Source organism: Myxocyprinus asiaticus, chromosome 15, assembly GCF_019703515.2.
Source record: "Myxocyprinus asiaticus isolate MX2 ecotype Aquarium Trade chromosome 15, UBuf_Myxa_2, whole genome shotgun sequence".
Lineage (NCBI taxonomy): Eukaryota > Metazoa > Chordata > Actinopteri > Cypriniformes > Catostomidae > Myxocyprinus > Myxocyprinus asiaticus.
In genome coordinates this window covers 48238356-48360654 of record NC_059358.1, presented here as the reverse complement: position 1 = coordinate 48360654, position 122299 = coordinate 48238356, and the positions used below count along the sequence as shown (strand labels likewise).

Below are 122299 nucleotides of genomic sequence, written 5' to 3'. Positions count from 1 at the left end.
TCCACCCCCTGACCCCCTGCCAGTTCCATCCTGGTGTCCTGATCCTCTGCCAGTTGCCTTCCTGGAGCCACCTTCCAAACTGCCAGACCCCGTACACATAGAATGGGGCTAATATGATCATATTTCTTGGTTCAAGTCAGCACTCTGGCAGCTGCATTTTGAACCAATTGAAGTTTATTTGGAATAGTCTGCCAATTCATATTAGATCATGTGATAGCATTGAGTCTTTTAAGTCTCAGCTGAAGACTCATCTTTACTCTATTGCTTATAACTGTTCTTAGATGTTATTGTTTTGGCTTATATTGTGCATGTTTTAAATTGTGATTGTATTTTAAATTTTGTTAGTGTAAAGCACTTTGGTAAACATGTGTCGTTTTTAAATGTGCTATACAAATAAATGTTATTGATTGATTTATTGAACTTTCTGGACATCCTCCCAGTAGGGGCAACCAATAATCCTCTCAGCAGTCCGAATTGTCCTTTGTAGTCTTCTGATGTCTGATTTCGTAGCTGAACCAAACCAGACAGTTATTGAAGTGCAGAGGACAGACTCAATGACCGCTGAGTAGAACTGTATCAGCAGCGCCTGTGGCAGGTTGAACTTCCTCAGCTGGCGAAGGAAGTACAACCTCTGCTGGGCTTTTTCACAATGGTGTCAATGTGTGTCTCCCACTTCAGGTCTTGTGAGATGGTAGTACCCAGGAACCTGAATGACTCTGCTGCCACAGTGCTGTTTAGAATGGTGAGGGGGGTCAGTGTTGGGGTGTTCCTCCTAAAGTCCACAATCATCTCCACCGTTTTGAGTGTGTTCAGCTCAAGGTTGTTTTGACTGCACCAGACAGCCAGCTGTTCAACCTCCCTTCTGTATGCAGACTCATCGTCATCTCGAGTGAGGCCGATGACAGTGGTGTCGTCTGCAAACTTCAGGAGCTTGACAGAGGGGTCATTGGCGATGCAATCATTGGTGTAGAGGGAGAAGAGTAGTGGGGAGGGCACACATATCCCTGGGGGGCACCAGTGCTGATTGTACAGGTGCTGGAAGTGAGTTTCCCCTGTCACACAAGCTGCTGCCTGTCCATCAGAAAGCTGGTAATCCACTGACAGATAGACATGGGAACAGAGAGTTGGTGTAATTTATTCTGGAGTATAGCTGGGATTATGGTGTTGAAAGCTGAACTGAAGTCCACAAAAAGGATCCTTGCATATGTCCTTGGTCTGTCCAGAAGTTGCAGGATATGATGCAATCCCATGTTGACTGCATCATCCACAGACCTGTTTGCTCGATAAGCAAATTGAAGGGGATCTAGAAAGGGTCCAGTGATGTTCTTCAGATGGGCCAATGATTTCATGACCACAGACATCAGGGCGACAGGTCTGTAGTCATTAAGTCCTGTGATTTTTGGTTTCTTTGGGACAGGAATAATGATTGAGCGTTTGAAGCAGCTTTGGACTTCACACTGCTCCAGTGATCTGTAGATGTGAAGATCTGTGTGAAGATGGTGTAGGTTCTACTTGTTGTTTAGATCAGTGTTACTATCAGAAATAATTAATAATTATTTATTTAGTTATTAATTAATATTTAAATTAAATAATACAATCTAACTCATTAAAGCCTCATATGGGGTACCAGTAAATGTAGTGCACTATGTTCAGGAGCCAGTTTGGTTATTAGCAATAATTAATAATTATCAAAAATAATTATCAATTATCAAAATCAATGGAACATTGATTTGAATCAATGTTAGCTCTTTTAATCCCTCAAATTCACCAATCATCAAAGATAACTATCAATTATCCAAATCAATAGAATATTAATAAGGATTAATATTGCCGGGGCACCACCCTGGAATTAGGGACTAATAACCAGACAGTATAACAGTCTCAATATTAGATTGTTTTGATAAGAAAATTGACATTCAAAAGGAAACAATGAAGGCTTGAATCCGAGCACTGACATCCCTTCCAGCATTTGACACAGGTGTATGCAAAACAAACCAAAACACTTCTCTTTGAAATATAACAAAGTTTATTTATGCAGTAATATCAATTAATAATCAATACAATGCAGTCAATAAACTTCCGACTTACATCTACAAACTAAACAGTGACATGATTAGATATGGTAACCAAAATAAGCCTATAACACATGAGTGGAGGTAGGTGTGTGTGTGTGTGTGTGTGTGTTTGTGTGTGTGTGTGTGTGTGTGTGTGTGTAAGGAGTGATGTGCACAAAATGGCAGACGTGACTCTCATGGAGAGTAAGTCATGCAAGATTTCCGGCCCGCGAATGTGGGCGGAGAGAAACCGGTTAATGGCGTCTGCCCATTTACCGTGTGTCTCCGCTTGTACGATAACTTAGGGATAAAGCTGAGCTTTATCACGAAGTTATCTACTAGCCAAAAGTGTGTGCAAGAATGTTTGTGAGGGGTCGCGTGTGTGTGTGTGTGGTTAGTACGAGAGAGAGAGAGAATAAAGTGCCGGCACCAAAGCCGGTTTCGTGATCGCGGGAGAGAAAGCAGCTGTTAGTTCATCACTCAGAGATGCAGTGAACGGCTCATAAACTTTCCCGTGGTCTTTGGTTCTTTAATGGATAAACTCAGTGTGCCGGTCTCACCCGTGATGGTGGAAATACACAACAGTCTAATGTGGTTGGATTACAACACAGCAGATCTCATTCGTGATAACAGTACATTACAGTAATACCCTGAGTATTATTAGCAGCAATGAGCAGACTCGGCAGTCCGTAAACTGTACAAGCAATAACCTTGATACACAAGAATAACACACTATAATATTCTATCTCTGCCCAGATGTAAACCTCTTACTTGAATCGCATGAGGACGCAGGTAGAATGTGTGTTCATCCGTCCTTTAACTCCGACTCGGTTCCTCGAGGCTCGGGTTTCCTCGCTCTGTCGGCGGGCCGCATGGCTGCTGATTCTCGGCGGGCTGGTGGAGAAATCAGCAACGTCGACTTGATTGAAGAGGGAAGATAAATCTTTTCTCTCCACTTCTTCAGGCAAACAGATGAAGATGCGGATTGCTCGGCAGTCTCCTTCGGATCCGTTAGAGTGTTCGGAGGTACACAGAGTAATCTCAACTCATCCAGCGAGATGGAGATTGTATGGCCACAGTTTCAAGTTGGATGTTACTTCCTTGCGCCACGAGGGTACACCTGAGAGCAGCGATGAGCTGCGTCTACACACGGCGAGCAAAGTTGCTGCAAGCAATGCCCGGAAGGATCTCAGAGGTATTTCTACTCCCGATGACGTCATGGTTGAGGGGCGTTCTGTCGTGTGCCTCATCCAATTGGAGTTGAGAGTTTGATCCTTTAGTGAGCAAGGCTTCATGGGATTTGTAGTCTTGGACTCCCTTTGTTTGATTTTGGTGCGGTTTTTATCAGTAAGATTTATGACTTTGTGTGTGGGCCTCAGTCAGGTTTTATGACTGTGTTAGGCCTGCCTTTGTCTTTTATCTGAATACATGAGACCCAACAATGGGGGCCAGCTGGTTAGCACAGGATCAAAGACACGCTGGTGAGACGCCATCTGGGCCTAAAGCTTTCCTCGTTCCAAAAGACCTGGCTCACATCATCTTCACAGATCTTAAGTGCAGGTTGAGTAGCAGGAGGGGGGAGGAGGGGGGTTGCAGGAGGTGTTGTTGTTTGTGGGAAGTGAAGGTCAGAGTGGGTGTGGGGTGTGAGATTGGGCCTTTCAAATCTGCAGTAGAACACATTCATGTCGTCATCCATTTGTTGGTCCACCACAGGGTTGGGGGTAGGAGTCCTGTAATTTGTGAGTTGTTTCATGCCACTCCACACTGATGCAGGGTCATTAGCTGAAAACTTGTTTTTCAACTTCTCAGAGTATCTTCTTTTAGCCACTCTGATTTCCTTGTTCAGTGTGTTCCTGGCCTGACTGTAAAAGACTTTATTCCCACCCCTGTAAGCATCCTCTTTGGCCTGACAAAGCTGCCTGAGCTCTGCTGTAAACCACGGTTTGTCATTGTTGAACTTTAAATTAGTCCTAGTAGGAATGCACATATCCTCACAGAAACTGATATATGATGTCACAGTATCTGTGAGCTCATCCGGGTCTGTGGCTGCAGCCTCAAAAACACTCCAATCCGTGCATTCGAAGCAGGCTTGTAGTTCCCGCTCTGCTTCATTGGTCCATCTCTTTACAGTCCTTACTACTGGCTTGGCTGATTTTAATTTCTGCCTGTAGGTTGGAAGAAGATGAACCAGACAGTGATCAAAGAGTCCCAAAGCTGCTCTAGGGACAGAGCGATATGCATCCTTTATTGTTGTGTAGCAATAATCCAGTATGTTCCTGTCTCTGGTGGGGCATGTAATGAGCTGTTTGTATTTGGGCAGTTCACGTGTGAGATTTGCTTTGTTAAAATCCCCAAGAATAATAATAACTGAGTCCGGGTATTGTTGTTCCGTGTCTGTGATTTGATCAGCCAGCTGTTGCAGCGCTGTGTTCACACACGCGTTTGGCGTGATATACACACTCACCAGAATAAACGAGGAAAACTCCCGCGGCGAGTAGTTAATAAAGAGCGCTTCCAAATTAGGACAGCACATCCTCTTTAACATTGTTACATCTGTACACCAACTTTCATTGATGTAAAAGCATGTTCCACCGCCTCTCGTTTTCCCCGTTAAATCCGCGATGCGATCTGCTCTGAACAGCTGAAAGTCCGGCAGATGTAACGCGCTGTCCGGAATGGCTTCACTCAGCCAGGTTTCTGTGAAGCACAAGGCAGCAGAGTTTGAAAAGTACTTGTCTGTACGGGTGAGGAGATGTAGTTCGTCCGTTTTGTTAGGAAGAGAGAGGAGATTCGCTAGATGAATACACGGCAGCGTTGTGTGAAAGCCGCGCCGACGGAGCCTGACCAGCGCGCCTGCTTGTCTCCCTCACCTGCGTCTCATAGTGCGTTTAAACAACACAGCCGCGCCAAAGACTAAAATGTCCAGCAAAACGTCCGAATATTCAAAAACCAGGAAAAGGTTGTCTGGTATATGCTGCCGAATGTTCAGCAGTTCATCCCTGGTAAAACTGACTGGAAAAATATTACTAAGCACAGGACAAACAAACAAAAACAACAAAAGAACTGAAGAGCTACACACCGAGGCAGCCATCCGCTGCGCCATCTTGATGATCTATTATCATCAATTATTGCATTACAAAAATCTAGTCTTGAGGTCATGAACGCATGAATTCATTTTTCGGCATCAGCAACAGAGAGCATGTGTTGTAATTTAGCAATATTTCTCAGGTGGAAGAATGCTGTTCTACAAACACTGGAAATTTGATTTTCAAAGGACAGATTGGCATCAAATATAACACCTAATTTCTTTGCTGTAGAAGACGATGTATCAGTACATCCATCGAGAAACAAATTATATTTTAGCTGCTTATTTTTGAGGGTTTTGGTCCAATCATTAGTACCTCTGTTTTGTCGGAATTGAGTAGAAGGAAATTTCTGGCCATCCAATCATTGATTTCATTGATACACTCTGCTAATTTGGAGAATAGTGAATTTTCATTGGGTTTAGAAGAAATATAAAGTTGGGTATCCTCGGCATAACAGTGGAAACTTATTCAATGATTCCTGATAATATCTCCCAGGGGAAGCTTGTATAAGGAGAAAAGCAGAGGTCCTAAAACTGATCCCTGTGGCATTCCATACTTAACTTTTGTTTGAATTTACAATTCCTTGTTTACGTATATAAAGTGGTAGCAGTCTGATAAATACGACCTAAATCATGCTAATGCAAGTCCACTAATGCCAACATAATTCTCCAGCCTATTCAAAAGAATGTCGTGATCTAGCGTGTCGAAGGCAGCACTAAGATCCAAAAGCACTAGAAGAGAAATGCAGCCGTGTTCAGATGATAAGAGCAAGTCATTTGTAACTCTGATAAGTGCAGTCTCTGTACTGTGATGGAGCCTAAATCTTGACTGAAATTCTTCATATATTCCATTTTTCTGTAGAAATGAACATAGTTGGGAGGACAATACCTTTTCTAATATTTTCAACATAAATGGTAGATTTGAAATCGATCTGTAATTATCCAATTCTAATAGCAAGTGTAACACATAAACAGTATGACATGACTATTGTTATTTGGCTGTACTACTGAAATTCTGTATTTTTTATTGTATATCTATAAGTGTCTGAGAAAACGCATATAGTATGTGTAGCTCAATATGTGTTTGACAGCCAGTCGAGACTCATAAGATTTGAGCGCGGAAGTGATGAATCCCGTTCTATGATTTGTTGCATCATCACTTTAAAATGTGAAAAATATAACAATATATTCTATTTTTTTAATTGTCTTGAAAATGGTTTGAAATGTTTACTCTATCTGGGTATTTTGCAGATTAATTTGATATACTGTATGTGCTGGGCCACTAAATACCTGAGGTATGTAATAATATTAGTGAAACACCCTTAAGGTGTAAATAATGGCACAGCAGTCTCTGTTAGTAATCCCAAAGGAAACACAAACAACTTGTGGAAAATATGTAGAGAGTCTTCTTACAGTACACAACAAAAGCACAGATTATTTCACAGACATATACAGTACTATATGTTCAAAAGTATATGAACACAATCATTACACCCATATGTGCTTGTTGAGCCTTTAACTCTAAAACCGTTGGCATTAATAGAGAATTGGTCTTCTCTTACAGCTTCCACTGTTCTGGCTCAGCTCTCCACTAGATCTAGAAACATAGTTTACCTGTTACTAAGTGCCTCAAGCAAAACTGAATATCTTTCAAAGATTTGATGTCACTAACCTGGCAAACAGTTGCAAATCCAGTGCAATGTCACAACTTTGTTTCCAAACAGACTGATTAAAAAAGCCTTTGTGCTCTTATTCTTGGAAATGGAATCAAATCACATTAGAACTGACTAGATCAAGAAAGTGCTTTCCAGTTTTGTGTGCAATACTCCTTAGATGCTCAGTGAACTGACTGTGGGCGGTCGGTGAGCGTGCCATCTGAGGCTGTAAGGTGGCTTGTAAGGCGGAGTGGTGTAGTGGACTAAAGCTCTGAACTGGTAAGTAAAAGGTTGTTGGTTCAATTCCCACACCCACCACCATTGTGTCCTTGAGCAAGGCACTTAACTCCAGGTTGCTCCAGGGGGATTGTCCCTGTAATAAGGGCACTGTAAGTCACTTTGGATAAAAGTGTCTGCCAAATGCATAAATGTAAATTCTTGATCTATACATGTCCAGAGATCTCATTTAAAATCAGAACACTCTTGCTGGAGGACATTATTCTAAAGTCAGGAGTGGCATGAGACTGGAAGCGCTTCTGAGAGTAATAAAAGGTTTGTTTACAGGTGTTGGGTGTCAAATGATGCACTTTTAATCTCTTAGTGTAAATCCCAGCCATTGAACTAATTATTACTGATTTGGTTTAAAGCTATTAAAAAATAAAGTTGCTTGGTTTCCACTCATGTACAATTTGCATCTTCAGTGAACAGTTCCTAAACATAATTGCTAGAATCCATCATGCATAAATCATACCCCAATGTCCAGGCTTATATCCTCAAAATTCTCTTTGATTTTTATTGTTGTATTCCTTAACCCTCCTATGGTATTAAAAAATGGCACCTTCCTTTGGTATCTGCGGTCATTTTTGGATGTGTAACCCTTATTTTTTGATGATGATAATGATACTATTTTTCTTCCCTGATGTAAGAACAATAAAATGATGCAATGATTTTATGCTATTTTGATCTTATTTACATGTAAATTTCCAAAGTTTACCATTCATTTGCATATACAAATAAGCACATTTTTGAAAAAAATAAAATAAAATAAATCAGAACCTACACTTCTATAAGTTATAAGAAACACGAAGAAAATATGAGAATGTGACATAAATTGGAGGCAGATTGCTGCAATCTGGTAAACAAAATATAAATAAAATGACTTGAAAAACATGTCATGCCAGTAACAGCCAGTAGATGGCTGTAGCAACCTACTGTGTGGTCTGATGGCTTGTAACCTTGTTTTATGTTTTATCACAAGATATGCATTTGGATATATAGTTAGACATTATCAAACTGTTATTTGTCAAGTTTAGCATTTTAAAATTGATTTGAAGTGTCAGTTTTTGCAGTTAATTTCATTATGCGTACAATCAAATTTGTTTGGTGTTACAAAGAAAAGACAGAATAAGTATTTTTTCTACCAATAATTTATTTGAAACATAAAAATTTAATAACTCAAAGTAAATGCATAATGATGTCAAGAAAATGAACATTAAGAAACAAAAATGCAAAATTCTGAAAATAAAACAGAAGAATCAGAGTAAGCATTATCAAAATAATTGCAATTTCAAACTTTCTATGTTAAAAATGTATTTTGCAAACGTGTGTGTATGTGTGTGTGTGTGTGTTCTGCATTGTGAGCATGTTATCATCTATAATTCTACACTCTATTAGCTTAACATATATATATATATATATATATATATATATATATATATATATATATATATATATATATATATAAATAAAATTTCCAACATTCTTTTGAATGTCCATGTACTAAAACAAAATATTTGATGCCATGAGTGTACCTTCATTAACTATTACTATTATTTTGAATGGCCATGGAAAATGAAGCCATGTGATAACAATTTTACCTGGTTGCAAAAAGTAGTCTATTAATTTATCTGATGAGCTTTCACCTGTTGCTGATCCTTTATGCTCCACAGAGCTAATGTGTGCTTCTAAATCACTTGCACCTTTATTAGCAACTGACACATAAGTGCCAGCTTTAGAACAGAAGCCTTTATTTCGGTCACACATTATACATACATTTTTTGCATTTATACAGCTACATTTATTTGTTTTCACATATCCCAGCCAAGCTGGGGTCAGAGTGCAGGGTCAGCCATGATGCAGCACCCCTGGAGGAGATAGGGTCAAGGGCCTTGCTCACAGGTCCAACAGTGGCATCTTCGCAGTACTGGGGCTTGAACCTCCCACCTTCAAGTCAGTAACACAGTGCCTTAACCACTGAGCCACCACTGCCCCTGAATGTCATATATTCTGCTTCCCACAGATCTCGACCTGGATGAAAGCATGGGAATTTGTTGTGCAAATCTTCTGTAAATTTGCACTTTCGTTTGGGCATTGTTTCCACTCAGCTGTCATTTGCTGCTACTGTCAAGCAACTGTTTGGTGCTGAACACAACAGCGCTTCACGCATTCGTGGAGAGATTGACAGGCAGGAATTTGGCCAATAGTTGCTGCAAGCCTCTTATTATCGACCAATTGGTGTGCGAGAAGGCGGGACTTACAAAGAGGGGTTAAAGCAATGCAAATATGCGCGCACACACAATGAAGTATTAGACCAGATGCACATCACAATGCAACTAAAGCTGAATCCCGGACATTTTCGCAAATTTAGAAATCCCGGCCGGACGCTTTTTTAAGGTCCGAAAAAGAGGACATGTCCGGGAAAAAGAGGACGTTGAAGCAAAGAATTGTGGGTTGTGAGTGCCCACGAAGGATACACCTCATTCATCTTCCGAATTCCCGAGAAAGAAGGTCGCACTCCTACTCGCTTTTATGAAACGAGACAGCCTCGATGACGTATGCGGCCGACAAATGCGACCTCCGGAGGACGCAGCCTTCCAAACGAGAATTCGGAGGATGCACACTTCCGAAGGATACACGGAGGTGTATCCTTCGTGGGCACTCACAACCCACAATTCTTTGCATCAATGGAAATGTCTAAAAAAAAAAAAAAAAAAAAAGACGCCAATTTGCCCGTAAATATGATGTTCAAACACAAGGAATGTTAATTCCCAAGTTGAAGTACCTCAGTAGATGAGTGCAGAGTATATAATATGCATAATTATATTAATATATAATTAAAATAAAGTATTAGACTAAAGTACAACTGTAAAATCTATTTTCTTTTCTCTCTGCATCATTATAACTCTCCTAAAATGTACCTCATACATTCCCTTCTAAAGGGACTTTGTTCCCTTCTCACGCGAAGCGTTCGCGCTTGTAAAAGAGTGGCGTGCTGTCATAGCAACCATGTTCCGTTCCGTTTCCGTTTGTCCTATGAAGGCCGTCTCGTTTAAATGACGCTTGTTTAAAGGAGGAATCTCGGTATACTGCAGCCTTCAAAGAACGCGTCCTACCTTGCACGCAGCCTTCGAAACGAGACACAGCCACACCTACGTTCCCTTACCGGAAACGTCGTCATGTCTTCTGACGTCTCTCAAGTTGTTAGATGACAAGCACAAGTGTAAAACTATGAAGTACAAGTCTTATTTCCTCTTTAAAAGAGATGTTGTTTGTAATGTCTTTCATTCATAATTATGATGAAAGTGAAATAATCTTTTAAATATATGTTGTTAAAAGAAGCTTTAAAATGAACTCCAATATATTTTTATTTCTTTATTTATCTGTTATAATAACACTGTACGTTTGAATATCTTCAAAGAAAATGAACGATAGAGTCAAGTGTCATTTATACAGGATGGTGCTGATTAATAACGGCTGCGCTTTAATGCGCGAGCTCGTTGTGTTGCAGGTGACTGAGTCATAAGTGAGTCATAAGTCCCAATGTTGAGTGGCCCGAATTAGTGTTCATGATTTACTGATTCACGACATAGGGAGCTGATTGAGACACAGGGTCTGTTTCTATGAAAAGCATATTAAACTCTTGTAAACTACTCACGAAATTAACTCAAAGGTCTTTATTTAGTGGTCTGTGCAAATGAAGATTTGAGGGTTTAACCGGATGCCTTGAAAGCCGCATGAACATTTTTACAGGAATATACAGTATATTGTATTCTATGAATGGAAGTAAACCGAGGCTGTCAGAAGATTAAACAAACTGTGATTAATCTTATTGTTTGTTGTTAATGAAATTAATCTACCATGAATGTTGAATGTTGCCTTTAAATCCAGGATTTCTTTAAATATATAAATACAGTGCATTCAGTTCTATTGCATTACCTTTCTTTTAATGTATGAAACAATATGTAATAATACAGAATTACATGATATTGATGCCAAAGATCAATAAAATAAGTTCTATTGAACATAGACTCTTGTTCTTATGCTGCTTATTCATTTTGAGAGCATTGAACATATTAACATGACCTTATAAGTTAATATTTATTTGTACTCTTAGCAAAAAATATAGCACTAATATAATAAATACTATATATTTTTAAAGTGTGCTCGGCCTCACAAATGACACAGAGTTTGAATGCAAAAAGAACTGAGGGTGCTTTCACACTGGCAGTTTAGTTCGAAACAGCACGGTTCGCATGAAAAATTGGTAATGTGAAAGCTGTCATGTGGACCGGGGAGCGCACCGCGGTACTGAACCCGAGACTACCTGTAGGAGGTGGTCTGAGTTCGGTTGCAATGGAACTGTAGCGCGATTCGCATGAATGTGAAAGCAACTCAGACTCGGGTGCGCACTCGTTAAGGAAGTAATGAGTTTGAGTCACCTGCGCATGAGTTTTAGCCGATGACGACATCTATCTATCTATCTATACACCTTATAAATACTATATATAAATACTATTATAGGTTATAAATATAGGGTATAATAGGAGATGACAGTGGCGATAACTTCACCTTGGACATGAGCTTAAGCGTGCAGTGAAAACAAAGATGCAAATGAATTCCTTGCAATCAGCTGTCTCCTCAAAAAACACTGTTTGCGAGCAGCAGCAAGCTGCCTTCCCCTGGACATCTGATGAGTTACACCATGAATCGCACATATACGCAGTTGTCGTTCACTCTACTGTGCATAATGGCACCAAAATAACAAAAAAACAAAAAGTATGATGAGTCGCGATGTGTTCTCCGTGCGTGTTTGTGATAACGTAAGATGAACGCAAATGGACCGGGGTTCGATAGAATCAAGTGAGTGTGAAACCAGACCAAAGTTGCGGGGGGCACCGGGAACAATCGCACTCGGAATCGGACTGCAGCAAAGGTGCCTAGTGTGAAAGCCCCCTGAGACTCCGTAACTGGTAAAGTGGACCAAAAAGAGATCTGAACCCACTTACAAGGTCTCAGACAGTGTGAACGCAAAGTGAACTGGGTCCTTTTTCACTCGGTAAACTTTTTGGTCCACTTAAAGGGGTCTGAGTTTGGTTCTTTTAAAGAGGACTCAAGTATGAAAACACCCTTAGAGTCTCTGCACTTTGGCTGATTTATTGATTTTATTTGACAGATTGTCTCACATGCATCATTGCATCATCTTTAGCTGTATATAATAATTCACAGAAAAAGTAAAAGAATCTGTCATCATTTACTCACCCTATGTTGTTTCATACCCATACAGGATGACTTTCTTTCCTAAACTGCACTTTTTATTCCTCTGGTGGTCAGGCAATGACATGAAACAGCTGTTCAATATGCAATGACTACTGTAGACTGAATGTATATTTAATTATGTGTACAGAAATATGAACAAATATGTTTTTAATTAACATTTATGATTTAATTGAATACAAAAGTGGTTTCAGGTTGTTTCCTTGCAGTTTAAAGTGCAAGTGTGGCATGTTTCCAGAGTAAAAACCTCTGCAATAGCAATATACTGCAAGTGAGCGATTCTACAGATGTGACATATGATGAATCAATCATGACACAAAATCTCTGATACCTCTGCAATCCTTCATAAATGCCTGGTACTAAAATATATTAGCCTTTTCACCTATACCAACGCACCCAAACCCAAAGAATCCAATCTTAATACTTAATACTAAATACTAATATATTTGTTTTTCTTTTATGGTGATCACTTTCCATTGATGTATTGATTTGATACTGAGTTAATGATATTTTCAATCCCCTATGCCTGACACCCATTAATTGGCCTTTAATTATGTCTTGAAGAGACAACAGAACAGTTTTCTTATATTGATCCAAATATACTTGAGAACATGTATCTACAGTAGCTGATGTGCCTTCAAACACATACAAATAATACCTAATGGTGTGGCATACAGTGAGAGCACACAGTACAAGACAGCAGCACAGAGTTCAATTGTGCTGTTTGGACAGAAGGGGGTGAACAGGTTTCATTTTCAAATCTCGTTTGCCTTCTGTATGAATCACAGGTGTGCTGAACAACTTTTGATGACATTTTTGAGTTCATAAGACATTATATTCATGTATATTCATTAAATGTTCTAAATTTCCCTGGTGTCAAAAGATGCCAGGAAAGCTCAGCTTGTTTAAATTCTGCTGTCAGTAAAGTCGGTAACAATTTAAATAAAGGTTTTATAAAGGGCTTCATTAATGACTTATACGTCATTTACAAATCCATTATAAATCATTGATACTATATGCAGTTATAACAACATGAATAAAAGGGAGACTGTCATGTTATAAATGCTTTATAAATACACTTAGTTATGCTTATATTAATCAAAAACAACATGTTGTTTTGTTGTTATAACCTCATATCATTGATTTATAATCGATTTGTAATTAGTCATTAATGAACCCCTTTATAATCTGTTAACAAATGGAACATAAATGTAAAGTGTTACTGAAAAATCTAAGAAAGAAATCTCAATAAAAGTTGCAGAACATTCTTATAATTTGGATATGAATTGAGTTCTGAGAAAAGCTCTTAAATCTTTTTTTTTTTTTTTTCAGATGCAATTTAGTTTGATGTTTTAACAATAAAATTATACCATATTTAAGTGTGCATATACTGGGGTCACTGCATGTGTTTTAACATTGTACTTGAAGACTAATAAAGCTGTGAAGCGAACGATAAGAAATGGAGATACAGTATGTGGTATATGTGTGATTACAAATGAGCAGAAAATGCAGCATGCTTCATGTGCACTGCAGTACACTGATGCTGACACAGCTGTGCATCACTGCATACTGCTGCACACGGTCACGTTTAGCACTAATGAAACTGTATATGGTGAGGTGAGAAGTGAAGATGAAGTATTATCAGTGGTGACAACATTGCACATACATGTACAAAAGCTAGTGTATATGTCCTCATAGTGTCAGTGGAAGTGAAGGTCAGGGATCTATCAAAAAATAATTAACCAAAATAAAACAAAGCAGGTCATTCATGAAGCAGCGGATATTAAATCCAGCAATTTCTTCAGGCGTATGTGTACAATAACTCACAATCTATTGCCTAAGCAAATTTACCAAACTTTATGGAGGGTGTAAACCCCACATGTGTGCTACTCTTTCATAGATTACAGGATATTAAGTGTTTTCCCCTGACTCACACAGTAATTTTTTCTCCCTTTACTCATTATTAGTCTGCAGTTTCTCATTCATGGTTTAATTATTCACTCAACCACAACACACTGAGTTTTAGTGTTTATGTTTTTAGTAAATGGACAAGTCATGACAAGAATGTTATAAAATGAAATACATGTTAAAGTTTGACTAAACATGAATAATCTACACTGTGTAGGCCAGTGAAAATGCACAGCTGTTACCTTTATGAGCTATTTCTACCTGACCTGAACCTTTAAAATATGGTGTAACATAATGTGGTGATGTTTATTTAGTCATATTAAGTAATATATTTTTTTACTTGAATAAAACCAGTTATTTTAGATGTTACTAGGTGTGTTGAAGCACGTTTTTAGGTTATATGAGAAATAAATTTACAGTGTATAAATATATATATATATATATATATATATATATATATATATATATATATATATATATATATATATATATATACACACACACTGGTGGCCAGAAGTTTGGAATAATGTACAGATTTTGCTCTTATGGAAAGAAATCGGTACTTTTATTCACCAAAGTGGCATTCAACTAATCACAATGTATAGTCAGGATATTAATAATATGAAAAATTACTATTACAATTTGAAAAAAAAAAAAACAACTTCTTGAACTACTTCAAAGAGTTCTCATCAAAAAATCCTCCACGTGCAGCAATGACAGCTTTGCAGATCCTTGGCATTCTAGCTGTCAGTTTGTCCAGATACTCAGGTGACATTTCACCCCACACTTCCTGTAGCACTTGCCATAGATGTGTCTTGTTGGGCACTTCTCACACACCTTACAGTCTAGTTGATCCCACAAAAGCTGGGTTTAAGATCCATAACACTCTTTTCTAATTATCTGTTGTCCAATGTCTGTGTTTCTTTGCCTACTCTAACCTTTTCTTTTTGTTTTTCTGTTTCAAAAGTGTCTTTTTCTTTGCAATTCTTCCCATAAGGCCTGCACCCCTGAGTCTTCTCTTTACTGTTGTACATGAAAATGGTGCTGTTTTTTACATCAGTAATGTCCTGATTATATTTTGTGATCAGTTGAATGCCACTTTGGTGAATTAAAGTACCAATTTCCTTCCGAAACAGCAAAATCTGTAAATTTTTCCAAACATTTGGCCACCAGTGTATAAATATTATTATGCATAAAATATTTAAAATGCAACATTTTGCATATATAAGGCATAGCAATAATATTATAATTTTTTTTATATATAAAGTAAAAAATAATATAATTTCAACCATTTCATAACATATACTGTAATATATTTATATAAATTATATGAATGCATATATATATATATATATATATATATATATATATATATATATATATATATATACACACTACCGGTCAAAAGTTTTGAAAAACTTGACTGAAATGTTTCTCATGATCTTAAAAATCTTTTGATCTGAAGGTGTATGCTTAAATGTTTGAAATTAGTTTTGCAGACAAAAATATAATTGTGCCACCAAAATTAATTTATTTCATTATAAATCTAAAATTTAATAATAATAATAAAAAAAAAAAAGTTTTTGAAATTGATGACTTGGACCAAATAATAAAGAAAAGCAGCCAATAAGTGCCCAACATAGATGGGAACTCCTTCAATGCTGTTTAAAAAGCATCCCAGGGTGATACCTCAAGAAGTTGCTTGAGAAAATGTCAAGAGTACATGTCTGCAAATTCTAGGCAAATGGTGACTACTGTAGGGCTTTACTGGTTGTTTAGATCAGTGTTACTATCAGAAATAATTAATAATTATTTCTTTAGTTATTAATTAATAATTAAATTAATCAATTGAATCTAACTCATTAAAACCTCATATGGGGCTCCAGTAAATGTAATGCGCTACGTTTAGGAGTGGGTTTGTTTTTTAGCAATAATTAATAATTACCAAAGATAATTATTAATTATTAAAATCAATAGAACATTGATGAGAATCAATGTTAGCTATTTTTTTTAATCCTTTAAATCCACAATTATCAAAGATAATCATTAATTGTTAACATCGATGAAACATTAATTAAAATAAACACTAGCTTATTGATCATTCAAATTCAACAATCATCAAAGATAATTATCAATTATCAAAAATCAATAGAATATTAACAAGGATTAACATTGACGAGGCACCACCCTGAAATCAGGGACTAATAACCAAATAGTAAAACAGTCTCAATATTAGATTGTTTTCTTAGGAAAATCGGCATCCGAAGAATATCGATTTTCGCTGGAAAAAAAAACAATGAATGAAGGTTTGAATCCAAGCACTGACATCCCATCAGCATGACACAGGCGTATGCAAAACAAACCAAAACACTTCTCTTTGTAATATAAACAAAGTTTATTTATGCAGTAATATCAATTAATAATTAATACAATGCAGTCAATAAACTTCCGACTTACAGCTACAAACTAAACAGTGATATGATTAGATATGGAAATAAAAATAATCCTATAACACATAAGGTGTGTGTGTGACAGTGTGTGTGTGTGTAAGGAGGGACGTGCACAAAATGGCGGACGTGACTCTCGTGGAGAGTATGTCACGCGAGACTTCCAGCCAGGGAATATGACCGCGAATGGGGGCGGAGAGAAACCAGTCAATGGCAACTGGCGTCTACCAGTTACCGCGTGTATCCGCTTGTACGATAGCTTAGGGACAAAGCTGGGCTTTAGCATTTAAGCTATCTACGAGCCAAAATGTGTGCCAGAATGTTTGTGAGGGGTCGCGTGCCTGCGTGTGTGTGTGTGTGTGTGTGGTTAGTACGAGAGAGAGAGAGAAGTGACAGCCCTAAAGCCGATTTCGCGATCGTGGGAGAGAAAGCAGCTGTTAGTTCATCGCTCAGAGACGCGGTGGACGGCTCGTAAACAGTCCCGCATACTTTGACTATTTAATGGATGAACTCTGAAGTTTACCTGTCTCACCCACGATGGCGAAATTGCATAACAGTCCAATTTGGTTGAACCACAATACAGCAAAACAAAATTGTGATAATTAATACCCTGAGTATTAATAATGAGCGGACATGGCGGTCCGTAAACTGTACAAGCAAAAACCTTGATACACAAGAATAACACACTATAATATTCTATCTCTGCCCAGACATAAATCTCTTACTTGAATCGCATGAGGATACAGGTAGAATGTGTTTTCCTCCGTCCTTTAACTCTGACCCGGTTCCTTGAGGCTCGGGTGATGACGGGTGGTCGTTTCCTCGCTCTGTCGGCGGGCGGTACGGCTGTTGATTCTCGGCGGGCTGGCGGAGAACTCAGAAATGTCGACTTGATTGAAGATGGAAGAGAAATCTTTAATCTCTTCACTCCTGTAGGCCAACGGATGAAGATGCGAATTGCTCGGCAGTCTCCTTCGGATCCGTTAGAGTGTTCGGTTGAACACAGAGTAATCTCAACTCGTCCAGCGAGATGGAGATTGTATGACCACAGTTTCAAGTCGGACATTACTTCCTTGTGCCACGAGGTTGCACCTGAGAGCAGCGAAGAGCTGCGTCCACACGCTGCAAACAAAGTTGCTGGAAGCAAATCCCGAAAGCATTTCAGAGGTATTTCAACTCCTGATGATGTCATGTTTGAGGGACGTTCTGTTGTGTGCCTCATCCAATAGGAGTTGAGAGTTTGATCCTTTAGTGAGCAAGGCTTCATGGGATTTGTAGTCTGTTTTGGACTCCCTTTGTTTGATTTTGGCGCAATTTTTATCAGTAAGATTTACGACTTGGAATGTGGGGGCTTGAATTAGGTTTTTCGACTGTGTTAGGCCTGCTTTTGTCTTCTATCTGAATACATGAGGCCCAACACTACTTTGAAGATGCTAAAATATAACACAGTTTTGATTTATTTGAGATTTTGTTTAGTCACAACATAATTCCCATAGATCCATTTATGTTATTCCATAGTTTTGATGACTTTACTATTATTCTAAAATGTGAAAACAATTATAATAAAGAATGAATAAGTGTTTCAAAACTTTTGACTGGTAGTGTATATATACACCGATTAGCCACAACATTAAAACCACCTGCCTAATATTGTGTAGGTCACCCTTGTGCCGCCAAACAGGAGATCAGCAGTTACAGAAATACTCAGACCAGTCCATCTGGCACCAACAATCATGCCACGGTCCAAATCACTGAGATCACATTTTCCCCATTCTGATAGTTGATGTGAACATTAACTGAAGCTCCTGACCCGTATCTGCATGATTTTATGCACTGCACTGCTGCCACACGATTGGCTGATTAGATAATCGCATGGATGATTGTTGGTGCCAGACGGGCTGGTTTGAGTATTTCTGTAACTGCTGATCTCCTGGGATTTTCACACACAACAGTCTCTAGAATTTACTCGATGCCAAAAACAAAAAACATCCAGTGAGCAGCAGTTTTGTGGACGGAAATGCCTTGTTGGTGAGAGAGGTCAACAGATAATAACCAGACTGGTTTGAACTGACAAAGTCTATGGTAACTCAGATAACTGCTCTTTACAATTGTGGTGAGAAGAATATCATCTCAGAATGCTATTCTGAGATGCAGGTTGGCGCTGTATTGGCAGCATGAGGGGGACCTACACAATATTAGGCAGGTGGTTTTAATGTTGTGGCTGATCGATGTATATATATATATATATATATATATATATATATATATATATATATATATATATATATATATATATATATATATATATATACTATTGTTCAAAAGTTTGGGGTCACTTGCCTGAAATGTTTCTCATGATCTTAAAAATCTTTTGATTTGAAGGCGTATGCTTAAATGTTTGAAATTAGTTTTGTAGACAAAAATATAATTGTGCCACCATATTAATTTATTTCATTATAAAACTAAAATGTAAATTAAAAAAAAAAAAATTGGACCGAATAGTTAAGAAAAGCAGCCAATAAGTGCCCAACATAGATGGGAACTCCTTCAATACTGTTTAAAAAGCATCCTAGGGTGATACCTCAAGAAGTTGGTTGAGAAAATGTCAAGAGTACATGTCTGCAAATTCTAGGCAAAGGGTGACTACTCTGAAGATGCTAAAATATAACACAGTTTTTTTAGTCACAACATAATTCCCATATTTCCATTTCTATTATTCCATAGTTGTTATGACTTTACTATTATTCTAAAATGTGAAAAAAAAAAAAAAAAGGAATGAGTAAGTGACCCTAAACTTTTGAACGGTAGTGTGTGTGTGTATATATATATATATATATATATATATATATATATATATACAGGGTTGGGAGGGTTACTTCTGAAATGTATTCCACTACAGATTACAGAACACATGCTGTAAAATGTAATTTGTAACATATTCCATTAGATTACTCAAGCCTCAAGGTCAGTAATGTATTCTAAATACTTTGGATTACTTCTTCAGCACTGGTAGATTTTTTCACTTGTTTTGACTATAAAAACTCTGCCAGTACAGTAAGACATCCTATGTCAGTAAGACATTTAACACATGTTAAAAATACATTATCTGAAAAACCTAAATATCTTATTCAGTGTTGTTTCTAAAACAAGATACATCTAATTGAGGTTGTTTTAAGGATTTTTAGATATTTTTACAGGAAAACAATACAAATATTATTATCAAGAATAAGATTTTTGCCCAAATATCAAAGGTCTTATTAGAAAAAAAGAAATTATGATCCAACGTGAATTTTCTTGATAAAAAATATGATCGTGTCTGGTAACATGTGCATGTAAAATGGCTAGAAATAGCATTTTAGCTTAGCGTAAAGCTGACAATTTACACAAGTTTTATTTCTATTTCTTCTGCTCCAAACTTACTTCAAACTTACTTCTCTGTCTGTTTGTATGAATGTAACACATCATAAGAAAGTGTTTCACCGCTCTTCAAATGCACTTTGGATCACATCATTTATATGTATAAATGTTTTCCATCTGAAAGGACTAAATATTAAATGAAAAAATGACAATAAAATGCAAAGTAATCTCTTCAGTAATCAAAATACTTTTTGAATGTAACTGTATTCTAAATACCAATGATTTAAATTGTAACTGTAGTGGAATACAGTTACTTATATTTTGTATTTTAAATACGTAATCTCCTTACATGTATTCCGTTACTCCCCAGCCCTGCATATATATATAATTATGCATAAAATATTTAAAAGCCATATTGTGCATATATAAGGCATAGCATTACTTCTATTAATATAAATTCTATAATATTAAATTCTATAAATTCTATAGTATTGTACAGTAAAACGTAAAACAGTTTTAAGGCAGTGCTCAGTCTCTCTCGTGTGTGTGTGTGTGTGTGTGTGTGTGTGTTTATTCATGATTTCCCTCTCAACACACACACACACACACACACACACACACACACACACGCACACACCATGTGGCGCGTCCTGTTGTAGTCTTAGCAGCTGTGGTGGGCGGAGTCACTCGGTGTGTGCCCACTCTGATTGGTCAAGTGGATGTCAGTCACAGAAATACTCGACTGCTATTGGTCGAAAGTCTGATTAGGGTCAGTATCACACTGATGAGGGCTGTGGAGTTTCTTATGAAAAAAAAAAAAAAAAAACGAAGTACAGGTCTCTGCAGAACAGTAATGGGTGTTTTCAAATCTGTGGGCGTTTTCAAACCGGGATGGACGTTTCTAAACTATCCAATGAAAGTAGGGAATCTCAATAGTTTGAAAACGCCCACTGATTGGGAAAAGCCCATTTTTGTTCTACAGAGATATAAGTCTAGAAAAACCCTTGTGTGTCTTTTATTGAACACAGTTCACGAGAGACTGAATGGAGCTTTTATGCACATGAATTTTTTTAATCACATTTCTCCCAACACTGGATGTTTATTGTTTAAATATTGTTCAGATTACTGGATTTTACAAATTCCGGCTGCTATTGGTGGAGTTGATCGCATTTTGTCAGGATGTCTCGTGTCTCGGACCCGTTACCGAAAACACGACAGGAAAGAATGAAAGACACGAATCTAAAGGTGAGTTATAACGTTTATTAACGGGTTATCTTATGACTGAATTACATCACTTTTTTATTTTCTTCTTTTTTTTAACGCACTATTGTTAATAACAATATGGGCAACATATAAACTTCGTAAATACTGTGATAAATGCCTTATGACATGGTTTGTCATTTAGGTTTCTTTTTTTTTAACCTAAAGAACAAAAGAAGTTAAATGTACGATTATGTATATTATTGCGCCTTTACCGATCTCTCAGTTAGTGTTTAGCTTTGTTTATGATCCGTGTGTATGTGGTTATATATGAGGGTTTGGTCCATTGTGCGGCTGTAACATGAACACGTTTTCCGGAGCACTGAAGGGAATCAATGGGGGAGGGACATACAAAGACAGCAGTACATTCAGGACTGCACTAGTGCTGCATTACCACACACACATTCACAAAGCTTTCATTTAACGTGTTTCAGTGAAGCTTTATCCGATATTTTTCTCGCTTTCTTTACCACGTCTTTTGTTCTAACATGTTCTTATCACAGTGACCAATTATGACTGTTTAATTAAGTGTCCTTTTAGTTGTATTTCTTTTTTGAAAATGAGTGAGTGTCTATTGGGTGACGTAGTTAGTTCATTTTGTGCATAGCTTGCACAATGACGTTTGATTTGCATGTCTGCACTGGAAGCTTTTTTACTGGAAACGTGCATCTGTTAGCTTAAGGATCTTCAAGTTGTTAGCTCTCTATCCGATCTGACCCTTCTAAATTACTTTTTGTTGGTGCAACATAATGTTGTCATGTTGATTTTTTGACTTGATGTTACTACATGCATCGTTTAGGTTACCTTACAAACATTTGTACAGTGTGTTTAAGAAAGTGCCTTTTGGAAATTGCAACCGCGTTCTTTGTGATGGGGTACATTTGATTTGTAATAGACATCTACCAGAAAAAGAAAGAAAAAGGGATAACACAGAACACAGAGAATGAGGCACAGACAGGATCTGATCTCTGGAGGAGTCTTTATTGAACATGCAGGTGAGCTGAAGCTGGTTGGTGCAGAATTCTCTTTGCAGCCGGTGTGAAACGGCCTAGTGGTTTGAAGTCAATGCGAAATTCCTCCGGCACAAGGAGAGGTGGCAGTCACCTGGGCGCAGGGAAATACAGCTGTAACGGGTGCACGCAGAGCAGAACGAGTTAGGGCCGGAGTGGCAATCGGGAAGATCGGGAGAATTCCCGCTGGGCCGGTCAAAAAGTGGGCCGCTTAGGTCCGCATGTTGATTGACAAACTTTCATCATATGTCGCATAACAATTGCCAACAGTCCGTAACATCCGGTATTTAAAGGATCGGAATTGCGTTCCGTATTATAGCGGACGCAGTGTATATTTTATCATCTCACACCCAATCAAATGAGAGAGTATCCTGTGAGAGATGAAACTGATGTGCTTCACTTGACAGCGCGGGAAGGATCACGGAAGATCCATCGAGAACAGATAGGCTACTAATAGCTGAATGTATGAACATGCTTCAGTTACAAGATCATCACAAGTTTAATACTGACAGCAGTCTCACAATCTCAATCAATTCATATCTGAAATCCTCTTCCTTAGCAGTGCAGAATGATAATAGCAAAATTATTTTTTGTCACAAAATAACAGAATACGTAAAGTAAATGAATACAGATGCAACAGCACAACATGGTACTAAAATAATGGGACTTTACAGCTCTCAAAAGAATAAACTCAATGAAACAAACTGCACAGAGTGCCTTCAATATAGTATCATGCAATAAAACCCTCTTAAAGAGACGGTAACCTTTTTGCCTTTGTCCTGAACATTTACATTCCAAGTAAAAGAAAAGTACAAATGTGTTATTTTTAGTCTTTTATTTCACTCTTAACATTGTAAAATTGTAAAAACAATCACTCAACCTTCATTGTTTCACTGGATCTGTTGCTATTTTAATTATCTAAAATACAAAGCACTGACCATTTAAAGTGCGAACCTGTACATCTTGAAAGAGTTATAAACAGTTACAGTTCTATAGTGTTATTATGTGCCTAGATAGTCTTTAAAATAAATTTAGTTTACCCAAAAATTAGATTTCTCTCATCATTTACTCACCCTCATGCCATCCCAGATGTGTATGACTTTCTGTCTTCTGCTGAACACAAATGAAGCTTTTTAGAAGAATTTCTCAGTTCTGTTGGTCCTTTCAATGCAAGTGAATGGTGATCAGAACTCAGAAGGTACAAAAATCACATAAATGCAGCATAAAAGTAAACCATACAACTCCAGTGGTTTAATCTATGTATTCAGAAGTGATATGATAGGGGTGGGTGAGAAAAAGATCAATATTTATTTTTTTAAATTTTTTTTACTATAAATTCTCCTCCCTGCCCAGAAGGGGGCGATATACTTATGTAAATCACCAAAAACAGAAGAAGAACTCTTAAGAGAGAAGAGCGCTTCTGAAAGTGAAATTGGAGATTTATAGTAAAAAATGATTTAATTATTGATCTGTTTCTCACCGCTTCTCATTTACTTGCATTGAATGGACCAACAGTTCTTCTAAACATCTTCATTCATGTTCTGCAAAAGAAAGTCATACACAACTGGGATGGCATGAGGGTGAGGAAATGATCAAATATCCCTTTAACATTGACTTATTTTTACAACATATACAATGATGTCTTATGACAAAGTGAAAATCTTAGTGAATGCCGTATGTGGCATAATGACATGGAGAGCTTAAATAATTTTCAAGTAATTACATATATTGCATATTTTTGCTGTGATCTTGTTTTTTTGTTATCACCTTCACCTCCAACCCCCCTTTTGGGTGTGGGCTGACTTGGACATGACATTCCGGGCTGAATATGAATCCCACTCCGGCCCTGGAACGAGGTATTTGTGTCTTCACTCGCTGAAGGACAAAGAGGAGCTCACCTCAGTGGCGTTCCTCACAGTGCATCATGGGAGAGGGTGGTCGCTGCAGAGCTCTTTTGGTGCGCTGTGATTCTCTGATCGGTGAAGCCTTTCTTTTCAGGATCATGGATAGTGTAGTTCTTCACCAGAAATTCCACTATTAAACACGATTTTTAAAGAAATTGAAGTTGAAAAAACATGGACTGATGGCTTCAACAGAAGTATATACAGTACCATTGATTAACAGCAGAACTCCATGGTAGGTCTGTCTTTAAAGGTTTAGAGGTATCCTTAAAAAATGTATTTGCCTATGGAAAACATGAATGGGATTTTTACTTTTGGAAGCAGACAGTTTTATATTATTATGTAATTCCCAATTGCTTGCATTGCACACAGGTGTGTGTGATTTGCCCACTCTGCCCATGGGAGGGTTGATTGCATCTGATTGCTGAATGATGCTGACTCACGGATGGTGGGCTCATCACATGGAGAACTGAGACATTAAAGAGTCAGACAACTGCAGAAGATGCAAATATTTAAAATGAGTAGAATTACAGCAGTAGGGTCTTGTACGCTTTTTCAGAAAGTGATACTAACATTATTAAGGCCTGGGTACACTTTGTTTTTCCACGTTCCAGGTCATCTTTCACACGGTTGAGCGCTCAGCCTTTCCAAGTATACTCGCATGCACACTGCACTGCTTTGTGGTATTCTTTTAGTACAGTCAACGGTAGCCGCATGCGCAGATGATGCGCTCTGAAGAGGACTGTCTGCCTGTCGAGAAAACAGTCGAAATTTGTGTCACACATACTGGGCACGTTCCGATCAGCAATGCACACACATATCCACATTCACACTTTTACATGCACTCATTTTACTCAGACACAGAAATGGCTATGTCAGGACTAGGGCTGCACAATATAACAAATGTATCGTAATATCGCAAATGTACATATCACAATATGCATTTCGCAAGGGCTTGTGATAACGGCGTGATTGTTTTTTAATACGTTGAAAATTCACGTTTATGGCGACACAGATAGCAGAGAACAGAACGGGCGTGTGATTGTCAATTGGTGTGTGCGTGCAGTGTGCATATGAGCAGAGAGAAGACACATTTGATATCAGTAAGTCGTACTGTATCTTTCAATATACCCTCTGATGTTCATTCATGTTTCCTTTTTGTGCCATAAGACAGAGCGCGTGCGCTGTGCCCTGCTCTGTTTGAATCTCAGTCTGTCACACACAGCAATAAAGAGTATCAAAACAACATTTGTGCAGATAATAATGAGACCAAACGCTGGCTTGAATTTCAAACTTGGCTTGTTTAATGGCTGCTTTGGATATGTCAAAGGATGAGTTTCAATGAATGGATTGATGTTCTGTGCACTCCGATCATAATAAGAATATTGTATCACATTATCCAACAACTTATTGCATATTGCATTTTTTCCTTCATATTGTGCAGCCCTAGTCAGGAACAAATTGAGTGTATTACACATTTTTAAGGAAAGAGAAGAATTTCGTTTTTAGGATTACATTTTTACAGTGTTGTTTACAGAGTTCCTTGCCCGATATAAAATTATTTGCTAGACACAGAATACATGCTTGGTAAAACTCATATTCACTGCACATCCCAGAAACCCCCTTACATCCATGTTTGCTTCTGTAATGTCTGTTGTGTGTGTGTATGTTGAGTTTCCTGAGGGCATTAGTCCCCACTACTACAGAGAAGATAGAGATGTGACTGTACTCAGATTGAAGACAGCAAAAGGACACATTATGACCAGAGTACACATGCATTGACCTGACACTAACCCGGTGATTCATTTAGCAGTGCATTAAAGTGACTGCACAGGATATAAAGATGACATACTCTTCTAATACAGACTCAGAGGCAGTAGCTGCCGGGTTTCCATCCACTTGTTTTACATTAATTTTGGGATATCACATAAAAAATGGTGAATGGAAACACCAAGATGCGAATAAAGTTTCCAGAAAATGCATAAAAAACATATACCCTCGCCTGAAGTGGATACACTGATATATAATATAGAACTGGATTACTGATGACCTCATAACATTGAATCCACTGTGCCACCATATTGCTATGCCCACACATTCCAATGTCCCTATTGACTTCATAGGAAATATAAACATTAGTAAAGCAAGTAAACATTAGTCATTCAATCACCGATTTTATATCTAAAATCTGCATGTACATCCCTACAACACAAACGTCCTACACATGTTATAATTTATTTATTTAAAGTCAGGATTTTTTTCCTGTTTCTTGAAAGCCAGAGCAAGTTAAGGGTATCTATATCAAACAGTATCCATCTCTAACAAACTTCATCGGCGAACAGATCAATGTAAACAAGTTCACTGAAACTGAGGTAAGATACAAACAGACATTTTCAGACATATTTATTGTGACCATCGAAGTGTTTGTACAGAGTAACTTGTTTTATGTTTTCATCAAAAAGTGCCTTGTTCTCGCTGTCACTTGAATAAGAACACGTGCTCTCTCACTCTATCACACGCGCAGCGGGCGCACAGAGAGGGAGACACGCAAAGCAAAGGTGGTTAAAATTAAACTGATATGCTAGGTTTAAATGGCAAATGAACATGTATTTATAACATGTATCCATGTATGACTACAGAGAGCGCTTCAATATGAAAACAGGAAAATCCCGGGCATTTAAGGCGATTTAGAAATCCCAGTCTGACCTTTTTTAGAGTCCATTTCGGGGGTAAGGATGTATTGTGACCCTAAACAAGCAGATATTACAGCTTTTCCTACTTACATTACAACTTGTGGACAGTTTTGCCACTTCCTTTGGTGATCGTTGTGCTGTACTGAGAAGCTGCACACCGGGGCAGGTGAATGCTCAGTCATCACGATCCACGTATATCTTCTCCCTCATAACAAATATTATCCATAACGAGCAAATTAAACATGATTGTCACTAGAGGGTGAAATGCAACTGTCGTATGCCTCTGTCAGCTCAGCTCTGTGTCAGAGCGTGCTCTGCTGGACAAACTACGTTATGACACCAATTCAAGCATTGTTTTCTGCATTATACGTTCTGAAAAAAAGTTTCATATCTGTGCATATCGGTAAACATACGCTGATACCGATATATCGGTGAAAGGCTAATATAGATATATCGGTCTGGCACTACTTTCAGTTGTTTAACGCATTAATTGTAAAATTTAAAATGTTTAATGCATTAATTGTAAAATATAAAATGTTTAATGCATTTACCAATTTTGACATTAGATACTGACATTTCTTTCAGCTCCATGTGAGTACTGAACACTGGTTGAAATAGGGCGGAACCTGTGCGATGTGTCCCGGGACATTACACTGACGTACACACCACAAATGCACACAACAGTGATTCTTCGTCAATGATCAAGGCTACGTCCACATTTATTCGGATACATTTGAAAATGGTCTTTTCATTTTCCGAAAAGCTGTCCGTCCACACTGCTGTTTTCAAAAGCTTTCCAAAAGTTGCTCGACCACACTGAAATGTTTGAAAATGCTTAAATTCCCTTATGCAAAGCAATAGCATGCAAAGGAAAAAAAAAAGTAAAATGTGGCACTGCATAATTTCCATGAATGTTCTGAAATGCCATTGTCCTTGTGTTCCGCCTCCGGACAGCAGTTCCGAGTAAATGAAGGTTGTACAAACTAACATTTATCTTGACAGCAGGTACAACAACGCCACTACAACACGGGCGGCCATCTTAAATGTTTTGGGTTAAATGGATCACATGACTCTGTCACATGACAAAAAAATATGTAATAGTTTTCAAATATCACAGTTTTCTCTGTTCACATTTCCAACACGAAAAAAGGAATTTCAGATTTATCCACTTGGGAGAATGTTTTCAAAAAGCTCTGTTTTCACTGGACAAAAACACTGTCTTAGTGTGCAGGGAAGGCCAAAATGTAGAGAAAAATATGTTCAAGTGAAAACGTTTAGTGTGTACATGGCCCAAACGATGAAGAAAGGACCTCTTACAAAACAAACCCAGATGGGACTTGTGACAAAAATCAAGTATTTTGCAGCCTTTGTAAGGTGGAATTTAAATACCAGAGAAGCATGCCAATTCTGTCATGTTAAATCCAAACACATGATACATGGCACTGATGAGGGACTGCTGTGCAGCTTGAAGTTTTCCCAGTTCAAATAATTTCAACTTTGAATGCATTGCCCCTGACCTTTTGAAGCATCAGCTGATCAGATGATTACTAGGGCTGTCCTGTAGCTATTGATTATTTTGGTAATCGAGTAATCTAACAATTATTCTGATGATTAATCTGAAAAATTATTTAATAACTGCATAAAGTTGTCAAGGTGAAGTCATGTTTGGGTAAAAATGCATTAATTAGCCTAAGTTTTGATGTATTTTTCAAATAACAACAACTAAACAATTGTGCAACAATATCTAAATCCAACAGACGCCCAAAGCTGATCTATAATATAAAAAGATGTACAGTATATTCAAGCTGACAGATTGGCTTCTCCAGGTGTGTCCAACATTTAAATGCAAGATCTACTTTTTTTCTTTAACTAGTTCAACATGATCTACCCATTTTAGTTTAGAACTGAAATATGGGAAAACAGGCCATGAAAAAAAATCATTTGATCTTTTCAGAAACAATGACCTCGATTACATGTACTTAAGAAAACGGTTTATTCCAGGGTTTTTGCAGAAAGCTGCGTTCATGTAAATGAGAATGGCGATTTCCGTATGCCATTTAAGGGATTAAGAGAAAGCGGTTAAACACACCTAGGTTTCTCCCAGAGAAAGCTGCGTATGTGGCCATGTAAACATATAAGCAGCGTTCTAACAGGTTTTTGAAGAGTGTGCATGTGCGTGGAACAGACCGAAGAACAAACGTCATAGGATGGAGCCCAACAACAAGTCAACAAAACATTTCTGGGAGTACAGTGGGAAAAGCACATACACTATAAACTATACCCATTTATAAACACCACTGTAAAATATAGATGGTCCCTCACGTTTGCATATATGCGCAAAACGTATATGCGGAATCCCAGAGTTTTACGTAAATTAAAACCCCACTATTGGAGCACAGTTCCGCTGCAGGCCACGAGAGAAAGGTAAGGAAACAAACACTGCAACAACTCTGGAATACCTGGAAATAAAGCGAAGCAACAGAGAATAAAATAGTGAAGTCTTCCTCAGATGCCATGGTTGTTATTTACACAAGCGTTGCGGGGAAATTACGTTGCTCTGGAGAAAACTGCTTACTGACCTGGCCGCATGTATACAGGGTAAAGAGCACGTCACTTATACAGTGCATGTAAACCAGAACGCTGCTTTCTCGCAATAACCCACTTTCTGGTGTCCATGTAAACATAGTCAATGTCTACTCACCAATCTTGTTTATTGAGGATAAGTTATATATTTTGTTAAACTATTTTATAGAGATATAAAAGCCATTTTATTTATTTATTTTTGTTTACTATCACTTGCACGCAAAATGTAATACAATATTCACAGTATTCACGTGAGAAATTTTTTCACTCTTGCGATGAGCTGCAGCAGTTCCGGGCATTGTTGCACTTGTGCTGCATGCAGATCGCAAAAGCTTGTCGCTTGCCACGTATCATGTAAAATGCCCTTAAGCATCTGGACATTCAGTTCCTTACTGAGTAAAAACACACTAATTTTTACAAGCGGATAGTGGTGCACCGATCAGGAAGTTTGGGGCCGACACCGATCACAGATTTTTTTGACACTAAGATCGGCCAATACAATACCGAATTATTATTATTATTATTATTATTAATATTATTATTTATTTTTTGCCCTTAGCCACACTTTTGCAAGTTATATTCTGCAGTTATGTGTATGCCCCACACAGTAAATTTACATTAATTGTGAATTGCTAACATTTATTTGTATTGAAAACAGTTATGAATAGTTCTGTTGTCAGTATCAAAGGTATTGTGACATACTGGCAACCAGTAAAAACCATGAGGGCATCGCACATAGCAGAGATACGTTCAAAAAGTTGTCTATAACTAGGTCTAAAACTGCTCCTGTGAGGAATTATGAGTATTTATACGCCTTTGGCGTTTTGATGTAACACAAATCACTAATTATTAAGCAAATGCGTGAAGACGCGGTGCTGTTATTGAAGGTTAAACAGTTACAGTACATCTGTTATTAGTGGTGTTGTGACCAACATTAATCTGATTTAAATTGGGATCCTCACAGAATAGCGCTGGGATGAGTGACTGATGAGATATCGAGAGTACCTGGAGAGCGAGCATGTTTGATTGACAACGAGAGCGCTCATGTTGAAGAGAGTAAAGCTAATAGCACTCATGAAGGCTCAAACAGTCTCTATCGCTTCACACAATGTCTTATTGTGATGACTCGCGTTACATCACGTGTACTCCGATTTGTATTTGCATGTTTATTTGTAATTTATTTCGTTTGTATGCCCGTTTGCAGTCTCTGGGCGAATTCCAATCGAAAGTGATCATCCCTATTCCCTACTCTCTACGAAGGACGGAGCTCTTGATGTGGGCACTCTGAAGGGATTATGACATTACAGTTTGAATGTAGCTGTCACTAAAAGTCTTGGGACAAGGCCCTTTTTGTGAATTTTTTTTATTTTTTTTGGAACAACCCTTCGAGTGGCGTCCTCTTCTCGAAGTGCCCTTCAAAGGTGCAAAAATGCAGTTTGGAAAACGCCCTCTTTATCCTCTTCCTGCTCACTGTGCAGTGAGTCAGAATAACTACCGTATTGACTCTAGAAAATGGGCAACTTAATATTCATACACATGTAATTCTTACAAAGGTTTAGAGCGCATTCCAGTGTGTTTTTTGCTGAGTGCAGCATGTCTTGCGTGGCGATGAAGGTTTCAACTTCTCTCACACATCTGGACACACAGCACCGTAATCGCATGCAGATGAGCTTACCGTGTGTGTGTCCGTCTGGTTTGTGAAAACTTGATGTAATCTTTTTAAGTGCTGTTGCTTTGCTGAAGTGATGTTTTTTAGGTCCTGCATTGTTTTTCAAATCTAAAGTGAAGTGATGTCACACAGCTGACACCTCTTCTTGTTATGTGTTCGCACCCTTGTCCGCAGACTGCGTCACTTCCACCTTATTTTCAATTTGTTGATTCGGCAATTTTGTAATCGAATTAAATTGAGTAATCGTGAGAGCCCTAGTGAGTACCAGATGATTCAGATAAAGTTTAATTATGTGGGCAGTGTCAGCACTGAAAGCTAGGGCTGGGAATTGCCACAGACTTCCCGATTCGATATTACAACGATATTTCCTAGCCGATTCGATAAGTATTGCGATTTGGTGTTTTGATATGAAAACTTCATAAAAAGATAAAAAAAAAACTTCTATTGAAGAACAGTTGTGTCTGAAATGACAATTATTTTCACTCTGTAATATATAATTTGCAGGTAAAAGGCAGGGATGTGCAAAACTAACAAAGCGCAAACAAACTTCTGAACAAAAAAGGAAATCAGACATGCTCATCACCAGCATGTCTTTCGTCTGTTCTTCAAAATTTAATCAGGTGTGTTTCCTCAAGCATGCGTCTTTGTGTCTACTGACATTTCTTGTTGACAGTGGCAGGTAAATGTGTGAATTCTCAGTGACAAAACCTGTTATGTGGAACTCTGAACAAATATAGCTTCCTATATTCATCTATTAATCACTGTAGCATTAAGATAAACATGTTTTTTTTATTATTATTATTAACTAAAAAAATAGATTTTTCATCAGGGAGACAATTTTAAAATTGTTTGGATCAAGAATTGCGGTTTGTAACAGAATTAATTTTTTTCACCAGCCCTACTTAAAGCAGAGCAAGACGTTGGCTGTGTATCGACTGGCATACTACCATACTACTCTTACTGTTTCTGCCATACATAATTATGCCAGAAGCAGTTAAAACCTGTTCACACCGCAAGCGACACAGACCGACAAAGGAACAGCATGCCATTCATTTTCAGTGAGAGCACATCGACTTCCCTCAATACGAGCAACAGTGGCCATTTGTGACAAGATGTGGGCGTGGTGAGCAACAAGACAAAGTTGAGAAAATGTTAACTTTATGCAAATGATGAGCGGCATTCGTGAGCGACTACCAGTGAGAGTGAAGACAGTGGAGCTCACGTCACCTGTCTGCTGCGAATGTGAGATACTGGAGTCGAGTGCAGGCAGGATGGAGAAGTTATTGACAGGTTGTTCGTCTTTTTCATAAAATTATGCATTGCAATGAATATGCAATCTCCCACATAGACTTTAGGAAACATTTAATATCATTTGAATTGATGATACAATTTTATTAATTAATTAATTCAATTTTAGTGCTTTTCTATCTTTATTCTGTGAAAGACTTTATTTGGAAAATGTTAATAAAGCATTTATTGTTACATATTGTTTTGTTTTCTTTGCTAAGAAGGAACTCCGCAATTAACTATGAAAATTCGTGATTAATCACGATTAAATATTTTAATCGACTGACAGCACTAGTAAGAACATGTGCATAGACTGCACGATGGAAACACATTTACTGAATACATTACTATAGAATAAAGGATTATAGGCTTGATGTGCATCAAAAAAGTAATGTGACCTTGCCTCAGCAAACCATATGAATACATAATTCACTCAGAGAGTATCACCAATATCATCACATGACATCTCAAATGTTGCTTTGTTTATTCTGAAAGCAGCATGATTTGAGGTATCATTCATGTCTTGCACAAATGGTGCGGGATGAGTTTAAGAGTGCTTAAGTTTAATATTGGGGTTAAATGTTTTATTCATTAGGGATGAGCAATAGTAATAGTGATGCTTGACTTTGCAAACAACACTAATGCAGAGTAGATTGGATCTGTTTTATGTGTTGAGCGAGACAGAAGCACATGGTGTGTGTTTAATCAGTTCTTTGTGTTCTACTCATGCGTGTGATTGGTTGAAGTGTTGAGCGTCTGTTGGCTGTTCTGGTTTCTCTGTTACTGACAGACACCACTTCATCAATCTTCCTTCAACATGAATTAATCACATGACCAACACAGTCTCCAATTACACAACCACATATGTAATTGTGTAATGAGGTAGCACTACAGTCATCTATTGTGAAAGCGCTGTTTTTTTCCCTTGTGAAGAACACAACAGACACTGCAGATTAAATGAACAATATCCCATGATTTGGTCCACTGAAATACACTTGTAATCTCTCATCTCTCTCCTCAAATACAAGTTTGTGTCTCCCTCATTATCAGCACAGACATGATGTTTAGAGCACAATTTTCCATTATTTTCAGGGCTCGACAATAAGGACTGCCTGATGGCCAATATGAGAGAGGTTCAGGTTGATAATTTTGTGTAATGTTATTATTGAATTACAAATGCAGTTATCAATATTAATACTGCATACTTGGATTGGGAAACAGATGTGAATTTACTGAAATAAACAATAAATCTGTAAACAGTAATGTACAGTTGTGTTCAAAAGTTTGCATACCCTTGGAGAATTGGTAATATGTACCATTTTTAAAGAAAACATGAGTGAGCAGGCAAAACACATTTCTTTTATTTCTTATGGGATTCATATTCAACTGTAGGTTATAACAGAATGGCACAATCATAAAACAAAACATGGCAACAAAGAAAAAAATTAAATGACCCCTGTTCAAAAGTCTGCATACCCTTAGTTCTTAATACTGTGTATTGCCCCCTTTAGCATCAATGACAGCGTGCAGTCTTTTGTAATAGTTGTCTATGAGGCCCCAAATTCTTGCAGGTGGTATAGCTGCCCATTCATCTTGGCAAAATGCCTCCAGGTCATGCAAAGTCTTTGGTCGTCTTGCATGAACCACATGTTTGAGATCTCCCCAGAGTGGCTCGATGATATTAAGATCAGGAGACTGTGATGGCCACTACAGAACCTTCACCTTTTTCTGCTGTAACCACTGGAGGGTCAACTTGGCCTTGTGCTTAGGCTCATGACATTAAGTCGTGCTGGAAAGTCCAAGAGCGTCCCATGTGCAGCTTTCATGCAGAAGAATGCAAATTGTCTGCCAGTATTTTCTGATAACATGCTGCATTCATCTTGCCATCAATTTTCACAAGATTCCCTGTGCTTTTAGAGCTCACACACCCCCAAAACATCAGTGAGCCACCACCATGCTTCACAGTGGGGATGGTATTCTTTTCACTATAGGCCTTGTTGACCCCTCTCCAAACATAGCACTTATGGTTGTGACCATAAAGCGCTATTTTGGTCTCGTCACTCCAAATTACAGTGTACCAGAAGCTGTCAAGGTGTTGTCAGGCATATTGTAACTGGGCTTTTTTTGTGGCATTGGCACAGTAAAGGCTTCTTTCTGGCAACTCGACCATGCAGCTCATTTTTATTCAAGTATCGTCGTATTGTGCTCCTTGAAACAACCACACCGTCTTTTTCCAGAGCAGCCTGTATTTCTCCTGAGGTTACCTGTGGGTTTTTCTTTGTATCCCGAACAATTCCTCTGGCAGTTGTGGCTGAAATCTTTCTTGGTCTACCTGACCTTGGCTTGGTATCAAGAGATCCCCAAATTTTCCACTTCTTAATAAGTGATTGAACAGTACTGACTGGCATTTTCAAGGCTTTGGATATCTTTTGATATCCTTATCCATCTTTATAAAGTTCCATTACCTTGTTACGTAGGTCTTTTGACAGTTCTTTTCTGCTCCCCATGGCTCAGTATCTAGCCTGCTCAGTGCATCCACGCGAGAGCTAACAAACTCATTGACTATTTATACTCAGACACTAATTGCAATTTAAAAAGCCACAGGTGTGGGAAATTAAACTTTTAATTGCCATTTAAACCTGTGTGTGTCACCATGTGTGTCTATAACAAGGCCAAACATTCAAGGGTATGTAAACTTTTGAACAGGGCCATTTGGGTGATTTCTGTTATCATTATGATTTAAAAAGGAGCCAAACATCTATGTGATAATAAATGGCTTCATATAATCACTATCCTTAAATAAAATACTTTTTTGCATGATCAGTCATATTTTCAAAATCAATGCCAAAATTTCACAATTTCTGCCAGGGTATGCAAACTTTTGAGCACAACTGTATGTAAGGCTATGACATTAGGACTTCTTAAATAATATTTATCTTTCATCAGGATCTTAATTATTGAATTAACTTTTTTCCATTAAAGTTCATTTGAACTGAACATATTTACAGAGGAAAAACTCATTGCTTCATCCTTAATTCACGGGGGTCCAGGCTTTAAAGCTCTTGTTAAATTCTCCTTTGTACTTGCCCTTATGATAATTTACCACAGTTCTTGCAAAGTATCCATGGTATCAGTAAGAGCATGGTGATCACAGGTAAAACCATGCTCCTCCTTACCAGATGTAATTATGGTTTCTAAAAAAAAACAAACTATGGAATTTATAATTATGAAAAACAATATCCATGTAGAGACAATAAAAAAAAAAAAAAAAGAAAAACTGGCATTAAATTACCTATTGCCCTAATATAAAATATTTAGTATCATTGTAATTAAAGTGACATTAATTTCAAATATTTCTGCCAAAACACCATAGTTTCTTCAGTTAGTGTTACTAACTGCAATGCAATAAGAATGGAGATGTGCGGATTGAAAAGAATGTAATTACCACTGTGAATGACACAATGTTTTCTTGTTTACCTCGTCACTGCTGTTTAGAATGTCAGAGTTGTTTTATCTGGTTTCAGAGAGCTTTGAACGGAGCCTTTAAGGTTTTCATATCTCGCGCTGTTTACTATGGGATTGCGCTGTGCAAGCGCAGAGCAGTTTCGTCAGCGCTGCCAATGGTTGCCTTGCACGGGAGGGCCAGTCCGGTTCGGCTCTCGTGCTGCAGCTAGTGGATGCGCTGCATGAGAGGGCTGGTCCTACTTTGGTTTAAGATTAGTAAACTGAGTAAGTGTTAAGGGCTAGTGTTTAAAAAAAACAAAACAACAGACATAAAACATGTCAAAACTCCACAAAGCAGAACAAACATATCGGACGTTGTTTAAAAACGACTGGTGGGCTGTTTTAGGAAATAAACAAAATAAACCATAATAGAATAAAAATAAATAAATTAAAAAACAACTTGTGCACACCATACAGTAGCTACACCATGGGTGGACTTGCACTCTGGAATAGAGCAGATTAATTCAATCATTAGGGTCTGAATGTCTATTCTGTTTAGGAGATTTTGATTTTGATTATCATGAACACTAAAAAAAATCTGAAATTCGGTTTTGCGCCATCAAACATCTAGCTACAGTTCATCTCCTGCGCCAGGGCGACACGTGCAATCAAGAGGAAAGATATGATGCACTAATCCTGTTTCTAAGAAAGAAATCATAAAATGTAAATGAAAGCTATTTAATAAAATCATAGGTTTATAGCCTGCTTAAGTTATATTTAAATGCCTTACTGAACCTTTGAAAAGACAATTGAGTAAATACACACCTACTAAATGAAGTTATTGCATAAATGTATCATATATGTCATAATATATAAAACACAACTCAAAATGCAAGCTTATTAATTGATACGTTGGCCAATAAATACGCTTTTATTTTGAGTTGTGCAGTTATCCCCCCCCCCCTTTTACTGAAAGTGTAAAATGTATTGATTTTTGTATAAAACTGCTGGGCGATATGCAAGAAATATTTTAACAATATTTGTATAAAAAAAATATTGCGATATCCGATTACATCGTCAAGGCCCCTGCCCCCACTGCTGAGGGTAATATTTTTGCTTTTATTGATTTTGCTCTCAAAAAAAAAAAAAGCTATTAAAATAACGAAGAGGTCATAACATTCGTATATTTAACCACCTCTCATTTGCTATACACAATTAAGTATCCATCCACAACAACAGGTAAACAACTTTGACTTTGTAGGCTCAGTAGTATAACTGTCCCGGCTGTTTTGAACTGGGCCTGCTATAAGAAATTAAAGGGGGGATCACTTCTGCAAATTATCCAAATGGATACAGTGTATATCAAAACTGAAAAAGCATATGAATGACCAAGTGACAACAGAAATTATTTTCATAAGTATATTCAACTATATACAAACATATTTACAAAACTCAAATGGTCCAGGAAGCAAACAATAACAAAATAAACAAAACAAACAATCCAAAAATGATGAACCAAGTGTGCTGTGAGAGTGTGCTTGGGAATGAGGAATGTCAAGTAAATGTAGTTGATGAATGAGCCAATTCATGAGAACGAGAACAGTCTTATCTGTGGGTATGATGAGTAATGATGGTTAGATGTCCTCTTTGTCGGGCAGTTGCTATACTGCACCCAAGTGTAGTGAAAGGTATTAGCGTTCTCAGAATATAGTCCAAGAACAAATAAAAACCTTAATTTGAGTAGCAAACAAAAGTTTCTCAAACAAAGATTTAGTTTAGAAAGCTGCAGACAGCATGAGGCAATCAAACTGAATCTGACTACTACTTTTCCGTTTTATGGCGGTTAGCAAACCAGCTAATGGTGCATTTACACCACCAACTGACTTCTTCTACTACTACTTCCTGTATTTATACAAATCTGGAGTGCTAACTGAGACCCCTAGTGGCTAGGATGAGCATAACCCCCAACAACAATACAATATGCCATGTGACAGGCATGTGACTGTTACAGTAGTCTGATGAAAGGCATTTGCCGCTGTCCAAGTTCACTGCTGAAGCAACTGGTTAGCAGAGGATTCTATTTTTTATTTATTTTTTTTGTGGCTGGCTACAATTTTTTATAATGTATAAGAATCCCCCAGTTATAATGGAGGCTACAGCCCTGAATGCAAGCCTATAACTTATCGGGGACATAAAAACAAATGTGCAGGGTAAAAAAAAGATTGTGACAGAAATGATAAAACGGATTAGATTTCGTGACGGATTAGATTTTTTTTTTTTCTAGTCTGTTTTCTAATAACTACTATCATCATTTACTGTGGAAATGTTTCTAAAGTAGAGAGAGATACCTTATTATTAAAATGATGGTAAGCAATTTAATTATTCATCAATAATTTTTTTGAATTTGTTGAACCACTGAGAATTTTCAGTTAGTGCAGCCTCTGATGTAATATGTAAGGAACCGTTTTATTTTCCATTTTATGTGGGTCATGCATTTCTGTCTGATCACACTGGAGATGCTTTGACTGCAAGTTGTAAATGATACTATCTGGATAAGAAACGTATGAATATGTCATTTATATAGCGCTTTTCTGACACTACACTCAAAGTGCTTTACATAGTGAACAGGGGACTCTCCTCATCCACCACCAGTGTGCAGCATCCAACTGGATGATGCAACAGCAGCCATAGTGCACCAGTACACTCACCACACACCAGCTATTGGTGGAGAGGAGAGAGTAGAGTTATAGAGCCAATTAATGGATGGTGATTATTAGGAGGCCATGAGTGAGTAGGGCCAGTGTGGGGAATTTGGGCAGGACACCGGGGACCCCTACTCCTTTTCGATAAGTGTCCTGATGAATGGTCTAGTAGTTGATACAGTAAAGTGTGTGCACCAACACGACTGAAAACAAAAGACTATGAGTTATGTAATGTGTGCTTGACATAAAATGTGTTTATATGAGTCCTTTGTGGCTCGTGAACTTCTTTACACATTCAATGCTTTCATTTCTCCAGTAACTCTCAGTGAATGACCAGAGGTGATGCAGAAATGGCAATATATGAGTGAGTGTGTTTCACTCTGGCAGTGTGCATCATTCAAGCACTCAAAGATCTCTTAAAATCACTGTGTAACTGGAGACTGGTGTGACTGTTGTGAGGCCTCAGAGAGGAGCAGAACTCTGAATCACGGCTAAACACTAACTAGAACTCGTTCAGGTGAAGACTATGAAAAACAGCCAGATAAAGATGCTGTGTGAGTGATAGAAACTGACTTTGCCAGTGCTGCAGTGTGTGCTGTTACCTGTTTGATGGTGTAGTGCAGCTGTGTAAACACACATGCAGTTAGAGGCTTTTTCAGTGTTAATAGACAGCTGAACACACTCTCGTAAACTGCTGCCAACTCCAACCATAAAACATGGGATACTTCACTGGCCACTGCCTGAATCTTGGACTTATGATGGACTTCACTGGGAATCAATTGCCACAAGTGCCAACTAAAGCCTTCATCAGCCAAATAATAAAGGACAATGCATCTATGTGAACTTCTGCAGTTCTTTCAGGATGGACTTCAAAGACATTAGTCATTAATCTTACAGTTCATACAAATTCATTTTATTTAAATTTGTGAGTCTGGTTTCCCCCAAGGTTTTTTTCCCCCTGCATTATCTATATCTTATGGAGTTTTGTGTTCCTTGACACAGTCACCTTTGGCTTGCTCACTGGGTGCCTAAAGACAAATAAAATACAGTGTATAAATATATATACTGTAAATTGACAGCCCTAATATATATACTGTATATTTATTGTATATACAGTATATATTAGTGCTGGAACGGTACATGTGTCCATGCCAAACCGAATGGATACAGGGCCTTTGGTACGGTACACGCAGTCACACAAATTATTACATATCTTAGCATGAGTGAAACCAATATTAAAACAGCACATAAAGAACAACACAAACCGCATGGAACTAAAATGATTTTTTTTTTTTTTTTTTTGGAGCAACGCAGGAACGCACGGAACCAAAACTTAACAACAAAGTGGCAGACGGTACACTAGAAACTGAGGATCAGATAAATGCATGTGAAGTTTATGCAGACAGTTCTTTCATCAACGTGCGTGCTGCCCCGGTGGCTCTCACTTTCGCTTTCGTGCGCTGTCTCTGTGTTTATATTCATGTCTCCCACTGAACACGCTTAGATGCGATATACAATATGGAAAAGCCTTTCTGTGTGACCCATTTGAATTCTTCAGAGAACATTCTAGCATAAAGCATTGTATGGAGGATGTCAGACCTCTCAAACTGCTAGACATCCATTATAAACAGCACTGTCGAGCTAAAGAGGAGACAAATACATCATCAGTTTTTAAAATACACATCATCCTTACTTAAATATATATATAGTTAATGCAGTAACGCTAACTGGTAACTTGCATAGATTCATATTAAATCTATTTAGGGTGAATCTATCAGACTTTATTTTTATTAGACTTCAACTGTGAAAGTTGTAGTTAAAGGTTTCTAAATGTGTTTAGATTATTAGCTTTTGCATATCAAACACTACAGTTTATATTATAGAAAAGACTATCAACATGAACATAACCACAGTAATGTGAAGCCACCCATGGTCTTACCTAATGGCCTTGCCATTATAAATGACTCAGGCATTTACAGTTTAAAGGGGTTGAAACTTCCAAGAACTATGGAAAATTTATTGACAAATTTTCCTCCTGTTCTAACTGCGTTTGCCTTTGGATATTTTATAGGTTACTTAAACCATTAGGCCTGTGTCCTGCTGAACTCATATCATTCTTGTTTAAATGTCCAAACAAATGTATGCAGTTACAGCCTCCTATTACTTTTTGCGAGGTGGGGGATTTGGGCTAGTGAAAATGCTGAGTGGCTAGTGACCTTGGAAAACTACTAGCCACAGTGGCCAAAAGTTAATTTCAAACCCTGTCCACGTGTGTCTCTTGAGCCTATGGGAGCAAATCATAAACAGCCTGTGCAAGTTAGTCTCGCCACGGCATTCAAGCAGCCTCGCGCTGCAAGTCAGACAGGGTTAAAGCGATAACGAACACCATAAGAGTACTTCTAACTGAGTGATAAATACTAGTGGTGAGCTGAAAGGCAAAAGACGCAGAAATCTGCACTGCTAATGTCTTAATTTTGTTAGTTATTATAATTGCACTTTTTTTTTACTTTTATTATTATTTATGTTTGTATACAATGTGCATATAAGAGGCACTTAATTTTTTTATTTTAATTTCGTTGAAGAAATATTCATAGTTCAGTCATGTATAAATGAGCCTTCACAATATGAATTGTTGCCCATCGGCCACTGTGTTTTCAAAATAAATGATGTGAAGAAAGATTCTTTGTTTTCGCTGCTGTACCGAAACGTACCAAACCGTGACCCCAAAACCGAGGTATATACCTATCCTTGAATTTTGTGTACCATTGCAGCCCTAATATATACTGTATATATTAGGGCTGTCAATTGATTAAAATTTTAACCAAATGTATTACATGGTATGCTGTTCAATTAATTGCATATATAAATATTTGGTGAGGAAGCCCCTTAAATAACAACAGTTAAATCTATAATGATTCAATAATTATAAATAGTTATATTTAAATATTGAATAATATATTCATTGATGAAACAATACAAAGATTGGTTTTAGAATTCAATATATTGTTTAATCTACGTTTTGTAATTCATCAATCTGTCTGAGATAGATTTTATAATAAAGGCTTGTCTAAGAACGCGTCAGTGTACACGTGTCAGACGCAGGGTCTGAAATTAACACCCGCCAAGTGCCAAATGTGGGTAAATTTTCTGTTTGGCCGGTGAATTTACCATGAATCAACACTGTTTGTATATTGTACTTTGGGCATTTGAAAATGAAGTTGGCATTTTTCCAACTGTAATCGCGCATACAGTATTTAAGAAGACATCGTTGCTCGTGTGCTGAAAGCTAATAGTAGAAAATACATACTGGCTTTGTATATTACAAACTCACCCTGAAGCGGCAGTTCTTTGGCGCGTTGAGGGTATTTCTTGCGTGCCAACGGGCACGTACCATAAGCAGTACATCTCGATGCAAGATGAAAGTAATGTACAGGAGCGTTCATGCCATCGGGATGAAGGGAAGACCACTCTTGGATTTACAGTGGATGTGTGGGTAAGTTTTAATTAACCAAAACCAAACATACATTTTCTTTGGTAATGATTGCATTATAATAAAAACCGTATGATTTTCATGACATTCGTTTTTTTTTTTTTAATCTCCTTTTCTCCCCAATTTGGAATGCCCAATTCCCACTACTTAGTAGGTCCTCGTGGTGGCACGGTTACTCGCTTCAATCCGGGTGGCGGAGGACAAGTCTCAATTGCCTCCGCTTCTGAGACAGTCAATCTGCGCATCTTATCACGTGACTTGTTGTGCATGACACTGTGGAGACTCACAGCATGTGGAGGCTCATGCTACTCTCCACGATCCATGCACAACTTACCACACACCCCATTGAGAGCGAGAACCAATAATCACGACCACAAGGAGGTTACCCCATGTGACTCTACCCTCCCTAGCAACCGGGCCAATTTGGTTGCTTAGGAGACCTGGCTGAAGTCACTCAGCACACCCTGGATTCGAACTCGTGATTCCAGGGGTGGTAGTCAGCGTCAATGCTCGCTGAGCTACCCAGGCCCTGACGTTTGGTTTTGTTAACGGTTCTTGAATGTGCATCATTCTGGTGATGTGGACAGAAAACCAGACTAAAATACCCAGACAGTGTTTCCTGTATTACTGTTAAATGCCACAGCTACACTACTGAATCTACAGTGCACTAGCAGCAGACCGATTCCCAAAGACTTGACTCTTTTGAGCCGGTTCTTTTGAATCTACAGCACGAGAGGTAACAAGTGACAGTGTAATCTGATTCAGAAGCAAATGACTCTTGAGCCGGTTCTTTTTAGTGAATCAACAACTGTTATCCGATTCCCAAACACACGACTCTTAAAGCTGGCTCTTTTTAGTGAATCAAAAAGATTCATGAATTCATTGGAGCTGATTGAATTAATTGATTAACTCCAAGTAAACCAAGAATTGCTAATGTGTTGTGTGTACTTTAGGCTCATGAGAGTTACTTACTGGTCCTTCATATGACAACATGTAGACCTACATTAAAATACAAATTTAGTTTTTTTGTAATAAGTGAATAATCTGAAAAAGTATTCTAAATGGAGTATCTGGCAATTAAATATTTCATAAATAATAAAACAATCCAATTCTTTAAAAATCTGTTCACTTTTAAGCATGCATTCAGTATTGTTTATTTGTCTCATATGTCTGTAAAATCCACATGTAAAATGCAAAAAAATAAAATAAAATGAAAAAAGGCCGGTAAGAAATCTGACTGGCTGGCAAATTGTTTTCATTTACCAGCCAACTTGGCTGGTGGGCTAAAAAGTTAATTTCGGACCCTGGTCAGACAGATGCTTTTGGAGCATGTCACTTTGGTTGCCTCGCATAATAAACATTCAGTTTTTAGGTTGCTGGGTCAAGTTAAAACGTAGTTTGAAACTTAGAAAAACACGTCTTGAGATCCCTGTGTTCAGACTTGCGCTCAATAAAGCTGTGTTTGAACTTAAGAGTGAGACTCATGTTGTGCTGTCTGCTGTGGGTAAGTGTGGTTTGTTCTGTGTATTAGATGTGTGTTGCCTACACAGCTGGAGTTTTGCTTACTGCCACCTGGTGAAAACAGGTGGTACTTCAAGCTTGAGTTGCCCGGTGGTAGGAATATTCCTTATTACTTTCCGGGGACATGATTAATTGCATTCATTTTAAAAAAAAAATGTTATTTATAATTAATAACACTGAATTAATGCGTTAAATCGATTTTTTTAAAGGCCTAATCTTCAATCACGTTTTTTTATCAAACCGCACAGTGAAGACTTTAAGACATCTCGTAGATTACATTTTTTGGGGTAATCTAATCCAATTAATTTTGGATTACGTTCAACCTTACTCTATTTTATTTTATGTCACATGCGTATGAGTAGGATAATGATTTTAACATAAAAGTATGTAAAAAATGTATTCCATTCTTTATTACTAACAAAAAGAGCCTCAAAAAAAGAACTCCTTATGACATTTTTAAAAAGTGCATTAAACATTACATGAATAAACATCAAGTCTAACAGCAATGATGGTGCATGGCAAAAGTTTATAATTCAAAACACTGAGACATCAAGTTCATTTTAAGTGCATAAAACAAAAGCAACATTTAAGAACATTAATGACTGTAAAATCAACAGCAATGACGTTGCTAGGTCAAAGCTTTCATCTAAAAACACTGAAACAGTTTTAACCCTTACTGCTTACTGATGGTCCATCACCTCTTCCAAAGCTGAGGTGCAAGATATTATCTTTTGAACAGCAAGAATTTTTTAAAAGAGCAGAATATTTCATATTAAAGACCGAGTCACACAAGAAACAGTTGTGTTAGGTTTTATGTCAAGGACTCCACTGCATCAGCAGCAACAGTAGAGCAATGGGCTTTGTTCCATATTGCTGCATATTTTGCTGTTTAACTATTGTGTACCCTGCGGGCAGGACCCTTAGAGATGGCATCCACTTGATCCTTTGAAGCAATTAAGTTCAATGTGTGAGCTGTTCTTAAAAATAAAATGATCTCTATAGATCCAGTGGATAAATGCTGAGGTAGATCACTAAATCTTCACCTGACTGACTAGTAGCGAGTATCAGTTGTGAGTGCAATACACACAACCCTCCCCCCTCTTCCGAAAACTCAATACTTACTGAACGTATCAGCAGTGTGCTGATTTAGAATGAAAAATGTAAAAGATTGAAAAAAGAGAATGATTAGGATGATCAGTAAATTATGAACAATTTACTGCCGTTGCCTTGTTAATATGTAATCATGTAATCTATAAAGTAGTAACTAGTCCGATTATGAGTATTTTAAAGTGTAATGTAATCCACTCAAGTACTTGATTTTTTGTAATCTGATTACATAATCCAGATTACATGTAATCTGTTACTACCCAACACTGACTAGGTAACATCGTAAAAGTGAGACTGAAGACCTACAGCAAGATATTTTTTCACTTAATGACAGTTTTACATACTTTAACATACACTATATATATATATATATATATATATATATATATATATATATATATATATATATATATATATATTTAATTACAAAACTAAAATTTAGTTTTTGAAATTGATGACTTGGACCAAATAATAAAGAAAAGCAGCCAATAAGTGCCCAACATAGATGGGAACTCCTTCAATACTGTTTAAAAAGCATCCCAGGGTGATACCTCAAGAAGTTGGTTGAGAAAATGTCAAGAGTACATGTCTGCAAATTCTAGGTAAAGGGTGACTACTGTGAAGATGCTAAAATATAACACAGTTTTGATTTATTTTGGATTTTGTTTAGTCACAACATAATTCCAATAGTTCCATTTATGTTATTCCATAGTTTTGATGACTTTACTATTATTCTAAAATGTGAAAAAAAATTATAAACAAGAGTGTGTTTCAAAACTTTTGACCGGTAGTGTATGAAATGACATGTTAATACAGTCCTGATAATAATCCTAACCATCCATATTGTATTTTAAAAAGTGGTCTGGGTACCACAAAAACAACACAGTGTGAATGCAAAATGGATTGAGAGACTGTAACAGGTCAAGTGGACCAAAAAGAGATCTGAGGCCACTTTTTTTTAATTTTTTTTTAAATTATATTTATTTATCATGTTATACATTTGCACATATACAGCAAAATTCTTTTTTTTTCCACATATCCCAGCTAAGCTGGGGTCAGAGTGCAGGGTCAGCCATGTTACAGTGCCCCTGGAGCAGATAGGGTCAAGGGCCTTGCTCAAGGGCCCAACAGTGGCTCGAACCCCCAACCTTCTGATCAGTAACCCAGAGCCTTAACCACTGAGCCACCACTGCCCCATTTTAAAGCCATGGACAGTGTGAATGCAAAGAGAACTGGGCCCTTTTTCAATCAGTGCACTTTTTAAAGGGGTCTGAGTTTTTTTTTTTGTTTTTTTTTTAAGAAGACCCAAGTATGAAAACACCCTATTTGCATGCGCTATCTGTGCTGGCTTAGCAGTGTGTATAGCTCTGTAAGAATGCATTGATTCCTTTTTAAAATCTTGTTCAGGGTTAATATTTGTGTTTGGTCTGGAGCAAAGTGAAAGCATGTGATGTGCAAACTGCTGGAATCTCACAGTACACTGGTGAGGTTGTTCAATGTAGTGCACTCATCTAAAGGTCATTGCACACTGTCTGGATGTTAGCACAGCTCGGGATAATCGCTCACCATTGAGGAGAGTCCCGAGCTTTAAATATAAATTATTGGTAGTGTGTAAGCGGTGTCTGATGGCAGCAGACCATAAAATGTATTTTTTTTTTTTGTGCAGTGAGTGACCCTTTACCTCATTGACTGCTGCAGTCTTGTTTTGAAACGTGTCCCTTTTCCTTATGAAGCTCTCTCGCAAGAGGAAGTTGTGTTTGTGTGCTTCCTGTCCAGCAGCTCTGTGATTGTAACTGACATAAATACATTGTCCCAGTACACAAAGAAACTCTTCTTTGAAGGGAGCGTATAAAAAGTTTTCACTTTCTTACAAAAGCAGATGTTTTTTAAATGTTCAATAAACAATTAAAAGAATCTTAATTTCAAACAGGCCTGTGCTGCCTGTACACTTCCCTTTTACGTTCTCTCGATCAACATAATTGTCGTGTAAAACGCACTTCACACATTGTATTATGAAATTGGGTAACACTAACAGCTCAGTGTATTTTCTGTTGGATATATCACATCATATATGCAAAACAGCTGCAATGTTTCATGCTAAAGAGGAAGTGACCCTCTCCCATTATACATTTACTGCTGTAAACATGAGCATTTTGTGTTGAACATTTACTTCAGTAAGCTACACTATATTGCCAAAAGTATTCGCTCACCTGCCTTTAGACGCATATGAACTTAAGTGACATCCCATTCTTAATCCATAGGGTTTAATATGACGTCGGCCCGCCCTTTGCAGCTATAACAGCTTCAACTCTTCTGGGAAGGCTTTCCACAAGGTTTAGGAGTGTGTTTATGGGAATTTTTGACCATTCTTCCAGAAGCGCATTTGTGAGGTCAGACACTGATGTTGGACGAGAAGGCCTGGCTCGCAGTCTTCGCTCTAATTCATCCCAAAGGTGCTCTATCGGGTTGAGGTCAGGACTCTGTGCAGGCCAGTCAAGTTCTTCCAAACCAAACTCGCTCATCCATGTTTTTATGGACCTTGCTTTGTGCACTGGTGCGCAGTCATGTTGGAACAGGAAGGGGCCATCCCCAAACTGTTCCCACAAAGTTGGGAGCATGGAATTGTCCAAAATCTCTTGGTATGCTGAAGCATTCAGAGTTCCTTTTACTGGAACTAAGGGGCCAAGCCCAGCTCCTGAAAAACAACCCCACACCATAATCCCCCCTCCACCAAACTTCAAAGCTGACACAATGCAGTCAGACAAGTACTGTTCTCCTGGCAACCGCCAAACCCAGACTCATCCATCAGATTGCCAGATGGAGAAGCGTGATTCGTCACTCCAGAGAACGCGTCTCCACTGCTCTAGAGTCCAGTGGCGGCATGCTTTACACCACTGCATCCGACGCTTTGCATTGCACTTGGTGATGTATGGCTTGGATGCAGCTGCTCGGCCATGGAAACCCATTCCATGAAGCTCTCTACGCACTGTTCTTGAGCTAATCTGAAGGCCACGTGAACTTTGGAGGTCTGTAGCGATTGACTCTGCAGAAAGTTGGCGACCTCTGCGCACTATGCGCCTCAGCATCCGCTGACCCCACTCTGTCATTTTACGTGGTTACAAGTTGCTGTCATTCCCAATCGCTTCCACTTTGTTATAATACCACTGACAGTTGACTGTGGAATATTTAGTAGCGAGGAAATTTCACGACTGGACTTGTTGCACAGGTGGCATCCTATCACAGTACCACGCTGGAATTCACTGAGCTCCTGAGAGCGGCCCATTCTTTCACAAATGTTTGTAGAAGCAGTCTGCATGCCTAGGTGCTTCATTTTATACACCTGTGGCCATGGAAGTGATTGGAACACCTGAATTCAATTATTTGGATGGGTGAGTGAATACTTTTGGCAATATAGTGTATGTTTGTGCTATCCTGTCATGAAATTTCCAGCTGGAAGTCAAGGATTTTTCAATCGTGATGTCATTTCTTGACTTTCTCAGACTATATGTAGTTGCTAACGTTAGCTGCCTTGCTATTGTAACTGACATAAATTGCAATACAATGCATTGATTCCATCTGGACCGCAAGACTTCATGGCGATGGTTGCACCCTCTCATAGTCTCTAGTGAGCAGCTTTCTGCGCTGTATTTTTGAATATCTCTCTCTAGCACAGAACACGCTTCATTTATGCCCTGTCCCGCTCTGCATGCATCACCTCTTTTCCCCGCATGTGAGTAGACGAGGCACCGCATAAGTTAACGTGGTTCCAGAGTGCCTTTAGACCATAATGCTTTATCATTCTAAATGTAGCTTTATTCATCAGCATGTCACAAGCCTTTAATAAAAACAAAAATATTTCTATATGCCCCTATATGAGGTCTGATACATACAGCACTCCTGCTTGTGTGATATTGCTTTTATACAACAGTAAAAAAAAAACAAAAAAAAAAAACGCACTTGTGCATGGAACAACATTCTTACGTCACGGATCGAGATATATCTATCAGCAGAGCCATACATCACAGCAGTTTCAGGACAGTAGCACCAGGCCGGAGGTTAGGGGCGGAGCTAATAGAGCCACAGCAGTCTCCGGGCTCATGCTTTGTTTTGAAGCATAATTTCTTACATTTTGTTTGCTTTATTAGATTTAAAACGTGCTGTTTTCACATCTTAAACATTTAATGGTAACACTTCTCAATAAGGTTCCATTTGTTGACATTAGTTAATGCAGTAGGTATCATGAATGAACAATGAATGATATTTTTAACCATTATTTATTAATCTTGGTTAATGTTAATGTATAAACACACAATTGTTCTTTGTTAGTTCATAGTGCATTAACTAATGTTAACATAAACAACTTTTAATTTTAGAAATATATAAATACATTTTGAAATTAACCAAGATTAACAAATGCTGAAAAAGTGTTGCTCATTGTTATTCATGTTAACAAATGTAGTTAACTAATGTTAACAAATGGAACCTTATTTTAAAGTGTACCCATTTGACTTTTACATGAGAATATGATTTCCTACATGTTCATGTTGTTAATAATAGTACTTAAAGGAACAAAGAATGGGCATTTAATGTCATATATATTTAATAAAAAATAAAAATAAACATTCCATTTCAAAGACTAACAAAAATTTACATTGAACAATTAGAAACGAAATTATTATTTTAGTTATATTTTATCAATGATAACATTTCTTATTAAACAACTGGTAAACAACAGCAACATTTTAACAGAAACGTAGCCGCAAACCAGTCAGAGTGCCCATGCTGACCCCTGTCCACCGCCGAAAGCACCTACAATGGGCACGTGAGCATCAGAACTGGACCATGGAGCAATGGAAGAAGGTGGCCTGGTCTGATGAATCACATTTTCTTTTAGATCATGTGGACGGCCAGGTGCATGTGCGTCATTTACCTGGGGAAGAGATGGCAGTAGGATGCACTATGGGAAGAAGGCAGGCCGGCGGAGGCACTGTGATGCTGGGAAACCTTGGGTCCTGGTGGATGTTACTTTGACACGTACCACCTACCAAAAGATTGTTGCTGACAGCATACACCCCTTCATGGCAATGGTATTCCCTGATGGCAGTAGCCTCTTTCAGCAGGATAATTCGCCCTGCCACACTGCAAAAATTGTTCAGGAATGGTTTGAGGATCATGACAGAGTTCAAGGTGTTGACTTGGCCTCCAAATTCCCCAGATCTCAATCCGATTGAGCTGGGAAGTGCTGGACCAACAAGTCCAATCCATGGAGTCCCCACCTTGCAACTTACAGGATTTGAAGGATCTGCTGCTAACATCTTGGTGCCAGATACCACAGGACACCTCCAGAGGTCTTGTGGAGTCCATTCCTTGACGGGGTGCCAGATGGGCTGGTTTGAGTATTTCTGTAACTGCTGATCTCCTGGGATTTTCACACACAACAGTCTTTAGACTTTAATCAGAATGGTGCCAAAAAACAAAAAACATCCAGTGAGCGGCAGTTATGTGGACGGAAATGCCTGTTGGCCAGACTGGTTCAAACTAACAAAGTCTATGATAACTCAGACAACCACTCTGTACAATTGTGGTGAGAAGAATAGCATCTCAGAATGCTATTCTGAGATGCGAGTTGGCACTGTTTTGGCGGCACGAGGGGGACCTATACGATATAAGGCAGTTGGTTTAAATGTTGTGGCTGATCGGTGTGTGTGTGTGAGTGTGTATATGTATGGTATGTATGTGTGTGTGTGTGTGTGTGTATATATATATATATATATATATATATATATATATATATATATATATATATATATATATATATATATATATATATACACACACAAACACACACACCAGTTAGTTCCAGTCCTTGGATTGGATGAGAGACGCTCCATGAGTACTGATGGTCTCATCACTGTTTGTATCACTCTGCTTGTGTTCGTGCCATTCTAAACTAAAGTGTAAGAGCAGTGCATATGTGTTAAGAGCTACTGTATATGTCTCAGTCTTTACATAATTTTTTTTAATTACATATTTTAGCCAGCAGGTGGCAGCAAAAGAAATTTTTGTGTGTAATATAAGCCAGTTAGGTGACGTGAAGTGTGTCAGCGTCAGTCAGTGTTTTCATTCGTCAGCACTACGTGATCGCTCGTATTACTACTACACTACTAAAGCCAGGAAATAGCTTTAATAATAATAATAAACTTTATTTTATATAGCACCTTTAAAGAGGCCTCTCAAGGCACTTTACATAGAAAGAAATAAAAAAATAGGATTTGAATATACTAGTTGGTACTAGAGGATCAACTATGCTAGTGGTAGCTTTCATACGTGATACCTCATTACTTGAGTAAAATGGTCGAGTTGAGAGAAATTTGAGAGAGGGGTGCCGGAGAAACAAGATGGGCTGAGAAATGAAACCGAAAAGACAGATGTGGTAGCAAGAATAGACATCTTATCCTATCTTAGTGCTAAAAAAGACTAGAAACATGTTACACAGTGGAGGTGATGCAGGCAAGGTGGTAGAACAATTACATTTGAGCAATCTATTAATAGTATCGAAAAGATGTCTTGGATTATTTTGATTATTTACAATTATTTCAGAAAAATAACAGGATCTGGCAGATCTGATTTCTTCTTTGTAATCATGTAAGTTGTCTTTCCAAGCCTGGTAATATACGTTCAGGCCAGAAAGACGCCACTTTCGCTCCATTTTACAACCAACCTTCAACCGTCATTATACCACGGAGCAGAACGCAAAGAAGAGATAGTCCGTGATTTCAGTGGAGCAAAATCATCTAAGCCAGATGTGAGAACAGTGTTTAACAGAGAAAGCTTGTCTTCAAGAAGATCAGAAGAAGAAAATCAACTTAAAGAAGAAACAACAGAATTTGGAAAAGCTGACAAATCAATAGATTTCCATTTACAATATTTTACAGTGTGTGAAGAATAAAATTTTAGTAGTTCCATATTAAAAAAAGATGGCTAAATGGTCAGTAAGACCTAAATCAACAGAGGAAAACTCAGGAACCATTTGCAATAATAAGGTCTAAGGTGTGGCCTTTGTTATGTGTAGAACAGTCAACAAACTGGATCAAATCAAAACACTCCAATAAAGACAAAGTCCTTTGTCAATACTGAGTCTTTTGAGTCAGTGTGGATGTTAAAGTCACCCAAAATAAGAATTCTCTTGAACTTGAGGCACAGCAGAGACAACAAATAAGCAAACGCAGACAAAAAAAGCTTCATTAGTCTTTGGAGGCCTATAGACTGTAGCGATGATGGTACTGTGAGGGGCAGAGACACTCAGAACGAGGCATTCTAATAAAGTGAACTGTGGTACAGACACAGGACTTATGTTGTATTTTAGGTTGTGAAGCACCATAATACCCCCACCTCTGCCAGAGAGTAATGGGAGATCAAACAATCCATAGCCCCTGGGAGTAATTCGATTAAAGAGGAAACCATCGCTCTGTTTATGCCATGTTTCTGTTAAGCATAAAAAGTCTAGTTTTTTCTATTATAATGTCCGATAACAGCAGAGCCTTGTTATTTACAGAGCGTGCGTTAAATAACGCAGTTTTAATCAGACTCTGAGACGGAGAAGAAGATGGGGAAACCTCCAGACATGGAAGCGATGTCAAATTGTTAAAACCTACGCAAGTATAAAACAGTCTTTTGGCTTTCCGCCGAACATGCTCAAAACGGTGGAGATGATGTGGACTTCAGGAGGAACAACACTGACCCCCCTCACCATTCTAAACAGCACTGTGGCAGCAGTGGAGTCATTCAGGTTCCTGGGCACTACCATCTCACAGGACCTGAAGTGGGAGACACACATTGACTCCATTGCGAAAAAGGCCCAGCAGAGGTTGTACTTCCTTTGCCAGTTGAGGAAGTTCAACCTGCCACAGGCGCTGCTGATGCACTTCTACTCAGCGGTCATTGAGTCTGTCCTCCTGCACTTCAACAACTGTCTGGTTTAGTTCAGTTACAAAATCAGATATCAGAAGACTACAAAGGACAGTTCGGACTGCTGAGAGGATTATTGATTGCCCCCTGCCCTCCTTTCAAGAACTTCCAGAGTGAGTAAAAAGGCTGGAAAAATCACTCTGAACCCCACTCACCCTGCCCACTCCCTTTCTGAACTCTTGCCTTCTGGCCGACACTTCAGAGCTCTGAGCACCAGAACTGTCAGGCACAAGAACAGTTTTTTTTCCCTCAGGCTATCCATCCATGAACAGTTAAAACTCCCCCATTGAGCAATAATTATGTGCAATACACAGTATAGTCTTTTTTATATTTATCCAACACATCCAACCTCTTCTGCCATTACATTCCCTTGCACTGTATATAACAGATTTGTATTAGATTTGCACTAAGTATGTGTATGTGTATGTGTATGTGTGTGTGTGTGTGTGTGTGTGTGTGTGTGTGTGTGTGTGTGTGTGTATATATATATATATATATATATATATATGTATGTATGTCTTATTGTGCATTCTATTTCTTCTTTATTATATGTAAGCATACTTGGCAATAAAGCTCATTTGGATTCTGATTCTGATTCTGAAACAGTGGAATGGAAATGGCAGTCGAAGACTAAGACAAAACTGCGTCCTGAACTGCGATGCATGAAGCGTTTTGGACGCAATATTCCATTGTTTTGAAATTGTTCATGAGTGTCTTTCAGCAAATAATAGTTCCATTTTAAATTTAGTAGCTGCCATGCAGTGTACCTTAAAGCCATGAAGGGCCCCACATCCACAGTAGCCCCAAAGTGATGTAAATCCTGGGCAAGGTGACGGCAGTGTTTACTCCACCATAGGAAGGTCACAGATAATAACAGCAGTTCAAAGTTTAAAAGGTAATTCCACATTGTAATGAAGAATAAATGAAGTAGTGCTCAGACTATAAAAACGTAAAACTTTGAGGCTCCGAAAATCCGCACTACCATTAAAATAAATAAATAAACATTTAAATGGTGAGAGGAGCGGCAGCCAAATGCACCAGCGTTCCCTATCCTTTAACTTAAAACGGCTTTAAACTAACAGCTTAAGCATTAAGGCTCATCACAGCTGAGAGACACAACAGACTGATTAATTACACAAACTCAAGGAGCTTACCTCTTACCGGAGTTTCCACATTGGAGAGGACATACTGTTCAAAACGGCGGAAGAGATTGCGGTTTCTATAGTGAATGACTCTTGCGCACCAGCTACCGCAAAATAGGGAGGAATACCCCCGCTTGAACGGCTATTAAATAGGATGATTATAGGATGCATTTGACCAAAATGACACTATCTTCAGAAAGCTGACTAAGGCCCTGTCCCAATACCCACACTTGCGGTCTTGGCGACTTGAGTGCGCGTGTACGTGACAGGAAGTGTTCAAGACTGTTTAAAACATGCCAAAGCTCAGTGCACTTAACCCACACTAACTGACTTAATATTCATTCCAAACACGTGTCCCAAACACGGCCTGCGGCCGAATCACGGCAGTGCTGATATAGGGCCATATCGCACTCTTGCTCGTGTGATATTACTTAAATAAACACTTCATTTGGCTCTAAATTAGGGATGATAAGGATTAATCAAAAGTCGATTAATTGTCGTTAATAATTTGATCAGTTAAGCGTATTGAGCATTGATTAATAAATTTCAGGACAAATGCATTCTTAATTATGACAGCAGACTTTGATAAGGCTGTCTATACAGTTACTCGCTGCTAGAGGGCGCTTGCGTGCTGCATGTCATGTCTTATTCGCTTCACACAATTCACAAGAGCCCTACAAATGCACAGTCAGAGATGAAACAGGCTTAATGTAAACAATGCTGGAGTGTTTCTCTATTAATGAACATTAATGAACACTTTAACACCATGAGTGTACAACATGACAACAAGCACTGTTGATCTCCTCGTTCCATTCCAACCTACTATTACGTCAGTGATCGTCGTGAAAGCACAAAGGCACATTCAGCTGACATCGCACTATCACCAGAGAATCGGTATGTAAATGTACTGTGTTTACGCAGCTTGTTATGATTTGACTTAATTTCTTTTTTTTTTAATTTGGAATGCCCAATTCCCAATGCACTCTGAGTCCTCGTGGTGGCGTAGTGACTCGCCTCAATCCGGGTGGCGGAGGACGAATCTCAGTCGGCTCCGCGTCTGAGACAGTCAATCCACACATCTTATCACGTGGCTCACTGAGTGCGTTACCGTGGAAACATAGTGCGTTTGGAGGCTTCACGCTATTCTCCACGGCATCCATGCACAACTCGCCATGCGAACCACAGAGAGCAAACCACATTACTGTATAGCGACCATGAGGAGGTTACCCCATGTGACTCAACCCTCCCTAGCAACCGGGCAATTTGGTTGCTTGGGAGACCTGGCTGGAGTCACTCAGTACGGCCTGGATTCGAACTTGCGACTCCAGGGGTGGTAGTCAGCGTCTTTACTCGCTGAGCTACCCAGGCCCCCCTAATTTGACTTAATTTCTACTAAATAAAGAAAAAATGCGTCCAAAGGTCCAAAATATCCCACAGTCCACAAATTGAAGTTTTAATGAACTCAAATGTGTATCAAGTGATATATAGTAGTTATTTTTAACAGTAATTCATTAACAGTAATTAAACAATTCACAAATTTGTACCAAACATTGTCTAAATGTATTAAAATACACTGAACTAAGAATATTTTAAGAGGAAAATGACAATACTTACATTTCTTAAGTGTAATAATTTTAATTATATTTAAACAGTATGCTACATGCACATATTATTTGGAGTCCTCCACATGCGTTTTGCGATATTAACCATCAATTGATCGTTAATTTTTATGACAATCCATTATGAAAAATTATGAAAATTGACATCCCTGCACTAAATGATTCATCACTGTAGAGAATATTTGAATATCTGTAAGCAAACATGTCCAGTTTGTTTTCTAATATCTAACATCATTCAAACTGAATTTTATTAAGGGTGATGATGTGTAGTTTAAAAAATCAGCATAACAGATAACACAATTGTTGGCACATGACACATTTGCTGTTTTCCTCATCAGTGTTTGTTAGAATGTCAGACTCTATCACTGTTTGAGATGTTTGAATTCCTCCATAGTTAAAAAACTATGTTTTTTACCAAGGTAAAAAACTGAAACCTCAGTAGAATTCAAAAGGTCACGCAAGTTTTGAAATTTGTGCCACGAAATAAACCTGGATTAATTAGTGTGATCCCGCTTTAAGCTGTCCTGTCTGTGGAGCACAAACGGTGAAGCCTGGACTGGCGCGCACTTCCATGCTTCAGATATAGCATGCGCGACAATCACGTAAAAGAAGAATATGAAAGAAGAGAAGCTTATTTCATTAGAACGCAAGATGAATGTCATTGAATTTGCTTCGAAACAGTTGTCAGTAGCCTACCTGAAAAACCCTGTTTCTTCAGTTCTCTCAGTCTCCTCAGTTTCTACATCTCCTCCCAATGTGAAACTCTGGTAACATAAGCACTTTGGTTATGTGTGATTACTTAGTCTGTTGTGACTCTCAGCTGTGATAAACCTTAATGCTGAAGCTGTTAGTTTAACTCTATTTCTCAGCTGTAGTGTACAGTAGTAATCGAGCAATCATGGAGTGAGAGACAATGCCGATGACTTCAAAGAAATTGCTTACTGATTGACGTGCACTAACTCAAAAGAACACAGAGGCGGCACTAGGGAGGGACTAGCATGTGCTTCAGCCTCCCCAAGAAAGTCCTTAGCACCCCCAGCAAATGTTTATAACAGCCAGCAGATTAGCCTCTGTATGGAGATTGTGTGAAGAAACATTTTCCCTGACAATATTTTAGCAATCATGTCATGTGTTCCGTATTTCTGTCGCCTGTTTAGAATCAGAACTAGATTTACGAATGAATTACTGATTTGAGTCGATTCCTTCAAAGAAAGTCAAATGGTTTAGCAAAATGGTCCGAATCGTTCAGACAGCTCACGCACTGTATTGTTTGGAGTGTTTCACATTCTGTAAAAACAGAAATGAAATAAATAGAACAAAAAACAATCAAGTGGAATATTTACTGTCATGATACACAGAGCAGATGAGGAGGTAAACTTAACTGTTGAAACTTTATTAAGTGCACTCACTCCAACTGCATGGGCATTTCTCAAGAACAAGTATGCCAAGTTCGGACTTGCGTACTTGGTAGTTCGGACTTGGCAAGTTCGACTTGGGAGTACAAATTCCCGAGGACGGAAGGACGCAGAACGGTCATTCTGTAATTGGAACAGCAGCGTACTTGATGACGCCACCATCTCAGCTGGTCTTGGCAATACGTGCCTGCTCCGGTTATCTTCATTGTAATTTATATTTACATTAAAACGAAACATGATATAAAACACAACCCTGCCTCTTTTCGTTTTCATTTTAAAAATATTAATATGTGTATATTTTGAGTGTTCCTGTTGCCTACATGTAAAAAGCCAGTATCAGGAAAAAGTTTGTTGTTGTGGATGTTGGTGAATAAATGAATGAGGAGAAACAAAATTAGACATTAGACAAAAAGCATCAAAATGGATCAGACCCGGATTGCCACGACTACAGAGACATCAGAGCCAGCTGCAAATTTCAAAAGGACTTGCCGAGATAAGGCTGTTCTCGGCAGGGTACCATGAGCGCTGACCGTCTGGTCATCTTGATCGATAGCGGGACATCACATCTCAGAAAACGTCGGAGCAGATTTTCTTATTGATAAATATATCTTGATAAATTGACCACAGATTTGAAGTTTAAACAACTAAATTCTCGCCTAAAAAATCGTAAAACTACATTCCGTGACACAACAACAGTAGTATTTCGAAAATTATAACATACAGTTGTGCGCTTTCTCCTCCGCCATTGCCGCTGGTTGGTGCGAAATGCATTCTGGGATACTTGGCTCTCCCAAGTCAACACAAGTCACCTCCTGATGCATCTATGTTAAAACGGGCAGAGCAAGAACACATCCGGGCATTTGGACTGTACTTGGCTAGATGCCAACTTTGAATTGGAACAGTACTTTGGCTGCGACTGATGACGTTTCACAAGTCCACAAGAACACAAGTACAGACAAGAATGCATATTGAGAAATGCATAATGTCTCAACAACTCTCTCTCAGTAATGGTGGAGCAGCCCCGTAACCTAGCAACCCCGGACCCCGCTTTGTAACAACCAGAGCCCTTCTTCCAAATTGAGTCTGCAAAGTTAGCAAAAAAAAGCATAACGCACCGGTCTTATGGACATTCTTATGGCGGTTCACTGGCGAGGAGACCAGAGACAAGAATAATAAACTGCTTTTTTGAGGAAACAGCACGTCGCTTAAAGGTGCTATATGTAAGATTGACAACAAGCGTTTGAAATGGGTACTGCAGTCAAAATTCAAAATATTGGATAGTTGCCTTCCCTGCCTCAGACTTGAAACTCATGCGGGTTGCCAGAATGTTGACATGCAAATTAGCCAACTTGGCATCCATTTTAAAGGATTTCTGGGCTTTAAGCTGTCTCCATCTTCCAAAGGCATCTCCAGTATTTATCCTTGTTTTACTATGCCTCTGGTCATGGTGGTTTTTAGACGGATTGCGAGGCTTTTTAGGTTGGGTGGAATCTGTTCCCTCTGATCCAGTTCGTTTGTTGGCTTTCATGGCTGCAGCATGCAGTGTTGTTTGCCTATAAACTTGTTCAAATCTGGCAACCTGGTGGTGTCGAAATACTATTGGGAAATGGGCAGTGGGCAGCATCACACAGGCCAAATCATAAACAGAAATTCCGGCCCGGAATGGAAACTTCAAAGTAGAATATACTGGCTCTGGCATTGTTATCGGAGAAGTCAGTATTTCAACTTAGCATGTTGCCTAATTCTCTAATGACATATTATGGTCATTTTATGATTTAGTGCAGTAAAAATATTACATATAGTACCTTTAATGAATTGACCACCTGTCCGCTAATCTTCAACATGTTTTACACTCAACAATTCTACATGAACAATGTGTGGCGTTTACTACGATAAAATGGCTGTTTTTTAAGAGAACATGTGGGTGTCAGTTTACAGCTCTCTCTGTTCATATGGTTATGGTGATATTTTGAATCAAACCTGCAAGTGCATCCCTCGTTTGACAGTGATGAATAATGTCTTTAATAAGTTCAACAACTGCATGTGCAGCTTTTGAACAACTCAAGGTAAAGACATTTTCCAATCAAACAGGTATCAAAAAGTATCATTGTATGTTTTTACATATACATCGGAGTACTATGTTTATACCATGGTGTACATCAATGCACCACAGTATTACCATCTGATACCATCACAATACAGGGCCTGGCACGGGATTGTGGGTATAGCGCACAATTTTAATCATTCCCGCAAGTTCCACGTTCATAGCGCAGGAAATTCCCACACACTTTTATTCACATTACAGTGCAGCTGCGAATTATTAAACCAATAGATACAGATGAACAAATCAAATCAATAAACTTGCATTTGTATCAAACTGTAATTCCAGAAGATACGCAAGTTAATCCGTTCTGTCTCGTGCAACTGTCAGCAGCATGTTGAGCGCTTGTGGAGTTTAGTGTGAGCGCACACAGTGAGGGAGCACTTTTCTAAACCTGTTAATTCGACATGCAAATGGTGTTATACTGCGTCTCCATTTGCGAGCTACGCGATATCTCTCCTGTTAATAATTAACAAAGCTGTTAACATTGCAAGTGTATGATGTTGAAGTGATCTATAGTTCTGACGCCTTTCATATCTTGGCGCTCCATCATCAGTCATAATGTAGCACATTTGACTAGAAAGGCAGAAATACCTAAATGCTTTGTGTAACAGCTGCATGGTGAAGAGTTAAACACCTGTTACATCTCTCATCTCCATCTCTCCACCCAGGGTCGGAAATTAACGGGGGCTTTGGGCAAAAATGCCCCCTAAATTCAAAATATGGGGGCAAAAAATGCCCCCGCAAAGAGTTCTTTTGTTTTATTAATAACATCTGATAGCCCATAGGCCTACTTCCAAATACATACATTGAAATATTCATTGGAATTTTCACTGAACATAATTTGTTTTGTGTCGTCTGTTGTACAGATGTTGCAGAGTCAGTGGTGGATGCTCGCGCCATTAATGCGCACAAACGGGCACTTGCTTCTCACGCTCCACAGCAGTTTGGTGTCATGCTCACGTGCTAAATTACATGACCGTTTGGTCCTTTTTGTTCAAAATATACTGTCCTAGTAAGTAACACTGTCACTCCCTGTGCTATAGCCTACTTACCTGCCCATCGGTTCATCTCACTTATACATCTCTCTGTTTGAAAAGCCTCCTCAACAGCTAGAAGCCAAAAGTGCGGGAGGGATGGATGTTATATACTGTATTTAAGTTAATCAGGTCTGAGAGAACACAAAATATAATGTAACAATATGCTTCAGTGTAATATAATAATAATAATAAACAAAAATAATATCTAGATTAATAGCTTGATGTGAAATAAAACATTATTAATGATACAATAATAATTTTACATTTAACCACTTTTAGTGTATGAATCAAATCTCTGACTAATTTTCATTGTGAAATGTTTATTTTTGCATTGTTTTATTCAATTGGCATGAAGGAGTTGCCAGGTTTTTGTAAGCTGCTCATTCCAAATCTGGAGAAATGCTGTCATCTAATCCTCTTTGTCGGTGCATTAGTTTTGTAGGCTACAGTATGCTCATTTAATAGCCAGAATGTTTGGAAATATGTGAATGAGAAAAGAGGTTTTGTTTCAGTAACAATGCACATTATACAATGTACAGAACATGCCATTTTTCAAATTGAATTAATTGTTTAAATTCTAGTCTAAAAGGATGACAGGGTCATTTTTATAAGGTTAGAATAGAAAAAAATTGCCCTTGTAAAGGTAAAAAAAATGCCCCTGGAAATCAAATATTGCCCCTTAATGAAAAAGTTGATTTCTGACCCTTTCATCTGACCTATACAGGAACTGAGAAAAGTAGCCCCCCATGAGATTTAGAGTTTGTTGTAAAATTTTGGACGTTTTAGTGTTATGCGTTTTATTCCCCCTCAAAGTGTGTAAATCCCCACATATGAGCCATGTAAGGGGGGATTTCCCTCTCATTTTCAGAAATGAATTTCAGGCCCTAACAATACAATGGTCCTGCCACAGCAGCATATTTTATTTTTACATTTTTTTTAAAGGTAGCTGATTTTGAGGAACTTTAACTAGTGCTGGATGTGCTGTGTGAATAAGTATTTTATCAGTGCTTTGAAGCCTGTAGGTACATTAATTACTACACAAGATATATACTAGCGAAAGGTAAAAATGCTGCTCCTAAAGTCACCAGAGTTAAATGCTTTAGTGCTGTTTTTTCAAAAAGTTTTTCCCGGGGGAGCATGTCCCCAGACCCCCAATAAGGGTACACTATTTTGCTGGACCTGTGCTTCAGACAGTACTGTAAAAAGCTGAAAACAACCCTGAAAGTGTGTGGCATGTTTTATTGAGGCTGCAGCGTAGAGATTTCACTTCTGTTGTCACTACGTGCAAACTGATAATAAAATCGATTAGCCATGCAGGGTTTTGCACATATTTAGTGACCAAAACTCAGCTCCCCCTGTCAATGATTTAGCACCTCTTCAGCAATCAAAATTTGCTGGTGCCCTACCTGAAAGAACGTCAACTGAACTGGCTCATAACGCATACAAATTTTATTTTTTTGCCACCTGCTGGCTAAAACCTTTAATGTCACAGGGAAAAATTAAAAGACACACATCTGCGCTGCTCTTACAGTTTAGTTTAGAACGGCATGAGCACAAGAGGAGTGATACGAACAGTGAAGCGTCGAGCGTTGATGGTGTGAGACTCAGTCTCTTGTCCAATCAGATTTGAGGACCAGAACTAACTGTTGTATTACATATAATAAAATGGGAATACATGATTTCCTTTAAGACTTTGACAAATTTGAAAATATTGCACAGGGGTAGGTTGATATGAATACATGTGATGTATTAAAATACTTACAAACACAGCTGAAGTATATAATTTCTGAGACATAGTGCTTAAAGTTTTTCGAGAAAATTAACCTATGAATGGCTGGTTAGGAGAAAGTATTTTACCATAGAAAAAGTTCAATACTTCAGCTTAAGTGTGTCATTTCTGTGCCACTAGCGCCACCAAATGGAATTGCAAAAATAAACATTGTTTTCAACTTTGTGAATACACCCTTCATCTACTGTTAATCAAACTAACATATAGTCTGCCTCAAACTCACACCATTGGTCGAGAGACATGAGTCAGTGTTGTCGTGTTGGGCTGGACAGATCATTGAAAACAAAGGAATGTTGAATATGCCATAGAGTCAAAGTGTACAGATTTATGTGAAATCGGCCTACAAATGGTTTACTTATAATTGTTTCTTCATGGGGTGTAAGTATATATTGCAATACGAAAATGCGATGATTCGCATCGTGGGTTTGAAAAATGCCGTGTACAGCTTTACCATCACTCTAAACAACAAAAAGTTTGACCAACAGAGGGCGCAGTCAGTTTTGACCTATGCATAATATGTTGGTATAATACATGCATCATTTCCCTAAATAAGCATCATAATGTGTTACAGACGTTACATATTAAATTATATAGCCGTTAATTGAAGAAGCACAAAGCTCGATCACATATTCTTCTAGCGCTTCTTCGTGACAGCAACGGCTCAACTGTGAGTGTTGCCATTTACCACCTTGTGGACCCACTAATTAGTGCAAATAATTCCAGACGCATGCGCATTCTTCGTGTTCAGAGTATTTTTGGTTAGAAAAATCAGGCAGTGCGCATTCAGTGCTCGAGCACTCTGCTGATGACGAAATTTGCGTCATGTGTCCTGCGTTCACGTTTGACCAAATTATACTTTGGGATAGTAATGGTTTTGCCAACTTTTAATAATTAAGGCTTTGTTTTGCATCATGAAAGTTTCTAATCGCAAATTCTTTACACCCCTATTTCTGCATATTATGCTGGGATACGAGAAAGTTGAACCTCAAAACCAATTACACACATCAGCTTAAAAATTATCTTTTCGGTCAACTTTAGGTCTACCAAACGGAATTGCAAAAATAATTATTTCCCAAACACGCCTCCAATCTGCCATTGGTCGGAAAAAAGATACAGTATCCCCGCCCCAAACTCACCCCTTAGGTCAAACCAGAAGTCGAATTGTTGGAATGCTCAAACAATGTTTACACTCTTCAGGAAGTCAACCTACGAGTGGCTTAGTTGACACTGCACATTATACAGGGATACAAAAAAAGTATTTCAACATCCAAACGATGACTTCTAATAATCCCTATTGTTTAGTAGTATATCTGCGAGTTGTGCACTTTCTACATACTTAATCTGTACTAACAACCTCAAATGACACAGATTAAATGTCTGGTGTGGTCACAGGTTTATTAGCACTGTGATGATGTGTTTCAGTTTCCCACTGCAGGATGATCGGCTGCTGGACTGCTGTGTTTGTGTTACACCTTATTTCCATGAAGCTTGTAATGGCAGTTGCTCAGACAATAGGCAGTTTGGTTAAAGCTCTTGCTTGGCATCACATGTCTTTCCTTTTCCGTCTCAGGCAGTACATGCATTTTTGAATGTTTCTGCTCTTCTTCATTTCTACTCTGCATGTTTAATCTCACTGAACCACACACATCATTGTTCAACGCCTTTACACATGATGACTGTTTGGACATTGTATCACATCATATCATCATATCTTGATTTATATATGTGGGTCAATGACGTGACGCTATTTTTTTTTTTATGTGTAAAGTTATTCAAATATACCCTAAAAATGCAATTCACAAAAAACTTCTCCTTAAAGACAGCTCTACTATTATGAATGTGTTTCAGTTTCTGAGTTCAAAGTGATTTTTATATTTTTCTGGGGCTTGAAGTAAAAAATGTCAAGTGGGGTTACCATCTGGAGACAATTTAGAAAAAAAAAAGGACAATTTTCATTAAAAGCTTCATGAAATTCATGAAAAAAAATGTTGGCATTAGTTTGGAATAGCCACATTTTTATTATTATTTCTTAAAAAATTAGCAGTGAACCAGTTTTGTTTTATGATATTAATAATATTTGAAAAACCTTTGTCAACCAAATCAAAGTCAGGCGGTGTTATCAACATGCAAGGAGCCATTCTGTTGTCATGTGATAAAAAATAAAACCCATAAAGCAGCAGACTGATCTCACAGTTAAATCTGAATCAGTTGGTTGACTTTTCTTTAGATAAAATCGGTCTGTGTTTACTGATTTGAAACACTGCCCCCCAATGGCCAAAGCAGTAACTGTTGTTGGGTGCATGGACGTGTGTGAGCTCCATTATCCAGGTGAACTGTCCACAGAGGGGTGCCAAAAGCGAGTTGTAAAGCGAGTTGTTTTAAACTGTTTGTGCTGTAATTCAGTAAAGAGGAATGCATATTTTATAGACGGAACCCCCCAACACAAACATCAAACCTGAACCTAACTGTCATTGCAGGAAAAATTTTATGTTAGAGGGAAAAATGCATCCTCTGAATCGCCCCTTCACTGATTATGTAAACGCGATTACTTCCTGGTTTTAATGCTGTTGTTTTAACATACTTCCCGTGTGATCATGTTGAAATCAGAGAGTAGTTCTTTAGCCCCCCCATGACTGTAATATTTTTTGTAATGTTTTTGGAAAAGGCACATTTTATTCAGGTGAAATGGAAAAACCTTAAGAAAACTTTTTGATATTTATAACTAAAAATTAATGAGATTTGTACAAAAAAAAACAAAAAAAATTTTTTTTTTACCTGTTTAATATTTTACCTGTTTAATATATTGTTTAATATTTTACCTGTTTAATATATTGTCCTCGTGATCACTACGTGACCACGAGGACTTAAAAAACACATTGGGAATTGGGCGTTCCAAACTGTGAGAAAATAAATAAATAAATAAATGCATTTGTGGAAAAAATTTGTTGCGCTGCGTCTAGCTTGTTTTAGCACAGGTGCCACAAAGATTCGACATTCTGAAGAAGTTAAGGTTGCAAGGAGGACTTCATGTGCCTGTTACACTGTTACACATGATTCCAGATTGTTCTTCACTAAGCAAAGATTCAGCACTTGATAAATAGCAAGCCGATGTTTTTTCATGTTTGCACTTGTGCGCAGAGGGGCTGCCATACCTTGTTAAAACTGTGTATGTTTACTGTTACTATACTGATACGAATGTTTAAGAAAATACAGTCTACTGCAACAAATTGACTTGCTTTGTGAAGAAATTTTAAAGAGATTGAGCCATTTCAGGTTCGTGTTGAGTTTGGTCTTGAAATCTGACGGGTTGGGTTGGGTCACACGGTCTTGGGTACGGGTCATGTTTGGGCTTTATTTTAAGGGCTCTATGAAGCAAAACATATTTTTTATTCAAGAACTTTCTTTTCACCAGTATTAAAAACTGAAGAAACATGAAGTCAACTATTCTTTAGCAGCAAATTACAGCCTTCTTGTGTATGTCTATGTCTTTGAGCTTTGCGCATTTAGGTGGAGAAATATTTGCACTTTCTTGAATGCAAATTTACCAAAGTAGATATAGACAATCTGTGGACTGCAGTTTTCAGGTCAAACCACAGATTTACAAATGAATTCAAATGGATGCTTTGGACGAGTCATAAACACAGATCTCTGACTGACTGTAGCCGGTTCTCCTGAGGGATTTGCCTGTATTTGGTTTTGTCTATGTTGCCCTTGATGCCAGCACGCTTTCCAGCTCCACCTGCTGAAAAACAGCCTCCCCCTGCCACCACCACGCATGCCAGGGATTGACTTAAATGGTTGCAGGGCCAAAAAATTGATTAAGTGTTATCAGACCTCAACATTTTCTTCCAAAAGGTTGCAGGTTCACAGGTCACAAGGCTTCTGGCAAACTCCAGGCATGATTTAACAGTCTGTTTGTAGTGTCTAGCTCAAGGGCACAATGGTACAATCACCCTGATCACAGGATTTAAACCTGCAACATCACCCACCCAGATCTGTAACCATTAGTTAACACCACCCTCATGAATAATACTAGTTAGCGAGGAATAAATATTAACATGGTTCTGTTCTAGAGCAATGTCATTAGGCCTCGGTATCGTACTGATTTACAGATTTTTTTCAGTTCTGATTCACAAGCTCTCAATTCGATTTTGATATGATTTAATTTGATTCTAAATCTGATTCATTTGTGTATATTTCAGTTATAATGTCCATTTATCTTAAGCAAGTCTCTTCCAACTAATTATACAGGGACCTTCTAACTTGGTACATTACCAAAATATTAATTGTAAATTTTTACAACAGGGTCCAAACGATGCTGTTCAAAATCTATTTATTTAATAGATTTTATGATCAACACAACCAAAACTGAAGTAAATTTTACAGTATTTACTTTGCATTTTTTCTGTTCCGATACCAATTTACCTTTATCAGTATAGAATAACTAAACCTCCCTGTGTGGAACTGATTGAAATGACTCTGTAATGTGTAAAGAAACATGGACCTCTAACAAAACAGTACTACACATTGCTTTATTATAAAAAAAGAGGAAACAGAAAGTCTATGATGAAAAATATTATATAGTTAAACTTTTACTAGTTTAACTAGTTAACCAGAATATCAATCAATATGATGATTATAATGACTTCTTGTTTCTTAACTGATCTTCTTTGTCATATATGTGCAGAACAAAGAGAAGGAGCGCCTGAAGGCGCGGGAGAAAGAGACAAAAGAGCGTGAGGCACGTTACAGTAACGGTCACCTGTTCACCTCGCTCACGGTGTCTGCCACCACCCTCTGCTCCGCCTGCAACAAGAGCATCACTGCAAAAGAAGCCCTCAGCTGCCCAAGTGAGTCATTACAGAAACACACTCATCCCAACACATGATGTTTCAGCAACAGTCTGTCCATACCGAGAGATAAAAGAGTATTTCAAAATTTAAAATATTTTGAACTCATGTGTGCTATTTAACACTGCAGAAATCTCCATTCTCTCCAGGAAAGTTCATTCACCACCAATCAGGTGCAAATGATAATGATTAGAGAGAAACATGCAGTATACTGTCAACTGTCTTATGTACTATCAACATAAGAAACCTGCACTTGTTTCTGACGTAAACTAAAGGATACTACAGAATCTAAAAATACCAGGTATCATACACTTACCGATGATGTAAATGGATACAGACTGGGCATCACACACTAAACGACTGAGGATTACTCCGCTGTCAAGTTGATCTGATCACAAACTCATGTGACAACACAATCACCCGTTCTAGGAGACACATGACAGCTGTAAAGAAACATGGATGTACGGGAACTGCCACTGAAGTTGCTGCTTCTCTGTTCTGAGTCTAAAAAGAAACGGGCCGAGCACATTTGGGTGCGGTCTTGAGTGGAAAGTCGGGGACTGTGATGCGAGTTGCAGGTGAGTGGCGTTAAACGTTTTGAGCACTTGTTCACCATCTCCATTTGTTCATTGTCCAGTGTCGTCGCCGCACAGTCGATTTCCATTGGCTGCTCACCGTATGACTTCAGATTTGAGTCGTTGAGCATCATACACTGAGATTTCTCTATACGACTATATAAATATAGATATTTTATAAATCAGATATTTTTATATCCTCCAACTAAATGAAATAATGTCACAATCTGTCCAATTTTAAGACATTTTTTGAACTCCAGAGTGACTGAAGACTTACATCAGCGCGTCCCATCCTCGTACATGCTCAAACCGTTAATCTTACGACTCTGTTCACACATAGCATCAAAACTGAACTTATCAGGTAATTTTCTGGAAAAGGCTGTATGAAAGCAACTAATATCACAAAACTGAAACAGTACTAGTCCAAGTAATCAATGGTCGCTTTCACACACACAGCCTTTTCTAGGAAATGAACTGCAAGTTTTAGATTACAGGTCATGAGTGAGCATGCCCCCTTCGAAAATACCGGTAAATTTTGCACAGGCTATTTTGAATGAGAAGCTGTAACATTACCAGAAAAGTTTTGATTAGGGCTACACAATTAAATGAAAAACTAATTGCTAATAACAATTACGGCTGCCATGAATACGTTACTGTTTCTATTTTCACCTTGTTTTTGCAGCGGTTGAGTATTCTAACCAATCACAGACATGTCCGTTGAGCAGTGAATTGGCAATGGCCAATCAGAGGCACTTAAATTAGTTCTCCATCCTATCAGTAATGAAAACTGATCCAAATACGCAAGTTTTAAACAGTCTGATGCCAAGATGTTTGCTTTATGTTTTACTTCTGTTCACGGTTGCACACGAAAATTAATACTGAAGAAACATCACCTAACACTTGAATAGAAGCTGTTGAGCAAAAGTGAAAAGCACTTTGGAATTATTTTGGATTTATTGCATGTTGCACCGCTAGCGTGAAACGTAGATGATATCCTAAATACACTGCAAAAGATCAACGTGACAAAACTAAAACGATGCCGTTATAATCAAAGGCATAGACACAGTGTAAATAATTGATTTATTCTGTTTAGACAGCTTAATGTTTAATGAGAGCGTTCATGAGAGTGCAGAACTCTGTTTAGAGCATCAGTGAGCTTGAGCTGAACTGCAGGGCTCAAACAGTATTAACCTACAGTGAGTGACAGCAGTCATTGTAATGGGAGAATAGGGCTGGGCGATATGGGACTCCCAAACTTTTTCCTATGAAGGGCCAAAAATCAGACTTGATTGAGGGCAGTGGGCCAAAAGAAAACATTGCAAACTGTATTATTTTAAAATGTAATATTAATACTGCACAACACACAGAACTCTAAAATTTAAATCATCAAGTGTCCTATACTTCCACAAATCACATAATTAATTTCAATATAATTTTTATGTACAGTGCATCCGGAAAGTATTCACAGCGCTTAAATTTTTCCACATTTTGTTATGTTACAGCCTTATTCCAAAATGGATTCAATTAATTATTTTCCTCAAAATTCTACAAACAATACCCCATAATGACAATGTGATGTTTGTTTGAAATCTTTGCAAATTTATTAAAAATAAAAAACGAAAAAACGAAAAAAAAATCACATGTACATAAGTATTCACAGCCTTTGCTCAGTACTTTGTTGAAGCACCTTTGGCACCAATTACAGCCTCAAGTCTTTTTGAGTATGATGCTACAAGCTTGGCACACCTATTTTTGGGCAGTTTCTCCCATTCTTCTTTGCAGGACCTCTCAAGCGCCATCAGGTTGGATGGGGAGCGTCGGTGCACAGCCATTTTCAGATCTCTCCAGAGATGTTCAATCAGGTTCAAGTCAGGGCTCTGGCTGGACCACTCAAGGACATTCACAGAATTGTCCCATAGCCACTCCTTTGTTATCTTGGCTGTGTGCTTAGGGTCGTTGTCCTGTTGGAAGATGAACCTTTGCCCCGGTCTGATGTCCAGAGCGCTCTGGAGCAGGTTTTCATCAAGGATGTCTCTGTACATTGCTGCATTCATCTTTCCCTCGACCCTGACTAGTCTCCCAGTTCCTGCCGCTGAAAAACATCCCCACAGCATGATGCTGCCACCACCATGCTTCACTGAAGGGATGGTATTGGCCAGGTGATGAGCGGTACCTGGTTTCCTCCAGACATGACGCTTGCCATTCAGGCCAAAGAGTTCAATCTTTGTTTCTCATGGTCTGAGAGTCCTTCAGGTGCCTTTTGGCAAACTCCAGGCGGGCTGTCATGTGCCTTTTACTGAGGAGTGGCTTCCGTCTGGCCACTCTACCATACAGGCCTGATTGGTGGAGTGCTGCAGAGATGGTTGTTCTTCTGGAAGGTTCTCCTCTCGCCACAGAGAAACGCTGGAGCTCTGTCAGTGTGACCATCAGATTCTTGGTCACTTCCCTGACTAAGGCCCTTCTCCCCCGATCACTCAGTTTGGCCAGGCAGCCAGCTCAAGGAAGAGTCCTGGTGGTTCCAAACTTCTTCCATTTACGGATGATGGAGGCCATTGTGCTCAAAGGGACCTTTAATGCTGCAGAAATTTTTCTGTACCCTTCCCCAGATCTGTGCCTCAATACAATCCTGTCTCGGAGGTCTACAGACAATTCCTTGGACTTCATGGCTTGGTTTGTGCTCTGACATGCACTGTTAACTGTGGGACCTTATATAGACAGGTGTGTGCCTTTCCAAATCATGTCCAATCAACTGAATTTACCACAGGTGGACTTAAATCAAGTTGTAGAAACATCTCAAGGATGATCAGTGGAAACAGGATGCACCTGAGCTCAATTTTGAGTGTCATGGCAAAGGCTGTGAATACTTATGTACATGTGATTTTTTTTCATTTTTTATTTTAAATAAATTTGCAAAGATTTCAAACAAACTTCTTTCACATTGTCATTATGGGGTATTGTTTGTAGAATTTTGAGGAAAATAATTAATTTAATCCATTTTGGAATAAGGCTGTAACATAACAAAATGTGGAAAAAGTGAAGCGCTGTGAATACTTTCCGGATGCACTGTATGTTGTGTTTCTTTCTCATTTGTGAGTCACTTTGGATAAAATGTCTGCTAAACGACTAAATGTAAGCGTTTTTGTGACAAAGAAGCTATTAAAGATATTTCTTATCATAGACCTAGGCTACACATTGTCCTGGATTTCACTCAGTATTACCATTTATTGGGACTGCTAAATGTAATAAGATTATTTAATTAAATGCAGTAAAATGTTTTTTACGTAGTTAATGCATTTAGCCTACATACATTAATTTGACATTAAAACTGTTTTCCTGTTGTGATATCAAAAACTTGATTTGTACTTTTGCTTCTTTTCTTATAAGGCGATTATGCTGAATGCATTACGTTATGGAAAAAATTGAGAGGCCTATTAATTTAGTTTACTCCAAAATATGATTATGATTAAGAGCCTGCCGAAATATGGCATTGTATCATATGGTTATTAAAAAACTTGCAGCTATCTGTTTTTAGGCAGATAGATGCAAGTAAAAAAGATATCCTCACGTTTGACAATTGAATTACAATATGATGCACACAGATGTTAAACACACCCCAAAACGGGTTTTAGTCAGAATAAGAAGATGAAATATTAAGAATTAGTTTACTGCATTACCATTTTTGTCTAGCTGGTAGGGCAGAAAAGGGATTTTTGAGAGTCCTTGTCTGTTCACTTATAGTGCTTGTCATAATGTTGTGTGGTGTTTGGAGTGAATGGAACCGTTGTTTATATTGAAATGCTCCCTCACCTGATTTTATCAAGCCCACTTCACGGGTGTGCTTCAGTGGTCGCGTTCACGTGGATATGAAATGCTGCAAAACTTATATTGCGCGTTCAAGCCATATTTCATTTTGGATGACTGTACGCACTGTTCTGTGAGTCCACATAATTATCTGTCATTTCTTGACGCTGCTTCAGTTCACACACCATTTTAAACCAGCTTGGTTCAGTCTGGCAGTATTGATTGCCCACATCCGACTTTGGAGATGGCCAACCATAGTAAAGATTTTGGGGTGGCACCTTGGATGGCACCCCCCCCCCCATCATCTATGGGAAGGCAGGCCAAATCAAAGGTCATCACGGACCAACTTTGACCCATGAGCCCAGGTTTGGGCACCTCTGGTCTAGATGTAGAACACAGGCAAATTATCAAAAATTATTCAAAAGCTTATAGATATTGTGGATTTTTTATTCACGATATATATCGGGATCGTTTTATCACCCAGCCCTATGGGAGAGTTCATCTCGGTGCTCGATTTTCTGTGAGCAAATTTTTTTTTTTATTTAATAACATTTTAGTTTTGCCATGTTAATAAGCAGGCCAATGTGAAATTGATTTGTATAAAACAGTAATAAAGTAATTCGGCTCAACTGTTCTAAGCTTGTTTTGGAGGTGTTACCAACATAAAGAATAGGGCATATTTCACAATCACCATCATTGTTACCGTGTCAGCTCTAATAAGTCCCATTTGCCCTGGAGCTGCTTTTGGTAGATTTTTAATTTTCACAAATAGCACAAACTCCAATTGCAAATTGCTGTTTTTAATTTCCAAAGTGCAACCACTGAGGCCAAAAATGATCTAATGATGATCTTACATGAACAAGATCACCAGTGATGATCTAATGGGAGCAATGGACACCTGTCTCACCACCACAGTGCTTACTGAACACATTAAGTAACTTTCAATTTCAATTCAATTTAAATCAGTGGTAATTTAGCAATAATTAAATTTTTCTATACCATAGATATCAATTTAAAACAAGGCCTAACATTAACAAACATTATTACAATATTTAATGCTTAAAGGATACTGCAGCAGTGAAATCTGCTACTCTGAAGAGACATTAATAATCGTGATTACAATATCAAGGGTAATGATCAACAATTATGATTTTTGTCATAATCATGCAGCCCTATTTTTAATGCTAATGAGTCGTAAGATTAACGGTTTGAGCATGTACGAGGACGCGCTGATGTAAGACTTCAGTCACTCTGGAGTTCAAAAAATTTCTTAAAATTGGACAGATAGTGACATTATTCCATTTAGTTGGAGGATATAAAAATATCTGATATTTTAGAGCCGACTATAGAGAAATCTCAACGACTCAAATCTGAAGTCATACGGTGAGCAGCCAATGGAAATCGACTGTGCGGCGACGACACTGGACAATGAACAAATGGAGATGGTGAACAAGTGCTCAAAACGTTTAACGCCACTCACCTGCAACTCGCATCACAGTCTCCGACTTTCCACTCAAGACCGCACCCAAATGTGCTCGGCCCATTTCTTTTTAGACTCAGAACAGAGAAGCAGCAACTTCAGCACAGCTCCCGTACATCCATGTTTCTTTACAGCTGTCATGTGTCTCCTAGAACGGGTGATTGTGTTGTCACGTGAGTTTGTGATCAGATCAACTTGACAGCGGAGTAATCCTCAGTCGTTTAGTGTGTGATGCCCAGTCTGTATCCATTTACATAATCGGTAAGTGTATGATACCTGGTATTTTTAGATTCTGTTCAGATTGTAGAAGTGGTGTAGTGTAATCCAGCCTAAAAGTGCAAAGAAATTTGTCGGCTGATAAAATAACTAATTACATCTCGGAGTTTAACAGCATTCTGGTGCTGATGTGTGAATGGTCGCAAAACTGAAATAAGAAAGCAGGAACAAAGCGGATACATACACAAATGCAAGAACTTCACGGATCTTCATCAATGTGTCTGATATCCTCATGCAGGGACACTTATGTGAAGCACAAACATCTGCAGCTCAGATTAAAACAGGTAATCCACTAAAATATTGGACATTTCTGCTCGAAATGTTGATTTTGTGCTTAGATTAATCGCATCAGGGACAAATAGCCCGCCATTTTTTGCGCTTTCTTTGTCTTTTCTTACTTTGTTGCGGTTTATTATCGTGCAGTAACACACTGTCATAGGTACATAGTGTACTGTATGTCATCATGAAACAGAGTCCCTCCCTTCCGATTCCGAACACATATGGTCACAGGAGACGCATTTAAGGGACCAGGTGTAAACCGCGTGTACTTTATATTAGGTGGCCTTAACTACTATGTACTAACATTAAGTACATATAAGACTATGTATTTACTGTGTAACTACATGTTCTGCAAAATTCTCACATTGTGGCTACTGATGTTGAGGTACGGTTAGGATTAGGAGTAAGGTTAGGGTTAGGATTAGGGGTTAGAGTTAGGTTTTGGGGAAAGGGTTGGGTTTGGGGTAAAGTTAACAGTGTAACTACAAATGTAATTACAATGCAACATGTATGTACAGTACTGTGCAAAAGTCTTAGGCATATAAGATGTTTCACAAAAGAATTTGTCTTAAGATGGTTATTTATATCTTCAGCTTTAGTGTGTCAATAGGAAATATAAATGTTAGACTCCCAAACATTACTTTTGCAAATAGAAAAGATTAGAATAGAAGAACAGGTAGCCCTGCAACAGATGGCATTGCACCCACAAAGCCCCCCATTGAACACTGAGTCAGTCTGAGATTACATAAAGAGACAAAAGCAATTGTGACTGCCTAAATAGCTAATTCTCCAAGAAGCTTGGAACATCCTATCTGCCAACAACCAAGAAAAACTGTGTCCAGGTGTACCTAGGAGAATTGGGGCTGTTTTAAAGGCAAAGGTGGCCACACCAAATATTGATTTAGATTTTTTGTTTACTGGATTTTGTATGATGTTAATTGATAAATGAAAACTATTTATGTCACTATTTTTGAAGAAATCCTCACTATGCAACATTTTTCACAAGTACCTAAAATTTTTGCACAGTACTGTAAATAATAAGTACATTGTATCAGATGGTTAAGTACATAGTAGTTAAGACCACCTAATATAAAGTGGGTCCATTTCATGCATATCTTTCTGGTAGTAGAGATATTTTATGCATGCTGTTCCATAAAAAAACCCTTCATCTTTACTTAATACATGTTGCTGGTCTTATTGTGAATGATTCATCTGTTCATGTTATTACAAAGAAGAATTTTTCATCAAAATGTATTCAGCTGATGTCACCAAGACCTCTTATTTTTCAACCCTCCCCTCCTGTAATATAGAGAGTCTCAATCAGAAATACAGCACACTACAGAAATAAAATGAGTTATGAATGGTATTTCATGTTGACTTTAAGATGAAAGAGCGGGTAGACAGTTGCAGTGGACTAATGATGTCCATAACTGACGATGATGATGTACATAACCGATATCAAAAACAAGAAGAAACATAAATATTTCAATAAAATATAATTAAATGTGATGGGTCATGCAGAGAATTCTGGGAATGCCTGATTATTGTTTTTTGCCTTAATATTAACAATAGGTTACTGTACAAGTACATGTAACCGTACATGGTAGTTTTTTACTGAAACATTACAACATAATTTTCGTGGTAAAATTACAAACATTTTTTTACAGTGTAGGATAAGTAGCGTTTGTGGCAGCTGTTTATCTGGTTGACATTGACTCAGCTGTGATCTTGAAGGTGGTATCGGTCCAGAGGGGTGGAAGAAGCGATCTGTCCTCCATACTGCAGTACAGAGCACTGAGAGCAGCAGTTTTAGCCCACAGCACATGTGACATATCGATTCACATACAGGTGAATAATGAGTGATGGATCATGGGGGTTTGAAAACATTATCATTGCAGCTGATAACACACATGCTGGAGGTAAGATGGAGGAGGGGAACTGAGAGAAACACACTCACACTTATTGTAGAAGGCCAGAGTTTCACATTTATCTGGTTCCCCTGTGCTGATTTTTCATATTTTAAAATAATTTTAGTGGTTTCAGACAAAATTTCATAAACATTTGATCCCCTTGCCGTTACATTTTCTTGCCTGCATCACCCTGCGCTACAAGGAAGTGTTTGTGGTTTAATCTGATGTAAGACCTCAGCACATGAACACAGACTGATAATGTGTGGATTTAAGTCTATTGTGCAGCATGGGAGTCTTTTGTTGTCTTTATGTAGGAAGCCCCCCTTCTGCCATGTGCACAGCTGATACCCACAATCCTCCGTGATGCCCATAATCTGTGACTGTGAGCATCAGGAGATTGAATCTTTAGAGAGATTAACACACAGTCTGTCACACACAACACATGCACGCACTCTCACACATACAGTTCTGGAAAAAATGAAGAGACCACTGCAAAATGATCAGTTTCTCTGGAATTACTATTTATAGGTATGTGTTTGAGGAAAATGAACATTTTTGTTTTATTGTATAAAGTACTGACAACATTTCTCCCAAATTCCAAATAAAAATAGTAATTTAGAGCATTTATTTGCAGAAAATGACAACTGGTCAAAATAACAAAAAATGATGCAGTGTTTTCAGAACTTGAATAATGCAAAGAAAACAAGTTCATATTCATTTTTAAACAACACAATACTAATGTTTTAACTTAGGAAGAGTTCAGAAATCAGTATTTGGTGGAATAACACTGATTTTCAATCACAGCTTTCATGCGTCTTGGCATGCTCTCTACCAGTCTTTCACATTGCTGTTGGGTGACTTTATGCCACTCATATTTGTACGTAGGTATTATGTACCAATACCTACAAATATGAATGAGAATACTGAATGAGAAGACCTTTAATATGATCAGAAAGGAGTGCGAGTGAACAGTGTGTTGAATGTAAACAGTTGTGAGAGGTCAGCAGAATAGTAGATGTGTTTGTGTAGATGATACAGTGCAGCATTAAGGCCTTTGCACACTAAACGTGAATTTGCGGCATGATTTCTGAACAATGGATTCTAAGAAGACATTTACATCTCGAGAGAATTTTTGCATGTAGACAAAGGGATTATTTATTATTATTTTTTTTTTTTCACCAGGGGATGAAATGCCCTGACCTACAAAATGTTAGCTTTGGATCATGTGTCAGGAGTAGGGATGGGAATCATAAGGAATTTGACAATATCTGGTTCTGATTCCTCTTAACGATTCCAGGTTCTCAACAGTTCCAGTAATTATTTGAGTTTTTTTTTTTTTTTTTTTTTTTAAGAATTATTTGAAAATGAGAAATGCAATTCTTCTTGTATTTAGTGCCCCTTGGAGTCTGTTACCAAATGATGAGATCATTTCAGATTTCTACAGAGCAGATATAACAAATCAAAAATAATTTTAATACAATTCTTGTAAAAGCTGTGTTTGCAGACTTTTTTGAGACATACTACAAGCCAATAATTATATAAAATTCCACTTATTACAACAAACTCGTGTATCTTTAATTATAAAGATATGTCATATGAAACGCCAGTCAGTAACTGCACTACTTGATTGAAGTCTCACAGGTCTCAAATAACATAACAGAAACAGTTCCAGAGACAGTTTAGACTGGAATATGATTATGTAGTATAATGATGTACTTCAGGCTTGTGAGACTTACACAGTTCTCATTTCATTTTGAGTTGAAAATGTATAACTTGAGCTTGATTACTTCTATACGAACATACTGGAAGCGGCGTATGTTTTGCGCTGTAGATTCAAAAGAGCCGGCTCATAAGAGTCATTAGTTCGGGAATATAAATACACTGGTTACGCTGTGTGTTTTACACTCTAGACTCAGTAGAGGACAGCGCTGCTGCTGAAACACGCTGCTGGAAACACTGTCAGAGTATTTTAATTTGGTGTTCCATCAGCATCAGCGGAAAATTGCACGTAGGGGAACTGTTAACGGAACTGAAAGTCATGAAGATCATACGATTCCGGTATTTTTAAAGAATGGAGCTGGCTCTTGGTACACAACCCTAGTCAGGAGCTGCCGCAGTTACTAAAACCAGTGCAACAGGTTGCGCTAAAGCACAGAAAGCTGTTTTGACAACTGACATTAAACGCTGAAAGAACTCTAGGAAGAAATCCTGAACCAGCAGTGAAGACGTACATTTATTTGCATCAAATATCTGAAAAACTGATAAATTGTTTTTCTTATATGGGTTCTCTTAACATGTAAATGATATTGCTGCATCACTGCCTTGCATCACCTTTAAAGAATGATCTGATGTTATGTGGGCAGAGGGTGGACCAGTTTAAAGGTGTGTCGAGCCTCCTACTGTACCATACCGAGGTAAAATTGATTGTCGATTTGCACCACCTGATGTAAAGATGTGAAAGTGCCATTCGTCTGTGATTCGCCTCTCATAATCACATCGCCTTTGGTGTGCAAAGGCCTTTACACTGATGAACGAGATGGTGAATTCTGTATGAAAGAAGATCAACTTCAGAACAGAAGTGATGCAGTGTCATCAGTGAAGGTCAGATGGTCGTATAGATGAACTTCCAGAATCTAAACACCAGTAAGAGTGTGCGACCATGTGAACTGTCAATATTATTGAGAGGATATCCCTGCTTGGAAGATCTACATTTCTGGTCACCAGTACATGCTGAGTTGTAAGTGCTGTTCCTGCAGCAGGACATCCCCATCTGCCTTCCTTTTCAGCAAGGACAGACACTGATTTTCAAAGTCTTTACTAGTTTTGTGATACGGTCTGAAAGAGAGTGGCTTGTTTTTGAGTACCGAACCACAGTCATTTTGGCCATTTGGAATCAAATTTGTTTCAATGTTTATCTTGTCAATGAAATTACTGATGAAAATGTTTGTTAATCAAACTTATAATTGAAACATACTGTTGACGAAAATCACAAGAAAAAAATAATACTGCAAGATATTAACAATGCACAAACACCTTTTAATTTTATTTTTTCAAGAAAAATCTAGAAAGGATTGATTGAAATAATCCAGTCATGGTATGTTGGGGATTTCCCCACATGAGCTTCAAGAGTTGAACACTTTTACAATGAACTAAGGGTTATTTCCCTCACACAAAACACATCCTTTATATATGTGACATTAATCATTAATCTATCAACAACATAAACGTCATATTACAACTAACATCTGCACAATGAAGCCAATGAACATCTGAACTTGAACTAGTCAGAATGTGTAACTTGTGTTGTGAATACACACGTAACTCAATCTCCTAAACTGTCTAAATGTGAGGAATTGTAAAAGTAGCTCATACTTCAGTTTATTCATTATATGTTATTATTTCAGGAATTCAGCTTTTCACCATCATTTTCTCATGTTGTTTAATCTCACATTTTTTTAATTCATGTTTAAATAATTGTAAGTAGCTTATTATTATTTTTTATATTTGAATATTTAGTTAAAGTTTGGTCTGTTACAGTTTGATACATGTTTTTGTCATTTTGCATATTAATGTCAATTAAAATGTCATTTTTGTCAACTAAAATCAAATACCATTTTCAAAATTAACTAAAATAGATGAAATATTGTCTAAAGTTAAAGGACAAAAATTATTACAAGGTAAAATGCTGTGATTGTGTTTATTGTATTGTGTGTATGTGTGTGTGTGTGTGTGTGTGTGTGTGTGTGTGTGTGTGTGTGTGTGTGTGTGTGTGTGTGAGAGTTGTGTATATTTGTGTCTGAACCCCTAAAACCCAAAATGAGAAAAAATGACAGAATGTGGGTCACTGAGATTAATTTATCCTTTAAAATGAGTTTTAGGGCACACAGTGTACTTTAATTGGAAAGAAACAGAGACAGTGTTTAGGAGATAGACCACTCGAAATCATAACACTCCAAATGACCACTGTAGGAAAAGAAAGTTAAAAGAGCCATTGCCTTTTTGATAGAAGCGTCATCTGCTGATTTACTCTAGACCATGCATGTGCATTAGCTGGATTTGTCTGAACAAGCAAGCAGTTTATTTGCATGATTTGAGCTAAAGGAACAACATTTATGATGTTGCTGATGTCATTTTTTTATTGCTGTTTTCAAATATGTTATTGAAACTTAATTGTGACAAACAGAGTAGACATGAGCTGTATCTTAAAATAGCTGATGGAGGCGTTACCCAGATGGCCACAGAGTCATCTGACTTGCCTTAAAGGGAATTTAAAAAACAAACCTAGCAACATTATACTTCTGTATCTTTTCTACAACGTGTGTTGTGTTAAATGTGAAAAGAAGTATCATATTAACAATCATGGAGTTTGTTAATATGCTTTTTTTGTGTTAGTTTGTGTGTGTGTGTGTGTGTGTTTGGGCAGTTAGTCAGACAGAAAAGCGCTCAGATCTTGGAGGAAGCAGCCTGCGGCTGCTGTTCACCAGAAAAAAGACACGACTGTTCAGAGGAGAGATGACACGTGCACACACACACACACACACACACACACAATACAGAAAAGTTAAGGTGCATTCTACATTCTGTGGCTATTACAGTTGAAGCCAGAAGTTTACATACACCTCAGCCAAATACCTTTAAACTCAGTTTTTCACAATTACTGACATTTAATCGTAGAAAACATTCCCTGTCTTAGGTAGTTAGGATCACTAATTTATTTTAAGAATGTGAAATATCAGAATAATAGTAGAGAGAATTATTTATTTCAGCTTTTATTTCTTTCATCACATTCCCAGTGGGTCAGAAGTTTACATACACTTTGTTAGTATTTGGTAGCATTGCCTTTAAATTGTTTAATTTGGGTCAAACGTTTTGGGTAGCCTTCCACAAGCTTCTCACAATAAGTTGCTGGAATTTTGGCCCATTCCTCCAGACAGAACTGGTGTAACTGAGTCAGGTTTGTAGGCCTCCTTGTTCGCACATGCTTTTTCAGTTCTGCCCACAAATTTTCTATCAGATTGAGGTCAGGGCTTTGTTATGGCCACTCCAATACTTTGACTTTGTTGCCCTTAAGCCATTTTGCCACAACTTTGGAGGTATGCTTTGGGTCGTTGTCCATTTGGAAGACCCATTTGAGACCAAGCTTTAACTTCCTGGCTGATGTCTTGAGATGTTGCTTCAATAGATCCACATAGTTTTCCTTCCTCATGATGCCATCTATTCTGTGAAGTGCAGCAGTCCCTCCTGCAGCAAAGCACCCCCACAACATGATGCTGCCACCCCCATGCTTCACGGTTGGGATGGTGTTCTTCGGCTTGCAAGTCTTACCCTTTTTCCTCCAAATATAACGATGGTCATTATGACCAAACAGTTACATTTTTGTTTCATCAGACCAGAGGACATTTCTCCATAAAGTAAGATCTTTGTCCCCATGTGCACTTGCAAAGTGTAGTCTGGCTTTCATATGTCAGTACTGGAGCAGTGGCTTCTTCCTTGCTGAGCAGCCTTTCAGGTTACGTCAATATAGGACTCGTTTTACTGTGGATATAGATACTAGTCTACCTGTGTCCTCCAGCATCTTCTCAAGGTCCTTTGCTGTTGTTCTGGGATTGATTAGCCAAACTACGTTCATCTCTAGGAGACAGAATGCTTCTCCTTCCTGAGCGGTCTGATGGCTACGTGGTCCCATGGTGTTTATACTTGCGTACTATTGTTTGTACAGATGAAGGTTGTACCTTCAGGCATTTGGAAATTGCTCCCAAGAATGAACCAGACTTGTGGAGGTCCAAAATTTTTTTTTGATTTCTTTTGATTTTCCCATGACGTCAAGCAAAGAGGCACTGAAGTTTGAAGGTAGGCCTTAAAATACATCCACAGGTGCACCTCTAATTCAGTACACCTTCTATGAGAAGCTAATTGGCTGATTGTCTAAAGGCTTGACATCATTTTCTGGAATTTTCCAAGCTGCTTAAAGGCACAGTTAACTTAGTGTATTTAAACTTGTGACCCACTGGAATTGTGATATAGTCAATTAACTTAAAATCGTTTAACACATACCTAGCCATGGATTATTCCTTACTTATACCATGGTCTGTTCAAATACTTGATTTTGATTTGGTTGGAATGCGTGTGTTTTTAAACCGTTTAATGCACAGGTAGTTCCAGTCAGTTCTATATTAATGTGCCTACTCTGCTTTCCTCCGTAATGAGTCATTGTGAGAGTTTTATGCCTCTGCTTTAATCTACCTCCGCATGTAATTATAGTGTAACAAGTCTGAGTCTCAGAGCCGGAATATACCATCACAAAACAACATCATCAAGTGCAAATGACATCTTTAAATCAACTGTGAAGTAGGGTTGGACGATATATAGAATATTCACGATATAATCGCAATGATTTTGCTGACGATATAAAAGTAAGCAATATTGTGAATACGCTATAATTTTAATGCACTTTGTACACTGCTTGGCCAAAAAAAAAAAGTCGCCGTTTGGATTTAAGGCAGTGTTATGATCTGGGGTTGCTTCAATTGGTCAGGTCTAGGCTCAGCAACATTATGCGGCAGCTGACTACATGAATGTACTGAATGACCAGGTTATCCCATCAATGGATTTTTTCTTCCCTGGCATATTCCAGGATGACAATGCCAAGATTCATTGGGTTCAAATTGTGAAAGAGTGGTTCAGAGAGCATGAGGAATCATTTTCACACATGTTGTGATGTTGCATAAGGTTGTTGAAACAATGCCATGACGAATGCATGCCATAATCAAAGGTGTGTGTGTGTGTGTGTGTGTGTGTGTGTGTGTGTGTGTGAATATATATATATATACTGTATATTATTAGTCTACAAAAGGAATAAAATGTACTCAACTACTCTTAAGTGCCCATTTACTCGTGTCGTCTGCAGCCGAAAACCATTCACACATCTGTACAAAGTAAGATATGCCTCAAATCATCATTCTTTTTTCTGTATGTAACCCATTAACACTCTCTTTAATACACAAATCTCTTCAGTAGTATCAGTGTCATCATAAATTACAATAACAGTAATCAAGAATGCAGTATGTAAACAAGACAAATCAGACATTATCTACTGCATATTACTTTAAATCATCATTGAGTGGTTAAAACAGCTATTTTTACTGATCTTGTATGAATTCTACTCATAGAATGAGGCATGAAGTCATTGATAACACATTTTATTGCCACATTAGTTTGTTTTACAGTACATGTATAGTACTGTGCAAAAGTTTTAGGCACATAAGATGTTTCACAAAAACATTTGTCTTAAGATAATTATTTATATCTTCAGCTTTAGTGTGTCAATAGGAAATATAAATGTTAGACTCCCAAACATTACTTCTGAAAATAGAAAAGATTAGAAGAGAAGAACAGGGAGCCCTGCAAGAGATGGCATTGCCCCCACAAAGCCCCCCACTGAACATCGTGTCAGTCTGAGATTACATAAAGAGACAAAAGCAATTGTGACAGCCTAAATAGATAGAAGAACTGTGGCAAATTCTTAAGTTCTTAAGTTTAAATTCTTAAAAACATTAAGTGATAAATGAAAACTATTTATTTCATTATTTTTTAAGAAATCCTCACTATGCAACATTTTTCACAAGTGCCTAAAACTTTTGCACAGTACTGTAGTCTTGTGCGTCCTTATATTTAAATGTATTTCTAAACGCCTCCCCTTGTGGTGTGGCCGGTGTCTGAATGTTCGCAAACAGTATTCGCTGATCAGCTGTTTCAAATTTCTTTTTGGTTTTGAGCGAAGAATGAAGCACTTCGCATTTCCTCTTAAACACCCGTAAGGCCTGTGAGGAAAGTATGGTTTGACACTCAACTATGTTTTGCATGGAGGGGTAGAGAAGGAAAACATAACCTATCAAATGTGTCTTTCACTGTCTGGCAAGACGATTTGAATTGTAATAAGACTGACACCGTCAGTAACCATAGTTAAACTAACCAGCACTAACCAGCCAGGCATTTTACCTCTGTGCACTTCACGTTTCTTATCCCTGTTATATTTTAATGAAACTTTATTACATTTATTGTTCTTTTCTTTTAATAATTATACATTTTCATTAAATTTACCATGGGCATTTCTATTCCAATCACATGTTGTACTACAAATAACCCACTGATGTGAGTTGTAAAATTTCTGTCATTCAGTCTGGTATATTTTTATCTATCTTTTTTGTTTTCATTTACTTGTTAATTTTTGTGTCATTCTATTTGTGCATTTACATTTGCCAAAATGTACATTTGCAATAATTCAAGATTACTTTTCATAGAAGTAAAAAGCCAGGGGTGTCGCAACCATTCTAACCTGGTGTGTGGGGACATGTCGCTGTTACTTCTAGAGAAATTCTTGAATTTGCAAGGACATAGTAGTTGGTCACATAAAATGATGGCTTTAAGAACGAACAGAAGCCTCTGCCAACTGATCTGTTCGGCAGTGACTGAACTGAACTGTCATTTTCAGGACAATGGGGCAAACAAAATCAGGTTAATGACTCCAATGTTACTTTTAAAATATGCTTGCATTGATGATAATAATAACAGAATAATAATTATGCCACATCATACTTTTTATGTAGAGTAGCGCTTTTATTTACCTTTGCTTGAAAAAGTTGTATTTTCTTAGGGCCCAAACATACTTCACACAAGTACGCAAACACAGACGCGAGCGCTTCGCCAATGCGTGGTCCCATTTAGGGGTGTAAAAAGTACTCAGAAATTATACTTAAGTGAAAGTATGGATACTGAGTGAAAATGTTACTCAATTAAAAGTCTAAGTATCTAGCCAAAAACATACTTGAAAGTAAAAAAGTATTCACATTAAACTGTACTTAAGTATTAAAAAAGTAAAAAGTAACTTTATTCCTATCTAGAATGAAATCAAGAGAGGAGACTGTGTGAGAGAGGATATTGTTAAATTTGACTGGTTTAAGTTGCCTTTTTACTGTCTCTGACATTCGCAACCTGGTCAAAGAATCATGTTACAATAACTAAATTTTTGCTAAATGATTTTTATGTGGCCTGTTGTACATAACACAGCAATTTCATGGTGGAATAAACACTAGAGGCGCTAAAACAACAATGACTTTTATTCACTTTCACACAAATCACGAGTAAAACAGTAGATTATCAGTTCATAAACAGTTCATAAACACTTCACTCTGTTCCTCTCACAATGATATCTTATGACATATAAACACTTTTACTATAGCACTTTAACATTTGCGTTGAATAACCAACTACATTTACGAGCTTGTTCGAGTGTGATCTAATTGTGCAGTAGCTCAATTGATAGAGTGTTGCACTTGCGATACAAAGGACCAGCGTACGAGTCCTGAAGAGCACTCCTCATCTCTTTGGGAGAACATTGAACTCGCTTTTAGCACCACACAGTTGATATTTCACTTCGGAACTGCCCTGAGACACGTAATGCACAATTTTATTTTGCAAAAATGTAGCCACAGTCACGCAGTGTTCGTTGTATGGGAGAAGGCACTCACGAATTGCAATGTCAGAGCACCCAACCCCTTGAGACAAAGACAAAGATAAAAGAAAGTTACTAATGTTGTTGGTTTTGTGAACTGTTTTCTGAGGTTTGCTACCAGACTGTTGAGCAGAATAAAATTCTTAATTAATATTCACTCAGATTCCATTATTTTTTATTATCATTACTATTATCATTTCTGGTTTTATAGTTATTATAATGAATAGTTGCCTAACAACAACAATAATAATAATTCAGCAAATTGGGAGTAGAATTTCATAGATATTATTTAAATATGAAGGCAAGTGTAAACATTTAATTACAAAAGTCTTTTGTTTGTATATGTATATTTGCAACTTTAATGATCATTTTAGACTTCATAACTGTTCAATCTGTAGCAGGCGTTTAAAATAAAGTTTAGGACAAAAACCATCAGTGTTTCTCACTTCATGCTCATAGTTTTGAATGAATTCATCACATTCAGTTGGGTGGTCACATACGGTCTAGTCACACAAATATCTCAACGTATCCGAAGCTCAAATCAGATTCGAAATTCCGCCTCTGCAGATGGTTAGAATTCCACACAGTCATGATCTGCAAAAATGTAGCGAGTACTTTTCAAGTTTAAATAAAACTGTAAGGAGTAAAAAGTACTATTTCTTTCTTTGGAAATATAATTAAGTAAAAGTACAAGTATTCCATTTAAATTGCACTCGAGTAAAGAACAAATCCCCAAAAATAATACTTAAGTAATAAATAAGTATTTTTACTTAATTACGTTACACCCCTGGTCCCATTGTACATACATTAAGTGCGCTCTTGCGTTGTTCTGGCGGTTACAAACCTCGGACCACAAGGGGGCGAAAGAGTTTTTAAGGCACCATGAAAGCGGATGTGGTGGAGTCAATATGTCGACAGTTGAGGAGTGTGCTTTTGTATTTGCTAAAACGACGACAGAAAAATATGTTTGTATAATCAAACTTGTTCGGCAAGACTCCTCAAAATGCTGCTCCACCATGACAATTGTTGATTGAAAAAAAAAAATACACTGTAGCGCCTCTTGCGGCATCGCTGAGAATACAGCACGAGTGAAGCGGCATATAGGCCTATATACCACAAGGATGTTTAAAAGTTTTTAACCACACAACGCTTTGTTTAACTTGTGTTCTTGTTTTTTGTACAGTACTGTGCAAAAGTCTTTTCACAAAAGCATTTGTCTTAAGATGGTTATTTATATCTTCAGCTTTAGTGTGTCAATAGGTAATATACATTTTAGACTCACAGACATTACTTTTGCAAATAGAAAAGATTAGAATAGAAGAACAGGGAGCTCTGCAACAGATGTCATGGCACCCACAAAGCCCCCCACTGAACATCAAGACAGTCTGGGATTACATGAATAGATAAAAGCAATTGTGACTGCCTAAATAGAAGAACTGTGGCGAATTCTCCAAGAAGCTTGGAACATCCTATCTGCCAACAACCAAGAAAAACTGTGTCCAGGTGTATCTAGGAGAATTGGGGCTGTTTTAAAGCAAAGGTGGTCACACCAAATATTGATTTAGATTTTTTATGTTTACTGGATTTTGTATGATGTTAATTGATAAATGAAAACTATTTGTCATTATTTTTGAAGAAATCCTCTCTATGCAACATTTTTCAAAAGTACCTAAAACTTTTGCACAGTACTGTATGTCAAATGGCGGTCAACATTGACGGATAATTCCAAATGTTTTTCAAATTCGGTAAATTACATAAAGAATTTTTATGCAACCTCTTCACAATCTCACAAACCCCTGTTTGGGAAACCATGCTTTAAATCGTCATTAAATGGTTCAAACAGATTATTTTATTGATCTCATGTGTATTCTACTCAGAATGAGGAATGTAGACATTGATAACACACACTAATGTCACATTGTTGTGTTTTGAATATTTTACATGTAGTCTGTTAGAACAGCGTGTTTCATTTTTAACTGCTCCATTAAACGCCGGCCCCAGTGGCGTGGGTGGTGTCCAAATGTTCACAAACTATACTTTTTATTCAGCAAATAATCTGAGCTATGCTGTCCACGTTCATTTCATTCTGGTTCTGGTGTACATTGTTTCATTACCAGATGTGATGCGATAAGATTCCTGTGACAAGCAATACGTCTGTCCACACTGAATGCGACTCAGCTGTATGATAAATAAAAATGACCAGTCGTTTATGTGTTCATTTCTGTTTGTTTGTCTTCTCAGCATGCAATGTGACCATTCACAATCGCTGCCGAGACGCGCTGGCCAACTGCGCCAAAATGAAGCAGAAGGTAAGAGACCACTGAATGGTATGAAATTATGGAAAAGTCTGCTCTTTGAGTGGGCTTAAATGATAGGCAGAGGTGTGGTGTAATGGTTAAGGCTCAGGGCAGGTACACAGATGGCTGCTGGTTTGATCCCTGCATGAAGCGAGACATCACCATTGTGTCCTTGAGTAAGTCACTTCACCCCAGATTCATAGTGCCTTTCTTTATATATTCAAGAATAGGTATAATTGCAGATGTGCAGGGATCTAGCCAGATTCACCTAGAATCCATTACTACAGTCTGACCAGTGTTAACTGTCTGTATGAACTAATAAGTCATGGCGTAGTCCTTCATAACAGCCTGACAATGTTAAAGTTCATCTGAATAGATTGTGTGCACATGAGCTGATAATGCTTCATGCAGCTCCCCACTGCCGCTTCAACATTTGTGCTTTAGAAACAGATGACTCTGTGATTCTACCAGTGGAAAAAAGCATGTCAATTAACATCTGTATTAATTGTAGCAACAGAGGCTGGCGCTCGTCAGGAATACAGCAACTTTACATAACGTGACCCTTCGCAGCAAAAGTGAGTCTCCCTCTGTCTGTCTTGTTTGAATGTTTCCTGATTTTTTTCTCTTCTTCATGAGCAATCTCATCACTAATTTCTAACAATAATACACCTAGAAACCTGCTTGGTAGTCACAGTTCAGTTCATACTGTGGTGTTCTTTTGTGTTGTCAAGCTTTGATAGTTACAGGGCAATAATTGTTGAACAGGATCTGTTAAATAATGAACAGCTTTTCTTTTATTCAACAACAACACAATTCTTTTATTCTGTACAGTGTTTTTCATGACAATTGTTTTTCTTTGTCAGATCCGATAAAGAAGGAGCGTCCAAGTTCAGCCATCTACCCATCAGAGACGCTGAGACAGTCTCTTCTTGGCTCTCGTAAAGGACGCTCCACCCTGTCCCTGAACAAAAGCGTCTCCACCAATAACATCGCAGGGTAAACAATATCTCACGCTCAAAACCCACAGACTGCATGTGGAGTTTTATTAAAAGTAAATAAATTCAATAATTTGATTTATTGAATACTTTCCTTACTGTGATGGGCATATACATAGATAGAGGCAAGAGTCCAAATTGAATGAAATCCCAGATGCTGTTTATTGTGCAACCAAATCCCCCACCACCCCCAAAACACACAAATATATGAAGATTTGATGCATAATGTGGGACTTATAAACAAGACCAAAATAAACACTGGACTCTTACAATGAAATATACTGTATGTACTCCCAGCTGCTAATACAAACAGATAAGAGAAACGAAAAATTCACTCTTACAATTTTCTATAATGCATTACGACGTAAACACTATAAAATAAACACTGTAAAATAACAAGTACTAGCAGTAATTCATCAACAAATCATCTTTCATCAACAGTAGATCATCAGCAATCGCTTGTTAGAAATGTGTGGGGGTTTCTGGTAATCCAATATTATTACCTTTTCCCATTTTCTCCAGGGACACCACCATTTAAAATCAACATGAACTCATTATTAATGGTTATATAAACGTTCAATAATGTCCATGCTTCATATGTGTCTTTTCTATAACGTCATCTCAAATTAATAATCATGCATTAGTCCATAAACAGTGAAGGAGACTTGGCTCCATTACAATGCACTACATGTGAGTGTTCACTAGATGAATGGTTTTAACATACATTTAAATTCACCAGATGATTTTTTAATTATTATTCAACCGATATGATGTTGGAGACACGATGTATGTGCTGATGAGGGAAGTTTCCGTATACCTGCATTTTTCTGTGCATGCCCTCACTTCAAATAACAACACTTGATGATTATTTAATCAAAAGAACAAAATATGGATTAAAGTGAAGATCTAAATATGGATGAATGTTGTCAATGAAGACTGATTTATACGCAGCACATCACCACGAGGTGCCAGTGATTGTTTGTATTTCACCACCAGAAGCTTCAGTCGTATTATGAAACCCTCCAGTGTCGCCACAGGGAAAAAACTTTTGGCAAACTATCTGTGTTCGTTTCTGCCGATAACCGAAAGTTCCAAATGTAATTATCAGCACAGATTAATCTGCAAAACTGATGGCATTGTTGGAGAGCTTGATTCAATTTTAACATTAACGCAAAGCACACGAGGTTCACTTTATTTTGACATCTGCTTAATTCCAGTCATTTTAGCCTGTTACAGACCATACAAAGCTAATATAAAGACAGCACTTCTCTAGATCTTCAGTGATGAGCAAGTTAAAAAACTGTCAACTACATATACAAACACAAAGGTCTTCCTTTACAATAATATACACCGATCATCCACAACATTAAAACCACCTGCCTAATATTGTGAAGGTCCCCCTCGTTCCGCCACAACAGCGCCAATCTGCATCACAGAATAGCATTCAGAGATGATATTCTTCTCACCACAATTGTACAGAGTGGTTATCTGAGTTACCGTAGACTTTGTCAGTTCGAACCAGTCTGGCCATTCTCTGTTGACCTCTCTTATCAACAAGGCGTTTCCATCCACAGAACTGCCCCTCACTGGATGATTTTAGTTTTTGGCACCATTCTGAGTAAATTTTAAAGACTGTTGTATGTGAAAATCCCAGAAATACTCAAACCAGCCCGTCTGGCACCAACAATCATGCCACAGTCCAAATCACTGAGATCACATTTTTTCCCCATTCTGATGGTTGATGTGAGCATTAACTGAAGCTCCTGACCTGTATCTGCATGATTTTATGCACTGCACTGCTGCCACACGATTGGCTGATTAGATAATCGCATGGATGATTGTTGGTGCCAGACGGGCTGGTTTGAGTATTTCTGTAACTACTGATATAATCAGAATATAAGAATATAATCTCAGAATGCTATTCTGAGATGCGGATTGGTGCTGTTGTGGCGGCACGAGGGGGACCTACACAATATTAGGCAAGTGGTTTTAATGTTGTGGCTGATCGGTGTATATCACTTCAATACATTATTATTAAGTTGAATATTATAATGATATTCAATGTAATAATAATGTTAATTATTAGGAAATGCACATCCAAACCACATGAGCGGTACTGGTGTTGTACCATACAATGTGATTGAGATGTCGCAACAGTCCTGCAATGGCTTGTTAAGAGCGTACAGTTAAATATCACGCAGTTTGCACAAGTCTGAAATGGTGACGTGGTGACCTGTTTGTGTTTCTATTAGAAGTCTGAATGACGACTCTCCACTGGGACTGCGGCGGATTCTGTCTCACTCCACAGACTCTCTGAACTTCAGAAACAGAGCCATGTCCATGGAGTCCCTCAATGATGAAGGTACAACTCAACTTCTCATGCACAAAATAGATGAAATTACTGTTTACAAACAAACACTTTGCGACATCACTTCCAGGTCCTTCAGAAAATCCAAAAAAAGCTGTGCTTTATTCAAACTTAGCTGAAAATGACCAACAAGGGCTGTGTGGGGTTGAAACACCAAAACATTGTTGGAATTTTGCACGGCTGTAGGACAAAATTTTATACAAATTATGATATTTCACAGTCCCTGGTCATCATTATCACCTCTGCTTTAATAAGACCCAATTGACGTGACTGGTGTCGGTAGTTTTGTTTGTCTGCAGCATCACACATTGCAAAAAAACGATTTCTTACTGAGTATGTTTGTCTTGTTTTCCACTTAAAATATCGAAACATTCTTAAAACGAGAAGCAAAATGACGTAAGATGTTTTGTCATTTTCAGAGAAATCTAACAAAATTGAGCTTGTAATAAGAAAAAACTATTTGCCAGTTGGGTAAAAAACAAATCAAATGGGAAAACAAGTTTTTCTTTCTGACCCCCATTTTCTTGTTTTTAAGCATAATCGTTACTACATTTTGTTAGATTTCTTTGAAAGCAAGACTTAAAATCCAAGTCATTTTGCTTCTCAAGTAATTTTAACAATGTTTAGATCTTTTTACCGGCAAATAAGACACAAATACTTAAGATAATGATTTTTTGCATTGCAAACTCTGAAGTCACATCTGTGGTGACAATATAACACATGGCCACAAATACATGGCCACCGCTAATATAACAGGACTCAGTCTCATCACCACCTAGCACATATCTACAGAAGGAAAAAAAACAGGGAATTTATGTAATTTACTAAAGAGATTTTCTCACACTCACTCCCGCAGGAGAGATGTATTACACATCAATGTTGGAGGAGTTGGAGAAGGACGGGAAGGATTTTGAAGCAGATTCCTGGAGTCTGGCTGTGGACTCGTCTTATCTGCAGTCTCAACGTAAAGACGTCATCAAGAGACAAGACGTCATATATGGTAAGACTCAAATATCGCTTCTTCACTTATTTCTTTCATTTCCAGACTTCTTTTAAGTCACGACTGTTCTCAAGTTAAGTTGTTTTTATTTGTATAGCGCTTTTCTGTAATGCTGTAATGTCTCATTGAGTCTCATTGGGCAGTTTCAATGAAAAACATAATTGAAAATCATGCCTAAAAATGATTCATTTATTGTTCTGTCAGATTTCTCTGATTTTCTGTAACTGTGTGTGAGTTAATGTGGTGTGTCTGTCTCTTAGAACTTATTCAGACAGAGCTGAATCACGTGAGGACACTGCGCATCATGGAGGGGGTGTTTCGCAGAGGGATGCTGGAGGAGGTGTTGTTGGAGATGGGTGTAGTTCACGCCATTTTTCCCTGCTTAGATCAGCTGCTGTCCATTCACTCGCGCTTCCTGAGTCAGCTGCTGCTGAGAAAGAACCACAGCCTCGCGCCCGGCAGCACCCGAAACTTCACCATCCAACAACTGGGTGATATACTGGTAGAGCAGGTGAGCATCTCACATGCAGTTCTCTACCTCCTGGTAGAGTGCAAATGAGGTGCACATTCACAAATTATAAGGTCTTTAAATTAACTCTTCAGCTCTGCATCAATCTCTGGACCCTGGTAAAGTCTCCGGATTCAAAGTCATATATGGTATACTATTTAAAAGCTAATAATCAGAAATTTGCATAGAACTCCATCAATTTTGCATTAATGTTGCATTAACTAACAAGATAAGACCTGAAAACCTCTGCGTCTCCACTGTGGTAAATTTTTTTCAAATGGCACTAAAATAGGCAGGTCACATATCAAATGAATGCTTTCGTTCTCATGGATTGTGACTATGCAGTTTTGTTATTTTTGCCATAACACTACAGTTTAAATAATTATCAAAAGATCTCTTTATCAGCACTTACCTAAGTTTTATTCAAAAGGAGCCATTTTCTACATGTCTGTGAACTTGCTTGGGTAAATAATCCAAAGCGATGTCTCAGGTGCCATGAACAAAATATGCAGTCTAGCAGAAAAAGTATGATACAACAAATCAATGACAAAATATGTTCTTGACTATTGATGATGAAATGAGGATTTCCAGTGGCACATAGATAAAGCTTGTAGTCCACTCAGAGGCTGAGATATTGGACGAAACAGTGGGGAAGGTACATGGGATAACAAAATAGACTGAATGCCTATGACAAGAACATGGCGAGTGCTCAGCTGCGTCAGAGTGCCACCTGCATTTCAGATTTGTTTATTGTAAAATGTATTTGTCCTAGTACTTGCTGCCATCTATTGGAATGAATTAGCAGTTTTTGCAGGGACTTAGAGCAAACAGAGTCTGAACTACAGGCTTTCAATGATAGGATACCAAAAAAAAATGTTGATTCATAATAAGATTGTAAACATATACAATATTATTTATGCAATATTAGAATCTCCTTTTTTTATTTGAGGGCTTTTCTGTAAAATGAGACTAATATTTTGCAATTTGTCGACTGTATGTGTAAGGTGAGCTTTTATATTTGGCTGTGGAAAGTGCAGGCAGTAGCTAAAACACACAGCAGAGAGGAAGAGGTACCAAACTCATTTCAAAAAGTTTCTCACAAAATTCACATGAGTGATTAGCGATTGGTTAAAGGATGATTTACGATTTCTTCCTATCTTTATTTGTCGCACTTGCCTTTAGTCAACAGACAATACACAACACCTACAACACACAGGACATCACAACATTAATATCAAACATGCTTGCAAATTTCTGATATGATATTTCCTCCAGTCATATTCTGTTGCTGAGTTGCACATACTTGGCAAGCAACAGATATTGTCCAGACTATGATCTGGTGTTTTTGTCAGAGACCTCAAAGATTTGACTTCAACAACAAAATCTGAGCTAAAATCAGAATCAAATCAATCGAGCCACTCATGCACTTTTTCCTGTGTCTTTACGATACATGAAGTATAGTACTTCATATAATTCAAAGTAACTCATATCAATGAATAGTTTTTTGCCTCAGTTCTCAGGTCAGAACGCAGAGGAGATGAGGAAGTGTTATGTTGAATTCTGCAGTCGACACCTGAAAGCTGTGAAACTCTATAAAGAGCTGTTGGCACGAGACAAAAGATTTCAGCAGTTCATACGGGTGAGAGTACAGCCAACTCAACATGAGAGTCCAGTTAATATATTGTGTTTATTATATTCAGTGTATCCAATGAAATATGTGGAAGTTTATTTGTTGTCTTTGTTCTTTTATATTCTCAAGCGCGTGAGCAGAGGTTCTTTACTCCGTCGCCATGGTGTCCAAGAGTGCATTTTACTGGTCACTCAGCGTATCACTAAATACCCCGTGCTCATCCAGCGCATACTTGACAACACTAAAGGTGCAGACCAGACATTTACTCCAAAAATTACAACCAGTTCTTGTTTGATCATGTAAAACTAAAGTCTGCTCAAACAAATTTCGATATTCACAAAATAGCATATCCTTGAGGGGGAAATTCACTAAGCTTTCTGCGCTGGTTTAGGACATATTTTGTGCACATGATTTACCAAAGGAATAATGCATATCAAGCAATGACGCAAGTGCAACCAAAAATCTGTGCTGAACACAATTTGCACTGCTCAATTCTGATCTTGTGGGTCAGTTTTGAGTGCTATATAGCGGAGGATGCTGCAGACCACCGTGATCTGACACACTCTGCCGGGACTAAACAGCATCACTGCAGCTCTACAACATCATTTGATCCTGATTTGATAAATTACTGCTGCCATGATCAATAGAAAATGTACACAAGCATCTTTTTAAAATAAAATTCAGTTTTTCCACCTGCGTTCCTTGAGCAGTAATAGCGCGATGTTATTTTCGCCTGGCAAATAGAATAGACTTTTGTGAATAAGCCGCAATCTTTAATGATAGAAAGCATGCATGTTTGCACTGAAATGAATGACAAATAATTCATTTTAATATTCAGGACACAGCTCTAGAGCGCAACAGCCTGTTTCCAGAAGTAAAAATCCCATTTATTTTTTCCATAGTGGAATTTAATTTTAATGATAACTTATAAACCTTTAGAGGCAGATCTACCATATGCTCTGAGGTTGTTCATCATTGGTGTATGCTACTGTTGAAGCCATCAGTCTGCATTATTTCAACTTCATTATTAAAATATCATGTTTAATAGTGAAATTCCTGGTGAAGAACTACACTACCTTTGATCCTGAAGGGAAAAGATCCACAAATCAGAATTGCGGCAAACAAAGCGCGCCAAAAGAGCTCTGCAGCGACTGCCCACTCCCATGACACACTGTGAATAACACAATCGAGTTGTTTGATTATACATATATATTAATACATACACTGATCAGCCACAACATTAAAACCACCTGCCTGATATCGTGTAGGTCCCCCTCGTGCCGCCAAAACAGCTCTGACCCGTCGAGGCATGGACTCCACAAGACCTCTGAAGTTGTCCTGTGGTATCTGGCACCAAGACGTTACCAGCAGATCCTTCAAGTCCTGTAAGTTGCGAGGTGGGGCCTCCATGGATTGGATTTGTTGGTCCAGCACATCCCAGCTCAATCGGATTGATATCTGGGGAATTTGGAAGTCAACACCTTGAACTCTTTGTCATGATCCTCAAACCATTCCTGAACAATTTTTGCAGTGTGGCAGGGCGCATTATCCTGCTGAAAGAGGCCACTGCCATCAGGGAATACCGTTGCCATGAAGGGGTGTACGTGGTCTGCAAAAACCTTTAGGTGGGTGGTACGTGTCAAAGTAACATCCATATGAATGACAGGATCCAAGGTTTCCCAGCAGAACATTGCCCAGAGCATCACAGTGCCTCCGCCGGCCTGCCTTCTTCCCATTGTTCATACTGCCACCTCTTCTCCAGGTAAACGATGCACACGCACCCGGCCGTCCACATGATCTAAAAGAAAACATGATTCATCAGACCGGCAACCTCCTTCCATTGCTCCATGGTCCAGTTCTGACACTCATGTGCCCATTGTTGGACCACTTTTGGTAGGTACTAACCACTGCATACTGGGAACACCCCACAAGACCTGCCGTTTTGGAAATGCTCTGACCCAGTCATCTAGCCATCACAATTTGGCCCTTGTCAAAGTCGCTAGGATCCTTAAGCTTGCCCAGTTTTTCCTGCTTCCAACACGTGAAATTCAAGAACTGACTGTTCACTTGCTGCCTAATATATCCCACCCCTTGACAGGTGCCATTGTAACAAGATAATCGATGTTATTCACTTCACCTGTCAGAGGTTTTAATGTTGTGGCTGATCAGTGTATATATTTGAATATTCAGTAACTATATATTTTGCAATTAAAATAAAATATTTCTGTACTTAACTATAAATTAGTAGTTTTATATTTTTCCATTGTTTTTAATTCGATTGCTTCATTGGCAATGCTTCATAGGACTGCAAGTCATTCCCTTATTAAAGATGTTGAGTACGCAGTCTTGTACCATTTGTCTTTTTGTCTGATTTTCAAACACTTTTTTGCTTAAAATCAAAGTTTGTAATGTTGTGATTCACCTCAGAGCTGATTGGTTTGGAACTCTTTTATGAAGGATTTTATGAAAGCCCAATGGGAAAGAATGAATGGGAAAAATACGTCCAGAACCAAGATGGCTGAAAAAGTGGACGAATACTGTTGCGGGTGATTTAGTAAATGATGCACAGGTTGTTGCATTTAAACACTAAGTGGTGCAACTGTTTAGTGAATTTACCCCTGAGTTTCTTACTACTTTTACAAAACAGTAACTACACCACAAAAATACTAAAGAGTCTTTGTATTAAAGTGTTATTTGAAGCAGATTCATAGTGTCATCCTTCCGCTAGAAGATCTAGATTGTAAACTGAGGTTAAGTTGGTCTCTATGGGTGCTGTGCAGTGATATTTACAGAAGCTAGATAAAAAGGTGTTTCCTATCATAGCTTTAACTGTTTTAACACGACTGAAATGCGTTATTGACCAATTAGCTTCCAGGACCAGATCTGTTTTATAATTTCTGATTTATTTAATGTGCATCTGTGGACAGGGTTCATAATCTTGCTCCAATATGAGCCAGTCTGAGAACAGATTTGTATTTAACTCTGCAGGAAGTGAAGAGGAGAGTAAGTGTCTGGTTCAGTCTCTGGCTCTGATCCGGGAGCTGCTGCGCTCAGTGGATCAGCAGGTTCAGGAGTTGGAGCGAGCGCAGCGGCTGCAGGAAATCCAGTCTCGTTTGGACCCACGGGCTGAGACGGAGGTTAAGGGTGGAGGAGTATTTCGTGGAGGAGAGCTGCTGCGCAGGGGACTCGTTCACGAGGGAACACTGCTGTGGAAGACTGCGCAATCCAGACTCAAAGGTGCCATTAGTGTTGATGTGTGTGAACACTGGATTCGCTAGATTCATCAGTAACCCTATCTGGTTTGTGTAGATGTGCAGGTTTTGCTGATGACAGACATCATGGTGTTCATGCAAGAAAAAGACCAGAAATATATTTTTCCATGTCTGGTGAGTCTCTGCCTTTCTTGGCGCACACCTACTGTTTTCATTTATCTCATCTGCACCTTATTACATAAAAATCAAACTGAATGTGTGATCAGGACCGTATGTCTGTCTCGTCTCAGGACAAACCAGCAGTGCTGTGCCTTCAGAATTTGATCGTAAGGGACATAGCCAATCAGGAGCGAGGGATGTTCCTCATCAGTCACTCCACGCCTCCAGAGATGTACGAGCTCCACGCCGCCTCCAAAGAGGACAGAAGCACCTGGATGAAGATCATTCAGCAGACAGTGAGCAAGTCAGAGTCAACCTTCGAATCTCTAACACTCAAACATATCTGTGCAGTTAAACTCCTGTTTCAGTCTGTGGCTCTGTGCTCAAGCTCTCTCTGTCTCCCAGCTGTCCTTCACGAGAGGATTTTCCTCTGATTGAGACTGAGGACAAAGCTTTGCTACGCAGACTCAGAGGTATGTTAGACCAGTGTCAATTTGTTTTGCTTGCCTCGAAGTTGTTCTTTCTTTCTTTTCTTTCTTTCTTTCGTTCTGTCTATATATTCTTTCTTTTTTCTTTCGTTCTGTCTTTATTTTCTTTCTTTGTCTTTATTTTCTTTCTATCATCCTTTTGTCCTGTCTTTTCTTTTCGTTCTTTTCGTTCTTTCTTTATTTCCTTTTGTTTGTTTCTTTGTTTGTTTCATTTCTTTGTTTCTTTTTCTTTATTGTTTTCTTTCCTTTTTTCTTTCATTCTGTCTTTTTTTCTTTCTTTCGTTCTGTCTTTACTTTTTGTTTCTTTCATTCTATCTATTTTCTTTGTCTGTCTTTCGTTCTGTCTGTTTTCTTTCTCTTTATTTTCTTTTTCTTTTGTTCTGTCTCTTTCTCTTTTCTGTGTTTGTTTCTTTATTTAATTTGTTCTTTCATTCTGTATTTTCTTTCTTTCGTACTGTCTTTATTTTATTTTATTTATTTCTTCTCAAATTTAAATATATTGGCATGAAAATGTACAAGTTGACCGATATTGGATTTAGCTGATACTGATACTAAGCTTGTGGAAAAGACAGATAACTGATGAATTGGACACATTCATCAATAGTAGATCATAGTAAAAATGAAATCTGGTATTTATAAACAAATATTTATTATAAAATGTTTTCCTTTTTTTCAAAATCAACATGAACATTAACATGAAACTAGATAGTTAAAGTTTGTTAACGTATCATATCGTGAACACGAACTCGGTCACTGTCAGGGTTGTTCATCCACTGAGCTTTGGGACACTTGTCACGCTTCTAAATGCAGCTGGTTTTAATTAGCAACAAATATTAAAAGGTACAGTGTTATTATGAAAGTCAAATGACATAAATATTTATATATATTTATAAATATAAAATGAAGGTAAAAATACAGTAAAAATTAAGGTGTATATTTTTAATCTTTTTCTAACAACTCTATTTAAAAGATTGTTTCTCTTTCATGAAGATTAACCTTTACTTTGTAACATTATTGTAACATTGTGCAAACATTCTTGACAAGCAAATTGAATATCAATAGGGATCAGTACTGGATGTTTCCACTTGTGAAAGTTTTAGTGTAATTAATCCATTAAGATCTGTCTCTCTAGCTGACATCCAGCAGAAGGATCGTGAGGTCCTGGAGCTGTTACAGGAGCGCGTCACATTGTTCTCTGATCTGGCAGAGGTCACCAGAGGTCAAAATGTTTCTCTTCCCACAAACTCCAGGAATATATTCCGAGCAGATACGCCATATGCTCCCCAGGCTGAACGGCTGCTGACTGATGCCATTGCTGAGGGTAAGAGAGAAGCGGAGTGCTTAACACACAGACAATAAGGGCCTGGGAAGCTCAGCGAGTATTGCCGCTGACTACCACCCCTGGAGTCACAAGTTCGAATCCAGGGTGTGCTGAGTGACTCCAGCCAGGTCTCCCAAGCAACCAAATTGGCCCGGTTGCTAGGGAGGGTAGAGTCACATGGGGTAACCTCCTCACGGTCGCGATTAGTGGTTCTCGCTCTCAGTGGGGTGCGTGGTAAGTTGTGCGTGGATTGCGGAGAGTAGCATGAGCCTCCACATGCTGTGAGTCTCTGCGGTGTCATGCACAGTAAGTATGTGATAAGATGTGCGGATTGACTGTCTCAGTCACCCGGATTGAGGTGAGTAACCGTGCCACCACGAGGACCTACTAAGTACTGGGAATTGGGCATTCCATATTGGGAGAAAAAAACACACACACACAGACAATGGTAGTGCTCAGTAGTGATGAGCATAATGGTAATGGTTTTCTTTTTGATCCCAAACATTCAGTGGACAGACTGAGTGAAGTGCTATTGGGCTCCGGCATTGATCGTCCACAGACATGCAGGTTAAATGGACAGCAGAAGCAGACAGAGGCCCAGTTCACCTCCAAAACAACAGGTACATTATACACCATTAACAAACAGCTTCATTTAGTATTAAACATTCGTTAATGATTTCATTATCTGCAAAAGAATGTCTAAATTAGTGATAATTGCAATGCCGGCTGATATTTGCCCATTTTGAGATTATTGTTGATAACCGTTTCCGGTTGGCCCGTGTCAGGATAAACAAGACATTAACTATACAAATATAGTTGGATTCTTTGGATCCTTAGATTAAATGATTATGTGTTGTAATCCTCATCTCTTCTCCTTTTTTTTTTTCTTTTTTAAAAAGATGAAGGAACAATATCGGTTAACGGCACTCATGATATAAACAGTCAGTCACACAAGGTAAGGGTTTCATATGGGACAAAAGACAGAAATGCTTGCAAATCCCCTGCTCTGTCATTGTGAGACATTTCAATGCATTATCTAACGTGTTTCACAGGACAGGAACGGGAACCAGCTGCTGGACAAGACTTTAAATGAGGTAGAACCTTAAAAAATCTTTATTTCCTAAAAGCGCTGAAGATAAAGATAGAAAACACAGCTAACTGTCTAAACTGTCTATGTGTGTTTCAGGAGGTGTGCCAAAGGCTGGTGAACCTCAGCACTCAATTACACACTCTGCAGGTGAGATGCAGACTTTCATATAACATGTATTTCTGAGAAAGATTTGTGAAGCAGTAACACAAAGTTATTATATGGGTTTTTCTTCAATTTCTAGCACTTTTAGCACTGTGGATTTCTAGAAAGTAAAATTTTGCTACAACAGTTTTCTCACACACATACATTTTTTACATTTGTCTACCTACAATGTCCAGCAGTGTATGTGTATGCAGCACTTCTTAAATTCTGTATTGTGTTTAATGGAATTATGTGCTGGAAATGCTATTCCAGCACAATTAAATTATATTTTCAAACCTTTTGCATACACCGATCAGCCACAACATTAAAACCACCTGCCTAATATTGTGTAGGTCCCCCTTGTGCCTCCAAAACTGCGCCAACCCGCATCTCAGAATAGCATTCTGAGATGATATTCTTCTCACCACAATTGTACAGAGCGGTTATCTGAGTTACCATAGACTTTTTCAGTTTGAACCAGTTTGGCCATTCTCTGTTGACCTCTCTCATCAACAAGGCATTTTCATCCACAGAACTGCCGCTCACTGGATGATTTTTGTTTTTGGCACCATTCTGAGTAAATTCTAGAGACTGTTGTGCGTGAAAATCCCAGGAGATCAGCAGTTATAGAAATACTCAAACCAGCCCATCTGGCACCAACAAACATCCATGTGATTATCTAATCAGCCAATCATGTGGCAGCAGTGCAGTGCATAAAATCATGCAGATACAGGTCAGCAGCCTCAGTTAATGCTCACATCAACCATCAGAATGGGGAAAAAAGTGATCTCAGTGATTTGGACCGTGGCATGATTGTTGGTGCCAGATGGGTCCGAAAATTATTCTTAATTTTCTTTATGCAAAATATTATTTTTCTTTTCTTTGATTTTATTTTTCTTTCCTTTTGTAAGATTCATCCTGTTGTGTTTATACAGCAATAATTATGACTGAATGTTAAATGTGATTCTGTCTGTGTGCAGGCTGCAGTAGTGAGGCAGGACTCATTCCTGGAGCTGTACATGCAGGAGGATACAGCAGCTGTGCAGGAGGCACAGGGCACACAAGGTGATCTGACAGAGTTGCAGCACAATTACAACCTGCTGCAGGAGGAAGTGATGCACCTGCGGGCCTCCCAGGACAAGCACAAGAGCGGCGACAGAACGCAAATTCAGCTGCAAAAACATCTGCAAGAGCTGCGACTTCAGGACACTATGGACGGCAGAGACACACGTGACCTGTTGACCTCCCAGAAGACAGCATGTCAGGAGGACTGCGAGACAGCTGACGGTCCTAGAGGTGAGACCTACAAAACATCTCACATACTCTCCCTCCTCTAGCCTACAGTGCTCTATCTCCTGCACACTGTAAATACACAATAAATGCACAACACGTTTCTATTGCATTGTCTTTGCTGGTTGCATGAAGCAACACCATGTTGAAAAGTCTGTGGCCCTTACCAGATTTCTTAAAGCTAGGGTGTACTTCATGACCACAAACCCATACGAACACGTTTTACGCATGTGTACTGCAGCTGCTTTGTGATTGTCTTGTAGCAGTCAATGACAGGCACAGATGACGTGCACAGATGCAGACTGTCTGCGTGTCCAGAAAAACTAGGCTGCATGCAGACAGTCCTTGCACACTGTGCTGATAGTGAAATGTGTGTTTTGCACACTGTGAGCGAGACTTGCAGCACTCGGAAATCCAAAGTATACTTAGGCCTTTAACCAACAATACTCACTTGGTCAACATGGTTCATCAGAAAGACCAACATTTTTTACTGGTGATGAACAGCATGGCCATGCTAGTCCACCAGCTGGACCAGCACCACACTGCAAAAAATCATTTTCTTACTGAGGATTTTTGTCTTTGTTTTGCTAAACATTCTTAAAACAATATGATTTGACTAGAGAAGCAGAATGACATGAGATATTTTTTCTTGTTTTCAGAGAAATGTAACAAATGTTTGTAACTTTTATGCTTATAACAAGAAAAAACTATTTGCCAATGGTGTAAGAAAAAACTTGATTCAAAGGGAAAACTGGTTTATTTTTCTTACCCCGTTGGCAAATCATTTTTTTCTTGTTTTAAGCGTAAACCACACCAAATTTTGTTAGATTTCCCTGATAACAAGAGTTAATATCTTTAGGTCATTTTACATCTCTATTTTATTTATTTATTTTTTGCTGTAAGGATGTTTAGATATTTAGTTTTTACAAAAAAAAAAAGGAAAAAAAAAAAAAGAGAGTTTTTATTTTTGCTTAGTGTATTTGTTAAGTATATAGTCAGGACCAATTAAGGGAGGCTTGGGGCAATTGTACAAAATTTTAACTCACATACTACTACACATTCACGTGCTGTCTTTTGATGTAGGAAACATTTATTTGTGCCAAAAGTAACTGTATCATGAATACATATAAGATAACAAAGACTCAGTCATAACATTGAAGAACATTGCTCCGACTTCACAGCCACAATAAAATCCTGTATGGTAGCAGCCAGTGAAAGTGTGATCATCTGGCGATAATGTTAACTTTTAATAAACAACATAGAGATTAAGCTGTCGAATTTAAAATTGTAATATTCATCGAATTTAAGGTAGAAATGCAAAGCAAAATGCGAACAGATGTGTCTACGCCCATGATGTACATCCACTAACGTACATATGCAATCTTCATTTATTAAAATAAAAAGTTATATTGGGGTGGATTAGCTCTGTAAACTTTACCATGACACCAATCAGTCTGGCTCATGCCTTACTGATCCATGAATTTATTAACTGACCAAAATGTTAGATTTATAGATCAGATTATCAAATTAATTGTGAAATATTTATTAGAGCGCTTGAGTTGGTCATAAAGAAGGACAATTTATCAAATCACTAAAAGATTATTTGACATTATCCTCAACCCCTAGTCTCGCCTCCTAAAAGAATTGTTAATGGAATCGTTAAGGAACAGATCTGTTTAGTAGAATTAGAATCACTAAATTCCTTAGGATTTGTATCTCTTGTTTTTGTATTATTGTGTGGCAGTATTTTATAGGGATTAATTGGGCCTGATACGGCGCTCATGTACTTGTGCTCGTACTTGTAAAAAAGGCTCAGATTCCAAACACCAATACCAATATGTATAAAATTCATTGCGTAAACGCAGCCAACAAATTAAAATCACGTTATGTCCTAGTGGGATTATTAAACCGCAAAGGCTACAGTGTAATGAAATAAGAATACAGTCTGCATGTGATGCACACTTCAGGGTGAATGTGTGAAGACGGCCACTTAAACACTGAAAAAACCTCATTATGAGCGTACGCTCTTGTGTGTAGTAGATGACAGTGAGCAGAGTGTGCATTCACCTTGAATCTTGCAGCACATACACACTACATATTTTTTTAATTAAATCGCAGCCTTTTGTGGTTTAATAATCACACTGTGTCATTTAGCGACCTGCTTTTCCAGAGGTGAGAAGCTGACGTCACAAACATACAAACTTAAAGGGCATCACTGTTTTGTTTTGTTTTTTGCCAAAACATTTTTTTTTTAATTTAAATGGAAAAATACAACAGAAATATATCACTACTGTATAGTTATGTAATATTCACTGTAATAAGAATAATAGTACTACTAATAAAAACATAATAATTATGTTACAGTTCAGCAACATATCACATCTGTGATGCTCTGCTGTGCAGCACTCTATTTGACCAAAAAAACTTCAGTGTTGTATTTTGGATTGTGCTTTGAGAATCTGTACAAATGTACTTTATATAATAAAAAATAATGCAATGTTATGTTGATTATTAATTGTTCTGTTTTCATAGATTATTTACAATTTAAATTATAAATAAACATTTTTATTTATTTATTTAGACACCCTTTTGATGATAAAATTGAATGAAACTGTCAAATACGAAATTCAGAAAAAAATAAAACGGAAAACACAATTTGTTAAAACATAATGAATTTAGAAAAAAATTAAATGTGCTTTTTAAACATTTTGTGACAGCTAAAATTACTTTTTTCTTTATGATGTCTTTTGAGTAACAGTTACTGAAACATAAACACTCAAAATCAGTCAAATCAGTCTCACAGTATTGTTTTTGAAAACTCTAACATTACAAAAAAAACAAACAACAGGTATCGCCCATCCCTAATCGGTACCAGCGAGTAAGTAAAAGGAAGTATCGTTACTTTTGCTCATTCTCCAAAAAATGGTATCGGGACATCCTTAATATTATATCCTATATCCTATATATATCAAACATAAAAACACTTGTGGCTTCATCAAGTACTTAAGTTTTCAACTCTGGTCTGTATGTGTTTGTTTAGATCTGCAGGATATTCCAGAGGAGAGCGAGTGTGTGACTGAAGCTCACAGTTAACAGCAACTCGACCTGAAGAGCTTCACCAAAACCAGACAAACTCACCTCATCAAACCACTTATCACTTATTCTGTAGAATAATCTTATTACATTTTATATGAATGTAGTTTTTGAGAATTTTTACAAATGTGCTGTCTGTTTTATTTAATTAAACAGCTTATGGTGTATTTCATCTTTGATAAAAGGACTGAATAGAAGAAGGTAGAAATGAAGTACAAATTAGATGATATTCTGTGCTCATTCTGACTTCTGTAGAAGTGTGTTTTTGAATCTCATCTGTAGACTGTCAATGTAGCTGTATTTATTGTTTATTGTCCAAAATGAGCTGTCATAATGCTGGGGGATGTATACTACATACTGTTCTTCTGCTGAAATAGATAATGTTTGATATTGTGGTAAAGATTATGAAATTTAGCACATTAAATTGTAATTTGGGGGCGACTTGAAAAGGTCTTGGAATGCAGTTCCACTGAAAGGAATCAAACCAACACAAGTTATCTCCAACAATTATAGGAGAACTGTTAAAAAACACATATTGATGTTGAAAATAGAATGAAGTGGAAAAATGAACACATTCTTTACTGTTCACTTGAAAACCACTCTAAAAAAGGCTTTCTTTAATGCTATACTATTTGTATTCTTTGTTTCTATGTATAAACATTTGTATGTTGGAGGAGGAAAAAAATCAGTTTAAACAGCTGTTAAACAAATTTGTTTATATATTGCATTTTTTACAATGTGTTTTTTTTAATCATTGTACTGTGTTTAAATATATTGTGGGAATCATGTATTTTGTGTTTATTTCACTCTGCAGCAGTATAAATGCTTTGATAACAGACTAAAGCAAATTTCTTCATCTGTACGTTCAACACATCTTTTAAATTTAGCACAGAGTTCAATCACAATGGGCCTCATTCGTGAAACAAGTGCAGAACAAATTTTTGTGTAAATTGTTTGTAAAGCCTTTCTAATAAGTACATTTTTGGATTCATGAAAGTTTTCATATTTTCAAAATGTGAGCTGGTACAAACAAAATTTACACCTGCTCCCGACCACGCGTTAAACGCATAAGGTATCCAAAACATTTTGTGCTTTCTGACAAACTGCCATGACTGCATGTTGACAGAAGTTAAATTAAATAATGAAAAAATTAACTAATAATGAAATTATGTATCTTAAAAGTAAAAAAAAAAAATATATATATATATAAAAAATAAAAGCATTTTGTTGTTCTCTTTTTAAACCATAATTAAAATCGTTTTGTTGATGCTTGCATTTATTTCTTCAAAGTTTATTCTGAACTCTACTTCGTTAATTTGATAAAGTTTTTCCAGCTGAAGTGCTTGGCAAGTGGTGAAAAGGAAAAATGCAGTTTGTGTTTGATTTTCTCAACAACAACAACAACAACAACAACAAAAAAAATGAATGCCCTCTAAAGTGACTGGTTTGACAGTTTCTTCATTTGATATGAGCTCTATAATTTAGGTTTCATAATTCAGGATAGCTATAGATAAATCACATTCAGTTATAAACGCATGGACTATGTTAATGCTGTTTAACCTATAAATAAACATATCATGGGCAGGTGTGTACACAATATAGCAGAAAAAAAACAGCACACTGTTTTGGCTAACAAATCTTTTATTATCTTATAGCATATCAGTCAAAGACCTTCATCAGGTATTCTATTCATTTCTCTGATTACAGAGTACAAATTACTCTGAATTTACTCATATATTTACAAAAGTCTCAAGAATGAGGCCCAATGTTTTTCACCTATGGTGTGATCAACACCAATGCTGTTATGCTGAACAGTGTTCTGCCTTTAAAACAATTTTGAGACTGATTTCATCCCATATAAATAGCTCTCCTGGATGCGTTCCACTGAAGATCTGAAAGGAAAGGACCTTCTCTTGATTTTAGGCATTAAGTGATAAATGAAAACTATTTATGTCATTATTTTTGAAGACATCCTCACTATGCAACATTTTTCACAAGTGCCTAAAACTTTTGCACAGTACTACTGTGCAAAAGTTTTAGGCACTTGTGAAAAATGTTGCATAGTGAGGATGTCTTCAAAAATAATGACATAAATAGTTTTCATTTATCACTTAATGTCATACAAAGTCCAGTAAACATAAAAAAGCTAAATCAATATTTGGTGTGGCCACATTTGCCTTTAAAACATCCCCAATTCTCCTAGGTACATCTGGACACAGTCTTGGTTGTTGGCAGATAGGATGTTCCAAGCTTCTTGGAGAATTAGCTATTTAGGCTGTCACAATTGCTTTTGTCTCTTTATGTAATCTCAGACTGACACGATGTTCAGTGGGGGGCTCTGTGGGGGCAATGCCATCTCTTGCAGGGCTCCCTGTTCTTCTGTTATAATCTTTTCTATTTGCAAAAGTAATGTTTGGGAGTCTAACATTTATATTTCCTATTGACACACTAAAGCTGAAGATATAAATAACATCTTAAGACAAATGCTTTTGTGAAACATCTTATGTGCCTAAGACTTTTGCACAGTACTGTATATTTCTATCAGGAAGATTTAGATTACATTTATTTGGTGAATATAAAATAGGAATGTAATGTCTCTTTTTGGTGTAAGCCCCGTCTGGCGGTCCGAAGTTGTTGTACTCGGAACCATCAGATCCTGCCGGAGATAGGAGGTAGGGGCGAGGAGCCTACCCCCATGCAGGATGGGACTCAACCTGTGGTGGTGGGGTGGTGGAGGTTGCCGTGTTAGCACACTGAAACAGCAATGTGATAGATTGTGAGCAGACTTATAAAGCAATGGCTTACATGTGATTGGCTAGGAGTTACCTAGCTAATGGTGGGATGATGTACAGCTGCTAGTCTTCCCGCTAGAACTATGCTGCGCTTACATATACACGTATGTACAACTACAAATCTGTTATATACAGATAGTGCAAGGGAATGTAATGGCAGAAGTAGTAGGATGTGTCACGTGACGCCATGCAAGAAGCAGATGTGTGAACGACGAGCTCTGCACACTTTGCTAATTTTTTATTATTCTCATGTTAGAATTTGGTGAAATTCGATACACCAGTTACACATTTGCCCTTTGAGGAAAACATGGCAAAGAAGTCAAAATCAGCGGGCTCTGGAGACATTAAAAGACACTTACGTGTTCAGGATGAAAGCCCCGACAGACCGGGGACTCGATTTGGATGGCGCGGCGGGAGAGGAGATCCAGCGTCAGTTGTCCAACATGTCGGTGATGTTGACGAAGGTTCTTGCTGACTTGGAGGATCTCGTTGTAATACGTCAATCGATTACGGCAATGGAAATAAAATTAGTTAGTTACAAGAGTGTCGGATGCTGAGAAACGAATCGATTATTTGGAGTCTTTGGAGAGGGAATTAACCGCTAATCTGCCCGCGACCAAAGTTGATCTGGAACGTATTTTTGAAAAGCTTGACGATCTTGAGAATAGAAACCGCAGGAATAACGTCAGAATTGTTGGAATTCCTGAGCATGAGGAGGGCAGAGATATGGTGAAATTCCTAGACGAGCTGTTCCCGAGTCTGCTCGACATAACAGGCCACAAGCTGGAAATCGAGCGAGCTCACAGAGTCCCAGCTCACAGATCTGCTGAGGGAGACAGGCCCCGATCGATTCTGGCCAAATTTCTGAGGTCATCCAATAAAGATCTCGTGTTGCGCCAGGCGAGGAGCAAAGGGAAGCTTTCTTGGAGGAATCATAATATTTTCTTGTTCCCTGACTTTGCGAGATCGACAAGAGAGAAACGCGATCGGTTCAAGGAATGCAAGAAACTGGGGGGTTACGTGACGCCATGCAAGGAGCAGACGTGTGAGCGTCGAGCTCTGTGCACTTTGCTGAATTTTCGATTATCCTCATGTTATAATCTGGTGAAATTTGATACACCCAGTTACACATTTGCCCTTTGTTGCACAACATGGCAAAGAAGTCAAAATCCTTGGGCTCTGGAGACATTAAAAGACACTTACGTGTTCAGGATGAAAGCCCCGACAGGCCTACAGACCGGGGACTCGATTTGGATGGCGCGGCGGGAGAAGGAATCCAGCATCAGTTGTCCAACATGTCGGTGATGTTGGCGAAGATTCTTGCTGATCTGGAGGATCTCGCTACGGCGATGGAAATAAAATTCTCTGGGTTAGGTACAAGAGTGACTGATGTTGAAAAACGAATCGATTTTTTGGAATCTTCGGAGAGAGAATTAACCGCTAATCCACCAGCGACCTAAGTTGATTTGGAACATCTTCCTGAAAAGCTTGAAGATCTTGAAAACAGAAGCCGCAGAAATAACGTTCGAATTGTTGGAATTCCTGAGCATGAGGAGGGCAGAGATATGGTGAAATTCCTAGACGAGTTTTTCCCGAGTCTGCTCGACATAACAGGCCACAAGCTGGAAATCGAGCGAGCTCACAGTGTCCCAGCTCACAGATCTGCTGAGGGAGACAGGCCCCGATCGATTCTGGCCAGATTTCTGAGATCATCCGATAAAGATCTGGTGTTGCGCCAGGCGAGGAGCAAAGGGAAGCTTTCTTGGAAGAACGAGTTCGACAAGAGAGAAACGCGATCGGTTCAAGGAATGTAAGAAACTCTTATATCAGAAAAAGATCTCGTTCGCTTTGATGTTACCGCCCAAACTGAGAATAGAAAAGAAGGTCGGTCGCAAAGTATTTACATGTCCAAATCTGGCAATGTCTTTTATAGAATCAATGTCTGAGTAAACCATTGGATGTTTCTCATGTGAGTGGGTCTGACTCACTGTACTTACTCTTGAGGAAGCTGGGCGACATTTTAGGTTTTTTGCATTGGCTCCGCCGAGCGGCTGGAGCTTGTTTTGTGAACAACACTTTTCCTTAAAGAAACTTTTGCATTGATGAAAGATTACTTTTGCATTGATGTTCCCGGACAGATTGAGAGTGGACACTATGGATGACCACAAAATATCTACATGCTCACACAAAGAATGTCTTTTATAAAGTTGACGGATTGTGTAAGTCATGGTATATACTTTTATGCGGCCTCCGAGTGAATTGACTCGACCATCCAGGGAACCAGGATGCCGGTTTTGTTTCTTTTTGTATTGGTTCCACCTAGCGGCTGGAGCTTGATCTATTGAATAACACTCCTTTGGAACAGCTGTGGATTAATCTGTTCATTCTTCGTGCTTATTCCTCCTGCTGGCTGTAGTTTGTTTTGTTGAGTTTTTTTTACGAGACATTGGAATGATTACGTCATCCGCTGAACTCATAACAGCTGGCTCACTGAACATTTGTTTGTCTGTCCGAGGAATCTGAATGGTTTTATATCAGCTGGAATTTGTTTTGTGGAAGATCACACCTTTGAGACAGTTCTGTGAATGAATCTACACATTCTTTGTGTTCATTCTTCCTATTGACTGTATTTATTTTACGAAGTATTTTCTGTTACGTAATTTTGCCCCACAAATTTGTGAGGCAAAATTGAGCAATCCGATGGTAAAGTTGTCGTGGAGACTCGTGGGCGTTCATGGACCTTTTGAGTTTAGAGGGATTTTCGTCGGTTGGTGCTTTCGTGCGCGGGGTTAATGTGCAGGTTTTTCTTTTTTCTGTTTGTTTTGTTCGGGGGGATGTTCGGGGGTTGATTGTTTCACTAATGGGGAATGTGGTCTGAATAATTTTGTTTTTGACACACAGTTTATTTTTTTTATTATATCAATATGTCAGTTGTTAATATGAGTGTACTATCTCTCTCCACATGGAATGTAAATGGGTTGGGGCATCCTATAAAAAGAAGGAAGGTTATTTCTTTTCTTAAACGTAAGAAATATGATATAGTGTTTCTTCAAGAATATAGTTATATATAGATATAGTTTTCCCACAGGAAGCTGAAAAATTTGGGAAGATATGGGGTGGACATGTTTTTTTTAGTGCTGGCTCAAGTAAGAGCAAGGGAGTCATTATATTGGTAAATAAACATCTACAATTCAAATGTCTCAAACAGATTAAAGATAAATTAGGAAGAGTCATTATTGTTTTAGCAGAAATTCAGGGGCAAAGTCTTATTTTGGCTAATATTTACGCACCTAATGTTGATGATCAGGGCTTTTTTATAGATCTTGAAGGGATGTTTGCAAGCCGCTGGCACCCCTCATGATATAATATTGGGAGGAGACTTTAATCTTTTGATGGACTCAGTCCTTGATCATAGTGAAGCAAAAGTATGCAAGCCCACTAGAGCAACACTGATGCTTCACAGGATGTGTAAAAATCTTGGTCTTACAGATATTTGGAGACTTTTGAACCCATCTGGTAGGGACTATAAATTTTTTTCATCAGTCCATAAGATTTATTCTAGAATAGATTTTTTTTTTTTTGATATCCAAATCCCCCATTTCATCTGTTGTTGATTGCTCAATTGAAAATATCTTGGTCTCAGATCATGCTCTGGTGAGTTTAAAGGTGTTGCCATATATAGAGAAAAAGAAATCATATAGTTGGCGCCTTAATGTGTCCCTTTTGCAAAATCCTGATTTCCAACAAATGTTAAAGACTGAAATCAGTGTTTAAATGGAGACCAACTGGTCCTCAGTATTTTCTGTGGGCGTGGCTTGGGAGGCACTTAAGGCGGTTCTTAGGGGTTGGATCATACAGTATGGCTTATTCATTAAAAAATCCAAAGCACAAGAACTTGTGGAGTTGGAAGGAAATATTAAAAGTGCCGAGAGCTGAAGCGCCGTATGTCATCTGATGGCCTCAGAGAATTGACCCGATTGAAATATAGATATAATACTATTTTGTCACGAAAGTGGAGTTTTGGTTATTCAGGGCAAGACAGTCAAATTCAAAGGGCAAGGAAAACTTTTGGCTAGATATATAAAGCAGAAAGAGTCTTTTTCTATCATTCCCTCAGTGAAATCTGCTTGTGGTGAAATATTTACCTCGGCTATTGATATTAATAATGCCTTTAAAGAGTTCTATCTTGATCTCTATGGTTCCACGTCTTCATCCACTAATGAAGATATTAGGAACTTTGTGGAACCATTAGATCTCCCTAAACTGACGACTGTGCAAAAAAAGTCTCTTGATTCTGAGATAACCTTGGAGGAGCTTGATGAGGTAATTAAAGCCTTGCCTACAGGAAAGGCTCCGGGGCCTGATGGCTTTTCTTCTGAGTTTTTCAAATCTTATGCTACAGAACTGGCTCCACTTTTGTTAGAAGTTTATACGGAATCATTAAAGAATGGAAAGCTTCCGCCAACCATGACACAAGCCCGAATCAGTCTGATTCTAAAAAAGGACAAAGATCCAAGCGAGTGTAAAAGTTACCGTCCAATTTCCCTGATCCAGTTAGATGTAAAAATTGTGTCCAAAATTCTGGCTAATCCATTAAGTAAAGTTATGACATCACTTATACATATAGATCAGGTGGGGTTTATTCGAGGCCACAGCTCTTCTGATAACATCAGGCATCTCATCAATATCATGTGGTCAGTAGCGAATGATCATTCTCCAATCACTGCCATCTCACTTGATGCCAAAAAGGCATTTGATTTGGTAGAATGGGATTATCTTTTTAAGATTTTGGAAATGTATGGGTCCGGGAATACATTTATTGGTTGGATTAAGTTACTTTATAGACACCGTGTAGCAGCGGTACAAACAAATGGATTAATCTCAGATTATTTTACTTTGAATAGGGGCACTCGTCAGGGTTGCCCTCTTTCCCCATTATTGTTCTGTCTTGCCCTGGAACCATTAGCAGCTGCGATAAGAAAGGAGGATGATTTTCCAGTGGTGGTGGCAGGAGGTGTGCCACATAAGCTTCTGCTTTACGCAGATGATATTTTATTATTTGTCTCTGAACCTACTAGATCTTTGACTTGCCTCCACAGAATTATTAATTCCTTTTCCAAGTTCTCAGGATACAAAATCAATTGGGCTAAATCCGAAGCTTTGGCTTTGACAGCATACTGCCCAGTAACAGCTTTTCAGCCAGGTGCCTTCCAGTGGCCCAAACAGGGCATTAAGTATTTGGGGATTTTTATTCCCAGCAAATTTGTCTGATTTAGTTAGTGTTCATTTTGACCCTTTAAAAAAAAATTTCGAGCGATGTCAGCAGGTGGGCTTCATTACATTTATCGATGATTGGGAAGGTTAATGTTATTAAGATGAATTGTATTCCAAAATTTAACTACCTGCTACAATCTCTCCCTGTAGATGTCCCCCTCTCTTATTTCAAGGAATTTGATAACATAGCGAAGTCCTTCATTTGGAATGGTAAACGTCCCAGATTGCATTTTAATAAGTTACATAGGCCGATAGACAAAGGAGGGCTAGGCCTACCCAAGATTTTGTTTTATTACTATGCGTTCATGGTATTTGGCTCATTGGTCACTTCCACCTGAGAGAGCCCCCTCCCTGGTTTGTTATTGAACAGGCAGTTCTTACCCCTATTTTGCCATTACAAAGCATCTCTATCAAACTAATCGGAAAAGTTAAGTTACACCCTGTTATTTCGCATTTACACTCGGTGTGGACTAAAGTGTCCAGATTGTTTAAATTGGACACTTATTTAAATGCTGCCTTGAGCATATGGCAGAACCCAAGACTGTGTATTGGAAAGTCTCCCTTCTGCTGGCCGGAGTGGATTGTGAGGGGGGTTGCTACACTCGGTGACCTATATGAAAGTGGTGTATTGAGATCGTTTGAAAACTTGGTCCAACATTTTGAGATCCCCAGACCTCAGTTTTATAGGTATTTACAACTGTGCCACCTGCTTTGCACTATTTTTGGGAGTAGCACACATTCCCCTAAGGAGGCAGGTGCTATGGGAGAGGTGATTGCGGCTTTGGTCATGAGGCATCAGTGTACTACTCCCTGTTAATTCAGAGTATGGGGGGGGGGGTGTTGTGGGGTTTAAATGTTGATTATATATATATGTTTACATTTCATTGTAAAAAAAATTTAAATAAAAAAAAAAAGTATGGAGTGCCACAGGGATCAATTTTAAGGCCTCTGCTTTTCTCCTTATACATGCTTCCCCTGGGAGATATTATCAGGAATCATGGAATAAGTTTCCACTATTATGCCGACGATACCCAACTTTACAGTATATTTAATCTAAACACAACGAAATTTCACAATTCTCCAAATTAGCAGTGTATCAGTGAAATCAAAGATTGGATGGCCAGACATTTCCTTTAACTCAATTCCGACAAAACAGAGGTACTAATTATTGGACCAAAAACCTCTAAAAATAAGCCGCTAAAATATAATTTTACTCTCTATGGATGTACTGTTATGTCGTCTTCTACAGCGAAGAACTTGGATGTTATATTTGATACCAAACTGTCCTTTGAAAATTGAATTTCCAATGTTTGCAGAACAGCATTCTTCCACCTCAGAAATATTGCTAAGTTACGACACATGCTCTCTGTTGCTGATGCTGAAAAATGAATTCATGCATTCATGACCTCAAGACTAGATTATTGTAACGCATTACTGGGAGGATGTCCAGCAAGTTCAATAAATAAACTTCAACTGGTTCAAAATGCAGCTGCCAGAGTGCTGACTAGAACCAAGAAATATGATCATATTAGCCCCATTTTATCATCGTTACATTGGCTACCTGTTAAATTTAGTTTTAATTTTAAAATTCTGTTAACTACATACAAAGTTTTGAATGGTCTAGCTCCACAGAACTTAAGTGACCTTCTGACATACTATATTCCATCACTTTCATTACGATCACAAAATTCTGGCTTGTTAATAATTCCTAGAATATCAAAATCCACAAAAGGAGATAGATCCTTTTCCTATTTGTCTCCTAAACTATGGAATAGTCTCCTTAACACTGTTTGGGACACAGACACACTCACTCAGTTTAAGTCTAGACTAAAGACTCATCTATTTAGCCAGGCATTCACCCAATTTAACCATCAACTTACAATTAGGCTGTTTTAGTTAGGTCTGCCAGAACCAGAAACATTTCTCAGAAACATTTCTCATAATCTTTAACTCTGCAATAAACTGTATGGCATCTATGCTAATATTATTCTATTTGTTTCCCTGTCTCAACCTCGGGATTCATATCCATATTCCAGAGCCGGACAGATCCAGCTCCGTTCCTGCTTGGCGTCGGACTCCACTGCTATGTGTCACTGAGTGATGATGACAAACTACAGTTGGTTCTTGCCAGACATCACTTCAGTCTTTTATGATCGACTTTAGAGGATGAACTGATGCCAACTCCAACTGTAAGACACTTCATATGCCACTGCCTGATCCTTGGATTTAGGATGGACCCCACCGAACCTCACCAAAATGACCTGCCGGTTGAACTGCGATGCACCTCATTGATCTCTGCCTGCATCACCTTTGTCTATTGATGGACTACACTCTTGAAATGGAATACATAGACTATCATTTAATTGCCAACAAAAGCCTTCATCAGCCAACTAACAAAGGACAATGCATCTATGTGAACTTCTGCAGTTAATCCAGGATTTACTTAAAAGACATTAGTCATTAATCTTACAGTTCATAAAAAATCTTTTTTTTAAACACTGGACCTTAACACTTACTTAGTTTACTAATCTTAAACCATGACTTGCACTGCACATAAATAACTAATATTGGCATTATATTCATGATGTTAGCCAGAGGGGAACTTGCCCCCACAGTGAGCCTGGTTTCTCCCAAGGTTATTTTTCTTCATTAACCAACATCTTATGGAGTTTTGTTTTCCTTGCCACAGTCGCCTTCAACTTGCTCACAGGGGTTCTAAATACAATTATTATATAATTATTTAATTTTTATACACAATTTAAATCATATTTAATCAAACTACACAATGATCACTCTTAAGACTTTATAGATACTACAGTTTCATTTTTTGTTAATGCATGATTTTCTGTAAAGCTGCTTTGAAACGATGTGTGTTGTGAAATGCGCAATACAAATAAAAATTACTTGACTTAAAATGCAAGTGGATGGAGATCTCTCTTTTGAAGCTCCAAAAATCACAGATAGTCAGCATAAACGTCATCCATACGACTCCAGCTGTTAAATTAGTGTCTTCTAAAGCGACACGATCACTTTTGGTGTGAAAAAGATAAATATTTAAGTACTTTTTTAACTCTAGATCATGCTTCCGGTGAGCAGCAGTATGCGCGTGTGACGTTATTGCATTGGCATTTAAAACACGTAAGAACTGCTGTACGTGCATCACAGCTGGAAGGGCAGTGCTGTTTACAAGTGAGAAGGAGGAACGCTGTACAGTAGCTTGGTTGGTTTTGGTTTAGATCTGTTATATGTTTCTTTACTCACAATGGTGCATCTGTGTGCTTATCCTGGATGTCTCAAACAAGTGGAGAATGTGAGATTACATCTGTTTACATGGCAACGCGAATCGTCACACGAGAGACCACTTGGACTCCACCCTCTCCTGAAGTGTTGGATTATAATTAAAAAATACTTTTGGTGTGAAAAAAATCAATATTTAAAGGAATAGTTCACCCAGAAATTAAAATTCTCTCATTATTCACTTACCCTGGATGCCATGCCAGATGTGTATGACTGTCTTTCTTCAGCAGAACACAAATAAAGATTTTTAGAAGAAGATAGAGCTCTGTCAGGTTCTTATAATGCAAGTAAATGGGTGCCAGCACTTTGACGGTCCAAAAGTCACATTTAGGCAGCATAAAAGTAATCCATGCCTCCAGTCGATCAATGAATGTCTTCTGAAGCAAATCAATAAGTTTGTGTAAAAAATTTATATTTTACTAACGTTATTACATTATTAACTTTTAAAAAACACTTCCTGCCAGCAGTTGACGCATCATGTAGCTGTTGCGTGACGTAAGCACGTTGGCGAGTTCACGTGAGAATTCGGAAGCGGCGCTTATTTACAACAGAAGAACAAACGTCAAGCGAGAGTTCAGTCATTTCAAGCATCATCAGAGCCCTAGACGGAATCGCCTATTTAAAGATAAAAACATTTTAATTATCGACTTAAACCTATCGATTCCCTTCAGAAGACATTAAATGATCGACTGGAGTTGTGTGGATAACTTTTATGCTGCCTAAATGTGACTTTTGGACCGTCAAGTGCTGGCACCCGTGTACTTGCATTATAGGGACCTGACAGAGCTCTATCTTCTTCTAAAAATCTTTATTTGTGTTCTGCTGAAGAAAGACAGTCATACACATCTGGCATGGCATCCAGGGTAAGTGAATAATGAGAGAATTTAAATTTTTGGGTGAACTATTGCTTTAAATATTGTTTTTTTTTTTTCACACCAAAAGTGATCATATCACTTTAGAAGACATTAATTTAAGCGCTGGAGTCATATCGATGATGTTTATGCTGACTGTCTGTGATTTTTGGAGCTTCAAATGAGAAATCGCCATGCACTTGCATTTTAAGGACCTAATGAGCTAAGATATTTTTCTATTTTTCTTCAAATGTGTTCTGGTGAAGAAAGAAAGTCATACACACCTGGGATATCATGAGGGTGAGTAAATAATGAGAGAATTACAATTTTTGGGTGAACTAACCCTTTAAAGAAATAACAGTTGCACCTCATGTGTTGCTGAGTATTGACTACTAACTGCACCCTGTGCCAGCAAGACATCACTTCAGACTACTAAGATGGACATCACAGGATGAATTGCTGCCAAGCCCATCTGTGGGACATGGGATACTTCACTGGCCACTGCCTGCATCTCAGATTCTCTTAAAATGGAATACCAGTGGTGGATGAAGTACACTATAGTTGAGTAAAAGTACAGATACCCTGATGAAATATTACTCCAGTAAAAGTAAAATTTCTCCTTTTAAATTTCCATTTGAGTAAAAGTAAAATAGAACTTGCTTTCAAATGTACTTAACTATCTAAAGTAAAAAGTACTGGTCTATTAAAGGGATAGTTCACCCAAAAATTTTCTCATCATTTACTCACCCATGATATCCCAGATGTGTGACTTTCTTTCATCTGCTGAACACAAATGAAGATTTTTAGAAGAATATATCAAACGTGTGTGTGTAAAAACATAGTATATAAACATACTATATGCTGAAAAAACTGGCCACACATGGGGTAAATTTGTACCATCAGAAAAGAGCAGGAGAACTATAGAAAACTGCAGTGCACTGTTTAAACAAGCTGCATATTCTTTTGTTCAACTTCAGTAGAAGTTGGTTTCCAGTCTTGCTCTTCGAGGACTGACAATAAGTCCAGCTGTGGTAAACAGCTTCTCACAGGCAGGTATTACCTAGGTCAGGGGTTCTCATTTCTGCCCCCCAGGGGGCGTTCAAAGAACGCCAGGGGGCGCTGAGAGCAAATTAGTAGAGAGGGGGGCATTAGGTTACAAATGGGGGGCGTTTATTAGTCATAATAGTCAAATCTATCGTCAAGTTCCTCTTTGCATTAAAATGTTTATCTAGACTTGGAGTATGTCAGTTGGTTCTCAATTATATGAGTTGGTACGCATTTGTTCCGCGGTTCATCTTATTTTGAAGTCTAGTGATGCATCTGAAGTATCTGGTTTAGCAGCATCAAATACACAGGCAGAGGCCCAACCTCGGCTAATGCACCTGTATGGCTCTGTAGATGGATACGACTCAATGGACAGAGCAGCGCGAGCGCAAAGCTCTTAAAGCCTGAGCTCTTAAACTCGCAGTTTTGCGAGAATCACCCAGAAGCAAGTTGCGAGAAGCGGAAACCATTTGAATTCAGCACACAATTCTACATCACCACCCTTGAATATACTATAGTAACACTAACTGTACTTTAGGCAGAAATAGATTAATAATAAATATTATCATATCACTACTTCAGCTCTATTAAATTTGTCATAGTCTACATTAGGGGAGTGAGGGAATATAATTAATTTTTGTTACAACTTATAAATATTTATGTTTTGTATTTATTGTTTTTACATGTGTTTAGAGTAGGTCTACTGTTTATAATTACAAAAATGCCATAGACTGTTTTATAGAAATCATGTTACATCTAACCATGGTAGTGCAGCAGATCCATGCTTCCTTGTGTTTACTATGGTCTTGCTACAAATACCACTGTTAAAACTATACAAATAAATAATTAATGAATAAATAAAAACTTTCAAAAAAGCATATGTAAAATATATGAACAATATCACTTTTATTATTAGCGGCTGGGGTAAGGGAATGAAGAAGGGGGGCGTTCATCAAAAAAAGGTTGAGAACCACTGACCTAGGTGACCAGGACATGATCTCTTCTCCCATATGGTCTCTGATGTAGTCCTGACCTGAAACTGAATTATCTTTCATAGACCCTTTTCACACTCCGGGTTTTAGAACGCTGAAGTAAACGTTTGCAGGGTAAACTTCGACAGTGGTGAATGGGAGTGAATGGGAGATCACAGCAAATATTATTTTCACTTACCCATTAGCTCTAAGACCAAAAGAAAAAATGACTTTGGAGCAGTCACGAGATGAAACCCTCAAGCACACCTTTGACCAAGTGAGAGTGATCGATGGTCAACAACTCCAGCCGAATGTCGCACTTTCATATCCATATTTCGCAATTATAAACAAGCGGTTGTATAGATTGACACAGGACACTCAAACAAAGGAAGATACAACCCAGCTCTTAATACCGTGGAGCCGTCGGGAAATGGTGTTCCAGGCGGCTCATTATAATCCCGTGGCAGGTCATCTAGGGGAAAGAAAAACACTGAACCTCCTAATAGCCCGTGTCCGCAGGTGGTGTGCGGCATGCCGTGAATGTCAGCTGGTGAATCCACCGGCCACCCCAAAAGCGCCATTGCGCCCCCTTCTGCTGATCAAGGTCCCCTTCGAGAGAATTGGAATGGACCTCGTCGGGCCATTAGAGCGGTCAGCACGCAGACACCGCCTTGTACTGGTCCTAGTGGACTATGCAACGTGATATCCGGAAGCGGTGCCTCTACGCAACATCTCAGCACGCAGTGTTGCGGAGGCACTCTTCAAAATAATCTCCCGGGTGGGGATTCCAAAAGAAATCCTCACCGATCAGGGCACAACCTTTATGTCACGGACTCTACGCGAGCTTTTACGGATTATTGGGCATTAAATAAATCCGCACCAGCGTTTACCATGCACAAACAGATGGCCTGGTGGAGCGATTTAATAAAACCCTTAAAAATATGATTCATAAGTTCGTGCACGAGGATGCTAGAAATTGTGACAAATGACTCGATCCCCTGTTATTTGCAGTATGAGAGGTCCCGCAAGCCTCCACGGGGTTTTCACCATTTGAGCTGCTGTATGGGCAGCACCCGCACGCCGTGCTTGATGTCATACGCGAAGCTTGGGAGGTGGGACCTTCAACAAGTAAAAACTCAATACGTTCTTGATCTTAGAGCAAAACTCCACACTTTGGGGCAACTAACACAGGAGAATTTGCTCCAAGCTCAAGAACGACAGAGCCGACTGTACGACAGGGGAACCCGGCTGTGGGAATTTGCACCGAGAGATAAGGTACTCGTATTACTCCCCACACCGAGCTCTAAATTACTTGCCAAGTGGCAAGGACCTTTTGAGGTCACATGACGAGTGGGGGATCTCGATTATGAGATAAAGCGAACCGATAGAGGGGGCACACGTCAAATATATCACCTCAACCTCCTGAAATTGTGGAGGGAGGCTGTCCCTGTTACGTTGGCTATGGTAGTTCCAGAGAGGGCAGAGCTCGGGCCGGAGGTGAATACAAAACAAAATCATTTCACCCCGGTCATTTGCGGAGACCACCTCTCATCGTGTTAGCTCGCAGAGGTTGCCAAGTTGCAACAGGAGTTTGCAGACGTGTTTTCCCCTCTGCCGGGTCATACGAACCTCATCCAGCACCACATCGAGACTGAGCTGGGGGTGTTGTTACGGAGCCGTAACTACCGTTTGCCAGAGCACAAAAAGAAAATTGTCCAGGAAGAATTGGATGCAATGCTCAATATGGGGGTAATAGAGGAATCCCACAGCGATTGGTCCAGCCCGATTGTTCTAGTTCCTAAGAGCGACAGGTCTGTACAGTTCTGTGTGGATTACAGAAAAGTCAATGCGGTGTCTAAATTTGACGCGTACCCAATGCCTCGAGTTCATGAGTTGCACGATCGGTTGGGCACTGCTCGATTTTATTTGACATTGGATTTGACAAAGGGTTATTGGCAGATCCCCTTGACACCAATTTCCCATGAAAAAACAGCCTTCTCCATGCCGTTTGGATTACACCAATTTGTGATGCTTCCGTTCGGTTTGTTTGGAGCCCCGGCCACATTTCAGCGTCTCATGGACCGAATCCTCAGACCGCATTCAGCTTACGCCGCAAGCGGCACATGCAGCATCTGAGGGCAGTTCTGAGATCGCTGCGATGAGCGGGACTCACAGCAAACCCGAAGAAGTGCACGATTGGGTGGGTGGAGGTACGGTATCTGGGGATCCACTTGGGCCACTGGCAGGTGCGTCCCAAAATTGACAAGACTTCCTGCCCGAGGCCCAAGACCAAAAAGGGGGTGAGACAGTTCCTGGGGCTGGCTGGCTATTATAGGAGTTTCGTGCCTAATTATTCGGATGTCACCAGCTCGCTGACTGATCTCACTAAAAAGGGAGCTCCAGACCTGGTCCAGTGGATGGAGCAGTGTCAACAGGCGTTCATGCAGGTTAAAGCATCATTTTGCGGTGGGCCGCTTTTACATTCACCCAATTTCTCTCTCCCTTTTGTGTTACAGATGGACGCTTCAGACAGAGGGCTGGGGGACGTACTCTCACAGGTGGTGGAGGGGGAGGAGCGCCCAGCTCTTGCTGAGGGAAACTAAGTACAGCACCGTGGTAAAGGAGTGTCTCGCCATCAAGTGGGCGGTCCTCACTCTCTGGTACTACCTGTTGGGGCGGGCCTTCACCCTCTGCTCGGATCACGCCCCACTCCAATGGCTCCACCACATGAAAGATACCAACACACTGATCACCCGTTGGTATCTGGCTCTTCAGCCTTTAAGTTCAAGGTGGTCCACAGACCAGGAGCACAGATGGCTGTCGCCGACTTCCTCTCCAGAAATGGGGGGGAGTGGTAGGCAGGCCGGATGCCTCCCCGGCCTGAGTCGGGCGGTGGGGATATGTGGCAGTGGGGGCGTGGTCAAGCGTCCTTCCGGAGAGAGAGAAAGCGGTAAGGGCGCTTGCACCTGAGCTAGATTATGTTTAACACCTGTCTCTAATTCCAGTGAGCATGGGGAGAGCGGCATATAACCAGCCACGCCACCAGCAGCAGAGTGAGCGAGTCTGGCACAAGGAAGGCCACGGTGCTACAGAAGCTGTTGTGCTTAAGTAACTATGTGCCTGTGAAGCTGATGTGTTTAAGTGACTACGTGCCCGTGAAGCTGATGAGTTTGTGAAATTTTAAAGCACTGAATTGGCCAATTAAAACTCTTACCTGAACCTGGAAACCTGCTTCCCTGTGTTCTCCTTCCCTCCTGCCTGTGAAGCAGTGTCACAAAGACATTACATCTTTTTCTGTTAGGGCATTATTACCTTAAAGCTGCTTTGAAACTATGTTTGTTGTGAAAAGTGCTATACAAATAATGACTTGACTTCATATCCAGTTATGGATACATTAAACATTTGTATAGTAAATATATAATGTGTAAATCCCCTCAGTAAATCCTCACTTCTGTTGTTCAAAGTCTAGTAATAGAATTTTCCATATTTATTATTATAATAATAATAATAAAAAAAAGATTTATGAGACCAAAAAATTAGAAAAGCAGAGGTTTTTTTATACTTTTGCTCTGAAGCAATGACATGTATGATCTAAAGGCCTTTTTCTTTCTGATTAACAGTTTTATTGATTCATACAATTAACAAAGAAAAGCAAAACATATATTCACAGAATCAACATTTAACCCCCACTATTACCCCTCCCAATCCCCAACCCCACCCTGACCCTCAACAAACATCCCAGTGGTCACAATTGAGTATATATATATACACACACACACAAATAAATAAATACATAAAAAAAAATATATATATATACTTCCCTCTCCACTGCCCCACCCCGAGAGCCCTCCAAGAATGCCAAATAGCTGCCCAATTTCCTATCAAATGAATCTAAGCTCCCCAGCCTTCTACATGACATTTCCTCGAATGCCGCCAACCTCCCCATCTCTGTACACCACTCTTGAAATGAGAGCGCTCCAGCCGTTTTCCATCCCC

At 38.4% G+C, this 122299-nt stretch overlaps 1 protein-coding gene across 2 annotated transcripts; it reads left to right on the top strand.

Annotated features, from left to right (window-relative positions):
* Positions 1 to 21055: 21055 nt before the first annotated feature.
* arhgef2 (rho/rac guanine nucleotide exchange factor (GEF) 2) lies at positions 21056 to 104860 on the top strand. 2 transcript variants are annotated; one of them, XM_051718028.1, is made up of 21 exons: positions 21056 to 21304; positions 66488 to 66650; positions 86724 to 86791; positions 87291 to 87354; positions 87643 to 87775; positions 90027 to 90136; positions 90999 to 91142; positions 91403 to 91653; positions 93164 to 93289; positions 93410 to 93527; positions 96269 to 96517; positions 96590 to 96666; positions 96783 to 96955; positions 97057 to 97124; positions 98272 to 98460; positions 98970 to 99080; positions 99360 to 99415; positions 99513 to 99554; positions 99647 to 99697; positions 100672 to 100987; positions 104022 to 104860. In XM_051718028.1, the coding sequence occupies exons 1-21, from the start codon at positions 21239 to 21241 to the stop codon at positions 104072 to 104074; spliced, it is 2628 nt and encodes an 875-aa protein (XP_051573988.1). In that variant the 5' UTR covers positions 21056 to 21238; the 3' UTR covers positions 104075 to 104860. The 2 variants fall into 2 exon arrangements, with proteins under 2 accessions (XP_051573988.1, XP_051573989.1); XM_051718029.1 differs by lacking the exons at positions 21056 to 21304; positions 66488 to 66650 and adding an exon at positions 72895 to 73066.
* The last annotated feature ends 17439 nt before the right edge of the window (positions 104861 to 122299 follow it).

Excerpts from the sequence above, each read along its gene's own strand:
- arhgef2 (XM_051718028.1), top strand. The coding sequence starts at position 21,239 with ATGTCTCGTGTCTCGGACCCGTTACCGAAAACACGACAGGAAAGAATG. Across the intron at positions 66,651-86,723 it reads AGAAGCCCTCAGCTGCCCAA|CATGCAATGTGACCATTCAC; the intron begins GTGAGTCATTAC and ends TTGTCTTCTCAG. Across the intron at positions 97,125-98,271 it reads TTTGCTACGCAGACTCAGAG|CTGACATCCAGCAGAAGGAT; the intron begins GTATGTTAGACC and ends CTGTCTCTCTAG.